Below are 144,179 nucleotides of genomic sequence, written 5' to 3' on the forward strand. Positions count from 1 at the left end.
CCCGGAAGTGACGGAAGCTAAAAACTGCAGGCTTCGGTCACGCGCTCGAGAGTTGGCTCTGCCCCATGGCGTTGTGGGGACCCCGCGCTGATGTCGTCGTCTGGCCCCGGACGCAGTGCCAACGGACTCAGCAGTGCGGGGCTCGAGGCCCTGCGACCCGATTGGTGGGAGCTGAGGGAGGACGGTGGCGGGTTTGGGCTGCTCACCGGGTGGGTCACGAAGACCGGAAGAGCGTTGTCTTTGTTGGACGCGGGCGAGCAGTCAGGATTTGTTCACTGAAGCTAGGGAGAAAACAGGACTTTCAGCCTTCACGCGGGACAGCTTTTTAGTGTTATCTCCCTGTTTAGGGAAAAACTTAAGAACAGGGAGTGCGCGCTTTCCCTGCGGTTTGGACCATTAAAAAATTCGATGCCTAGGTCTCTGCGAGCCTCAGCCTTGCTAACTACGGTTTTGCCACTATTCCGGTCTCCCCTTGTTAAGTGTAGATGAAAGATTTAAGCCCTCCGTTGCAGCAGCTACTGAACAAATTCGACCAAATTATCAGAAACTGCACTTGCTGAGATCCTGTGGAATGATCTCATGAATTCTGTTGGAAAACACTTAGAAAAGGGCATGTAGACAGCTTTGGACCAAAGAAAACGATTTAGCTCTGCCACCTCTAGCTTATACCCTCTCATCTCAACTGTAATGGTGGCCTCCTGATGTTGCTCCCCAACTATGCCTGTTCAGTTTTCTCAGCTGCAACCAAAGCTTACTTCAAAAAAATAAGAATTTGCAAGCCTCAGAAACGTGCACTGGCTCCCCATTGCCCTTATCAGTGCATTCACACCCTTTCCTCTTTGGGCCTCTTTTCCTCTTAGTATTAGCTCCTCCTTATTACCCATGGTAGGCAGAATAATAGCCCCTCAAAGATGTCCACAGCCTAACCACCAGAAGCTGTGATTGTGTTAGCTTGCATAGCAAATGGGAATTAAGGTTGTTAATTACCTGGTGTTGAAATAGATTATCCTGGAATCGCTTTAACCAGGGAGGCAGAGGTTGCAATGAGCTCCACTGCACTCTAGCCTGGGCAACAGGGCGAGACTCCATCTCAAAAAAAAAAAACATTATCCTGGATTGTTCCAGTGGGCCAATTGTAATCATAAGGGCCTCCAAAACTGCAAAAGAGAGTCAAGAATGACAAGTAACTATGAAGAATGATTAGTGAGATACAACATTGTTGGCTTTGAATATAGAGGAAGGGAGCCTCCAGCGTTGTGGGTGACCTCCGGAAGCTGGAACTGATAAGGAAACATTCCCCCGAAGCCTCTCTAATGCTCTGATGACACCTTGATTTTATCCTCATGCGATCAGTGTTGGACTTCTGACCAACAGAACTGTGAAATAATCTGTGTCTTAAGTTTGTGATAACTTGTTTTAACACCAATAACAATACTACCCTTCAAGACATTCTTTATTCCATCTGAGCATTCTCCTAAAATTATACCCTTTCATGTCTGCAGTGCTCTTGCTTGTGCTTCAACATGAAATATTCTATTATTTTGTAAACCAAAAATAAAATTCTAAACCCCACAACTGACTGATGGACCCCTTTTCCCCCACCTCTTGGCCAAGGGCATTCCAAAGTAAACCTGAAAATCTAGTTTTTCCATCATCTAGATGGAAGTGGGGATTGGGGGTTAGTCGGGGGGATGGGTCGGACATGCCTCATTACACCCCCCTCCCTTTGGAATTCAGGCTCAGCTGAACAGCATTCACATGAAAACAGATCTTAAGACTGCCAGAACAGACTTTTTCTAGCTTTTCTAGACTTTTATTTTTGACACCAAGCCAGCCTGACTCTAGTATAGCATCACGACAGATAGCAGGCCCTGAAAGAAATTGAATTATTTAACCCCAGAATATATTTCTTTGACATATTTTAAAATGGCCCTGCAAAGCTGTATCTTGTGGTGGGAAACCTACAGTCTGTAGAAAAAGCCCTGTTCCTTTCCAGGTGTTTTCCCTTACCCAGGAGAGAATTAACCAAGTCTGGCACCTTTTTAAGTCTGATAAGAGCTCTACCTGAGGCTTCATCTGCATGATAAAACCTTGATCTCTGCTGGGCTCGGTAGCTCACACCTGTAATCCCAGCACTTTGGGAGACCAAGGCGAGTGGATCACCTGAGGTCAGGAGTTTGAGACCAGCCTGACCAACATGGTGACTGAAACCCTGTCTCTGCTAAAAATAAAAAAAAAAAAAAAAAAAAAAAAGAAGCCGGGCATGGTGGCGGGTGCCTGTAATCCCAGCTTCTTGGGAAGCTGAGGCAGGAGAATCACTTGAACGTGGGAGGCAGAGGTTCCAGTGAGCCAAGATCACACCATTGCACTCCAGCCTGGGCAACAAGTGTGAAACTCTGTCTCAAAAGAAAAAAAACCACCTTGGTCTCCACAAACCCTTATCTTAACCCAGACATTCTGCAGACTCCAGGTCTTTAGATAATAACGTAAGTCTTTTTTGTTTATTTCCTAATGTAAAGTCTCCCTATGTTGCCCAGGCTGCTCTGGAACTCTTGGCCTCAGGCAGTCCTCTCACCTCAGCCTCCCAAAGCACTGGGATTACAGGCGTGAGCCACCACACCAGCCTGATAATCTTTCAATTGACTGTGACCCTGGAGTCTCTGCTTCCAGGTGTCCCGCCTTTCAAGACCAAGCCAATGTACATCTTATGTGTTTTGATGAATGTCTTAGGTCTTCCTAAAGTATATAAAACTACACTGTAGTCTTGTCAGGGGCATTTGAACCAGAGCAACTCCATCTTGAATAGGGGCTGGGTAAAATGAGGCTGAGATCTACTGGGCTGCATCCCCAGGAGGTTAGGCATTTTTAGTCACATTATAAGATAGGAGATCGGCACAAGATACAGGTCACAAAGACCTTGCAGTAAAGAAGCCAGCCAAATCCCACCAAAACCAAGATGGTGCCAAAAGTGACCTCTGGTCATCCTCACTGCTCATTATTTGCTAATTATAATGCATTAGCATGCTAAAAGACACACCCACCAGCACCATGACAGTTTACAAATGCCATGGCAACATCAGGAAGTTACCCTATATGGTCTAAAAAGGAGAAGAATCCTCAGTTCCAGAAATTGCCCACCCCTTTTCTGGAAAACTCGTGAATAATCCACCCCTTATTTAGCATATAATCAGGAAATAACTATAAGTGTAATCAGTGAGCAGCCTAAGCCACTGCTCTGCCTATGAGTAGCCATTCTTTATTCCTTTACTTTCTTAATAAACTTGCTTTCGCTTTATTCTATGGACTCATCAGAATTCTTTCTTGTGCAAGAACCAAGCACTCTCTCCTGGGGTCTGAATCAGTACCCCTTTCTGCTAACAGCCTGACCACCTTGGGCATATGTTCTCAGGATCTCCTGAGGCTGTGTCATGGGCCATTGGCCACTCACATTTGGCTCAAAATAAAAAAGCTCTTCAAACATTTTACAGAGTTTGACTTAATCAACATTTTCAAAGTCCTACTTTTCAGCTGGGTGCGGTGGCTCACACCTATAATCCCTAGCACTTTGGGAGGCCTAGGTGGGCAGATCAACTGAAGTAAGGAGCTTGAGACCAGCCTGGCCAGTAAGGAGCTTGAGACCAGCCTGGCCAACATGGTGAAGCCCTGTCTCTACTAAAAATACAAAACTTAGCTGGGCGCGGTGGCTCAAGCCTGTAATCCTAGCACTTTGGGAGGCCGAGACGGGCGGATCACGAGGTCAGGAGATCGAGACCATCCTGGCTAACACGGTGAAACCCCATCTCTACTAAAAAATACAAAAAACTAGCCAGGCGAGGTGGTGGGCGCCTGTAGTCCCAGCTACTCGGGAGGCTGAGGCAGGAGAATGGCGTGAACCCGGGAGGCGGAGCTTGCAGTGAGCTGAGATCCGGCCACAGCACTCCAGCCTGGGTGACAGAGCGAGACTCCGTCTCAAAAAAAAAAAATACAAAACTTAGCTGGGCATGGTGGCACATGCCTGAAATCCCAGATATTCGGGAGGCTGAGGCAGAGAATCGCTTGAACCCAGGAGGTGGAGGTTGCAGTAAGCCGAGATGGCACCACTGCACTCCTGCCTGGGTGACAGAGCAAGACTCTGTCTCAAAAAAAGAAAAAAAGTCCTACTTCTCTTTCAAGGCTCAGTCTTAAAGCCTTTACTTTAAAATCATTCACAGTCCCACTTCTCCTTTCATTCAGAAGTTACAGTAATAACCCTTTATCAACTACAAAGCATCCTGCTATTTTAGCACTTAATCTGTTCTTTTTTCTCCCCCCGTGGTAGAGACGGGTTTTGCTATGTTGCCCAGGCTGGTCTCGAACTCCTGAACTCAAGTGATCTGCCAGCCTCAACCTCCCAGAGTGCTAGGATTACTGGCATGAGCCACCATGCCCGTCCACTTAATTTGTTCTTGTATTAGTTATTTTCTTTGCCTCCCTCTTTTAGATTGCAAACTCCGAACATACACTCTTATTCACGCAGAATCATAATAGGTTCTCAATAAATATTCGATGAATGAAGGAAGTATTGATTCTCTAGCCCCATTTCCAGATATCTATAATCTTTAAAGTCTGCATCACACAATATGGCATTTGATAAACTGCCTGGTAACCTTAGTTGGTTGTTAGTATTATCTCCCAACTAGATAGTAAGGCCATTTAGAATAAAGCCGTGTCCTGTGGGTTGTCTGTAGCTCTTTATCTCTTAGCGGAGTATTAACCATATTACATGGATTTAAAAATACTGGTTATTTTTTATTATTATTAAAAATAAAAACAAGGTCTCACTATATTGCCCAGGCTCGTCTTGAAATCCTGAGCCTGAGTGATCCTCCTGCCTCAGTCTCCCAAAGTGTTGGGATTACAGGTGGAGCCACCATACCTGGCCAAAATACTGGTTATTTAAATTCAGTGGATGAAATTAAACTGTTACACCCTGCCGATTTTTCATTATCTTCTATTTTGCTTTACGGAACAATTCATGTTGGAAATTTGATGATCTTTTTCGGCATTTTAACTTTACTTAATGTGACAAAAACTAATCAGCTAAATAGACAAGGAGGACTTTGTACCAAACCCATCTTGCTTTTCTCTTTCTCCTTTTCCCTCTACCCCCACAGATTTCAGCTGAATGCATCTGTTAGAGGCATGCCAAGCAGAGCGACTCCGTCTTGAACAGAGGCTGGTTAAAAGGAAGCTGAGACCTGCTGGGTTGCGTTCCCAGGAGGACAGGCATTCTTAGTAACAGGATGAGACAGAAGGTTGGCCCAAGATGCAGGTCACAAAGACCCCGCTGATAAAACAGGATGCAGTAAAGAAGCTGACCAAAACCAAGCTGGTGACAAAAGTGACCTCTGGTCATCCTCACTGATCATTATACACTAATTTTAATGCATTAACACACAAAAAGATACTCCCACCAGCGTCATCACAGTTTACAAATGCCATAGCAACGTTCAGAAGTTACTCTATATGGTCCAAAAAGGGGAGGAACCCTCGGTTCCAGGAATTCCCCACTCGTTTCCTGGAAAACTCATTGAATATCCACCCCTTATTTAGCATATGATCAAGAAACAGCCATAAGTATACTGAGCCAATCGGCCCGTGCCACTGCTCTGCCTATGGAGTAGCCATTCTTTTTTATTTTTTGAGATGGAGACTCTCTCTGTCGCCCAGGCTGGAGTGCAGTGGCTCAATCTCCGCTCACCGCAAGCTCCGCCTCCCAGGTTCATGCCATTCTTCTGCCTCAGCCTCCTGAAAAGCTGGGACTACAGGCACCCGCAACCAAGCTCGGCTAATTTTTTGTATTTTTAGTAGAGATGGGGTTTCACCGTGTTAGCCAGATGGTTTCGATCTCCTGACCTCGTGATGTGCCCGCCTCAGCCTCCCAAGTGCTAGGATTACAGGCATGAGCCACTGCGCCCGGCTCGTAGCCATTCTTTTGTTTGTTTACTTCTCTAATAAACTTGCTTTCACTTTACTTTGTGGACTCATCCCAAATTCTTTCTTGCATGTGACCCAAAAACCCTCTCTTGGGGTTACTAACACATCAGGTGCTTGTCAAATACCCTGTGTGTTCCAGTCTCTGTGAAATGGCTGCTACATGCTTAACATAACACTGCATGTGGCACAGAGCTCAAAAGCAAAATACTGGAATTTGATGGCAAGGACGTAAATACAGTTTGCTGATTTATATGTCTTTTAAAATGCCTTTCATCTCTCCCATTCCCTTTTATGCACCAAAGTTATAATTCACTCCAAACACCTGAATACCTAGAACTGGACTAGGCATTGTAGAGGGTAAAAGTAAAAATCCTAGTTCCTGTCCACCAAGAATTTTTATTCTACCATTTAAACATAGCAGAATTAGTGAGCATGACAATAAAGTGCTAAATTATGTGGAACAGACCTAGAGGAATATAAAGGACATGATGTCATCTTAGTTTCCTATAGCTAGTGTAACAAATTACAAACGTGGTAGCTTAAAACAACACAGTTTTTTTGTTTGTTTGTTGTTGTTGTTGTTGTTGTTGTTGAGATGGAGTCTCTCACTCTGTCACCCAGGCTGGAGTGCAGTGGCGCCATCTGTGCTCACCGCAAATTCCACCTCCCGGGTTCATGCCATTATCCTGCCTCAGCCTCCGGAGTAGCTGGGACTACAGGTGCCTGCCACCACGCCTGGCTAATTTTTTGTAATTTTTTTTTTTTTTTTTTTTTTTTTTGAGACAGAGTCTGGCTCTGTCGCCCAGGCTGGAGTGCAGTGGCTGGATCTCAGCTCACTGCAAGCTCCGCCTCCCGGGTTTGCGCCATTCTCCTGCCTCAGCCTCCCGAGTAGCTGGGACTACAGGCGCCCGCCACCTCGCCCAGCTAGGTTTTTGTATTTTTTAGTAGAGACGGGGTTTCACCATGTTAGCCAGGATGGTCTCGATCTCCTGACCTCGTGATCCGCCCGTCTCGGCCTCCCAAAGTGCTGGGATTACAGGCTTGAGCCACCGCGCCCGGCCAATTTTTTGTAATTTTAGTAGAGACGGGGTTTCACCGTGTTAGCCAGGATGGGCTCAATCTCCTGACCTCGCGATCTGCCCACCTCAGCCTCCCAAAGTGCTGGGATTACGGGTGTGAGCCACAGTGCCCGGCCAACAGTTTTATTTCCTTACAGGTCTGGAGCTTAGAAGTCTGAAATCAGGCTCGGTGGGCTGAAATGAAGGTGTCAGCACAGCTCTGTACTTTCTGGAGGCTCCAGGGAAGAATCTGCTTCCCTAGAATTTTGCCTCTTCCAGTTTACAGAGAGGCTGCAACTTTTTTGTCTCATGGCCCGACATCACATGGCCTTTTTCCCCCTGCTTTCATTGTCACATAACCATCTCTCCCACCTGATCCTCCTGCCTATATAAGGACGCTTGTGATTACATTAAGCCCACCTGCATAATCCAGGCTACTCTTCCCATCTCAAGGTCCTTAATTTAATTACATCGGCAAAGTCCCTTCTGCCATGGAGGCTAGCATTCACAGACTCCGAGGACTTGAATATGGACATCTTTGGGGGGCCATTATTCATCCTGTCACAGATGTGCAGTTGTATAGTGCACAAGTGGAAAGTAACTAAGGAAAGCTTTAAATTTTAATAGAGGAAATGGGATTTAAGCCATACCTTAAAAGACAGGTAAAATGTAATCTGAAGAGAAAAATTAGTAAAGCCTTTCAGGCAGGAAAAAAACATCATAAGTAGCAAAAATCTACTTCAGAGTCAAGGGCCTCAAGGCACTAACTGTCCTCTGGAGAAGACAACAGTGACACAGGTTAAATGGTTAGTAGGAGGACCTAATGGAGAAAGGTATTGCATAGTCTGTTAGACCAAAAGAATTTAAGAAGACAAAAGAACATAAAATGTAGCTCTGAATAAGTTAGTTCAAAGAAACAATATCTCAAAAGTGTTAAACACTCTGTGTGTGTGTGTGTGTGTGTGTGTGTGTGTGTGTTGTATTCACAGCAAAAATAAGGCCATTGGATTTCAAGGACTATGAAATGCAAAAGAGGAAGAGCAAATATAATGCAATAAATACATCAAAACTTAATTCACCTTTTAGTTTTGCTGTTTTAAATTTTTCTATATCCTTTATTTTTTGCTGACCTAAAGGGAGAAGGTGGGTAAGAGATTCAAGTAAAGAAAGAAATATTAGTCCATGAATATTTTCTGTTCCTTTTACGGATCAGATGTCCTATATTTAGAATGTGTTTGACCTACTTATCTCACAGACATTTATTTCCACCCTTCCCTTTATCTCTCTCTTGATCTTTTTCCAAAAACAGAAGAAAGTATTGGAGGAAGACAAAGCAGGGGGTGGCACAAAAGATTTCAGTGAGTAAGAAGTAAGGACTGGCCAGGTGCAGTGGCTCATGCCTGTAATCCCAGACTTTTGGGAGGCGGAGGTGGGCAGATCACTTGAGGCAAGGAGTTCAAGACCAGCCTGGCCAACATAGGGAAACCCCATTTCTACAAAAAATACAAAAAATTACCAGCCGCGGTGGCTCATGTCTGTAATCCTAGCTACTCAGGAGGCTGAGGCACGAGAATCGCTTGAACCCAGGAGGTGGAGGTTGCAGTGAGCAGAGATTGCACCACTGCACTCCAGCCTAGGTGACAGAGCGAGACTCTGTCTCAAAAATACAAAAAAAAAGATGTAATCACCAGGGCTGCAGAGAAAAAGGGAGGGGAAAGGGGAAGATATACAAGAGAAAGATACTGCAGCCCATGACCTTATGCTTCTATTGGATAGATGTTGAAAATGTGAACACATTCATATAGGCTGAGGCTCTTGCAAAATAATTAAAAGGGAGGGAAGAAGTAAGTAGAAAATCAAAGAAATTGAAGTACTAAAGAAAAACAGTAAGGCCGGGCGCGGTGGCTCAAGCCTGTAATCCCAGCACTTTGGGAGGCCGAGGCGGGCGGATCACAAGGTCAGGAGATCGAGACCACAGTGAAACCCCGTCTCTACTAAAAATACAAAAAATTAGCCGGGCGCGGTGGCGGGCGCCTGTAGTCCTAGCTACTCAGGAGGCTGAGGCAGGAGAATGGCGTGAACCCAGGAGGCGGAGCTTGCAGTGAGCCGAGATCGCGCCACTGCACTCCAGCCTGGGCAACAGCGTGAGACTCCGTCTCAAAAAAAAAAAAAAAAAGAAAAAAGAAAAAGAAAAACAGTTTACCATTTTGCCTATGGTTAGCCACTTTTTTAAAAACCACTTTTCACTTGTATTTACATAAGAAATATTCTTTCACATTAGCAAAGTGCTGAAATACTTCCACCCACTGTAACTCTGCTATACTTTCCACATTCATTCCTCGCATTATATAACAAACATATTTTTACATGGGTTATTTCACCAACACCTCCTCCTAACTCTGCCACCAAAAAGTTTTGCAAAATATATGCAGAAGTCAAGAGCAATGGCTTTTGAAATTTTTAGAAAATGAACACAATTACTAGAAACATTTTATTTTAGGGATCATGGCTCACTGAAGCCTTGACCTCCTGGGTTTGAGCAACCCTCCCGCCTCAGCCTCTCAAACAGCTGGGAGCACAGTCAGGCGCACCATGACCCAATAATTTATTTTTATTTTTTGTAGAGATGGGGGGGTCTCCCTGTGTTGCCCAGGCTGGTCTCAAACTCCTGGCTCAAGCAATCTTCCCACCTCGGCCTCCCGAAGTGTTGGAATTATGGGCATGAGCCACCATGCCTGGCTGCAATATTTGACATAAACAAATACAAGCCAAGTTTTGTTCAAACTTCTATTTTCTTTTTTTGAGACAGGGTCTCACTCTATGCTCAGGCTGGAGTGCAATTTCACAATCATGGCTCACTGTAGCCTCAACCTTCCGGACTCAAGCGATCCTCCCACCTCAGCCCCCCAAGTAGCTGGGACTACCGGAGCACACCACCACACCTGGCTAATTTGTGTATTTTTTTGTAGAGACGGGGTCTCACTATGTTACCCAGGCTGGTCTTGAACCCCTGAGCTCAAGTGACCCACCTGCTCAGCCTCCCAAATGCTAGGATTACAAGCATGAGCCACTGCACCTGACCCAAACTTCTATTTTCATATAAACACTAAAGTAATTTTTTTTTTTTTTTTTTTGAGACAGAGTCTTGCTCTGTCACCCAGCCTGGAGTGCAGTGGCACAATCTTGGCTCACTGCAGCCTCTGCCTCCCGGGTTTAAGCAATTCTCCTGCCTCAGCCTCCCAAGTAGCTGGGATTACAGGCACGTACCACCACCCCGGCTAATTTTTTTTTTTTTTGAAACGTATTTTAGTAGAGACAGGATTTCACCATATTGGCCAGACTGGTCTCAAACTCCCAACCTCGGTTGATCCACCTGCCTTGGCCTTCCAAAGTGCTGGGATTACCGGTGTGAGCCACCATGCCCAGCCTCAAGTAATTTATTAAAATAAGAGATTGAAAGTCAACTTTCCTTATCTCTTTTATGTTATTCGAGGGTCACTAGAGATACCATATCAGGTACTGTACAGTCAGGCAGGCTAGGCGATGGTCCTGTAATAACCTTCACATCTCAGGGCTTAACACACACACATCTATTTTATGAAGGACTCTGTTTCACAAAGTCTTCACTCAGAGACCCAGGCTGACAGTCTCCACCATAAGCAGGAACACCCCCAGTCATTACCATGGGAAGAAGAAACATGGCAAATTGCACCCTAACTCTTGAAGACTTTCACCCTCAAGGTGACAGAGGTTACATTTCATTGCCCACAGCCAGCCACATGGCTACATCCAACATCAAAGGGGTGGGGAAGCATTTTCCTAGCAGGTGCTTGGGAAAGGAGAAAAATAGAATGTGAATAGTATCAGTGACTATCACAGGTGCCAGCAATTAGAGTCTTTCTTCTATTAGCGTCTTTCTTCTTGAGGCAATCTGAGAAAAGGCAGGTTTTTTTAGAATGGGATTTTTTTATAGCCTTTTTTTTTTTTTTTTTTTTTTTTTTTTTTTTTTTTTGAGATGGAGTTTCGCTCTTGTTTTCCAGGCCGGAGTGCAATGGTGCAATCTCAGCTTACCACAACCTCTGCCTCCCGGGTTCAAATGATTCTCCTGCCTCAGCTTCCCAGTAGCTGGGATTATAGGCATGCGCCTAATTTTGTATTTTCAGTAGAGACAAGGTTTCTCCATGTTGGTCAGGCTGGTCTAGAACTCCCGACCTCAGGTGATCCACCCTCCTCGGTCTCCCACAGTGCTGGGATTACAGACGTGAGCCACCATGCCCGGCCTAGACTTTATTTTTTGGAACAGTTTTGGGTTTACAATAAATTGAGAAAAAGTACAGAGGTCCCCTATGTCCCCTGCTCACACACACTCATACCCCTCACTACCAAAATATCCCACCAAAATGATTCACGTATTATAATCAATGAACCTACATTAATACATTGTTATCACCCAAAGTCCATAGTTTGCATTAGGATTCACTCTTGATATTCCCCATTCTATGGGTTTTGACAGATGTATAATGGCATATATTCACCACTGGAGTGTCATACAAGATAGTTCCACTGCCCCAAAAGTCATCTGTGCTCACCTATTCACCCCTCGCTCCCTGCAGCTCCTGGCCACCACTGATCTTTTGACTGCATAATTTTGCCCTCCCCAGATTGTCACATAATTGGAATCGTATAGTATGTAGTCTTTTCAGACTGCCTTCTTTCACTTACTAATATGCATTTAAGCTTCCTCCATATCTTTTCATGGCTTAAGAACTCATTTCTTTTAGCACTGAATAATGTTCCATTGTATGAATATACCACAGCTTGTACATTCAGCCACTGAAAGACATCTTGGTTGTTCCCAAGTTTTGGCAATTATGAATAAAACTGCTATTAATGCCATGTGCAGATTTTTGTGTATATGTAAGTTTTCAGATCAGTTGGGTAAATACCAAGCAGTGAGATTTCTGGATCATAGGGTAAGAGTATGTTTAGTTTTGTTAGAAACTACCAAACACTCTTCCAAAGTGGCTGTACCATTTTGCATACCAACGTGCGATGAATGAGGGTTGCTGTTGCTCTACATCCACACCAGCATTTGATGGTGTCAGTATTTTGAATTTCACCCATTGTAATGGTTGTGTAGTAGTATTTCATTGTTTTAATTTGCAATTTCCTAATGGCATATGATGTTGAGCATCTTTTCATATGTTTCTTTGCTATCTATATAATTTTCTTCAATGAGATGTGAGTCGAGATCTTTTACACATATTTGAAGCAGGTTGTTTTCTTATCACTGAGTTTTAAGAGTTCTCTGTATATTTTGCATAATAGTACTTTATCAGACATGTTTTTTTTTTTGTTTTTTTTTTTTTTGTAGACGAAGTCTGACTCTGCCACCCAGCTCAGAGAGCAGTGGTGCAGTCTTGGCTCACTGCAACCTCTGCCTCCTGGGTTCATGTGATTCTCATGCCTCAGCCTCCCAACTAGCTGGGATTACAGGCATGCACCACCACACCCGGCTAATTTTTGTATTTTTAGTAGAGACAGGGTTTCACCACGTTGGCCAGACTGGTCTCAAACTCGTGACTACAGGTGATCTACCTGCCTCAGCCTCCCAAAGTGCTGGGATTACAGGTGTGCACCTGGCCTATCAGACATGTTTCTGAAAATATTTTCTCCCAGTCTATGGCTGGTCTTCCCATTCTCTTGCTTTAATTTTTAAAACTAACATTAGAAAGTAACTTAGGACAGTATACCTGTATAGAAAGAGGGCAGAATTTCAAATCACTCACAAAAGCACATGACCAGTTTTGACATTTATAGTCAGGGACACCTTTCTAAGGTATACCTCAGTAGAAATGATGGCAGCAGCAACTCATCTAGAGTGGCCATTGCCAAGACGCCAGCTACAGCAGGGAGGCACTGAGTATTTCCTTAAAGGAAAATACACTGCATGGAGCAGGCAGGAGCCCTGCCCTTCCCAGATGCCACTGCAGCTGTCCTGCAGTGGCTGCAGACCCAGGTGTCTCTGTGCTCTTGGGAGCCTGGGAGGGCCCCCCTCCCACTGCCAGCACCTGTTCCTGCTGCCTGGCTTCTCCCACTGTCAGTACCTGCTCCAATTGTGGAGCAAGGTTGGGGCCAAGCCCCAGCACTGTTGCAGCCTGGCCAGGTGGGCTTATGCTCAGAGCAGTGCTGACACACCAGCCCCCTGCTGCATCAGTCCCCTCCAGACTTTGGGTGATGAGGATCGTGGGAGGAAAGCTGAGGGGCACTGCAGGCAGCTCAACACTGGCCTGCAGGCACCTCTTGGCACAAACATCCTGGGTGCTAATCAATGGCCGTGAGAGGCAGACAGGCTCCTGGGAGGAAGGGGGTGGGTCCCCACTGAAGCCCCACCTTCAAGCCAGGGAAGGTCCTACCAGTCCTGCCCACCAGACAAGGAACTTGCAGTGCTTTTTCCTGAGCCCACCCATTGCTGCCCATGGACCAATCAGCATACACTTCCCCCCCACTCTGAATGAAGACCATAAAAACCCCAGACTCAGCCAGAGCAGGGCAGACATCTGGATGACCAGCTGCATAGAGGAACTACTCTCTCTGCTGAGAGCTGAACACTTGTGGGGATGACCTGTCAGCAAAGAGGAGCCACCCACTCCAGGCCTCCTCTATGCTGAGAGCTGCACACTCGATGGGATGACCTGCCCACAGAGAGGAGCTGCTCGCTGAGCATGAGAATCACTTGAACCCAGGAGGGTCTCCTCTGAGCTGTTCTAACACTCAGTAAAGTTCTTCTTCATCTTGCTCACCGTCCATTTGTCTGCATACATCATTCTTCCTGGACACAGGACAAGAACTCGGGCAAAGGCACCACCAGCCACAGAGGTTTCCGGCCAGAAAAACAACACCTCAAAGATCCCAAAAAAAGAAAGAGCAAAGGGCTAAAGTCAAAAGATTTGTTTCAAGCCCAGCTAAGATAATCATTAGCTGTATTAGATTTTTGTCTAACTAACTAGCCAGTAAAGTCCAGACCTTCCTAAGCAAACAAAGGAAGTTTTGATCCACAGGATTCTCTCCCTCTCTCTCCCTTCAGTTCTCCACTCCGCTTTCTCCTATGTAGCATTTACTCTAACAGCTCTCTCAATGTGATAGGAAAATAGCTCCAGGGTTTCATGATCCTTACATCTCCCAAGTGAAGCCAGCTTGCTCCTAGCATTCAAAAAAAAAAAAACACTTGAAACCAGGCACAGTGGCTCACACTTGTAATCCCAGCACTTTGGGAGGCTGAAGCAGGTGGCTTGCTTGAGGTCAGGAGTTCGAGACCAGCCTGGCCAACATAGTAAAACTCCGTCTCTACTAAAAATACAAAAATTAGCCAGGTGTGGTGGCACATGCCTGTAATCCCAGCTACTTGGGAGGCTGAGGTAGGAGGATTGCTTGAACCCAGGAGACAGAGGCTGCAGTGAGCCAAGATTGCACCACTGCACTCCAGCCTGGGCAACAAAGCAAGACTCCATCTGGAAAAAAAAAAAATAAAAATAACTTGGATCACATGCCCACCCATACACCAATCTCTGCATCCAGGGGAATATAGTGGACCCTGATGGGTCAGTGTGGGTCACACATAACAGACAGAGGCAGAGCCCCTTGATTGGCAGACCTGCTAGGAGTCATAGAAAGGCACTGAGTAGTTCCTTAAAGGAAAAATCAGAGTCCTATTACCAAAAAGAGGAAGGAAATTGGCCCAACCAAAACAACAGATGTCAAAAATATCCGCTACGAGATTTTAGTCAAGTCACTTACTCTCTGAACCTCTGGTTTTTTTTGGTTTTTTTGGGGTTTTTTGTTTTTTTTTTTTGAGACGGAGTCTCGCGCTGTCACCCAGGCTGGAGTGCAGTGGCCGGATCTCAGCTCACTGCAAGCTCCGCCTCCCGGGTTTACGCCATTCTCCTGCCTCAGCCTCCCAAGTAGCTGGAACTACAGGTGACGGCCACTACTCCCGGCTAGTTTTTTTGTATTTTTTAGTAGAGACGGGTTTTCACCGTGTTAGCCAGGATGGTCTCGATCTCCTGACCTTGTGATCCGCCCATCTCGGCCTTCCAAAGTGCTGGGATTACAGGCTTGAGCCACCGCGCCCGGCCTGAACCTCTGTTTTTTATCAGTAAAAGAGGCATGCTTATGATAATACTAGACCCATTACTCCGTGTAGTTCTTGTAAGAATCAAGCACATATTACATGAACAAGATTTGTAAACTGTTGCAAGACACTATTGTAAATAATAGCACCCACTAACCGAGCATTTATTATGGCTAGAAGAAATAGTATTATTTCTATTATTAGTGTCTTGGATACATATATTCACTAACTTTAATGTGATATCTTAAATAGACTTTAGGTTTCCTAAGTAACCATTCAACCTTAATTTGGCTTCTTATGTAGACTTTTCTGTTGAAATAAGAGGGACTAAATGACTTAAATGAATATCAGAGGGCTTGGCAATTCTATGTTTTATTAAAATTCACTTCGTTTTTGCAAATCAACTTCATACAATAGGCAGTTTTTTAGTGGTTAATGTCAACTGGCTAAGCTGGCAACTAAAGTTCCAAACCTGCAAAGTTAGATGGTCAAGCTGTGAGGGACAGAGAACATCACCAATACCAGTGTTCTGCTTCCATTGGCAGGTGGGGTATCTTTTTAATTTTTTATTTAGTATTATCAAATCTGACAGTAAATGAATATCCATAATATTGAGTGTTAATCATTTGAAATAGTATCAGTGTTTTTGAACTATTAGTAAAACTAGTCACAGATGGTGATTCATTCAAGTAAATTTAACTATTATTCAAAAAACAGCTATTCTTCTTCCACTTTGGGGTTTACACAAAACTCATTTGTTAATCTGATATGTAGACATCGAAGTAGCCATACGTCATTATTACTTTATTCTCTTTCTATGTTATGGAAAAAGTGTGATTTTAATGACCATAGGCATCATATATTATTCCAGGACTCAGCTTTCCTTTTAGGATAGATTTATTTAAATTAGCTAGGAGATAGATCATGCTTCATTTAAAATTGCTAAAATAAGTACTTGCATTAGCTTTGCAAAATAGTCCTTTTTTTACTTAAAATGTTCTCTTCAAAGTGTTTCAGTTGCTAAATGTGAATTATTTCCAAAGATTCTCCAGATCAAAAGGTGAGATGATATTTTAAAAATTCAATTTCCTTATAATGTAATGAGGTCAATAATACAAAGAGTTCAGAGTCTCCAATTCCTTTTTCAGATTAAAAATGCCAGTGGAGGCCGGGCGCGGTGGCTCAAGCCTGTAATCCCAGCACTTTGGGAGGCCGAGACGGGCGGATCACGAGGTCAGGAGATCGAAACCATCCTGGCTAACATGGCGAAACCCTGTCTCTACTAAAAAAATACAAAAAACTAGCCGGGCGAGGTGGCGAGCGCCTGCAGTCCCAGCTACTCGGGAGGCTGAGCCAGGAGAATGGCATAAACCCGGGAGGCGGAGCTTGCAGTGAGCAGAGATCCGGCCACCACACTCCAGCCTGGGTGACAGAGCAAGACTCCGTCTCAAAAAAAAAAAAAAAAAAAAAAAGCCAGTGGATCAAGTAATTTCTAAATTATTGCCCTAGTCTTTGGACTTCCTGTAAATTTCTTGTCAATATTTTTTGAATTTATTTATGAAAGTGCTGTCTTTAAAATTAATTATTCACTTATCTTCATTTTAAAGTATTTTTTCTAAACTGCTTATTTGATGTAGTAGATGAAAGAGTATATTTAAAGGCATTAATTTTTATTAACAGCTAAATATTTCAAGATGTCATTTTTCCCTCTAAGTTTTCAGAAAAATCTCTATTATGTGCTCCCAGAGGGAAAAATAGACTTTAAATTAATTTACTTAATAAAGAGATAAATATAGTCTGTCTGTATCTCGTCATAAACTTAGCAGAACTAATCCCTGAATGCCAATGACTACTGCAGGATTTTATCAGTCCTGGTTACCCTCAGTCCCACCCTCACCTTCCCTGCTCTGCCCCCTACCACAGGGGCTGGCTTTCCTGGTCCCCGTGCCAGCTTGCTTCCAGCTGAGTTTGGCCAATGGGAGGCACCAGTAGAGGTTACAGGCTGGGAGATTGGAAGTGGATGGTAAAGAAGAAATCAAGGTATTTCTCCTTCCTTTTTGCCTTAGAAGACAACTGGAGCAATGACTGGCTCTCCCATCTGGCCCCAGCTCCCAACTGAAGAGTCCTGCTGTGAGTCCAACTTTGTCAGATATATCAGTCAGGGTCCAATCAGGAAAAATAATGCACATAGTAATTTAAACAGGAAAAATTTAATATAGAAAATTAGGCCAGGCACAGTGGCTCACGCCTGTAATACCAGCACTTTGAAAGGCCAAGGAGGGAGAATTGCTTGGACCCAGGAGTTCAAGACCAGCCTGGACAACATAGCAAGGTCCCAACTCAAAAAATAAGATTAAAAAGTTAAATTAAAATTTAAAATAAAGAAAATTTATTAGAGAGATATTGGAGTAACGCAGTAAGAAAGAGAATTCTAAAGAATACAAGAATAGCAGATATAAGGAGCAGTCACAACCCTGGGACTGAGATAAAGCATCCAAGTAAGATCTCTGCAACCTCACCAAGACAAAAATCCAGATCTTGTTGGAGAGGGAATAGCCTTGGCTCACTGGATAGTGAAGCTGAGGTGCCATGCCAGAAGCACTTGCTGAGGTACTAACAGAAGCTGTCTACAGAGAGATACCAAACCTTGCCACCCATTGCAAAGCTACCTTAGGCGATGCTGGGGAAATTCCCCATGGGGAGGTACTGTGTGCTGCCAGCTACGAAATACTGCAGAAGCTGCATGCACAAGCTGGGCACTACAGAAGCCATGTGTGTTGCAGGAGCCAAGTATGGCAGATGCTGTACATACTGCAGGAACACCGTGAGAGGAGCACATGGAAGTCAGAAAGAGAGAGAAAAAAAAACCTTCCTGTGCAATGTCTCTCCAGCACCGTCTACCAGCAAAGCTTAATATCATGCAGGAGGAAAACTATTTACAGGGCCTGTATTAGTTTGCTATTGATGCATAACATATCACCACAAACTTAGTGGCTTAAACAACACAAAGTTATTATTGCACAGCTCCTGCGGCTTAGGAGTCTGGCACATCTTGTCTGGGTACTCTGCTTAAGGTCTCACACAGCTGAAATCAAGGTGTCAGCTGGCTACATATTCATCTGGAGGATCAAGTAGGAAGTGATCCACTTCCAAGTTCATTTAGGTCATTGGCAGAATTTAGTTCCTTGCAGTTGTAGAACTAAAGACCTTGTTTTTCTTGCTGGCTGTCAACCAGGGACCACTCTCAACAACTAGAGGGTACTCTGGCCATGTCGCCCCCTCCATGGGCCCTCTTAACTTTGAATCTCCTCTCCCAAGAAGAGTCCTCTTTCCCTTTCAAGAAAGCACCTGAGTAGGTCAGACCCACTCAGGAAAACCACCCTTCGATTAACTCGAAGTCAACTGATTTGAGATCTCAATTACATCTTCATCTTTGTCATCTGATGTAACCTAATCACGGGAGTAAAATCCATCATGTTCACAGTCCCATCTATACTCAAGGAAAAGGGATTACACAGGACCTGGACAAGGTCCTATAAGAATCTTGGGGGCCATCTTAGAATTATGACTACAGGCAATGAAGAATGGATTTGGAGTGAAGAGACAATAAATTGATGACTGGCATACCAGGTAACCCCTACCCCTGGGTTCCAGGAATACCACTTCTTCTCCAGCCAAGGGTACAGTGGCTGTCTATCATTGCTAATCTCTGGATTGCCTCACCATCCCCTGTTGATTAACAATTATCTATCAATAGTAACAATTCTCTATCATAAACTCTATTTTCAAATACTCAGAATCATTTATGTCTTCCTAATTGGAACCTTACTAAGACAAAGTTTTGCTAGTATCTTTTCACATAGGTAATGTTAGCTAAAACCATAAAAGTGGCAATGTCTGTCAATGTAACTGGTGTCTGTTAATGTAACTGGGGTCTGTGTGATAGCTGTGCCTAGGTGATAGCTGTACACTCTGAGCCTGCTTGTACCCAGTCCAGATGTACCACTTCCCAATTACAATGGGTTGCTGTTAGGCCTACCTGACCTTATGACTTGGTGGTTCTTGTAGAACCCAGAAGCTAGCTCATAATGGGCCCTTCTGGTCACATGGATACATAGTACATAATCAGATGCTCTATTTCTGTCAAGGCCAGTAGCATACCAGAAGCTGATTTTTAAAAGGTCTATAAATTCTGTGTAGATGGTGGGCCGTGTTCCAAATCCTAGGGTCTATGTGGGCTTGCCATAAACTGCACAAGACATCTTTTCCCACCATTGATACCTCCAACATCATAGGGGCTTCTCCATCTTAAGGTCCAAATAACAGTGCTGCCTGCACCACAGGCTGGACCTGTTGCAAAGCCATGTCTTGCTCTGGAAAGCTTTCCACATTACACCATAAATGAGCTGGAGCTTGGTATATGCTGCCACCAGAACATAGAGTTCTACCAGGTATTGCGTTTCCTTCCTAGTGATGGCAGATACAAACTCAACAATGTATCCTTTACTTCAGAGGGGATGTCCTAGCATACCCTCCACTAGACCTTTAAAAACTCCGGCCGGGCGCAGTGGCTCAAGCTGGTAATCCCAGCACTTTGGGAGGCCGAGACGGGTGCATCACAAGGTCAGGAGATCAAGACCATCCTGGCTAACATGGTGAAACCCCGTCTCTACTTTAAAAATACAAAAAACTAGCCAGGTGTGGTGGTGGGCGCCTGTAGTCCCAGCTACTCGGGAGGCTGAGGCAGGAGAATGGCGTAAACCCAGGAGGCGGAGCTTGCAGTGAGTGGAGATTGAGCCACTGCACTCCAGCCTGGGCTACAGAGCGAGACTCCATCTCAAAAAAAACAAAAAAACAAAACAAAAAAAACTTCACTGATGTCTTAGAACACTGAATCTTCATAAGGTTTCTCTCCCACTCTCTGGAGCACAAATTTTTTTTCCAGGGCCACCCACATGTTGGCGACTTCTTGCTCATCCAGTTCAATGAAGTGATAGTTGTAATAAACCAATGTGATAATCTGCATCTCCAGGTGATCTGAATGTCTTTCTACTATATTATGTGAAAGGACAGAAAAGTTAACATAGCCCTAGGGTGGAAACATAAATTAATACTTATTGTGTCCATTTCCACATGAATGCAAACTGATTCTTTTTTTCTTCTTCTTTCTTTTTTTTTTTTAAATTGAGACAGGATCTCACTCTGTTGCCCAGTCTGGAGTGCAGTAGTGCAATCTTGGCTCACTGCAACCTCTGCCTCCCAGGCTCAAGCCATCCTCCCACTTCAGCTTCCCAAGTGGCTGGGACTAGAGGTGTGAGTCACTACGCTCAGCTAATTTTTGCAATTTGTAGAGATGGTGTTTCGCCATGTTGCCCAGGCTCATCTTAAGCTCCTAAGCTCAAGGGATCCTTCCACCTTGGCCTCCCAAAGTGCTGGGATTACAGGCGTGAGCCACTACACCTGGCCTGAACTGATTCTTATTCTCTTTTCTTATCAGGATGGAAATGACTGTATTCATCAGGCCAACAGTCTGTACCTGAGACCATACTAGTCTTCACTGGCAAGGATACATCTGGCACGGCAGACTTCACCCACTGGGTTCTGGACCTGAAAACTGGCTCAGATACAGAAACTGGCCAAGCAACCATGTCTTTTTATTTGGGCAGCTGCTCTCAGCCTCCTGATCATTCATTCTTAATTTCTTTTCATTTTATAGATTGAGCAATAGTCAAAACTTGTACTGGTTGTCCACCTTGCCCCTAGACCCATCATCTCACAACCATCTCCACAGCCCTCTTTGTCTCAGACCCCTCTGGGAAACGCTCTGTTTTTTTCTGCTTACTATGATAATCTCACCTACTTTGCATGTGATGGTTTAAGTGCTACTACCTAACCTCTGTTACATGATAGAATCCTATCCTACCCCTGTCTATTAGGGAGCCCAGTTTTACAATGGCTTATCTTACTTCTATGGCCTGGCCTACAGAAGATCACTGAGTTTCTCAATGATTCTGGTGCCTCCTTTTACCAGCACATTCCTTATCCCTTTAATAAATGGAGTATCATCTGGATTCTTCTGCAGAACATAGCAGATGGGTTTTCCAGACCTATATAACTACTCTAGAAAGCACATATCTCTGAACCCTTTACTCCTTTGCTATGTTCCAAAGTAGTCTGAATTTTCTATTATATTTCTTCTAAGCTTTCTCAAAAACTATCTTGGCAGCAAGTTAACACTCTTTCCCAAGATGTTAAATCCTGTGTTATGGAAGAGTGCTCCCTTATCCATAAATTCTTCTTTATCTCTACTGATCCAGCCTCCTTAGCATCCAGTTCCACATATTCACTCCCAGCTCCTGCCAATACATACTAGCTATACCCTGCATCTCTTTTAGCAGGTGATCCATGTTTCCCTTAGCAGCTAAGGGAGGTGCTAGGTACGGTGCTCCCTGATCCCAGCACTGGTCTGGTGGCCGGGTGGGGAGATGAGAGTTAATTATGGGGATGGATGGATGTGATCTTATGCATTATGGGGATGATGCAAGCCAAAGGCCTCTAAGTCATTTTTTAAAACTATTTACTGTTTATTTAAAACTTTATTCTTGAATTTGCAACATTCAAAAACGATATTCACAGCTGGAGTCAGAGCAAGGGCAGAGACGCCAAAACAGATGGTTTTTTCCTTAATTCATCACTCAGGAGCAGAGTTTAAACCAAGCTGGAACCACTCAGCCACGGACTTGCAGCATCCACTTGGTCCAGAGTTTGTACAAATAGGAGCCAAAAACCATGACCTCAGTGAGATCTGAAGATTTCAGAGCCTTCAGCTCAAGCATGGCCTTGCTCACCTGCTCAGTGTAAGGGATCTGTGACCCTTCTGGGCCATACGTGGCTTCTAGCAGCCGCCTCTGGGCCTGAAACACCTCTGGATCTTCCAGGTCTTTGGGAACTTCCACCCACAGTGAGATATTTTTACATTCTGGAAGAATGCCCATCTTGCGGCCCTCACAACCAACCACTCTCCCGCAGAAGCTAGGCCTAACCATCTACATCATTTTAAGTAAAGTGGGATCATCGGCCTTTCACAGGAAGGACTGAGCTGCTTCTTCAGACCCAGAGGGTTCAGGGGAATCTGAGGATTCAAGATTTTCAAGTTTATCAACCTGGATTTTTCCATCTCAAGTTTCAGGATCCCACTTCCTCCCAGCAAAGACACTGACATTGATGTAACACACTTGGCATGGCTGAGGATTCACTCTTCTATGTATTTTTTTTTTTAATTTTTTGAGACAAGATCTTGCTCTGCCACTATCATGGCTCACTGCAGCCTCAACCTCCCAGGTTCGGGTGAGCCTCTCATCTCAGGTGAGCCTCCCATCTCAGCCTCCCAAGTAGCTGGGACTACAGGTGCACACTGCCATGCCCGGCTTATTTTTTGTAGAGATGGGGTTTCGCCATGTTGCTCAGGCTGGTCTTGAACTCCTGAGCTCAAGGGATCCACTCGTCTCAACTTCCCAAAGTGCTTGGGTTACAGGTGTGAGCCACCCACAGTGCCCTGACAATTCACTCTTCTTTTTTTTTTTTTTTTTTTTTTTTAGAAACAGTCTTGCTCTGTTGCCCAGGCTGGAGTGCAGTGGTGCAATCTTGGCTCACTGCAACCTCCGCCTCCCAGGTTCAAGCGCTTCTCCTGCCTCAGCCTCCCAAGTAGCTGGGATTATAGGTGCCCACCAACACACCCAGATAATTTTTGTAATTTTAGTAGAGACGCCGGGCGCGGTGGCTCACGCCTGTAATCCCAGCACTTTGGGAGGCCGAAGCGGGCGAATCACAAGATCAGGCGATCGAGACCACGGTGAAACCCCATCTCTACTAAAAATACAAAAAATTAGCCGGGCGCAGTGGCGGGCGCCTGTAGTCCCAGCTACTCAGTAGGCTGAGGCAGGAGAATGGCGTGAACCCGGGAGGTGGAGCTTGCAGTGAGCCGAGATCGTGCCACTGCACTCCAGCCTGGGCGACAGAGCGAGACTCCGTCTCAAAAAAAAAAAAAAAAAAATTTTAGTAGAGACAGGGTTTCACTATGTTGGCCAGGATGGTCTGGATCTCCTGACCTCATGATCTGCCTGCCTCGGCCTCCCAAAGTGCTGGGATTACAGGCGTGAGCCACCACACCTGGCCAAAAATTCACTCTTCTATGGAGCAAGTTTGGCTCCTGTTTTAGTCCTGGGCCTTTTCTTCAACTTTTGCTGCCATCTGACTTCAAGATTTGAGAGTCTAGTTATTTCCTGCCTAGGAGACCCTCTGGCTTTTGTATGTCATTATTTGTATTAGTCCATTTTCACACTGCTATAAAGAACTACCTGAGACTGAGTAATTTATGAAGAAAAGAAATTTAATTGGCTCACAGTTCTGCAGGCTTAACAGGAAGCATGGCTAGCCTCAGGAAACTTACAACCATGGCAGAAGGTGAAGAGGAAGTAGGCATTTGTTACCATGGCCAGGCAGGAGGGAGACAGAACAAGCAGGGAACTGCCACACACTTTTAAACCATCAGGTCTCATGAGAACTCTATCATGAGACAGCACTGGGGGATGGTGCTAAACCATTAGAAATCACCCCATCAAAGCACCTCCCACCAGGCCCCACTTTGAACACATGGGGATTATAATTTGACATGAGACTTGGATGGGGACACAGAGCTGACACTCGAGTAGCTGGAATTACAGGTGCCCGTCATCACACCAGGCTAATTTTTGTAATTTTTAGTAGAGTCGGGGGTTTCACCATGTTGGCCAGACTGGTCTCAAACTCCTGATCTCAAGTGATCCACCCACCTCAGCCTCCCAAAGTGCTGGGATTACAGGCATGAGCCACTGAGCCTGGCCCAAATTCCTTAATATGACATTCAAGGGCCATCACAATCTGGTCCCTACCTAGCTGGGCTATTATTCCTCAACACTCACTGATATTCTGCCTGTTCTAATAGTTATTTTCTAGATACGATGTGCACTTCTATGTCTTTGTGCCTTTACACATACTGTTCCTTCTTCCTGGAGTGCCTTGTTTATCCTCTTTCATTATCAGAATTCAATTCACTGTCCAAATCCCAAGTCATATATTGCCTCATTCAGGAAGTCTTTCTTAGTACCACTACAACCCGAATTAATGTCTCGCAGCAGCCTTTGTTTACATCTCCAATAAAGTCGTTTCCATAGTCTACCCTGTATTACAGTTACTAAGTTTGTGGCTATGTTTTCCACTTGGTTGTGAACTTGTTACAGAAACGCCAGGGGTTCAGTCTAGGTCCTGTTGCTCACTGTATGAAATGTCAATCACGGAGACAATGAGTAGGGCCAGGGAAGGGGCTTTAATTGGGTGCTGCAGCAGAGGAGAATGGGAGGTAAGTCTCAGATACGTCTCCCCTACCAACTAAAATTGGGAGGTTTATGTAGCGGGGAAGTTGGGGAGAAAAGGAATGAGGGAGGGGTAGGGAAGCAATCATGATGGATGAGGGAGTCTGGCCACTCATTGTCTGGATGTGGTGATCTCATGAGTTTCAATTCTTTGCCTGAGGGTCAGTTTCCTGAGGAAGGAACTGAGGTAAGACAAATGTAAGTTTCAAGTCTTAAGACCCGGGAGAATCAATTGCTACATTTATTCAAAAATCATAAATATTAGTTCTCTGAGACAACTGGGACAATTTCGAACTCTTTCAGGATTTGCACTTTCAAGTCATTTCACTCATCTTTAGATGTTTATTGCGTAATCCAGTCTCTTGCCCATGGTAGGATTTATATTAGAGTATATATTCAGCTGCTGTAACAAAGATCAAGGTAACAATGGTTCAAACAAGGCAGAAGTCTATCTGTTCACACAGGGACATGGGGTCCTGGTAGCTTGTAGCTCTGTCACCCTTTGGGTACTGGCCTCATCTGTATGGTCCCAGAGGGCCCCAGCACATGCCCGTGTCAGGAAGCAGGATGGAGAAGGGTTGGAAAGAGAGGACACCTCTCTGTGCCATGAGCTGGAACTGCATGTATCACCCCCACTCAAATCCCAAAGACCAGAACTTAGTCACGTGCTAGTCTTAGTTGCAAGAAAGGCTAAGAGATGCAGTCTTTCACTGAACAGCCATGAACACAGGTAAAACACTGGAAAGACGGGGAGTATGGATGGCTGGAAAGCAACTAGCAGTCTTGCTACAGAATCAGTGGGTGTTTGCTTTTAAAAGTTTCATTAAAAACCATGAGCATTCATTTCACTGACAGAAGTATGCTGGAAGAATGGGAAAGGGAAAAGGTAAGACAGAAAAAAAGACACCGTTGGAACAAGATAGCAAGATAGCTGCTGAGCGGCAAAGAAAAGAGAGAGATGAGATGAGAGAGAAGCAAGAAAGAGAATCAGCATGCCCTGCCCCGTTGGCATTATCATGAGAGGCCCCTGGCTGGTTGGAGCCCAGTTCTCTCCCAATAGGATGGCCCTATATGCCTCAGCAAGGACTCCTTCAAAGTCACTTGAGACTACAATAGGATTCACATTTCTGGTGTGTCAGAAATAAGAAACAACTCAGGATTGTCACTACTAACAATTATTTCAAGAAACTAGGTATCTCAACTGTTTAGAGTTTTCTTTCTTTAAAAAAAAAAAAAAAGGTAGAAAACAAAAAACAAAAAACAGGGGTCTCGCCTTGTTGCCTAGGCTGGTCTTGAACTCCTGGCTTCAAGTGATCCTTCCACCTTAGCCTCCCAAAGTGCTAGGATTACAGGCATGAGCCACTGAACCCGAGTTATCTCTCTTTCAAGTACTATTTGCCCAAACCTTCTCTAGTTTTGGGAGTTATGGGTGCATCTTCCGTTTCCTTGCCCTTTTCCTTCCTTCCTTCCTCCCTTTTATTTAAGGGGAGGAAGATGGCAAGGAATGGCAAGATGAAACTGTCATGCCCGTCCATGTGAAGAGACCACCAAACAGGCTTTGTGTGAGCAACATGGCTGTTTATTTCACATGGGTGCAGGCGGCTGAGTCTGAAAAGAGAGTCAGTGAAGGGAGATAAGGGTGGGGCCGTTTTATAGGATTTGGGTAGATAAAGGAAAATTACAGTCAAAGGGGGGTTGTTCTCTGGCAGGTCGGAGTAGTGGGGGTCACAAGGTGCTTAGTGGGGGAGCTTTTTGAGCCAGGATGAGCCAGGAAAAGGAATTTCACAAGATAATATCATCGTTTAAGGCAAGGACCGGCCATTTTCACTTCTTTTGTGGTGGAATGTCATCAGTTAAGGTGAGGCAGGACATTTGCCCTTCTTTTGTAATTCTTCAGTTACTTCAGGCCATCTGGGCATATATGTGCAAGTCACAGGGGATATGATGGCTTGGCTTGGGCTCAGAGGCCTGACAGAAACCACAGGAAAAACTTAAGGAGAAATTGTTAGTCCTCCCTGCTTATACCATATTCTCTATATTAACCAAATTTTAAGTCTAGATTTGTTAGTGGGACTATGGGATTGCCTATGTCCCCTTCATAATGTAGTATCTCTCTCTCTATTCCTTCCTCCACCTTTCCTGTGCTATAAATAAATTAATATTCCTAGTCATTATATTGTTATAAAAGTTAATCATATTTCTTTCTTTCTTTTGTTTTTGAGACTGAGTCTTGCTCTGTCACCCAGGTTGGAGTGTAGTGGCACAGTTATGTCTCATTGCCCTGCTGACTTCCCAGGCTTATGTGATACTCCCACTTCAGCCTCCTGGAGTTGTTGGGATTACTGGTACATGCCACCATGCCTGGCTATTTTCTTTTTTTTTTTGGCAGGGGGGATAGAGTCTCATTCTGTCACCCAGGCTGGAGTGCAGTGGTACAATCTCAGCTCACTGCAACCACCACTTCCCGGCTTCAAGCGATTCTCCTGCCTCAGCCTCCTGAGTAGCTGGGATTACAGGCGCCCGCCACAACACCTAGCTAATTTTTGTATTTTTAGTAGAGACGAGGTTTCACCATGTTGGCCAGGCTGGTCTCGAACTCTTGACCTCAGGTGATCCACCTGCCTCGGCCTCCCAAAGTGCTGGGATTACAGGTGTGAGCCACCGTGCCCAGCCTATGTCTGGCTAATTTTCTTGTGTGTGTAGAGACTGGGTCTCGCTATGTTGTCCAGACTGGTCTCAAACTCCTGGGCTCACATGATCCTCCTGCCTCAGCCTCTTAAAGTGCTGGGATTACAGGCGTGAGCCACCGTACCCAGCCCTTTTGTGGCTGTCTTTTTCACTTGGCATACTATCTTCAAGTTTCATCCATGTTGGAACATGTGTTAGAATCTTCTTCCTTTTTCAGGCTGAATAATATTCCACTGTGCGTACACACATTGTGTTTATTCTTTCACCCACCTGTGGGCACTTGGGTTGCTTCCTTCCTTTGATTATTGTGAATAATGCTGCTGTGAATATGGATGTACAAGCATCTGTTCAAGTTTTTGCTTTCACTTTTTTGGGGGTCTATAATCAGAAGTAGAAAGGCTGGATCATACGGTAATTTTATGTTTAATTTTTTGAAGAAACACCACACCATCTTCCATAGCAGTTGCATGGTTTTTATTGTTGTTACTGTCGTTTTTGTTTTTTTTTGTTTGTTTTTTTTTGAGATGGAGTCTTGCCCTGTCGCCCAGGTTGGAGTGCGGTGGCATAGTCTTGGCTCACTGAAAACTTTGCCTCCTGAGTTCAAGTGATTCTTCTGCTTCAGCCTCCCAAGTAGCTGGGACTAGAGGCATGTGCCACTACACCCAGCTAATTTTTGTATTTTTAGTACAGACATGATTTTCCATGTTGGCCAAGCTCTGGTCACGAACTCCTAACTTCAAGTGTTCAGCCCATCTCCGCCTCCCAGAGTGCTGGGATTATAGGCATGAGCCACCATGCCCAGCCTAGTTGCATGTTTTTACATTCCCACCAATGCACAAAGGTTCCAATTTTTCCACATCTTGCCAACACCTATAGGTGTGTGTGTGTGTATAATAGCCATTCTAATGAGTGTAAAGTGGAAAGTAGTAACTCCTTGTATGCAGATTTTTTAAATAAATAGGATCTTGCAATGTTGTCCAGGCTGGAATATAGTGGCTATTCACAGGTGCACTTATCACCCACTCCTCAAACTCCTGGGCTCAAAGGATCCTCCTGCCTCAGCCTCCCTAATAGCCCAGACTCTACAGGCACATGCCACCAGGCCAGGCATCCTTGTGGTTTTGATTTGCATTTCCCTAATAATTAGTGATGTTAAGCATCTTTTCATGTGCTTATTTGCCATTTGTATATCTCCTTTGAAGAAATGCCATTCAAGTCCTTTGCCCCACTTTAAAAATTGGGTTGTTTGGTTTTTTGTTGTTGTTGAAATATATTTCTTCTTTATATATTCTAGATATCAATGACTTATCAGAGCTATGATTAGCTAGCATGTATTTTCTCCCATTCCCTGGGTCACCTTTATAATCTGTTGATAGTGTCCTTTGATGTACAAGTTTTTAATTTTGATGGGATCTAATTTATCTTTTTTCTTTGTTGCCTATCCTTTTTGAGTTATAGCTAATAAATCATTGCTAAAACAATGCCACAAAACTTTTCCCCTATGTTTTCATTTGAGTTTTATAGTTTTAGTTCTTACATGTAGGTCTGTAATCCATTTTTATTTGATTTTTGTATATGGTGTAAGGTAAGGGTCCAACTTCTTTTTTTTTTCACATGTGAATATCCAGTTTTCCCATCGTCATTTGTTGAAAAAGACTATCCTTTTCTTACTGAATGGTCTTGACACTCCTGTCAAAAATCATTTGACCCTATATCTGAGGGTTTACTTCTGAATCCACTGATCCATATGTCCTTCTTTAGGCCAGAACCACACTATTTTGATTATTATAGTTTTGTAGTAAGTTTTGAAACTGGAAAGTGTAAGAAGTCCAACTTTCTTCTTCTTTTTCAAGATTGTTTTGGCAATTTGGGGTCCCTGGAGATTCCTTATGAATCTTAGGATGTATTTTCCTATTTCTGCAAGAAAGATTGTTAGATTTTTTTTGTTTTTGTTTTTGTTTTTTTTTTTTGAGAGCTGGGGGCGTCTCATTATGTTGCCCAGGCTGGTCTTGAACTCCTGGCCTCAAGCAATCCTCCCTCCTCGGTCTCCCAAAGTGTTGAGATCACAGGGGTGAGCCACCATGCCCAGCCATTGTTAGGATTTTGATAGGGATCACATTGAATCTGTAGTTCACTGTGGGTAGTATTAACATCTTAAATAAGAAAACTTTTGGCTGGGCATGGTGGCTCACACCTGTAATCCCAGCACTTTGGGAGGCTGAGGCAGGTGGATCATTTGAGGTCAGGAGATCCAGACCAGCCTGGCCAACACGGTGAAACTCTGTCTCTACTAAAAAATACAAAAATTAGCTGGGCATAGTGGTGTGTGCCTGTAATCCCAGCTACGCGGGAGGCTGAGGCAGGAGAATCGCTTGAACCCAGGAGACGGAGGTTGACTTTGTCTCAAAAAAGAAAAAAAAAAAAAGAAAACTTTTTGATGATGAAAAAGTTCTGTATCTTATAATGATAGTTACATAATTGCATGTATTTTTCAAAGTTCAAGGCTGGGCATGCTAGCTCACACCTATAGTTCCAGATGGGAGGCCGAAGAAGGAGGATCACTTGCAACCAGGAATTCAAAAGCAGCCTGAACAATGAGCAATGCAGTGAGACCCTGCTATCTACCAAAAAAAAAAAAAAAAAGTTAGCCAGGCATGGTGGCACATGCCTGTAGTCCTAGATACTCAGGAGGCTGAGGTGAGAGGATCACTTGAGCCCAGGAGTTCAAGGCTGCAGTGAATTATGATCATGTCCCCGCACTCCAGCCTGAGTGACCACAGTGAGACTGTGTCTCAAAAAAAAAAAAAAAAAAAAAAAGCCCGGCGCAGTGGCTCACGCCTGTAATCCCAGCGCTTTGGGAGGCCAAGGCGGGCGGATCGCGAGGTCAGGAGATTGAGGCCATCCTGACTAACACGGTGAAACTCTGTCTCTACTAAAAATACAAAAAAATTAGCCGGGCGCGGTTGTGGGCGCCTGTAGTCCCAGCTACTCAGGAGGCTGAGGCAGGAGAATGGCGTGAACCCGGGAGGCGGAGCTTGCAGTGAGCCGAGATCGTGCCTCTGCACTCCAGCCTGGGCGACAGAGCAAGACTCCATCTCAAAAAAAAAAAGAAAGAAAGAAAAAGAAAAGAAAAAATTCATAGGACTGTATACTTGAAATGAGTACATTTTATTGCAGGTAAAGGATACCTAAAAAAAAAAAAATGATTTTAAACTTTAAAGGTCAAGGACAGTAGTTCACACCTGTAACTCGAGCACTTTGGGAGAGGCTAAGGCAGGAGGATCCACTTGAGCCCAGGAGTTCAAGACCAGCCTGGGCAACATAGCAAGTCCTTGTCTCTTATTTAAAAAAATAAAATTAAAATAGCTGGGCACGGTGGCATGCACCTGTAGTCCCAGCTACTCAGGAGGCTGAGGTAGGAAGATCACTTGAGCCCAGAAGGTCAAGGCTGCAGTGAGCTGTGATCATACCACTGCACTCTAACCTGGGTAACAGAGTGAGACTGTGTCTTCCCCCCACAAAAAAATAAAAAAGGAAAAAACTTTATAAAGATATCCTGAGCCTGAGCAACATAGCAAGACTTGTGCCTACCAAAAATTTAAAAATTGGCTGGGCATGGTGGCACACACCTGTAGTCCCAGCTGCTTGAGAGGCTGAGGCAGGAGAATTGCTTGAATCCATGAGTTCAAGTCTGCAGTGAGCTGTGACTGCGACACTGCACTCCAGCATGGGCGACAGCGCAAGATCTTGTCTCAAAAAATAAATAAATAAAAATAAAAAAGATTTTGTGAACTATGTGCTGGAGAAGCTTGTGTCACTGTGCACGGGGGAGAAAAAACACCAAGAAAAGCCTGCTATCTCTAGCCAAAGGACTCAAACAGGGCAGCCCAGCAAGACAGAAAGCTGAGCACTGAGTCACAAGACATTAGATTTATGTCTGTGGCAACAAAACATAATTTACAACATCCTCCCTTGACTTTCGGGTATTGTATTCTCTGACATTCCACCTTTTTAACCACTTCTTCTAAATCTGTCCTAAGCCTTAGTGTCTTCTAATTATCAGTAGGCTTCAGTCTCATTTAAATGAAGTGAGGCTGGTGAAAACCTGGTGCCCCAAATGTGACTCTTCAGCCAGCGACATACTGCATCCAAATCCAGGAGCAGGCTCTGAATCATGCCTTCATCTTCAGGACTCCTTGCATTTGTTCATGTAGTCCACTAAACCTGAAATGCTCTTCTCCATCCATCAAAATCCTTCTTAACCAGCTGATGGACTCTATTCAGCTTTCCGAAATCCCTCAGTCAGAACACACTGCTTCTTCCTCTGTGTCCTGGGCTTCTAGCACACAGGGACAGGATGAAACAAGCCCAGGACACAGAGGAAGTGAATCCATTTATTTTATATGCACCACCTGCCATTGCCCTAGACATACATTTGATGGATGAATACATGAATAATTTGATCTTCATAAAGACTTCCACAGGAGACAAATTAAATATGAGAGAAAAGTGTGGTCCCTAAATATATGCACAGGGCTGAGAAGATGGGGGAAGCCTAAAAGTAGATGTTAGGTGTAGATCTCAAGGTGTTTTCATGGGAGGAAACCTGGAGGTGCTGGTCAAGAGCTGTTGGGTGGGTACATTGGTGGGGATGGTAGAGGACTACGTAGAGATAACATAAAATATTCCGAATGGCTGATATTTCACGAGATTGAGGGGACAATGAGAAAGGGTGACCACGCCTGTGAGCAGTTCTTGCCTTTTGAATAGGTACCCCACCCCACACATACCTTTGCTATTTTTATTTCATATTGTTTCTTGAAGATTTCTTCATAAAACAAAACTACTCTTGAGCATTCAGCTTCTATCAGCTACATTTTAGTTACCAGTTGAGCCAGTATGTGAAAGCCAACTCCTGTAGGAAATAGAGTGCGATGGTCAGCTTTATGTGTCAGTTTGGCTAGACTACAGTCCCCTCTTATTCAATCAAACACTAATTTAGGTGTTTCAATGAAGGTAATTTGTTGATGTGAATTAAATCCATAATCAGTTGACTTTACGTAAGAGAGATTATTCTTTTTTTTTTTTTTTTTTTTTTTTTGAGACGGAGTCTCGCTCTGTCGCCCAGGCTGGAGTGCAATGGCCGGATCTCAGCTCACTGCAAGCTCCGCCTCCCGGGTTCACGCCATTCTCCTGCCTCAGCCTCCCGAGTAGCTGGGACTACAGGCGCCCGCCACCTCGCCCGGCTAGTTTTTTGTATTTTTTTAAGTAGAGACGAGGTTTCACCGGGTTAGCCAGGATGGTCTCGATCTCCTGACCTCGTGATCCACCCGCCTCGGCCTCCCAAAGTGCTGGGATTACAGGCGTGAGCCACCGCACCCGGCAAGAGAGATTATTCTAAATCATCTGAGTGGGCCTGATTTAATCTGTGGAAAGGTTGTAATTGCAGAACTAAGGCTTCTCTGCAGAAGAAGAAATTTCTCTGTAGTTAACTTCAGCTGGTGTCTAAGAGACCAGGCCTGCTTTTCTAGGGTGTCTTGCGAGCTGCCACCATCACACAAGCCAATTCTGTGCAAAAACTCTCTTAATGTATATTTCCTGCTGGTTTTGTCTGTCTGGTTGAACCCTGAGGGTTGGAGGTTCAGCATAACGGGGCTTGCACAGAGGAATAAAGGAGGAGAATCAGGCAGCAACGGGAGAACTGGCAGGGGGGTTGATTTGATAATTTTGCCTAAGGCAGGTATTATTTGGGGGGAAAAAAAGGGACAAAAAAGACAGGAGCCAGAGGAGACCAAGAATTCAAGAGTGAAGGTGGAAAAGGTGAGGAGACTGGCTATCCCACAAACTCACTCTTCTTCAGGTTATTCTTCAGAACAGCACAAGCTCACTTTGCCTTCTTTGTGCATTTCTTTTTCCCAAGCCAAACTGTATCCAGCTTTATTAAAGATAATTTCCATAAAGAATCATGGTATTTTGGGCAGCACATGGGCAGACAATCGTTAACAGTATACAACAACTTTCAAACTCCCTTCTTCAATGGACTACCAAAAATCAGAAAGCCACTGTAACATCCAGTGAAGTCTTCCTCTGATGCTCTGAACAGGGAAAGTTTAGAGTGAGGGTTGACATTTCACATTTAGCATATGCTGTTTAACAACTTGTCGTGAGCCGACCCTGGCTTTCAGGAAGTGAAATGAAAATGACACAATTTATCTGAAGATCCCCAACCTAGAAACAGGAACCACTGCTCTTTTGAGGGGAAAGTCCAGATTGTCTGACACACTGGTAACCAGTTATTGGAGGTCAGCTCCTAGAAGATGTCTGGGTTTAAGGGATTTAAGTCTATCCTGAAAGGTAGAAAGAAGAGGACATAAAAAATGAATTTGTTTTTTCATACCACAAGGGTTTTGTACCAAGGTGGCCATGTGTGTCAAAGTCAGGGAATCCCTCCTCCTGGGGCCCAAGAGGAAGTCTCTCAAAACTAGAAGGAAAAGGTGTTTTCCACACATCAGTCCAGCCTCGAGGACTTTCTATTAGTGACACATGGCCCTTTCCCTCAAAACAATAATTAAGTGTTCTGTGTAGTAACAACATAGCTTAAAAAAACAAAAACAAAAAAAAGCAAAACAAAATCTGCATTTTGATAAAACTTGATTAAAAAATAGTATTTCAGGCTGGGCGTGGTGGCTCACGCCTGTAATCCCAGCACTTTGGGAGGCTGAGACGGGCGGATCACGAGGTCAGGAGATCAAGACCATCCTGGCTAACACAGTGAAACCTCGTCTCTACTAAAAATGCAAAAAATTAGCCGGGCGTGGTGGCGGGCGCCTGTAGTCCCAGCTACTCGGGAGGCTGAGGCAGCAGAATGGCGTGAACCCGCAAGGCGGAGCTTGTAGTGAGCCGAGATTGCGCCACTGCACTCTAGCCTCGGTGACAGAGCAAGACTCCGTCTCAAAAAAAAAAAAAAAAAAAAATAGTATTTCAAACTGTACAGTCACCAGAAGTACACAGTTATCAAAAATGCACACACTTCGCTTGGCATCTACAGCACCTTCAGCTTTCCGTGCCTAGTCTGTTTTGGCATCTCTATTTTCTGCAGGGTTATTCCCCTCCTTGCCAGCATCAGCTTTTCCCTTTTTCTCTTTAGGTACCTTCTGTCTCTTTTTTGCAGAGGCCTTTTTTAGGCTTGGGCTCTGGCTTTGCAGGAGCAGGTTTAGCAGACAACCTTGTGGATCTTCTCTGCGGTTCTACCTCACCTTGGCTTTATCTCCTTTAGCATCCCCTTCAGCCTTACTCCCGGGCATGGTGGCAGCGACCGTGGTGGGACATGGGCGCTGGGCGCAGGATGCAGCGGAGTGCGGGCTTTGGTCGGTCTGGGGATCAGCGCCTCTTCTTCTTCACACTGCTCCTCTTTGTGCATTTCTGTTCTTTCTTGTAGCCAGAGAAGCAAATGCATACCTTTGCAACTAACACTTCCAGACTCGTCTGCAAAATCAAGTGCAGTAAATAAATAAATAATCACGGGTCCCTTTTAGATAGTGTTTCCCCCCAAAATACCATGAATAACTTCAGTAAATTTTTGATAAATGCTTGTAGGTATTGTAAACTAAATGTGTATTTTAATAACTCAGATGCAAAAATATAATCTAAAGCTGGAATAAATCAGATGTTTGGATAAATACACACGTCAGCTAATAAAAAAATGGCAATGTATGTGAGCTTTAAAAGAAGGAAGAAAATGGCCCTTGACTGTGGTACAGCCTTCAAGGGACTAGCGGAAGTTAAGTGCCTGGGCTTGACAAAAACCAGAAATAAGCAAAACGTTAGAGATCCAAAACTGGGCAAAGCTAAAACTGCAAATTTAAAATAATCTGCAATTGGATGAGAAATGTAAAAAATAGGCTAAAATTTTTCACATACAAATTAAATAAAAAGAAATAAGTTGAGATAAATTTGAAAATCTTTATGGTAAAAATTTCTTCTGAAAGGAACAAACTATGATATACACCATACATGGATAAATCTCAAAAACAGGCTGAGTGAAAGAAGCCCATACTAAAAAGTGTACACTGTGTGAATCCTTTCATATAATGGTCCTGAACAGGTTAAAACTCATCTACAGTGGAAACTAATCAAAACAGTGGCTAGCTCTGGGGGAATGGGGCTGAGGAAAGGGATTGACTGGCATGGGTAAGAAGGAACTTTCTAGGGCAATTATTAGTCATCAGGAAAATACAATTAAATGCAAATTAAGACTATGATGAATTGCCACAATTAAGACTACAGTGGGCCGGGCGCGGTGGCTCAAGCCTGTAATCCCAGCACTTTGGGAGGCCGAGACGGGCGGATCACAAGGTCAGGAGATCAAGACCATCCTGGCTAACACAGTGAAACCCCGTCTCTACTAAAAAATACAAAAATCTAGCTGGGCGAGGTAGCGGGCGCCTGTAGTCCCAGCTACTCGGGAGGCTGAGGCAGGAGAATGGCGTGAACCCGGGAGGCGGAGCTTGCAGTGAGCTGAGATCCGGCCACTGCACTCCAGCCTGGGCCACAGAGCGAGACTCCGCCAAAAAAAAAAAAAAAAAAAAAGACTACAGTGAATTACCACAATTAAAACTATGCATAAGGATAGGCATATACATCAGTCGAATTGAGAGTCCAGAAATAAATCCATACATTTATGGTCAGCTGATTTTCCACAAAGGGATCAAGGCAACTCAGTAAGGAAAGAACCGTCTTTACAACAGATCCTAGGACATCTGGATATCCACATGCAAAAGAATCAGTTTGGACCATTTCTTCACATCAGGTACAAAAGTTAACTCAAAGGGGATCATACACCTAAAAGTAAGAGCTAAAGCTATAAAACGCTTGGAAGAAAACACAGGTGTAAATCTTTGTGACTTTGGATTAGTCAACAATTTCTAAGATACAATACCAAAAACACCAGCAGCAGCAGCAACAACAACAACAACAACAAAAACAAAACACATAAATTAGAATTCACCAAAATTAAATGAAAAAAAAAAACCCACCTGACAATACCAAACGTTGGTGAGATGAGGAATGATCACTCATACTTTCCTAATGGAGGTGTAAAACAATATAAATACTTTGACAAATTAGCAATTTCCTGCCAAGTTAAACATATATCTATCCCATAACCCAGGAATTCCACTCTTAGCTCTTTACCTAAGAGAAACGGTGAGTACCTATGAATATTCTTACCAAATTCTTTTTTTTTCTTTTTTTTGAGACGGAGTCTTGCTCTGTCACCCAGGCTGGAGTGCAATGGCACAATCTTGGCTCACTGCAACCTCCCTCTCCCAGGTTCAACCTCCTGAGTATCTGGGACTACAGGCACCTGTCACTACACCTGGCTAATTTTTGTATTTTTTTATAGAGACAGAGTTTCACCAAGTGGCCAGGCTGGTCTCAAACTCCTGGCCTCAATTATCCACCGGCCTCAGACTCCCAAAGGAAAATTCTTTTTATGAAGAATGTTGTTGACTCAGTAGCCCCAGTGCAAGGAAGTTTCTCAGGCAAGATGACAGCAAAGAAGCTCTGGTGCTCCCTATTTGGGGTAAGAGTTCAAGCTTAGGATATCTCTTTGGAAGTCTTTATCTAAATACCTAGTTATCAAAAATAGTCAGTAAGCTCTATTTCTTTTTTAATAAAAGGAACTTATCTGATCTCAGAAACTAAGCAGAGTTGGGCCTGGTTAGTGCTTGGATGGGAGACCTCTTGGAATACTGAGTGCCGTAGGAAGGCCAGGCAGCATGGCTCATGCTTACAATCCCAGCACTTTGGGGGCCATAATGGGAGCATCACTTGAGCCCAGGAGTTTGAGACCAGGCAACAGAGTGAGATGTCATCTCTACAAAAAATAAACCAAAAATTAGCCAAGCACAGTGACACGCACCTCTAGTCCCAACTACTTGGGAAACTGAGGTGGGAGGATTGCTTGAGCCCAAGAAGTTGAGGCTACAGTGAGCCAAGATGGCACCACTGCACTCCAACCTGGTCAACAAAGCAAGACTCTGTAAAAAAAAAAATTCACTGCAAAGAAAGAAAAAAGAAAGATAAATTGACCCCCATAATTATGCGTAATCTGTCCAAAAGTTGAACTAAAATGGGGTTATCGTTCCTGTTCTGGTTACCAATTATTATGTAACAAGCTACCCCAAAACAATTTTGTAGGTCATGAATTTAAGCAGAGACCAGGTGGAGAATTCTGTTCCATGAGGCATTGGTGGAGGACACTTGGCATTCATCTGGCATGCAGAGTGGTGTGGCGGGTCCAAGCTGGTTTCCCTCGTGTTTCTGACATCTTGGCTAGAAGACCAGGCTAAACAGGGATTACTGATCACAGCATCTACACATTGCCTCTCTAGCACAGTGGCTCAGGGTAGCTGGACTTTTTATGATGACAAGAATCTATAAACAAATGTCCTAGTTAACAAGGCAGAGGCTGCATGGTTTTCTATAACTTAGGCTTGAAATTCACAGAGCAACACTTCTCCCATACTCTATCAGTCAAAGCAGTCATGAATCCACCCAGATTCAAAGGAAGGGAATATAGATCCCACACTCAATGGGAGAAATGTCAAAGAATTTGTGATCATCTTTTAAAACCATTACAATCCTACTGGAAGACCCTTTAATAAAACACTGCACAGGCCATGGCCCCTGGCTCTCCTAGGAGCCAAGTATAAAGGGAAGAAAAGGTATAAATAACCTGGTATTGCTAGGGACAAATCTGGGCTGGGGACAGAACAAGGAAATATTTTGCTACAAGTTCCTTGTCTTGCCTATGATTCTTGGTACACCACTATGGAAACATCAAGCAATCAAAATTGTACTGCCAAGCAAATCTTTTTTTGTGGGATGGAGTTGCGGGAACATTTTGCACGGCATGGAAAGGAGAAGTAAGGCAGGGCATGTTCATTCTCTAACCCTGTGGTCAGTGAGAATTAAGTATATTTTTGTTACTAGGACTAATAAAATAATAGTATGTTATATTTATTTGTATATTGCTTATAATTTTCAAAGGCTTTCATATAGGTTATCCCATTTGATCTTGGCAATAATACTGTGGGATTAATATTATTAACATCTTCATGATACAGATGAAGATACCAAGGCTCAAAGTCAATCATTTCATTGCCAAGGTCTCAAAAAGATTCTAATAAGTACCAGGGTAAATCAAGACCCAAAGTCCAGAATTCCAAAGCGTGGGACAGATACCTTGTTACAGTCACGAAATATTAATTCTAGATTTGGGGATTTAAATTCCATGTGTTCTGGTGACATATGCTCAAAACCAAGCAGAGAAAGGAAATCTAACAATATAAAAAGAAACATGAGTCAGACTTTTGGTCAGCTCTGTGGTGACGTTAAGGCACAAGAGTGGAGTTATTTGACTCATAAACTTCCCTTCTGCAACAATACCATGGAGCAGAGAACCAGTGGATTTCCTCACTACAAATCAGTGTAAGATCCTGACTCTCATACATAACACCATACAACCGCATTTGGGCTCTTTCATGGCATGAAAAGAAAAGGAAAACACGCAGAATCACTTTAGCTTTGAACCTGCAGAATTGTCCATATACATTCATATTCAACGCACATGCTCCCTGAAAAATATCAAACAATATATAGAAGTATGGAAAGTGTCAGGCCTCTGAGCTCAAGCCTGCATGTATACATCCAGACGGCCTGAAGCAAGTGAAGAATCACAAAAGAAGTGAAAATGGCCAATTCTTGCCTTAACTGATGACATTACCTTGTGAAATTCCTTCTCCTGGCTCAGAAGCTCCACCACTGAGCACCTTATGACCCCCGTCCATGCCCACCAGAGAACAAACCCCTTTGACTATAATTTTCCACTACCTCCCAAATCCTATAAAACGGCCCCACCCCAATCTCCCTTCGTTGACTCTCTTTTCGGACTCAGCCCGCCTGCACCCAGGTGATTAAAAAGCTTTATTGCTCACACAAAGCCTGTTTAGTGGTCTCTTCACACGGACGCGTGTGACAGAAAGTAATCAGCTGGGCACAGTGGCTCACGCGTGTAATCCCAGCACTTTGGGAGGTTGAGGCAGGAGGACCATGAGGTCAGGATTTCAAGACCTGCCTGGCAAATAAGGTGAAACCCTGTCTCTACTAAAAATACAAAAATTACCTGTGCGTGGTGGTGTGCACCTGTAGTCCCAGCTACTCAGGAGGCTGAGGCAGAAGAATCACTTGAACTCAGGAGGTGGAGGTTGCAGTGAGCCAAGATGGCGCCACTACACTCCAGCCTGGGCAACAGAGCGAGACTCCATCTCAAAAAAAAAAAGAAAAAGAAAAGAAAGAAAGTAAATAAAGTCTTTCTCTCCTCCCTACTCTTTCTTTATTCCTACACTTTGGTATATATCCTTCCAGTTTGGTATGCAAGTTTATCTACACACACGCACACACACACTTTGAAATAAATAGTATTATTCTAGTATCATTCTGCAATGTGTTCTTCTTAAAATTTGTATAGAGGTACCTCATTTTTTTTTTTTTTTTTTTTTTTTGGCTACATAGCACTACATATGACTAAGCAATCACTCATTGATAAAATATTTTTTACTTCATTTTTCTATTTAAAAAAATTTTTTTAGGCCCAGAACAGTGGCTCAGGACTGTAATCCCAGCACTTTGGGAGGTCGAAGCAGGCAGATCACAGGGTCAGGAGTTTGAGATCAGCCTGGCCAACATGGTGAAACCCCATCTTAACTACAAATACAAAAATTAGCCAGCCGTGGTGGCACACGCCTGTGAATCCAGCTACTTGGGAAGTTGAAGCAGGAGAATTGCTTGAGCCCAGGAGGCAGAGGTTGCAGTGAGCCGAGATTGCACCACTGCACTCCAGCCTGGGTGACAGAGCAAGACTCTGTCTCAAAATAAAATAAAATAAAATTTTTTTAATTTATAGAAGTAACATTTGCACATTTGAAAAATTTAGACTGTACTGAGTTGTTTTAAATGAAAAACAAATGTCTCTTGCACCCATCTCCACAACATCCACACTCCACACCCATTACCCAGATTTATTAATAGTTTGCTTTTAAGTTATATTGTTGATTACCATTGAATCGGTATATGTAATATACTTATATTTGTTTTTCTTGATTTATTAACTATAAATATCTATTGACTCATCACAATAAAAAATTAGGAATGGTTTAAATTAATGAGTTCAACACAGAATGAAATATGGCTTTTGGCTATGAACATTCTAAGCCTGCAGCTAATAATGAGTCATTTCTTGAGGTAACATAACTTGGTGGCTATAACCAATATTTTTCTTACAGAAGTATCATAGGCTGGGCACAGTGGCTCATGCCTGTAATCCCAGCTCTTTGGGAGGCAGAGGCAGGCGGATCCCTTGAGCCCAAGAATTTGAGACCAGCCTGGGGAACATGGCAAAATCCTGTCTCTACAAAAAGTACAAAAATTAGCTGGGCATGGTGGCACATGCCTATGGTCCCAGCTACTCAGGAGGCTCAGCTGAGCCCAGGGAGGTCAAGGTGACAGTTAGCCAAGATCACGCCACTGCACTCCAGCCTGGGTGACAGAGTAAGACTCTGTCTCAAAAAAGAAAAGAAAAGAAAACAAAAGAAAAAGAAAAGAAAAGAAAGATTGTAGCTCAAAGCTTAGTGATAATTTGGATTTAGATACAGATGAACTCCTCCAGGAGATGGAATATCTCAGTTCACATCATGGCTCTGCTATCAATTAACTCTGTGACCGTGAACGAATTACTTAACTTCTCTGTGACCTAGTGTCTTGTCTCTTTAAATAGAAATAATAGCTATCTCACAGATCTGAAGGAGGATGAGATTAAACCATGTCTTTGAGAACAATTTGTAAACACAGAGGAAGTTTTGCTTTAGCCATCTCTGTTATTCCAGGAGGCTAGTGCTGGGCAAACAGGGCAGAGAGGTTGGGCCACAGGTCAAGAATCCTCATACAGTCCTATTTCTCAGGTTTTGAAGCGGCTATGTTGTCTGGAGTATAAACTTGGGGTTCGTCGTCACATGCCAGGAAGATTGAGGACACACACACATGAGAAGTTACTACAGTCCCAGGGCGTGAACGTCACATGGGAGAGCTCAGATCCCAGAAGTCTCTGCCCTCACTCTACGCTCTTGAAATTAGGTTTCATTCTCTAAAAATGATCTTTCATTCACTCATTTGTAGACACACAAGGAAAGTTTGTCCTCGGGCCAGGTGCAGTGGCTCATGCCTGTAATCCCAACACTTTGGAAGGCTGATATGGGAGGATCATTTGAGGTCAGGAGTTCGAGACCAGCCTGGCCAACATGGTGAAACCCGACTCTACTAAAAATACAAAAAAAAAAATTAGCAGGGTGTGGTGGTGCAAGCCTGTAATCCCAACTACTCGGGAGGATGAGGCACATTCTCTTCTGTGATCCACGGCTTCTAATAGCGCTATAACACTCACCACATGGCCGAAGGTTCCATTCCTTGGAATCTGTGAGGCAAGAATCTCTGGTCAGAGAACAAAAGGCTTGCCACCATCTTGGGAGTGGCCCACGCCATCTTGAGAGCTCTAAGAACAAAGAACCACCCATAACATTTGGTAGCCTCATACAAGGATTCTCCAAAGCGGTGACTAATATCGGACCACTTTCACTTGCTATTCGGTCCTATTCTTCCTTAGAATTGGAGGAAAATACTGGGCACCTGTCAGCTGGTTAAAAATGATTAGCGTGGCCGCCAAACTTAAGACTCAGGTGTGAGGCTTCCTGGGAAAAGGCTTTCTAACAACCCCCAACCCTTCTGGGTTGGAAGAGTTGGTCTGCCTGGAACCAGCTTCCGCTTTCACAATTTTCCTGGGGGAAGCTGAGGGCCGACTAGAGGCAGAAAGTTGTCATCCCGAACTCCCAGCATTGGCTGATGGAGATTATGGCATAGCCAGAAGTCTCTACTCAACAGTCACCATGCGTGCACCCCTACCTCTCCTTCTGACCCATACCTCCTGGGTCCCGACCACAACTTTCTTGAAAGTGTAGCCCCAAAATTCTCCTTATCTCGGAATCTACTTCCTCTGATCCCTGCCTGCTAGATAGTAGTGCTTCAGACTTTCACTCCCTCTCCCAAGTATTAAAGCAAGTTTTATCGCCAAAGGGATCTAGGGAAGCTCTACGCTATGTCCTTAGGCATCTAGGCTATGAACCCAGGGAGTCTTGCCCGGTGCCCCCCGAATTTAGGTATATAGCTTCGACATGGGCAGTTATGTGGGACCCATTCCCCACCACCCTTGCCAGGGCCCCAAGTTTGTAAATGGCTAAGAGAATTGCTTTCCCATTGTATAAGATGCTCTCCTCCCCCCAGTTTCTACCCAGTTTATCCTCCCTGCAATACAATCTCCAAGCCTTGGCTCCTTGGCCAGGGCCTTAGAACTGATAACCCAATACTTTAACAACTGGAACTAGGTCTACGACAACATAATAGATTAGGATGAAAGCGAATTGAGTAAATTAAAGGGAGGCGCATATTCCTATAGTGGCAAATGGGAGCAACAAGGGAACGTCCTTCCTCTGTGTTTCCAAAATCCATCTACAAAGAGAGGAAAGAGAGAGGAAAAGAGGCAGAGAGAGAGAGGAAGAGACAGAAAGTCAAAGAAGGAGTCAAAGAAAGAGACAAAGTCAAAGAGAGAAAGAAAAAGAGAAGTAGTAAAGAAGTGTACCCTATTCCTTTAGAAGCAAGGTAAATTTAGAACCTATAATTAATAATTGAAGGTCTTCTCCATGACCCTATAACATTCCAATACCAACTTGTTGTTAAACAAGGGCATAGCCCGAAAGCACTGAGACCACTGACAACCCCTAGCCTTCCTATCAAAAATCCTCAACCCAGTCACCCGTGGTGGCCCAAATGCATTCAATCTATAGCGGCAACTGCTCTGCTAACAGAAGAAAGCAGAAAAATAACTTTTAGAGGAAATCTCATTGTGAGCACACCTCACCAGTTCAGAACTATTCTAAGTCAAATAAAGCAAAAAGGTAGGTTACTAACTCAAAAATCTTAAAGTGTGGGGCTATTCTGTTAGAAAAAGGTGATTTAACATTAACCACTGAAAATTCCCTTAACCTAGCAGGTTTCCTAATGAGGGATTTAAATCTTAATTACCATACAAAGGTCTGACCAGACCTAGGAGGAACTCCCATCAGGACAGGACAATAGATGGGTCCTCCCAGGTGACTGAGGGAAAAAAAACACGCACACACAATAGGTATTCAGTAATTAATAGGGAAACTCTTATAGAAGCAGAGTTAGGAAAGTTGCCTAATAATTGGTCTGCTCAAAGGTGCAAGCTATTTGCACTCAGCCAAATCTTAAAGTACTTACAGAATCAAAAAACTCTATCTCAATCCTGACTTAAAAGGTTACCTACACCCTCTCTGAAATGAATTTGCATAAGAACTGTTGTTTATGGGAGTACATCTTGATGGGGCAGCTTGGTTGTTATGGAATACTCAGGAACCCAGCCCAGCTCTGGAACTCACCCCTGAGTGCAAAGGCAATGTTGGGCATGCTGGTAAGGGACCACTAGAATCCAGGAGCCCGGACCCCTTTGTTTGTGGTCAAGAAAGGTGGGAAAACAGGTGCAGCACTGCTACATGGGTGAGCGTAACTAATCCGATAAGCAGAGGTCCGTGGGTGGTTATGCACCCTGGAAAGCAATAAGCATTAGGACCATAGAAGACGCTCTAGGACTAATGCTCGTCAGGAAATGACTAGGGGTGCTGGCATCCCTATGTTCTTTTTTCAGATGGGAAATGTTCCCTCCAAGGCAAAAAATGCCCCTAAGATGTATTTTGGAGAATTCAGCCCAGCCAGAGTGCATGTACCTTTTTCCCTCTCAGACTTAAAGCAAATTAAAATAGACCTAGGTAAATTCTCAGACAACCCGGATGGCTATATTGATGTTTTACAAGGGTTAGGACAATCCTTTGATCTGATATGGAGAGATACAATGTTACTGCTAGATCAGACATGAACCCCAAATGAGAGAAGTGCCGCCCTAACTGCAGCCTGAGAGTTTGGCGATCTCTGGTATCTCAGTCAGGTCAATGATAGGATGACAACAGAGGAAAGAGAATGATTCCCCACAGGCCAGCAGGCAGTTCCCAGTGTAGACCCTCACTGGGACGCAGAATCAGAACATGGAGATTGGTGCCACAGACAATGCTAACTTGAGTGCTAGAAGGACTAAGGAAAACTAGTAAGAAGCCTATAAATTATTCACTGATGTCCACTATAACACAAGAAAAGGAAGAAAATCCTACTGCCTTTCTGGAGAGACTAAAGGAGGCATTGAGGAAGCATACCTCTGTCACCTGACTCTATTGAAGGCCAACTAATCTTAAAGGATAAGTTTATCACTCAGTCAGCTGTAGACATTAGAAAGAACTTCAAAAGTCCACCTTAGGACTGGAGCAAAACTTAGAAACCCTATTGAACTTGGCAACCTCCATTTTTTTATAATAGAGATCAGGAGGAGCGGGCAGAACAGGACAAACGGGATAAAAAGAAGGTCACCACTTTAGTCATGACCCTCAGGCAAGCAGACTTTGGAGGCTTTGGAAAAGGCAAAGGCTGGGAAAATCGAATACCTAATAGGGCTTGCTTCCAGTGGAGTCTGCAAGGACACTTTAAAAAAACTGTCCGAATAGAAATAAGCCACCCCTTTTTCCACGTCCCTTATGTCAAGGGAATCACTGGAAGGCCCACTGCCCCAGGTGATGAAGGTCCTCTGAGTCAGAAGCCACTAACCAGATGATCCAGCAGCAGGACTGAGGGTGCCCAGGGCAAGCGCCAGCCCGTGCCATCACCCTCACAGAGCCCCGAGTATGCTTGACCATTGAGGGCCAGGAGGTTAACTGTCTCCTGGACACTGGCACAGCCTTCTCAGTCTTACTCTTCTGTCCTGGACAACTGTCCTCCAGATCTGTCACTATCCGAGGGGTCCTAGGACAGGCAGTCACTAGATACTTCTCCCAGCCACTAAGTTGTGACTGGGGAACTTTACTCTCTTCACATGCCTTTCTAATTATGCCTGAAAGCCCCACTCCTTTGTTAGGGAGAGACATCCCAGCAAAAGCAGGGGCCATTATACACTAGAATTAGAAGGAAAAAGGGTACATATATATACAGACTCTAAGTATGCTTACCTAGTCCTCCATGCCCACACAGCAATATGGAGAGAAAGGGAATTCCTAACTTCTGCGGGAACACGTATCAAACATCAGGAAGCCATTAGGAGATTATTATTGGCTGTACAGAAACCTAAAGAGGTAGCAGTCTTACACTTCCAGGCTCATCAGAAAGGAAAGGAAAGGGAAATAGAAGGGAACTGCCAAGCGGATATTGAAGCCAAAAAAGCCACAAGGTGGGATCCTCAATTAGAAATGCTTATTGAAGGACCCCTAGTATGGGGCAATCCCCTCCGGGAAACCAAGCCCCAGTACTCAGCAGAAGAAATAGAATGGGGAACCTCACGAGGACATAGTTTCCTCCCCTCAGGATGGCTAGCCACTGAAGAAAGAAAAATACTTTTGCCTGGAGCTAAGCAATGGAAATTACTTAAAACTCTTCACCAAACCTTTCACTTAGGCATTGATACCACCCATCAGATGGCCAAATCATTATTTACTGGACCAGGCCTTTTCAAATCTATCAAGTGGATAGTCAGGGCCTGTGAAGTGTGCCAAAGAAATAATCCCCTGCACTTCAAGCTATACGTTTCAATCCCTTTATCTTTAACCTCCTTGTTAAGTTTGTCTCTTCCAGAAGCGAAGCTATAAGTTCCTCAAATGGAGCCCTAGATGCAGTCCATGACTAAGCTCTACCACAGACCCCTGGACTGGCCTGCTAGCCCATGCTCCAATGTTTGATGTCACTGAAGGCACCTGTCCCAAGGAAATCTCAACTGCATGACCCCTACTATGCCCCAGTTCAGCAGGAAGCAGTTAGAGTGGTCGTTGGCCAACCTCCCCGACAGCACTTGGGTTTTCCTGTTGAGAGCGGGGACTGAGAGATAGGACTAGTTGGATTTCCTAGGCTGACTAAGATTCCTAAACCTAGCTGGGGAAGGTGACCAAACCCACCTTTAAACACTGGGCTTGTAACTCAGCTCATACCCGACCAATCAGGTAGTAAAGAGGGCTCACTAAAACACTAATTAAGCTAAAAGCAGGAGGTAAAGAAATAGTCAAATAATTTATCATCTTAGAGCACAGGGGGAGGGACAATGATTGGGATATAAATCCCAGGCATTCGAGCAGGGAGGGGCAACCCCCTTTGGGTCCCCTCCTCTTGTATGGGAGCTCTGTTTTCACTCTATTAAATCTTGCAACTGCACACTCTTCTGGTCCGTGTTTCTTCTGGCTCGAGGTGAGCTTTCACCCACTGTCCACCACTGCTGTTCGCTGCTGTCACAGACCCACCGTTGACTTCCACCCCTCTGGATCCAGAAGGGTGTCCGCTGCATTTCTGATCTAGCGAGGTGCCCTTTGCTGCTCCCGTTCCAGCTAGAGGCTCACCATTGTTCCTGCACGGCTAGGTGCCTAATTGAGCTGAACAGTAGTCGCTGGGTTTCATGGTTCTCTTCCGTGACCCACAGCTTCTAATAGAGCTATAACACTCGCCGCATGGCCCAAGGTTCCATTCCTTGGAATCGGTGAGGCCAAGAACCTCTGGTCAGAGAACAAAAGGCTTGCTGCCATCTTGGGAGCTCTAAGAACAAAGACCCACCCGTAACACCTTGTTGAGGGCAGCATTTCACAATTCTGAAGTGCACTCCCTTGTCAGACCACAGGCTTGTTCATGGTGGACTTAAGCAGACTAGGTTTTTTGTTTTGTTTTGTTTTTTGACAGAGTTTTTCACTGGAGTGCAGTAGCACTATCCCCTCTCACTGAAACCTCTGCCCCACGGGTTCAAGCGATTCTCCTGCCTCAGCCTCCCAAATATCTGGGACTACAGGCGCCCACCACCACGCCCAGCTTTTTTGTGTGTGTTTTTAATAGAGATGGGGTTTCCCCATGTTGACCAGGCTGGTCTCGAACTCTTGACCTCAGGTGATCCACCTGCCTCAGCCTCCCAAAGTACTGGGATTAGAGCAGATTAGGTTTTAATTGTGCTATGTGCTGGATAATGGATAGCACTATCTGAGATATGGTTGGTGTGAGGAAGGAACAACAGTGAGGCACTCCTCAAGATTTGCAGATGAGAATGAGAATCACTTGAACCTGGGGTAGGGAGGATGCAGTGAGCCAAGATCACACTACTGCACTCCAGCCTAGGCAACAGAGTGAGACTCTGTCTCAAAAAAAAAAAAAAAAAAAAATTTGCAGATGAGAGAATGAGTCACTCTCTGAAGGTTATTCTAGCAAGAATTCAACGCAAAGGAGGGAATCAGTTATCTGTTGGAGTAAACTAGGAGGCTGTAAACGAGCAATCAAAGAGATTGGGCCCCTCGAAGATGCTCTGTGAGTATTTTGGGGGAGGCAGGACTGTACTGAAGTTGTAATTTAGTAAACAGAGATCAAATCCGTTTTTTCTGAAGAAAGACATGAGAACAAAAACAGGTAGTTACCTCATTTTATACAGATAGTAGGTACCATCATTTGAATACGGCCCCTCCAAAATTCAGATGTTGCCAAAGTGATAGAATTTTTGTTTTGTTGAGACAGGGCCTCACTTTTTTGCTCAGACTGGAGTGTAGTGGCGTGAACTCGGCTCACTGCAACCTCTGTCCCCAGGCTCAAGTGATCCTCCTGCCTCAGCCTCCTGAGTAGCTGGGATTACAGGTGCACACCACTACTGCCTGGCTAATTTTTGTATTTTTAGTAGAGACAGGGTTTCACCATGTTGGCCAGGCTGCAAAGTGATAGTTTCAAGAGGTGGGGACTTTAAGTGGCAATCAGGCCGTAAGAGCTCCTCCCTCAGGTTTGGGATTAAGTGCCTTATAAAAGAAGCTTCGGGCAGTATTTGGTTAATTTATCCTTCCACCTCCCCTCCAGAGGATGAGGCCCTCACCAGACAACCAAACCTGCCAGTACCTTGATCATGGACTTCCCAGCCTCCCAAACTGTGAGAAATAAACTTCTGTTCTTTTTAAGTTGCCCAGTCTAAGGTATTCTGTTATAGCACACACAGACTAAACCAGTAGGGCATTAATCTTCTGTGCTTGGATCCTACAGCTATCTGTCCTTGCTAGGATTGCAGGTGGACCCAGAAGTCTTAATCAAATTAGTTTTCTATGTTGTATATCCAGTTAAGGTAACTTGAATAATCAGGCCACCTGACTGTTTTATTTATTTCTGTAAATTATTGTCATTTTCTTAATATTTTTAAAATTTATATTACGAAAAATTTCAGGCTGGGTGCAGTGGCTCACGCCTGTAATGCCAGCACTTTGGGACGCTGAGGAGGGTGAATTACCTGAGGTCAGGAGTTCAAGACCAGCCTGGCCAACATGGTGAAACCCTGTCTCTGCTAAAAATACAATACATTAGCTGGGCATAGTGGCTCATGCCTGTAGTCCCAGCTACTGGAGAGGCTGAGACTAGAGAATTGCTCGAACCTGGGAGGCAGATGTTGCAGTGAGCTGAGATCACTCCATTGCACTCCAGCCTGGGCAACAAGAGCGAAGTTCTGTCTCAAAAACAAAAAGAAAGAAAGAAAAAAATTCAAACACACAAAAGTGGAGAAAATAATACAATGAATATATATAATTAATACTGTGAAATACCCTATAACTAGATTTAATCATTATCAAGATTTTCGTACACTTGCTTCACTTTCTCCCACTTTTAAAAACTAAACTAAATTATTTTAAAGAAACTTAAACAAATTTACAGAAAAAACAACTCCATTAATAGGAACAGACACTTTTCAAAAGAAGACACACATGCGGCCAAGAAGCATATGAAAAACAGCTCAACATCACTGATCATTAGAGAAATGCAAATCAAAACCACAATGAGATACCATCTCACACCTGTCAGAATGGCTGTGGTTAAAGTAAAAACGTAACAGGTACTGTCAAGGTTTTGGAGAAAAAGGAATGCTTATACACTGTTGGTGGGAGCGTAAATTAGTTCAACCATATGGGAAACAGTGTGGTGATTTCTCAAAGATCTATTTTGGGTTTTTTTTTTTTTTTTTTTTTTTTTTTTGAGACGGAGTCTCGCTCTGTCGCCCAGGCTGGAGTGCAGTGGCCGGATCTCAGCTCACTGCAAGCTCCGCCTCCCGGGTTCACGCCGTTCTCCTGCCTCAGCCTCCCGAGTAGCTGGGACTATAGGCGCCCGCCACCTCGCCCGGCTAGTTTTTTGTATTTTTTAATAGAGACGGGGTTTCACCGTGTTAGCCAGGATGGTCTCGATCTCCTGACCTCGTGATCCACCCGTCTCGGCCTCCCAAAGTGCTGGGATTACAGGCGTGAGCCACCGCGCCCGGCCGATTTCTCAAAGATCTAAAAACAAAACTACCATTTGAACCAGCAATCCCATTACTGGATATACCCAAAGGAATATAAATCATTCTATTGTAAAGACACATCCACACATATGTTTGTTGCAAGACTATTCATAATAGCAAAGACATGGAATCAACCTAAATGTCCATGAATGGTAGACTGGATAAAGAAAATATGGTATATATACACCATGGAATACTATGCAGCCACCAGAAAGAGTGAGATCATGTCCTTTGTAGGGACATAGATGGAGCTTGAGCCCATTATCCTTAGCAAACTAATGCAGGGACAGAAAGCCAAATACCACATGTTCTTACTTATAAGTGGAAGCTGAATGATGAGAACACATGAACACAAAGAGGGGAACAACACACACTGGGGCCTACTGGAAGGTGGAAGGTGGGAGCAGGGAGAGGATTAGGAAAAATAACTAGTGGGTACTAGGCTTGTAATACCTAGGTGACAAAATAATCCATGTAACAAACCTCCACGACAAGAGTTCACCTGTATAACAAACCTGCACGTGTACTCCTCAACTTAAAATAAAAGTTAAAAAAAAAGAAAAATTTGAAACATACAAAAGTATTCTAGGTTTTTAAATAAGTAAAAGGAAAAAAGTGAAGGAAATAATATGATGAATATATATAAGGTATAATGAATAGTATGAAATACCCTATAACCATGTTTGATCATAATCAAGATTTTTTTACACTTGCTTCACTTTCTCCCACTTTTAAAAACTAAACTATATTAAAGAAAATCCTAGATCCCTCCCTACTGCCATGGTGTAAATGTTTCTGTCCCCCAGAATTCATATGTTGAAATCCTACCCCACCCAGGTGATATTAGGAGGTGGAGCCTTTTTGGAGACGATTAAGTTACGGAGACAGAGCCGTCATGAGATAAGTGCCAAGATCTCAAGAGGCCCCTAGCCCCTTATACCATGTGAGGACAGAGGGAGAACACAGCCATCTCTTAAGCAGGAAGTAGACCCTCACCAGACATGGAATCTGCTGGCACCTGCATCTTGGACTTTTCAGCCTCCAGAAATGTGAGCAACATATTCCTGCTGTTTCTAAGCCACCAAGTATATAGTATTTTGTTGTAGCAGCCCAGGCTGACCAAGATAACCATTTACTTTAGTATGGATCTCTAAAACATACAAACACTTTCTTGCATACTCACAATATTTCCCTTTGTATGTACAAGTTTTCGTAAGCTAGGTTAGTGGGAGATGAAGGCACTCTCAGGCTGTTAATAAAATCAAGTTTCAGAGTCTGACTTCACAATGAACTTACCAAGATAAAGGCCACTTTGTGAGGACTCTTCTAGTCACCAGGATTCCTCTGTCTGAGCATGTTTTAATGATTGAACAACAATCCAGGTCCCCCTTGCTTTTCACATGTACAAGTCTATACACACTTGTGTGCACATGCATTCATCATGCACACTGATATGATTTGGCTCTGTGTTCCCATCCAAACCTCATCCCATTATCCCCACATGTCAAGGACAGGACCAGGTGAAGGTAATTGGATCATGGGGGCCGTTTCCCATACGCTGCTCTCATGAGAGTGAATGAATTCTCATGACATCTGATGGTTGCATAAGCATCTGGCATTTCCCCTGCTTGCACTCACTCCATCCTGTTGCCCTGTGAAGAAGGCACCTGTTTTTTGCCTTCTGCCATGACTGTAAGTTTCCTGAGGCCTCCCAAGCAATGTGGAACTGTGAGTCAATTAAACTTCTTTCCTTCATAAATTACCCAGTCTTGGGCATTTCTTCATAGCAGTGTGAGAACAGACTACTACACACATACAAACACATGGAAAACCAAGGGAAAAAATGAAGTAGGCCGGGTGTGGTGGTTTACGCCTGTAATCCCAGCACTTTGGGAGCCCGAGGCCGGCAGATCATCTGAGGTCAGGAGTTCAAGACCAGCCTGGCCAACATGGTGAAACCCCATCTCTCCTAAAAATACAAAAAATTAGCTAAATGTGGTGGTACGTGCCTGTAATCCCAGCTACTCGGGAGGCTGAGGCAGGAGAATCGCTTGGACCCAGGAGGCGGAGGTTGCAGTGAGCCGAGATCACACCATTGCACTCCAGCTTGGGCAACAAGAACAAAACTCCGTCTCAAAAAAAAAAAAAAAAAAAGAAGTAAACCCCTTCTTAAGTCCAGTAAATCAGTTTAAAACTTTTAAAAAGCATAACTTGAGGCCGGGCGCAGTGGCTCCAGCCTGTAATCCCAGCACTTTGGGAGGCCGAGATGGGCGGATCACGAGGTCAGGAGATCGAGACCATCCTGGCGAACACGGTGAAACCCTGTCTCTACTAAAAAAAAAATACAAAAAACTAGCCAGGCGAGGTGGCGGGCGCCTGTAGTCCCAGCTACTCGGGAGGCTGAGGCAGGAGAATGGCGTGAACCCGGGAGGCGGAGCTTGCAGTGAGCTGAGATCTGGCCACTGCACTCCAGCCTGGGCGACAGAGCGAGACTCCGTCTCAAAAAAAAAAAAAAACAAAACAAACAAAAAAAAACCAACTGGATGTACATTTAGGAGGTTGGAAAAGTAAAAATATGACACACATACCCTCCCCACCACCATTATGAACCAACAAGCATAAGAAGAGAGGAGAAACGTCAGAGTGAAAAGACAATGGGCACTTGACTCATACAAACCTGATACAAATTTTGATTCCTAACTGTGTGACTTAGAACAAAATATTTATAAAATTTTATTTATTCCATGTATACAATGGGAACAATAGTGTCCACTATGCAGGATTGTTATAAGGATTATATTAAATAGTGAGCTGGGCGTGGTGGCCCACACCTGTAATCCCAACACTTTGGGAGGCCAATGTGGGTGGATCACTTGGAGTTCAAGACCAGCGTGGTCAACATGGCAAAACCCTGTCTCTACTAAAAACACAAAAAAATTAGCCGGGCGTGGTGGCGCATGCCTGTAATCCCAGCTACTCAGGAGGCTGAAGCCCAGGAATCCCTTGGACCCAGAAGGTGGAGGTTGTAGTGAGCCTAGATTGTGCCACTGCACTCCAGCCTGGGTGACAGAGTGAGACTCTGTCTCAAAAAATAATAATAAATAATTAATTAATTAGTGTATGTAAGGTTCCTAACACAGTGGGTGCAAAATATTAAAATTGTTATTACATGACAATATTTATTATCATTTAAAAATTTATAAAGGGAACCTAGGAAATTATGGTTCATTTGTGAAATAGGCAAGTTAAATAAATAAAATTAATTTCAGAGAAGACTGTCAAGATGATATCTTCAAAGAAAAAATTTGACAAATTTCTGTTAGGTTTTTACATTTTTATGTGGTTAAAAAAATGGAAAAGTAGAAAAAGAACAGCTTAGTATTATTCACCTAGAAACCTTAATAAAACCTTGGACAGGTTTCCAACGGACAGGCTAATAACAAGAGTTGCGTGAAAGTGAAATGTTTTGTGAGGCAATAAGGAACTAGCTCAGAAGCAAAAATAATGGGTGGGGCCTGTTGATTCAAGGTAGGGGAGGGAAGTAGAGGCCCAAGTGACAGTTCCTGGGAAGGCAGCAGATATATGAAGGGCATAGGTAGTCACATCTCTAATTCTGGATTTATCGATGGAAACTGTGCAGTTCTCAACAGAAAGATGGAGACCCGTGCACTTGGGAGAATCTGGGCAAGTGATATTTGGGTGTCAGGTACCCACGGAATGGACCTCAATAAAAGGAAGGGAGAAGGAGACTAATGTTAATCTAGTAGTGACTAGATCGGGCCATGTGCCAGACACATTATCTCATCTAAGTCACCATAACCCAAAGACACTAGTTATGTTATTACCTCCATTTTACATAGAAGGACACTGAGACTCAAAGAGATCTTATAATTCCTCTAAGTTCACTCTGCTAGTAAAGGGAGGGAACTGTCATAGGCATCAGTGCCCCAGGCAGCAGGCTGTGGCCTACTGGGGTGCTTGTTGACCACCTACTCTGTGCCAGGCACAGTGCCAGGTGCAGAAGATACAGTGGTGTGCAAAGATACAGTCCCCCACTCTCTTGGAGCTTAGAGTCTAATGAGAGTTAGTAGCAGCCATTAGTCAAATAATGCCACTAATGAAGATAACATCACACAGTGAAACATGTAACAAATGGACTCATCCAGACTTGGGGCATGATGGGTGCCATGGAGGAGAGTGGCTCTAGAGAGCTTACGTAATTAACTAGCTAAAGGAATGATGAAGAAAGGCATTCCAAGTGAGGAAACTGCACATGAAAAGGCCTGTGGTCAGAACCCCAGAAAACATAAGTTTAGCGCAGCCACAGCTCGGAGGAAGGCAAGTGCCTGAGCTGAGGGTGGGGGCATGGAAGAGGTTGGAGACACAATCAGATTTCCATTTTGAAAGGTCCAGTGTATTTTCACAGGAGCCACTAAGAGGCTTGAACAGCCACAAGCAAGCACTCTGGTGGGTTCCGGGGCCCCAGCTATACCCGACCCAAACAAAGGCAGTTGGGTGGTATAAATACTGCCACCTTAATACTACATTTGAGGACCAGGCACAGTGGCTCATGGCCGTAATATCAGTACTTTGAAAGGCTGAGGTGGGTGGATCACTTGAGGTTAGGAGTTCAAGACCAGCCTGGCCAACATGGTGAAACCCTGTCTCTACTAAAAATACAAAAATTAGCCGAGCATGAGGCTGGGCGCGGTGGCTCTCACCTGTAATCCCAGTACTTTGGGAGGCCGAGGCGGGTGGATCACAAGGTCAGGAGATCGAGACCATCCTGGCTAACACAGTGAAACCCCTTTTCTACTAAAAATACAAAATATTAGCCGGGCGTGGTGGCAGGCGCCTGTAGTCACAGCTACTCAGGAGGCTGAAGCAGGAGAATGGTGTGAACCTGGGAGGTGGAGCTTGCAGTGAGCCGAGATCGCGCCACTGCACTAAAGCCTGAGTGACAGAGCAAGACTCCATCTCAAAAAAAAAAAAAAAAAATTAGCCTAGTATGGTGGTGGGTGCCTGTAGTCCCAGCTACTTGGGAGGCTAAGGCAGAAGAATTGCTTGAACCCAGAAGCTGAGGTTGCAGTGAGTAAAGATTGTGCCACTGCACTCCAGCCTGGGCAATAGGGTGAGAGTCTGTCTCAAAAGAAAAACAAATAAAATTAAAATAAGAAATAAAATAGACCAGGTGCTTTTGCTCACACCTGTAATCACAGCACTTTGGGAGGCTGAGGTGGGTGGATCACGAGGTCAGGAGTTCAAGACCAGACTGGCCAACATGGTGAAACCCCGTCTCTACTAAAAATACAAAAATTAGCCGGGCATGGTGGCGGGCACCTGTAATCCCAGCTACTCAGGAGGCTGAGGTAGAGAATTGCTTGAACCCAGGAGCACCAGAGGCTGCAGTGAGCCGAGATGGCACCACTGCACTCCAGCCTGGGCAACAGAGCAAGACTCTTGTCTCAAAATAAGTAAATAAATACATAAATACATAAATAAATTTTTAAAAACATTGGGAAGTGAGGATTGATGAAACCAAGAGCCTAAGTCTCGGGCATCCGTGCTAGGAAAGGACACACTAACATGTGTAATGATCTGGAGGAGAGCATATGCGATAAAACCTCTAACAACACTTCTACACAGATAGGTCTAGATCAGGGATCAGTAAGTGCTGGGCCAAATCCCGCCAGTGCCTGTTTTTATACAGCATGCAAACTAAGAATGGTTTTTACATTTTTAAGTGGTTGAAAAAAATGGAAAGAAACTAATATTTTGTGACACATTAAAATTATATGAAAGTCACATCCCAGTTTCCATAAATAAAGTTTTATTGGAACACAGCCACGCTCATTTGTTTACTCTCTTGTTGGCTGCTGCTACAAGGCAGAGTGACTGACTGACACCTGAGGATTGCTGCAAAGCTAAAATTATTATTATTATTACTTTTTTTTTTTTTGAGATGGAGTCTTGCTCTGTCACCCAGCCTGGAGTGCAGTGGCACGACCTCAGCTCACTGCAAGCTCCGTCTTCCGGGTTCACGCCATTCTCCTGTCTCAGCCTCCCAAGTAGCTGTGACTACAGGCACCTGCCACCACGCCCGGCTAAGTTTTTGTATTTTTAGTAGAGACGAGTTTCACCATGTTAGCCAGGATAGTCTGGATCTCCTGACCTCGTGATCCGCCCGCCTCAGCCTCCCAAAGTGCTGGGATTACAGGTGTGAGCCAGCGCGCCTGGCCTAAAATTATTTTTTTAAAAGAACAAGAAACAGCATTATTCAAATACTGAATTATATTTTTTCCAAGTCTTCTTAATTTGTTTGGAAATGGATCATCTCCTGCCAAACAAAACTACAGAATACATCTTGTGTCTGTCACACATATGCCTACTCTCTGTTTTGCTAAGAAAGAGGTGTTTAATCCTCTTTTCTTTCCCACAGAGAAATGCAACAACTGCTACCATAAGAAGAGCTGCAGACCAATAGTGGTGGAATTGACATTATTTATTATCTGGACTTCTATAGAAAAAGTCTGCCAATCCCTGAGCTAGATAATCAGAAGAGCCCATAAATCTGACCATGTGATCTGACAATTGACAAACAAGCACTTGTGGGAGCAAGTGCAAAATAATGCACTTTGAGATAAAAATACCCAAACTATTTACAAAAGGAAGACAGGCCTATGAGCTTTGAGGTCACAACTCAGGACTAAACACAACTGGGAGGATTAAAGAGAGTTAGAGTAGTAGTACGTGAGTGTCCTCCCCTAAATTATAAGAATCAGTACATAGTAGAGGGGTTGGTTATCTGTGGGCCTCACCTGATGTGGGCCTGGGGAAAAATTTCCGGGAAGATTAGACTAGGATTTTGCACTTTCACTTAAAAATTACACATAGGGTCTGGGCATGGCGGCTCACGCCTGTAATCCCAGCACTTTGGGAGGCCAAGGCAGGCGGATCATGAGGTCAGGAGATCAAGACCATCCTGGCTAACACAGTGAAACCCCGTCTCTACTTAAAAAATACAAAAAATTAGCCGGGCATGGTGGCGGGCACCTGTAGTCCAGCTACTCTGGAGGCCTCGGCAGGAGAATCACTTGAACCTGGGAGACAGAGTTTGCAGTGAGCCGAGATTGCGCCACTGCACTCCAGCCTGGGCAACAGAGCGAGACTCCGTCTAAAAAAAAAAAAAATTACACATAGGAAGAGGCAGAGGTGACCCCAAATGACACCACTGCACTCCAGCCTGGGCAGTAGAGCAAGACTCTGTCTCCAACCAACCAACCAACCTTTTTCTCCTTTCTTTTTTTTTTTTTTTTTTTGAGACGGAGTCTCGCTCTGCCGCCCAGGCTGGAGTGCAGTGGCCAGATCTCAGCTCACTGCAAGCTCCGCCTCCCAGGTTCACGTCATTCTCCTGCCTCAGCCTCCCAAGTAGCTGGGACTACAGGCACCCGCCACCACGCCCGGCTAGTTTTTTGTATTTTTTAGTAGAGACGGGGTTTCACCGTGTTAGCCAGGATGGTCTCGATCTCCTGACCTCGTGATCCGCCCGTCTCGGCCTCCCAAAGTGCTGGGATTACAGGCTTGAGCCACCGCGCCCGGCCTCTTTTTCTCCTTTCAAAACCTTTGTTCTAGGCTGGGTGCGGTGGTTCATGCCTGTAATCCCAGCACTTTGGAAGGCTGAGGCGGGTGGATCACCTGAGGTCAGGAGTTCAAGACCAGCCTGGCCAACATGGTGGAACCCCGTCTCTACAAAAATACAAAAATTAGCCAGGCATGATAGCGGGTGCCTGTAATCCCAGCTTCTTGGGAGCCTAGAGCGAAGAATCGCTTGAACCCGGGAGGTGGAAGTTGCAGTGAGCCGAGATTGTGCCATTGCACTCTAGCCTAGGTGACAGAGGGAGACTCTGTCTCAACAAACAAACAAACAAACAAACAAAAACCTTTGTTCTAGCTCTAAGGTAACTTGGCTCCTCATATCACTGGTCCTGTGAAGGGGGCCATCCAGGGAAATGGCAAAGGTGTATTCCCCCAGGATTAGGAAGATTAGGAACAGTAATCCACCCAGTCTCTCAGGGCAGTTGTTTAACATGCATTTGTTCCCCCAGCCTGACCCACAGGTGTCATTTCAACACCTGCAAAGCTGCAGAACTGACCTGGGACCTTGGTGGCTCTAGCAGGGTTCTGGCCATGGGGGCCCTGCCTGGATGTGGCTGGCCTCCCTCTTGGACAACTCTGACCTCTTCCATTTTCATGTACAGGAGTCACATCCAGAGTTCCCTGAGAAGACAAACCCAGACCAGTGTGCTGCGGGAACCAAAAGGACCAAGGTGTGTTTCCCAAGTAAGATTCTCTCCCCACCCAGAAAAGACTCCGCCAATATCAGGGTCCCAGACCCTAATCTAATGCCCAGGTCAATTAGTTCCAGTAAACTGAAAGTCCCATGTCCTGGGAACCTCCCCCCTCAGTCCCAAGCAAACCAGGTTGGTCACCTGCCAGACAGGTTCCTCATTTACAACAGGCCTCTTATCCCGCTGTTCCCCAGTGCCCACCTGGGGCTGCTCCACAGTTTCTGCTGCCCCAAGCCCAGCACTCAGAATATTCAGAGCTGCTCCTTCTTGGGAAGGGGGGAGGACAGCATGGGCTGAGGGGGTCATTGGGGATAAGATTGGGATCAGAGAAGACCAGGAGACTAAGGAGAAGGGGTTCCCAAGGAGCCCTAGCTGTTAGACAGTTGAATCTAAGACTCCTGTCTTTAATATCTGCTTGTGCTTCTGTTCATACAATGAGGATTAAACAGTTACTGGAATCAGGAAAGTTTTTCAGCATTTACATTGTTTAGGGATAAGGCTGCTTTAAATCCTATTGTAAATGAACCAAATGTAAATTATCCAAATATAAATAACAAAGAGGAGGGTAAAACTTTGTTGGTCACTATAAAATAGCTGTAATAACTACAGTAATTTATATGTAATTACCATGGGGCATAGGGATTATGAGACACTGCATCATGCATATCATACACCAAGCTCTTTGTGATAAAGGCAACAAATTGTGCTCCATTGTGTGTGCTCTTGTGGTCAGCTTAAAATCACCAAAGGTAAAATTTGGCTTAGTCGTGGGTTTTTGCTTCAGGGAACACAGGCAGTTCAATAGCAGGTGAACTTGTTACATTTGATTCTGGGAGGATCGACATAAAGATACCTCAAAAAAAAAATTAATGTCATCTTTATTTATAATGGAATTCTGGGAAAACTTCAAAGCACTTTGCAGATTTTAATCTAATTAATTCTCACAATAACCCCTCAAAGGAGTTTATACAATGGCCTTCATTGTTTGAAGCCACAAGTTACTAGAGGCCACAAAAGAGTCACTTTGTCTGCAGTTGCTTCTTTGTTCTGGCTTGATTCCTAAATGTTATAATGTTCTTTGAAATAGATATAGTATAAATACGAACTATCAGTGTATTAATAATCACTGATCTTATAAGACACATTGACATCACCACTTAAAAAATTCCTCAGAAATGGCCTTACACTCCAGCTTAAAGAAATAGAAATGTTTATGTTAAAAGAGAATTTAAGGTTATGGATAAACTCTCTCTGATTAAAATATTTGCATATATTTGTCCATGAGTATTTACAGGGTTCCTGCTGCAAGTACGAGGTCAGGTGCTATGGATGCAAAAACAGCTTAGGATAGGGATGAAGTAACAATGTGTGGTGGAGTTCTAAGTAAGTTCTAAATAAGTCTGAATGTGTCATTAATAAACCAAGGACTGGGTTTAGCAATCCTAAGAAGAGACAAACGTAAGTGGAAAGTTCTTTTTTGAGACAGAGTCTTGTTCTATCACCCAGGCTGGAGTACAGTGGCGCAATCTCGGCTTACTGCAACCTACGCCTTCCAGGTTCAAGTGATTCTCATGCCTCAGCCTTCTGAGTAGCTGGAATTACAGGCGTACACCACCACGCCCGGCTAATTTTTGTATTTTTAGTAGAGATGGGGCTTCACCACGTTGGCCAGGCTGATCTTGAATTCCTGGCCTGAAGTGATCTGCCTGCCTCGGCCTCCCAAAGTGCTGGAATTACAGGGGTGAGCCACCACCCCCGACTGAGAATTCTTGATGATTGGCATTTGTCCATACCCTTGCTTTGTAGTTTAGTTCAGGTGGCATGGTCTTTAATGTCTCTTTCTGGTAAAGTGGTGAAGGAAGATGCTTTCATATACTGTAGCAGGACGAGCGGCAGACAAAACTCCTCAGACACCGAGTTAAAGAAGGAAGGGGTTTCTTCGGCCAGGGGCATCGGCAACACTTCTGTCTCAAGAGCTGAGCTCCCCGAGTGGGCAAGTCCGGTCCCTTTTAAGGGCTCACAACTCTAAGGGGGTGCATGTGAGAGGGTCGTGATTGATTGAGCAAGCAGGGGGTACGTGACTGGGGACTGCATGCAGGGATAATTAGATCGGAACAAAACAAGACAGGGATTTTCACAGTGCGTTTCTATACAATGTCTGTAATCTATAGATAACAGAACCAATTAAGTCAGGAGTCCATCTTTAACTGCCGGGCCCAGGGTGCAGCGCCCGGACTGTCTGCCTGTGGATTTCATTTCTGCCTTTTAGTTTTTACTCCTTCTTTCTTTGGAGGCAGAACTTGGGCATAAGATGATATGAGGGGTGGTCTCCTCCCTTAATACAAAATCCCATTTGATTCTTACAGTGTTGCTATGAAATAGGTAAGACAAACATTATTTTCCACTTTTTACAGACAAGAAAATAAGCTGAACAATTATTAATATTACACTGCTAGGGATCACAGTGAATGGATTACAAAATTAGAAACTGAATCAGGTTCTCTGAGTTCTCTTGTGGTGCTCCTGTCTATGATGAAACTCCCAATGCATTTCCAAGTTCAGCCTTCCACCCTCAACTTTAAGCTCTTCCAGTCAAGTCACCACCTCAGGCTCTGGGGCTGGTATCCTAACACTCAAAACCCCTTCTCATCTTGGATCTCCTACTCCCGCTAATTTCAGCCAGATATGCTTAGAGAAATCCATAGGAACATTTACTTTAAAACTAAGGGTCTCACTTTGGCCGGGCGCGGTGGATCATGCCTGTAGTCCCAGCGCTTTGGGAGGCCAAGGCAGGCAGATCACCTGAGGTCAGGAGTTCGAGACCAGCCTAGCCAACACAGTGAAACCCCATCTCTGATAAAAATACAGAAATTAGGCTGGGTGCGGTGGCTCACGCCTATAATCCCAGCACTTTGGGAGGCCGAGGCAGGCGGATCACGAGGTCAGGAGATCGAGACCATCCTGGCGAACGTGGTGAAACCCCGTCTCTACTAAAAATACAAAACAAATTAGCCGGGCGTGGTGGTGGGCGCCTGTAGTCCCAGCTTCTCGGGAGGCTAAGGCAGGAGAATGGCGTGAACCCGGGAGGCGACAGAGCTTGCAGTGAGCGGAGATCGCGCCACTGCACTCCAGTCTGGGAGACAGAGCGAGATTCCGTCTCAAAAAAAAAAAAAAAATACAGAAATTAGCCGGGCATGGTGGCACATGCCTGTAGTCCCAACTACTTGGGAGGCTGAGGCAGGAGAATTGCTTGAACCCGGGAGGTGGAGGTTGCAGTGAGCCAAGATTGTGCCATTGCACTCCAGCCCAGGCAACAAGAGTGAAACTCTGTTTCAAAACAAAACAGAAACAAAACTAAGGGAAAGCAAAAAACAAAGCTATGAATACAATGAACTTGACTTCATTTCGGTTTTGGCTGGCAGGTTGGTTTGCCTTACAGGGTAGATGGACTCTTGACCCTCTCCTTTATCTCCTCCCTGTCCAAAAGGGGGCCTTTGCCATCTTTGGGCGATTCTCTTATCTATTTTGGGTCCTTCTCCTTCTCTTTCTCCTCCCTGAGAGGAGGTATTAAATTGAAACTCCAGTCACTCTGTCAGAGGCATTTAAACCAGAGCAACTCCATCTTGAATAGGGGCTAAGTAAAATAAGGCTGAAACATACCGGGCTTCCTTCCCAGACACTTAAGGTATCCTAAGTCACAGAATGACATAGGAGGTCAGCACAAGATACAGATCTTAAAGACCTTGCTGATAAAACAGGTTGCAGTAAAGAAGCCGGCCAAAACCCACCAAAACCAACATGGCGATGAGAGTGACCTCCGGTTGTCCTCACTGCTACCCTCCCACCAGCATCATGCCAGTTTACAAATCCCATGGCAATGTCAGGAAGTTACCCTATATGGTCTAAAATGAAGAGGCATTGCCCAACACAGTGGCTCATGCCTATAATCCCAGTTCTTTGCGAGGCTGAGGCGGGTGGATCACATAAGGCCATGTATTTGAGACCAGCCTGTCCAACATGCTGAAACCCTGTCTCTACTAAAAATACAAAAATTAGGCGGCCTGAGCAACAGAATGAGACTCTGTCTAAAAAATAATAAATAATAAAAAGGGGCCGGGCGCGGTGGCTCAAGCCTGTAATCCCAGCACTTTGGGAGGCCGAGATGGGCGGATCACGAGGTCAGGAGATCGAGACCATCCTGGCTAACACGGTGAAACCTCGTCTCTACTAAGAAATACAAAAAATAGCCCGGCGAGGTGGCAGCGCCTGTAGTCCCAGCTACTCGGGAGGCTGAGGCCGGAGAATGGTGTGAACCCGGGAGGCGGAGCTTGCAGTGAGCTGAGATCCGGCCACTGCACTCCAGCTTGGGCGACAGAGCGAGACTCCGTCTCAAAAAAAAAAAAAAAAAAATAAATAAAAAAAAATAAAAAGGGGAGGCATGAATAATCCAGCCCTTGTTTAGCATATAATCAAGAAATAACCATAAAAATGGGCAACCAGCAGCCCTCAGGGCTGCTTTGCCTATGGAGTCACCTTGCTTTATCCCTTTACTTTCTTAATAAACTTGCTTTCACTTTACGAACTTGTCTCAAATTCTTTCTTGTACGAGATCCAAGAACCCTCTCTTGGGGTCTGAATCAGGACTCCTTTCTGGTAACAACTCATAGAAGGAATAAACAATTACACTCACTGTAGTTGTGTATCACATCACTAATCCTTGTTCCATGCATTCAACAGCTTTCATCCTCTCCTCAAGAAGATAAGGGGACACATTCTAAAACATCCTATGGGAACCTCCTACGGCCACATACTCCAATAGAGATGCATTCTCGGGATGGGGAATATGCAGAATTTGAACCTCAACCAAGGAGCACCTTCTCCCATATTTCAATTTTAAAAAACTTTTCCACTTTCTTTTTGCTGATTTTCAATGGGGATTTCACAGGATGATACTGAAGTCTCAAGGTTCTGAAAAATCATTGATATGCGAAACAGGCATCTCTCCTGACATGCTTCGGAGTCTAGATGCTTTTCTGTAGATCGTTCCACTTTGGGCAGAAAGAAACTGAGCAGATAGTGTGGTATGGTTAAGAGATTGAGCTCAGAAACAAAGCTGATCCAAATTGAGTTCTTGCTCTGTTTGCTAATTGCATGATCCTGACCAAGATACTTAACCTCCCTGAGACTCTATGTCTTCATCTACATAAAAAAAAAATAGCTTGGGGCACATGTCCTCAGGACCTCCTGAGGCTGTGTCAAAAGTAAAAAAAAAAAAAAAAAAAAAAAAGGAAAATAAAAATAAAAATAATAATAGCTGTCATTGATTGAACACGTACTGTGTGCTAGGAATTATGTATGCTAAGTTTTACATGCTTTACTGGCATTATCTTATTTAATCCTTACTACAACCCTTGTGAAGTGGGTACTATTATATCCGTTTTATATGTAAGAAAATTGAAGCAAAAAGAGATTAAATAGTATGCCAGAGACCATACAACTATAAGTGGTGAGGCCAGGACTCAAACACAATTTGTCTGACTCCAAGACCCATGCTTTCAATCACTACTTTCATCACAGTGATGTGGTAATGATTAAATTAGTTAATGTAAGTCAGGTGCCCTCATAGTACCTGGCACACAAGCCTTAAGTATCCTAGCTATGATATTATTTTCAGTAGGTTTTTTGTTTGTTTGTTTGTTTTAATGAGACAGAGTCTTGTTCTGTCACCCAGGCTGGAGTGCAATGGCACAATCTCAGCTCACTGCAACCTCCGCCTCCCAGGTTCAAGAGATTGTCCTACCTCAGCCTCCCAAGTAGCTGGGATTACGGGTACCCGCCACCACAGCCGGCTAATTTTCTTTTTTTTTTTTTTTGAGAGGGAGTCTCACTCTGTTGTCCAGGCCAGAGTATAGTGGCATGATCTCGGCTCACTGCGACCTCCGCCTCCCGGGTTCAAGCAATTTTCCTGCCTCAGCCTCTTGAGTAGCTGGGATTACAGGCACGCACTACCATGCCCTGATAATTTTTGTATTTTAGTAGAGATAGGGGTTTCACCATGTTGGTCAGGCTGGTCTCGAACTCCTGACCTCGTGATCTGCCTGCCTCAGCCTTCCAAAGTGTTGGGATTACAGGCATGAGCCACCACACCTAGCCCTAATTTGTATTTTTAGTAGAGACTGGGTTTTCACTATGTTGGCCAGGCTGGTCTCGAACTCCTGACCTCAGGTGATCTGCCCACCTCAGCCTCCCAAAGTGCTGGCATTACAGGCGTGAGCCACAACAACCAGCCATGTTTTTCAAGAGATATGTGAACCAGAAAACAAATTTTGACATAGGAAATTTTGTGTCCATCCCATTAAACTGTCCCAAGGTATGTGTTTTGCAATTCAGTTGACAGGCTTCTGCTGTTGCCTAAATCTGCATATTATGAGTTGCCTGGTTGAGAGACTAGCTAAATGGCTGGCAACCTTTTCCATCTGACATGCAAAGAAGTTATTCAGGTTGGGCTTGGTGGTTCGCACCTGTAATCCCAACACTTGGGAGGCTGAGACAGGAGGATTGCTTCAGCCCACGAGTTCAAGACCAGCCTAGGCAACATAGTGAGACCTGTCTCACTAAAATAAAAAATAAATAAATTCTTCAGACTAGAAAACCATACGAAGTCTCTTAAAAAAGAATGACCTACTGAGCAATAGCTAGCAAACAGAATTGCAGGCAGTACCGAGATTATAAGCGGGCACTGTTTCAAAAGTTCATTTGTCTATTGTTAAAAACTCTGAGTGTGTAGAAATAAGGTTGCAAATTGCAGTTACATTCCAAGCCTATTTGCAGAAGTCTATGTATTTAGCCCATTTTGAAGCTCAATGATAGAATCATGCCACTAGTCTGAAGACAGGCTGAGGAACAAGAGCCCATGTGATAAAGGAATAAGAAAAGTGTCTTTCCTGGTACAGAGGAAAATTGATACGTAACATATTAGTTATCTATTGCTGTGTAACGAAGTATCTCAAAACTTACCATCTTAAAACAAACATTTCTTATCTCAGGCAGTCTCTGTGGGTCATCTGCGAATGGCTTAGCTGGGTGGTTCTGGCTCCGGATCTCTCGAGGTTTTAGTTAGCACTGCCCAGTCTATAGTTATCTGAAGGCTTAGCTGGGACTAGAGGGTCCTCTTCCAAAATGGTTCACTCACACGGCAGTTGGCAAGAGGCCTCAGTTCCTCATCATACAGGCCTTTCCACAGGGCTGCGTGAGTTCCTCATGACACAGTAGCTGGCTCCTCCTAGTGCAAGTGATCCCAGTGTGAGGATAAGGAGGCAGCTGCAATACCTTTTATGACCTAGTCTTATAAGTCACACAGAGTCACTTCTGCCATATTCATTATAGGACACATGCAACTCATTTAGTGCAGTCCACGCTCAATAGGAAGGAAATTAAGCTCCACCTCTTGATGGATAGAGTATCACAGAATTTGTGGATATACTTTAAAATCACCATATAGAGTTTCTGTTGTCCTCCCATCACTTTCTCCAGGTACCCAGTGAGAAAAATAATAAAAACAAACTGGGATGCAGAACTGCAGGCCTATTCAACAAAGCTTGCTGTAAGTACCCCAAACAATCCATGCTCTTGCCTTAACTTTTCTTAAAAACATCTATCCACTTTCCTTTAATGGAATCTTCTTTGAAGGATTTATACTAAAGAGAAAATGATCCTACACTCCTAAAATACTTTCTTTATTAATTTGTATCTCTCATTAGAATTTCAGACAGTATAACAAAGTGAAATTCAAAACAACTACAAAAAAACCTACTCCCAAACCCGGTGGATTAAAATATTTGGAGTTAGGAAAGCAACTCCCAGTAAGATTTCTCCTTTCAGCTGATTATTACCAGAGTGCCCTGGTTAACCGGGAAATAGTTTTCCCTTCCTGGTCTAGGGAACATGGAATCTCTGATCTAGGTTTCCTACCTTGATTCCCATGGCTGCAGCTCTGTAGAAATATGGTGGGCATTTAAATCCGAGGAGTCATATTTAAAGGAGTTTATTTCTTGCATCTGAGGCATACAAGATTCTAAAGTGCCATTTCAATCTTCAGAGGAAAATGATGTTTCATGTGACTTTTTATTGTATTTCTTGTGACTTGAAATTTGGTAATACATGTGGACTGTTATAAAAATACAACATTCATAAACGCTAGATGGCTGGGTGCGGTGGCTCATGCCTGTAATCCCAGCACTGTGGGAGGCCGAGGTGGGTGGATCACGACGTCAGGAGATCGAGACCATCCTGGCTAACATGGTGAAACCCCGTCTCTACTAAAAATACAAAAAATTAGCCGGGCATAGCGGTGTGCGCCTATAGTCCCAGCTGCTGGGGAGGCTGAGGCAGGAGAATGGCATGAACCCGGGAGGCGGAGCTTGCAGTGAGCCAAGGTCACGACACTGCACTCCAGCCTGGGTGACAGAGCCAGAGTCGGTCTTAAAAAAAAAAAAAAAACGCTGGATAAATAGAAGTTTGCCCTACAATTCAACTCAAGTAGAAGCTAGGGGCTCGACCTTTAAGATGAGCTCTCCTGACAATGTTATTGTTTTTAACCTAATTTGACTCAATCCAATTTGAGAATATGATAGACTTATTCCAGAAAATATACACGTCCACAAAATTTTGCACATAAGTTTAAGGCCTCCCAAACTCCCTAAAACCCACTCAGAAAATCTAGATTAAGAATCTCTATGGCCGGGCGCGGTGGCTCAAGCCTGTAATCCCAGCACTTTGGGAGGCCGAGACGGGCGGATCACAAGGTCAGGAGATCGAGACCATCTTGGCTAACACGGCGAAACCCCGTCTCTACTAAAAACACAAAAAATTAGCCGGGCGAGGTGGCGGCGCCTGTGGTCCCAGCTACTCGGGAGGCTGAGGCAGGAGAATGGCGGGAACCCGGGAGGCGGAGCTTGCAGTGAGCTGAGATCTGGCCACTGCACTCCAGCCTGGGCGACAGAGCGAGACTCCGTCGCAAAAAAAAAAAAAGAATCTCTAAAACAGTCAGGCGTGGTAGCTCATGCCTGTAATCCCAGCACTTTGGGAGGCTGAAGTGGGTGGGTCACTTGAGGCCAGGAGTTTGAGATCGGCCTGGCCAACATAGTGAAACCTCGTCTCTACTAAAAATAGAACAATTATGCTGGGCGCAGTGGCTCACGCCTGTAATCCCAGCACGTTGGGAGGCCGAGGCGGGTGGTTCACCTGAGGTCAGGAGTTTGAGACCAGCCTGGCCAATATGATGAAATACTATCGCTACTAAAAATACAAAAAATTAGCTGGGGGTGGTGGCAGGCGCCTGTAATCTCAGGTACCCAGGAGGCTGAGGCAGGAGAATTGCTTGAACCCTGGAGTCAGAGGTTGCAGTGAGCAGAGATCGCACCACTGCACTCCAGCCTGGGCAACAAGAGCAAAACTCCGTCTCAAAAAATAATAATTAATAAATAAATAAATAATAAAAAAATTAGCCAGGCATGGTGGTGCTTGCCTGTAATCACAGTTACTTGGGTGGCTGAGGCATGAGAATTGTTTGAACCAGGTAGGCAGAGGTTGCAGTGAGCCAAGATCACACTACTGCACTCCAGCTTGGGTGACAGAGCAAGATCCTGTCTCAAAAAAAAAAAAAAAAAACCCCAACCAAACAAAAAAACTCTTAAGACTTTGCTAGGGGTGCATATTGCCATTCCATTGTGACATTATAATTTAGGTTTAACTCAGAAGCTACTACTCAGAATTTAAATATTGGCTGGGCGTGGTGGCTCACACCTGTAATCCCAGCACTTAGGGAGATTGAGGCAGGAGGATCACTTGAGCCCAGGAGTTCAAGGCCAGCCTGGGCAACATGGCAAAACACTATCTCTACAAGGAAAAAAATACAAAAATTAGCCGGGCATGACGACAAGCGCCTATGGTCCCAGCTAGTCAAAAGGCTGAGGCAGGAGGATAGATTGAGCCCAGGAGGTCAAGGCTGCAGTGAGCTGAGATCGTACGGCTCCACTCCAGCCTTGGCAACAGAACGACACCCTATCTCAAAAAAGCAAAAAACAAAAAAACCGCAATTATTTCTTCTTCCTCTTTTTTTGGTTTTGTTTTGTTTTGGTTATAAAGATGGGGTCTCACTCTATTACCCAGGCTGGAGTACAGTGGCACAATCATAGCTCACTGCAACTGCCAATTCCTTGGAGGCTTTAAAAAAAATTTTTGGAGAGATGGGGTCTCAATATGTTGCCCATGCTGGTCCTGAAGTTCTGACCTCAAGAGATCCTCTCCCCTTGGCTTCCCAAAGTGTTGAGATTACAGGTGTGAGTTACCGCATCTTGTTGTTTTTTGTTTTCGTTAAACAGATCCAAAAGCCAAAGGACATCTCTACAGGCATACCTTGTTTTACTGTGCTTCACTTTCTCGCACTTCTCAGATATTGCTAGTTTTGCAAATTGAAGGTTTATGGCAACCCTGTGTCAAGCGAGTCTGTCGCCATCATTTTCCAATAACCTGGGCTCACTTCATGTCTCTGTGTCACATTTTGGTAATTCTCTTAATATTTCAAACCTTGTCATTATTATTATACCTGATATGGTGATCTGTGATCAGTGATCTTTGATATTACTATTGTAATTATTTGTGGGCATCACGAACCTTGTCCATAAAAGATGACAAACTTAACTGATACATGTGGTATGTGTTCTGACTGCTCCATTGACCAGCCGTCCCCCTTCACTCTGCCTATCCTTGGCCCTCCCTATTCCCTGAGACATAATATTAACATTGGGCCAGTTAATAACCCTACAATGACCTCTAAGTGTTTAAGTGAAAGGAAGAGTTGTATATCTCTCACTTTAAATCAAAAGTTTGAAATTATTAACCATAGTGAGATAGGCATATGGAAAGCTGAGACAGGGATGGGCATGGTGGCTCACGCCTATAATCCTAACACTTTGGGAGGCTGAGGTGGGGGAATTGCCTGAGCCCGGGCAGTAGAGGCTTTAGTGAGCCATGATTGTGCCTCTGCACTCCAAAAAGGAAGGAAGGGAAGGAGGGAAGGAGGGAAGGAGGGAAGGAGGGAAGGAGGGAAGGAAGGAAGGAAGGAAGGAAGGAAGGAAGGAAGGAAGGAAGGAAGGAAGGAAGGAAGGAAGGAAGGAAGGAAGGAAAGGAGGGAGGGAGGGAGGGAGGGAGGGAAGGGAGGGGAAGGGGAAGGGAGGAAGGGAAGGGAAGGAAGGAAAGAAAAAAGAAAGAAAGTTGAAATAGGCTGAAAGCTATGCCTTTTCTTTTTTTTTCTCTCGAGACGGAGTCTTGCTCTGTTGTCCAGGCTGGAGTGTAATAGTATGAGGCTCACTGCAACCTCCACTTCCCGGGTTCAAGTGATTCTCCTGCCTCAGCCTCCTGAGCAGCTGGGAGCTACTCGGCATGTGCCACCACACCCAGCTAATTTTTGTATTTTTAGTAGAGACAGGGTTTCACCATGTTGACCAGGCTGGTCTTGAACTCCTGACCTCAGGTGATCCACCTGGCCACTCCCAAAGTGTTGGGATTACAGGTGTCAGTCACCACGCCCTGCGCTATGCCTTTTCTTACCCAAGTTGTAAATGCAAATGAAAAGTTCTTTTTGATTGTTTGGGTTTGTTTGTTTTAAACTTTTATCGCTTGACTCTGGGAAATGGAAAAGTTCTTGAAGGAAAGTAGAAATGTCCAGACCAGCCTGGGCAACATAGTAAGACCCTGTCTCTATTTAAAAATAAATAAATAAAATAATTTTTTTTAACAAAAAAAGAAAAGTTTGAAGCTAGCAGAGGTTGGTTCATGAGGTTTAAGGAAAAAAGTGATTTCCATAACATAAAAGTGCAAGCAGCAGCAGCAAATGCTGATGGAGAAACTGCAACAAGCTGTCCACAAGGTGTAGCTACAATCATTAAAGGTGACTACACTAAACAACAGATTTTCAATACAGGGGAAACAGCCTTCTATTGGAAGAAGATTCCACCTAGGGCTTTCATAGTTAGAGAGAAGTTGATGCCTGGCTTCAGACTTTCAAAAGGACAATCCTACTCTTTAATGGCATCTGGAATGCTGAATCCTTTCCAGAAGTTTTTCAATCTTACTCTCTTGTTAGAGGCTAATGCAGCCCATAGCTTTAAGTTAAGGCCAGTGCTCATTTACCATTCTGAAAATTCTAGGGCCCTTAAGAATTATTCTAAATCTACTCTACCTGTGCTCTATAGCTCATCTGGCCCAATGGCTCACGCTTGTAATCCCAGCACTTTGGAAGGCCAACACAGGCGGACCACCTGAGGTCGGGGGTTCGGGACTAGTCTAGCCAACATGGTGAAACCCCGTCTCTACTAAAAATGCTGGCCGGGCGCGGTGGCTCACGCCTGTAATCCCATCACTTTGGGAGTCCGAGGCGGGCGGATCACGAGGTCAGGCGATCGAGACCATCCTGGCTAACACGGTGAAACCCCGTCTCTACTAAAAATACAGAAAATTAGCCGGGCATGGTGGCGGCGCCTGTAGTCCCAGCTACTCAGGAGGCTGAGGCAGGAGAATGGTGTGAACCCGGGAGGCGGAGCTTGCAGTGAGCCGAGATTGTGCCACCGCACTCCAGCCTGGGCGACAGAGCCAGACTCCGTCTCAAAAAAAAAAAAAAAAAAAAAAAAGAAATTAGCCAGGTGTGGTGGCACATGCCTGTAGTCCCAGCTACTTGGGAGGCTGGGGCAGGAGAATCGTTTGAACCCGGGAGGCAGAGGTTGCGGTGAGCTGAGATTGCACCATTGCACTCCAGCCTGGGCAACGACCGTGAAACTCCATCTCAAAAAAAAAATAAATGAAGAAGAAATACCTTTCATAAGGCTATAGCTGCCATTGATTCCTCTGATGGACCTAGGTAAATTGAAAAACTTCTGGAAAGGATTCAGCATTCCAGATGCCATTAAGAACATTCGTGATTCAGGCCGGGCGTGGTGGCTCAAGCCTGTAATCCCAGCACTTTGGGAGGCTGAGACGGGTGGATCACGAGGTCAGGAGATCGAGACCATCCTGGCTAACACCGTGAAACCCCGTCTCTACTAAAAAATACAAAAAACTAGCCGGGCGAGGTGGCGGGCGCCTGTAGTCCCAGCTACTCGGGAGGCTGAGGCAGGAGAATGGCGTAAACCTGGGAGGCGGAGCTTGCAGTGAGCTGAGATCCGGCCACTGCACTCCAGCCCGGGCTACAGAGCGAGACTCCGTCTCAAAAAAAAAAAAAAAAAAAGAACATTCGTGATTCATGGGAGGTCAAAATATCAACATCAACAGGATTTTGCAAGAAGTGGATTCTAACCCTAATGGATGATTTTGAGGGATTCAAGACTTCAATGGAGGATGTAACTGTAGATGTGGTGGAAATAACAAGAGAACTAGAAGTGGAACCTGAAGATGTGACTGAATTGCTGCAATCTCATAAAATTTGAACAGATGAGGAGCTACTTCTTATAGATAAGCAAAGAGAGTTGTTTCTTGAGATAGAATCTACTCCTTGTGAAGATGCTGTGAACACTGTTGAAACGGCAACAAAGGATTTGAATATTCCATAAACTTAGTTGATAAAGCAGAGACAGGGTTTGAGAAAACTGGATTGACTCCAATTTTGAAAGGTCCACTGTGGGAGAAATATTATTAACCAGCATCACACGCCATCAGGAACTCTTTCATGAAAACAAGAGTCAACAGATGTAGCAAATGTCATTGTTGTCTTATTATAAGCAATTGCCACAGCCACCCCAACCTTCAGCAGCCACCATCCATATCGGTCAGCAGCCATCAACATGGAGCAAAGACCCTCCACTAGAAAAGAAAATGACTTGCTAAAGGCCTAGATGATTGCTAGCACTTTTTTTTTTTTTTTTTTTTTTTTTTTTAGACGGAGCTTTGCTCTTGTTGCCCAGACGAGTGCAATGGCGCGATCTCGGCTCACCACAACCTTCGCCACCCGGGTTCAAACGATTCTTTTGCTTCAGCCTCCCTAGTAGCTGGGATTACAGGCATGCACCGCCACTCCCGGCTAATTTTGTATTTTTAGTAGAGACGGGGTTTCTCCACGTTGGTCAGGCTGGTCTTGAACTCCTGACCTCAGGTGATGTGCCTGCCTCAGCCTCCCAAAGGGTCGGGATTACAGGCATGAGCCACCACGCCCAGCCGATTGTTAGCATTTTTTAGCAGTCATGTATTTTATTTACTCGTTTATTTTTAGAGACAGGGTCTCACTCTGTCGCCAGGCTGGGGTGCAGAGGCACAATCATAGCTCACTGTAATCTCCAACTTCTGGGCTCAAGCGACCCTCCTTCCTCAGAGCAATTAACCAAAGTACATATACTTTTTCCTCCCTGTCTCCCAATATTTTAAATTAAGGTACGCCCATTGTTTTAGACATAACACACTTAATAGACTACATTATATATATGATTGTATTTGCACTGGGACATGAAACATTTGTGACACCTCACTTTATTGCCATATTGCGGTGGTCTGGAACCAAATTCGCAATATCTCCGAGGTATGCCTGTACTAGATTTTCTGTGCTTGGCTTTAGTCCATATCGTAAATACCCTGAAGGAAAAAGGAACATGGCAGAGAGCACAAAGAGGACAATACATATTTGCTGAAAAACAGTAGGACACAGAACTGCTGACGACAGCCTTGCCCTCTCCAGTTGACTGCAGCACATGTTGCCAATTTGCCAGAGACAAGCAATTCGAGGAGAGAAAAGCTGCTTGCCTTTCCAGTTAGCAAGAAAAGTGCTGGGTTTGTCTTCTGCCGAGCACCCGCAACCCAGATCCCGACCCAAGAATCCTGAGACCCACTTTTGGTGAAGGGAACTCCTAGCAGCAACGCCCAGCCCCCGGCGTGACCCTCTGACCGCACTTGCCTCCCAGCCTGGGGAGGTGGAAAGGGCCGTCCGGAGTCCCCTTGGTTCGCCAGTGAGTGATCCCTGGGCGGAGGCGGCGCGGGGTCCCCCAAGCCAGCCTCGGGGCGAGGGGCGCGTCGGGTCGGGCCGCGCGCCCCCGCCCCTCGCGGGCGCCCCAGCCCTGCGCGCCAGGCCTGCGTGTCCTGGCGCCGACCCCTCCCTCGCGCGCCTCGCCCGGCGCACGCGCGTGGCCTCGCGCAGGGCGCGGAGAGGCGGCGGCTGTGGGCGTCCGGCCCCGAACCTGTCAGACCTGGGAGCCAGCCTCCAGCGGCCGGCGCGGCGGACGCGAGCACTATCCGCCTCTCCCGCTGCCCCGGGTGGAGCAGCGCGAGCCGGCCTCGCTGAGCCGGCTGGGGGCGGGGAGATGAGCTGCGGCCCCGCGGCAGCGCCCCAGGTATTAAATAGATGTGCCGCCCCCTCGCGGAGCCCTGGCGGAGACTCGGGGCCGGCCCTGCGACCCGCCGCCAGTGGCTTCGGAACTTGAGGACAGGGTTGGGCGCCTTTAATTTATAACGTGTTTCGTTTTCCACAGGATGGGGAGGGACGCGCGGCACTGCCCTCGAGAACTGGCGCTCCGGTGAAGTAGGCGCCGCCGGCCGTCCGCCTCCCCCAAGCCGTTCCGCACCGCGGCCGTTCAGCCTCTGCCATGGCCGGCTCTGGCGCGTGGAAGCGCCTCAAATCTCTGCTGAGGAAGGATGATGCGCCGCTGTTTTTAAATGACACCAGCGCCTTTGACTTCTCGGATGAGGCGGGGGACGAGGGGCTTTCTCGATTCAACAAACTTCGAGTTGTGGTGGCCGATGACGGTTCCGAAGCCCCGGAAAGGCCTCTTAACGGGGCGCACCCGACCCTCCAGGCCGACGATGATTCCTTACTGGACCAAGACTTACCTTTGACCAACAGTCAGCTGAGTTTGAAGGTGGACTCCTGTGACAACTGCAGCAAACAGAGAGAGATACTGAAGCAGAGAAAGGTGAAGACCAGGTTGACCATTGCTGCCGTTCTTTACTTGCTTTTCATGATTGGAGAACTTGTAGGTGAGTTGTGTTGCCAACTCACTTTCCGTTTACCTTTCCTCGAGAGTCTTTGTCAAGCTGTAGTTACCCAGGCTTTGAGGTTTAACCCATCTTTTCAGGAAGTTTGTGTTTATCAAGACACTGATCTCATGGGAAAAGGCCACACGGTTCCAAAGTGCAGCTCAATCTAAGTACAACATAAACTCCCCGAGATAACTTTGACTTTATCTTCTAGTTCTTCAAACATTGTCATCTACCGTAAAGTTAAGGACGTTATCTTCATTGTATGTCGTGTAACTTCCTCTTTTTACAAAGTTCTGGTAAAATACCAGGTTAATTTTTGCAACGTTTAAAATAGTAAATGATCGTAAATTACTTAGGATCATTGAATTTTACAGTATGAAGGGACCTTACTGAACACCTACTTCACCTCCTTTTTTTTTTTTTTTTTAAACATGTAAGGGTTTCCAGGGCTCAAACCGGTGAAATAAGTCGTGAGGGTCACTTAGGGAGTTAGTGGAAGAGCCATATCTACAGTCCCAGCATTTTTTCCCTCTACATTTGACCTAAGTGGTTTCTTTTATGCTGTTTCTTTTTGTATTTATAGCCAAGAGATTTGTAAAATTAATTACCAACTAGCATGAAAATTTTACATTATAAGGAGGGCCTGAAATGAACCAGAGAACTCCGCAAGATTTCTATGAACCTGTTTTCTTGTTCATTTTTTAATTATACGAACAATCCGTTCTCAATATAAGATACATTCTTAATTTAGAGGTTATTTTCAGTCACATCGGTGTAACTACTAACTTTTCAGTGACAGTTTACAAAGTGACATTAAAGCAGGGAGATGATTCTCACATGTTATCTCTTAATGATGAACCATGACAAAAACAGTTGGCAGTCCAGATTTAAGATGCTTGACTGTAGGGTTCTATATAGGAAAAATTACATGCATTTCCTACCTCCTTTCATAACACTCCTCCCCAGGGCTCACTTCAGCCATGCTGGTCTTCTTTTTCCTCCTCCAACTCCAAAGCTCTTTTTGCCTCTAAGGCGTTCAGAGTGGCTGGTCCTTTTATCTCAGTGGCTTTCAAGCATTTTTTGACCTCACTATAGTAAGAAATACACTTCATATTGTGACTCATTTAGGCATGCATGCTTTCATATGTATGAGAATACACACAGGTCACATGTGTATAATATACTTATAACTGAAACAAAAGTTTTCCTTCGTGTGATGTATACAAATAGTTTTTCAATTGTGGTCCCAGCTCACTAAATGGATTTCATGTGTCCACTGCAGTAGGTCAGGGCCTTAGTTTGAAAAACACTGCTTTACATAGACTGCCTTTCCCAAATCTTTTCTTGGCCAGTTTCTTCTCATTCTTGTCCTATTTAAAAAGACACCCCAGCTGAATGCGGTGGCTCACGCCTTTAATCCCAGCACTTTGGGAGGCCGAGGTAGGTGGATCACCTGAGGTCAGGAGTTTGAGACCACCCTGGCCAACATGGTAAAACTTTGTCTCTACTAAAAAAAAAAAATACAAAAATTAGCTGGACGTGGTGGCGGGCACCGGTAATCCCAGCTACTGGGGAGGCTAAAGCAGGAGAATCGCTTGAACCTGGGAGGCGGAAGTTGTGGTGAGTCGAGCATGGGCAACAGAATAAGACTCTGTCTCAAAAAAAAAAAAAAACCAAAAATGAAAAACAAACAAACAAACACCTTTGAGAGACCTTTTCTGACTGACTAAAGTAAATCCCTTTTGTCCCCTGTTCCCTCTTCAACTTTCAAAGTCCTCAGCATCTGAGATATCTTATTTATTTACTCATTTAATGTTACCTGTCTGTTTCCACTGAAATATAGGCTGAATTCCTAGCACCTAGAACAGTGACTGGCACAAAGTAGATACTCAATAAGCTTGTTGAATTAGTTAATTTTTATTCTGTTAGATAATTATAAATGCTTAAGCTGTAAATAAATTAAAAGACGAGTGAAACTGTGCCCCAGATGAAACACCATGGTCTCAGCAGACTAAGATTCGGTGACTTGCCCAAACTAACACAACTAGAATATCAAGTCATTCAGGTTTAATGATTTTTGAAGTTAACATTGAATATTTGAAGTTAAAATAACATTAATCACAGCATCCCTCCTTAAAGTGATTAATAATTCAGAGTTTATTTCACCTAAGTAAAAATCATTAAGATATAATTGTCTTGACTTCTCAATTCTGAAATCTGTTATTTGGTAAATGTTGTTTTATGAAAGCCATAATAAGTATTTCCTTTCAAATACTGACTTTATTCTCAAATGTGGAAATATTTTGTTAAACAATACAGAGATGATAGTAGTACTTAGGGTAAGCATTAACAATATTATTCAGAATGTTATATGGAATTCAGTTGTATACAATACAGCATTTATTAAAGTGTGTCCGAAGCGCTTATAAATAAAGCATCTTCGAGGCAGGCAGATCACTTGAGGTTAGGAGGAAAGCATCCTGGCCAACATGGTGAAACCCCATCTCTACTAAAAACACAAAAAAATTAGCCAGGCATCACAGCGTGCCCGTAGTACCAGCTACTGGGGAGGCTGAGACACAAGAATTGCTTGAACCTGGGAGGTGGAGGTTGCAGTGAGCCAAGATTGCACCACTGCACTCCAGCCTGGGCGACAGAATGGGACTCTGTCTCAAAAAAAGAAAGAAAAAGAAATAAAGCATCTTATGTAGGAAGTATGGAGAAATAAAAAATGAAGCAATTTGGTCAGGCACGGTGGCTCACACCTGAAATCCTAACACTTTTGGGAGGCTGAGGCGGGCAGATCACTTGAGGTCAGGAGTTCGAGAGCAGCCTGGCCAACATGGTGAAACCCCGTCTGTACTAAAAATACAAAAATTAGCTAGAAATCGCTTTGACCCGGGAGGCAGAGGTTACATTGCGCTGAGATCATGCCACTGCACTCCAGCCTGGGCAACAGAGTGAGACTACATTAAATGAAATAATTTTAAAAAATGAAGCAGTTTGGCCAGGTATAGGAAGTGTCTCATATAGGAAATATGGAGTAATAAAAAAAGAGGCAATTTGGCTGGGTGCGGTGGCTCATGCCTGTAATCCCAGCACTTTGGGAGGCCGAGGATCCCTTGAGCTCAGGAGTTCAAGACCGCCTGGGCAACATGATGAAACCCCCTCTCTACCAAAAAATACAAAAACTTAGCCTGACCTGGTGGTGTGTGTCTGTGTCCTAGCTCCTCCGGGGCTGAGGTGGCAGGATCGGTTGAGCCCAGGGGGCGGAGGCTGCAGTGAACTGAGATCTGGCTACTGTACTCCACCCCAGGTGACAGAGTGAGACTCTGTCTCAAAAAGAAGGGAAAAAAAAGAAATAATTTAATGATCTGAGATAGACTTGGTTGGCTTTACCACTTAACTTGCTTTGAGACCTTGGTCAAGGTCCATTCTTTTCGTCTCTTTGGAAGTATATTTTGAGTACTTACACTATGTGCCAGGCACTGTGCTACATGTTCTGAATATACAATGAAGAACAAAACTATTACGATCCCTACTATCTGGAGAATCTAATGGAAGAGACAAACATTAAACACTTAAGTAAATTTAAAATTTAGATGGTCCTAAGTGCTAGGAAGAAAAAGAACAAGGTACAATAAGATGTAGTAACCAGTAGGACATAGTTTGTGCATGGACCAGGTACATTTAAGCCAAAAAAACGAATAGTAGGAGTTACCCAAACAGAGTGAAGGAGTTTTCCAGGAGAAGAGAACGGCATGTACCAAGGTCCTAAAGCCTTCAATTCTTCAAAAGGAATTAGAAAGAAGGCCAGTTTGGTTTCAGTGTGTAACCATGAGGGAAAGAGGCAGGAGGAAGAGATCAGGCAGGTCCTGGTAGGCCATGTTAAATGAGTGTAGTTTTTATTTTAAGTGCAGTGGAAAACCAGATAAGGTTTTAAGCAGGAGAGTAACAAGATGAGATTTACCTTTTTTGAAAGATTACTCTGGCTGTTACGTGAAGAATGGATCAGGAGTTCGAGACCAGCCTGACCAACATGGTGAAACCCCATCTCTACTAAAAATACAAAATTAGCCAGGCACAGTGGCACATGCCTTTAATCCCAGCTACTCGGGAGGCTGAGGCAGGAGAATCACTTGAACCCGGGAGGTGGAGGTTGCAGGGAGCCGAGATCATGTCATTGCACTCCAGCCTGGGCAACAAGAGCAAAACTCCATCTCAAAAAAAAAAAAAAAAAGAATGGACTGGAGTGTATATTCTTGGAAGCAAGAGCATGAGTCTGTGGTTAGAAGAGAGGTCAAGGTAGAGAGAGATACGTATATAATGCCGTAGGAATAGGTAAAATTACCTGGAGAGCTCAAGTCTCTAGGAACTCCCAACTTTAGAAGTCAGGCAGAGGGAAAAAGGTGTTCCAAAATTTTTTTTTTTTTTTAAAAGAGAGTATTGGCCAGGCACGGTGGCTCAAGCCTGTAATCCCAGCTCTTTAGGAGGCCGAGGTCAGGAGATCACAAGATCAGGAGATCGAGACCATCCTGGCTAACACCGTGAAACCCCGTCTCTACTAAAAAATACAAAAAACTAGCCGGGCGAGGTGGTGGGCGCCTGTAGTCCCAGCTACTCAGGAAGCTGAGGCAGGAGAATGGCGTAAACCAGGGAGGTGGAGCTTGCAGTGAGCTGAGATCCCGCCACTGCACTCCAGCCTGGGCCACAAAGCGAGACTCCGTCTCAAAAAAAAAAAAAAAAAAAAGTATTTCAAAGTGGAAATAAATAGGTTGAAACTGTTGAGAGGCCTAATTAGATGAGAACTAAAATATCATTTGGATTTGGTAACAGAGTTACAATTGCACTTTTATTGAAAATGAAAATGCTTAATTGAGAGTGAATATAACCTTCCAGGTAAAGATGGCAAATTGAACTCATGCATCTAATTTTGCTTGTTCCTGATGCCTCTCTTATACAATCAGGGGATTTTTTTTTTAATGGAGTCTCGCTCTGTCACTCAGGCTGGAGTGTAGTGGCACCATCTCAGCTCACTGCAGCCTCCGCCTCCTGGGTTCAAGTGATTCTCCTGCCTCAGCCTCCTGAGTAGCTGGGACTACAGGTGCACACCACCACACCCAGCTAATTTTTAGTATTTTTAGTAGAGACAGGGTTTCACCATGTTGGCCAGGCTGGTCTTAAACTCCTGACCTCAAGTGATCCGCCCACCTTGGCCTCCCAAAGTGCTGGGATTACAAGCATGAGCCACCATACCTGGCCTCTTATACAATAAAGATTTTTTTTTTAAGATATAAATCCATGCATATGAGGAAAACTGGAGAGGAAAAGATAGCTACAAAAATTTTGGAAACTGGAAAGGAAACAGATAAAGAGGTAACTGACTTAGTAGACTCAAGAAAGCATACACCTAAGCCAGCAGTGGGGAAGGCTGAGAACCAACCCAGTTTATACTATAGCAGTGATTCTGAAGTTTTAGTGTGCATCAGAATCACGTAGAGAACTTGTTAAAACACAAGATGCCAGGAGATGCTAACACTGCTGATTCAGGGACCATATCTGAGAACTACTGCACTAGAAAATCCTAAGTAGGCTCCAGATTGGTTGTACCAGGTACCTCTGGAAGTGTGGGTGAAGAAGGCGGCTAAAATAAGGAAAGCTAGTTAAACCTATTTAAGAGCCAGTCAGATATAATAGTAAAATTATATAATTAGTATACTCAGAGATAAAAGAAGATCATGTATCCATGAAGCAAGAACAGACTGCTTTAAAATAGAAATTCAGGGTGGCCACAGTAGCTCATGCCTATAATACTAGCACTTTGGGAGGCTGAGGCAGGAGGAACACTTTAGCCCAGAAGTTCAAGACCAACCTGGGCAACATGGCAAGGCCCTGTCTCTACAAAAACAAGAAACAAAGAAAGAAAAATAGTAGGTCATGGTGGTGCCTACCTGTGGTCCCAGCTACTTAGGAGGCTAAGGTGGGAGGATCACTTGATGCCAAGAAGTTGAGACTGTGGCAAGCCCAGTGTTTGTGCAATTGCACTCCAGAATGGGTGACAGTGAGATCCTGTCTCAAAAAAATTAAACAAAGAAATTCAGGATAAAGAAAAGAGCTTTTGCACAGTAAAAACATATAGTTGAAATTTCTTTTAAACTCCACAGAAAAGTTAGAAGATAAATTAAGGGCTGGGTGCAGTGGCTCATGCCTGAAATCACAGCACTGTGGGAGGCTGAGGTGGGAAGATCACATGAGTCCAGGAATTCGAGATCAGCCTGGGCAGTATAGTGAGACTTCATCTTTACTAAAAATTGGGAAAAAAAAAAAAAAAAAGCCAAGCATGGTGTCATGCTCCTGTAGTCCCAGCAACTTAGGAGGCTAAGGCAGGAGGATTGCTTAAGCTCAAGAATTCAAGACCAGCCTGGGCAACATAGTGACACCTTGTCTCTAATAAAAATAAAAAATTAGTGAGGTGTGGTGGCACATGCCTGTAGTCCCAGCTACAAAGGAGGCTGAGGTGGGAGGATCACTTAAGCCCAGGAGGTCCAGGCCACAGTGAGCCATGATTGTGCCACTGAACTGCAGCCTGGACAACAGAGCAAGACCCTGTCTCAAAAAAAGATGAATTAAGGTACTATCTCATAGAATTGAGCAAAAAGTTGTATAATTGGAGAGAAAGGGCAAAAACAATTTAGAGGCCAGGTGTGGTGGCTCATGCCTGTAATCCTAGCACTTTGGGAGGCCAAGGCGGGCAATCACCTGAGGTTAGGGGTTCAAGACCAGCCTGGCCAACATGATGAAACACCATCTCTACTAAAAATACAAAAATTAGCCGGGCGTGGTGGCACATGCTTGCAATCCCAGCTACTCAGGAGGCTGAGGCAGGAGAATTGCTTGAACCCAGAAGGCGGAAGTTGCAGTGAGCTGAGATTGCACCACTGTACTCCAACCTGGGTGATAGAGTGAGACTCTGTCTCAAAAAAAAAAAAAAAAAAAAAAAATTAGAATATCAGTCTAAACTCCAAATAACAGGAAGGAGTTTGAGAAAGAGAGAAAGCAAAGTTGATGAAATCTTCAACACTATAGTTTATAGTTTAGGAAGTTTTCCCATAACTGGAGGATACCCATTTCTATAATTTTTTTTTTTTTTTTTTTTTTTTTTTTTTTTTTTTTTTGAGACAGAGTTTCACTCTTGTTGCCCAGGCTGGAGTACAATAGCACAATCTCAGCTCACCACAACCTCCACGCCCCCCACAACTTCCGCCTCCTAGGTTCAAGCAATTCTCCTGTCTCAGCCTCCCAAGTAGCTGGGATTACAGGCATGTGCCACCACACCTGACTAATTTTGTATTTTTAGTGGAGACAGGGTTTTTCCATATTGGTCAGGCTGGTCTCGAACTCCCGACCTCAGGTGATCCACCTGCCTCAGCCTCCCAAAATGCTGGGATTATAGGTGTGCGCCACTGTGCCTGGCCACAAATTTCTAGATTGAAAGAGCAAATTGGGGGAAAAAAGATCCATGCCAGGGTAGACATTGTGAAATTTCTGAACACAGGGAACCATCATTACCTACCTCAGGAAGCTGCAGTGTTAGTTGCCTCTGATTTTTGACAAGCATGGGAAGATGGGGGCTGTTCATACAAGGCCAGCTTCAAGTGTCCAGTCAAATAAAAGCATCCTTGCACGTCCTTTAGGGAACGACTAGGCAGGTCAAATAATGACAGTTCTCTGGGAATGGGGCATTGAAGGAGCTCCAAACTCATTTTGTATCCTCCAGTGGCTGCCAACATGAGGTTTTCACAGTGATTGTGGCCTGTTGGTTTTCAAGGCTACCATAGAGCTGGAGGACAACAAACGGGTACACCGCAAATTAAAACACCACAAAGGTAACTGTTCTTGTTGAGATTCAGCTATTTTTCTTAAGTGCTATGTGTATAAGCTTTTGGCTAACTTCCGAAGTTCTGAAAAAGCTCATTTTGACTATTTTTGTCAATGTTTTCATTCTTTTTGTGAAGATGATTTTCAGAGGTCCTTACCGTGTTTTTTTTTTTTTTTTTTTTTTGGCTGATGTCACCAACATGTAGCTTTTTAAGTTTAGGTTAATTAAATAATTAAGCCTAGGCAACATAGCAAGACCTCATCTCCTGAAAAAAAAAAAAAAAGATAAAAAGATTAGCTGAGCATGGTGGTGCATGCCTGTAGTCCCAGCTACTGAGGAGGCTGAGGTGGGAAGATTACATGAACACAGGAGGTTGAGGCTACAGTGAGCTATGATCACATCACTACATTCCTGCCTGGGTGGCAGAGCGAGACCCTGACTCTAGGTTCACTAACCATTTTTCTTTTTCTTTCTTACTTATTCTTTTGGTAGAGATGGGGTTTCACCATGTTGCCCAGGCTGGTCTCGAACTCGTGAGCTCAGGTGATCCGCCTGCCTTAACCTCCCAAAGTGTTGGGATTACAGGCGTGAACCACTGCACCTGGCCCCATTTTTCTTTCTTTTTTTAGTCAGTGTCTCACTCTTCTCACCCAAACTGTAGTAAACTGTTGCCATTATAGCTTACTGCAGCCTCAGACTCCTGGGCTCATGTAGTCCTCTCACCTCGGCCTCCCAAACAGGGGGGATTACAGGCATAAGCCACTGTGCCCCACCCTTACTAGCCATTTTTCAAACGCTGAAAAGCCACATGTGACTAGTGACTACACCATTGGACAACTCAGATACAGAACATTTCTATCATCTTGAAGTTCTGTTAGACAGAGTTGCTTTAAGGAATTATCCTCATTATAAAATGATAAGTATACTGAGGCTCAAAAAGATTAACTCATTCAGACTTTCTGAGACTCCAAAGCTTCATGTTGTTTACCTCCAACCTTCTCTTGGTGCTGTCCAGCTTTTTCATGTTGGGGAATACATAAAAATGCTATTTGTATAGAGCACACTGGGGTAAATGGATGTGACTAAAAGATCATCAGCCCCTAGTCTCCTGCTGCTCTTGTCTCTACACACCCAGCCCAGGAATGAGGAGGATCCACAGCTCAGCACACTTAACCTGATCATGCAGTTCTGCTGTACATTATAACAGTGATTCTCAAAGTGTGGTTCCAAGACTTGAAGCATCAGCGTTACCTGGGAGCATGTTAGCAATATGCATTCTCAGGTGCCATCCCCATCCCCATCCCAGACCTACTGAATCAGAAATTCTGGGAGTGGGGTTAAGCAGTTTGTAGTTTAACAAGCCCTCCAGGTGATTTTGATACACATAAAAGCTTATTCAATGAGTAGTGCTGGGAAAATTGGTTGTCCATTATGGGACAATACAGACACACAGTGAAACAATGTATAATATATATATTAAATGCCTGGAAAATCAATAACAAAAATTGTATCCTCAATACCACCTTTTGTACCCCTCTTCAGAGATACTGCTAAGTCGATCAGGTAATTTTTACATATTTTATATCAAACTAACATACATTTTGTAGGTTTCCTCACTTTAATTTTATGTTCAAATGCCCCTCAACAAGTGAACGTCCTTTTCTTCAGCTTTGTTGTAATATTTAGATATTATGGTTATTAATTCACTGTCTAATAGAATTAGTAAATTGAACAAAAGCTTCAGTACCAAGACACAAAATCTCTATATATATATTTGCTTTGTGGTTCTTAACTTTCTAAAGGTCATTGACTCCTTGCAGAATGTGTTACTAGAAATGGATATTCTGACTGAACACATTGGCTCATGCCTGTAATCCCAGCACTTGGGAGGCCAAGGCGAGCGGATCACTTGAGGTCAGGAGTTTGAGACCAGCCTGACCAACATGGTGAAACCCTGTCAAATACAAGAATTAGCTTGGCATGGTGGTGCATGCCTATAGTCCCAGCTACTCAGGAGGCTGAGGCACAAGAATCACTTGAACCCAGAAGGCAGAGGTTGCAGTGAGCAGAGATTGCACCACTGCACTCCAGCCTGGGCAACAGAGTGAGACTCCCTCTCAAAAAAAAAAAAAAAGAAAAAAAAAAAGAAGTTGATATTTCACCAGAAAAATGTACCTATATCTAATATTTTGAATACAATTTCAGAATACCTTGATTTAATTGTAATGGGACAAAGATTTAGTTAGAAGTTCATGTTTTGTAGGATATTGCATATTTCTAGTTTGATTGCTTGCTTTTTAAAAAAATTAACTTGTTCCTTTTTTCCTCCTACTTGTAACTCTAAGGTGGATACATTGCAAATAGCCTAGCAATCATGACAGATGCACTTCATATGTTAACTGACCTAAGCGCCATCATACTCACCCTGCTTGCTTTGTGGCTATCATCAAAATCACCAACCAAAAGATTCACCTTTGGATTTCATCGCTTAGGTAGGTAGTTGGCGTTTCTTTTGTTTTATAATGTTTTATAGTAAAACCACAATGAACTATAACCCTGATTAACTGAACTCGTTCCAGTGATATATTGTTTGAACAAAGCAAATGAAAATAGATAAACAAGATTTATTCAAAAACATCTTTTCCAGGGTACATTCAGCCCAGTCAGCTAAACAGTTTACACATATAAAATTATATGATAATCATTAATCTTCAAACGTTGTTCCCTGTGTCCTGAAGATATCATCAGAATAAAGTTTACTTTCAGTTAATTGAACAAAGCAAAACCACATGGGTTTAACCCATTAGTGAGCATTAGCTTCTCCCTTTTACTTCAGATATTTCAGCCAAAGCTACCATGGCTTAGATTTTAAGCAGAGCTATCACATGCTGTGTGGCTGAGCTTGACTGCAGCCATTGTATCAATATAAGTGTGCAAATGTACACATATTTTTATTTGCCTGTTTTGAACAATATTAAAGTTTAATTATAGAGTTAAAATCATACATTGTGATCTACACAGCTCTGCTGCTTACTATATTACTGTTTTTAAATTTTTTGCTTATTTTGAAAATATATATAAAATAATTACCTGAACTATTATATGAAGTAACATTTATCAGGAGTCAGAATGCAAAAGTTGACATTTAAGTAGCTTCAGCAAAACTTGCCTCAAAGAACTAGAGTTAATATCTGATAATTTCATTTTGTAGGAATACTGATGCTCCTGGCTAATATATCAATCAATTCCTCATCTTCTTTGTTATTTTTTAGCCTAAAAAAATCTTAGACTGTAGATTTTTTGTTTGTTTCTTTGCCTATGTTTTCTTTGTATTTGTTGTTTGATTTTGCTTTTAAGACAGAGTCTTGCTCTGTTGCCCAGGCTGGAGTGCAGTAAACTTTTTGTTTCTTTACCTGTGTTTTCTTTGTATTTGTTTTTTGTTTTTGCTTTTAAGACAGAGTCTTATTCTGTTGCCCAGGCTGGAGTGCATTGGTGTGATCTTCTTGCTCTGTTGCCTAGGCTGGAGTGCAGTGGTGTGATCTCAGCTCACTACAACCTCCACCTTCCAGGCTCAAGTGATCCTTCCACCTCAGCCTCCCGAGTAGCTGGGACTATCAGTGTGCACCAGCATGCCCGGCTAATTTTTGTGTTTTTTGTAGAGACAGGGTCTCCCTACAAGGGAGTCATCCCTTGCCCAGGCTGATGTCAAACTCCTGTGCTCAAGCCATCCTCCTACCTTGGCCTTCCAAAGTGCTGGGATTACAGGTGTGAGCCACCATGACCGGCCCACAGCATCTAGGACTTCTTACTTAGTGACTAGGTCTTCTGGTGCAAAATTTGACACTGTACCTAAATGGTGATATTCCAAGTAGCTATCCAGGTCATTGGGTTGAAAAATTATTTAGCATCCCCAGCCCTCAGTACTCTCAGCTACTGTACAAAAGAGCTAAAGCCCCAAGTGAAGTTTTTCTTTTGTTAAGCTACTGCATAATGCATGTGAATGTGTTCGTGGCGGGTGTGATGGCTCACGTCTGTAATCCCAGCACTTTGGGAGGCCGAGGCAGGTGGATCACCTGAGATCAGGAGTTCAAGACCAGCCTGGCCAACATGGTGAAACCCCGTATCTACTAAAAATACAAAAATTAGCTGGGCATGGTGGTGCACGCCTGTAATCCCAGCTACTCAGGAAGCTGAGGCAGGAGAACCGCTTGATCCTGGGAGGCAGAGGTTGCAATGAGCCTAGATCATGCCAGTCCACTCCATTCTGGGCAGCAGAGTAAGACTCTGTCTCAAAAAAAAAAAAAAGAATGTGTTCCTAAAAGAAACCCCACTACTTCTCAACATATTATATAGTCGTTTGTTTACTGGTTGCCTTGGGATTTTTAAACAGCTTCAAAATTATTTTTAAACATTAATTTTTTTGTGATTTAAACACCTGCAGTTAAGATCTAAAATGTAAACATATCATCATGGAATGGGAATCTTTTAACACTATTTGAGAGAGTACATTTATATAGTCCTGTGGTTCTTAAACTCTTTTAGGTTATAAACCCCTTGGAATTCTGATGAAAGCAGTGAAACACTCCCTCAGAAACATGCAATAACAGAATATAGAAGATGCTACACATATAAGAACCCATAATGATGAAAATTCTGTTAAATATTAAAGAAGTACTTAGTGTTTGTTCTACATAGTCACTTTGCTTCTTCATAAATAAGTACTGTGTAAAAATAAGAGACAATAGAACTGACTGGTCCTATTGTGTCTCTGGAATTTTCTATAGAAAGTCAAATCTTTCTCTTTCCTTAAAAGTACTAAGTTCCAAGAAGGTAGACCAGACAGCACCATTTGATTTCTGTCTCTCTGAGCGTCCATTAAAATAAAAACATAGAGGTACCAAAACACCAAAGAGAATTACATGATTGGGTTACCAATAAACAAATTTCCAGAAATTTTTGGAAGTTGTAAAGTAGATAGGAGTGGGTTGAAGGAGAAAACAAGCCAAGAAGCAATGTGTAGAACATACTCTGAACTAGGAACTGGACCAGCCCAACAGATCTTAAGGCTTAGGGACAGAGATGAGCAGAAATGAGAATTGGGGCTGAAAACAGGGAAGATTAATTGAATAAATGGGAAGCCATTCCCAGTGGTCACTATGCCCCTACCTCCCTTCCTACTCCTACTTCTACTCGGGCAGCTTACACTTTCCCCCAGGTAAAACACCAGATATTTCTTCTAGAAAAAAAACTAAACAAAATGTTTGGGGAAAACTGAGAATTAGTGTGGATGTTGATGTTCCAAAATAAGTCTTATTTTTACTAGAATTCAGAGTTCTGCCACCTCATATCCTGGTTCTCCATCTACTCACCCTAAAGGAATATAGTTCTCTGCCCTGCCCTACACCCCATATTAATAACCATTTTAGGCTGGACATGGTGGCTTATGCCTGCAATCCCAGCATTGTGGGAGGCTGATGCAGAAGGATCCCTTGAGCCCAGAAGTTCGAGACCAGCCTGGGCAACATAGGAAGACCCTGTCTCTACCAAAAAATATTATTTCAATTCATTTCTGGCTTATCCTTCCAGCGTTTCCTTTTTACAAAGGATAGTTTCCCTATCCTTCTGCCCTAAGTATGAATAGACAACGAAGAATCTTCCAGCATGTGGGAAGAACCAGCAGCATGAACTAAAATGATCAAAACTAAACTAACAGAAAAATTAACCCTAAAGGAAAGAGAGGTAACTTAAAGAACCAGAAGAGGCTGGGCGCGGTGGTTTACGCCTGTAATTCTAGCACTTTCGGAGGCCAAGGTGGGCTGATCGCTTGAAGCCAGGAGTTTGAGACCAGCCTAGCCAACATGGTGAAACCCTGTTTCTACTAAAAATACAAAACCTAGCTGGGCATGGTGGTGCCCACCTGTAATACCAGCTGCCTGAGAGGCTAAGACAGGAGAATCACTTGAACCTGGGAGGTGGAGCTTACAGTGAGCCAAGATCCAGCCACTGCACTCCAGCCTGGGCAACAGAGTGAGACAATGTCTCAAAAGAAAAGAACAGAACCAGGAGAAAAGTTTTTAAATTATCTTATTAATGTGCTCAGAATAATAAAACAGTAAAATGTTTTAGAAAAATAAATACAAGAATAGCTCTTTGAAATTAAAATTATTCCTGAAATTTATTTTTTATTTATACCAGTTCTTTTTTTTGAGAGTCTCACTCTATCACCCAGGCTGGAGTGCAGTGCCGCGATCTTGGCTCACTGCAACCTCTGCCTTCCGGGTTGAAGTGATTATTGTGCCTCAGGCTCCGGAGTAGCTGGGATTACAGGTGTGGACCACCATACCCGGCTAATTTTTGTGTTTTTAGTAGAGACAGGGCTTCATCATGTTGGCCAGGCTGGTCTTGAACTCCTGACCTTAGGTGATCCGCCTGTCTCGACCTCCCAAAGTGTTGAAATTACAGGCATGAGCCACTGCGCCCAGCCTATTTTTTTTCTTTTCTTTTCTTTTCTTTTTGAGATAGAGTCTTGCTTTGTCACCCAGGCTGGAGTGCAGTGGTGGGATCTTTTTTTTGAGAGAGTCCCACTCTGTCACCCAGGCTGGAGTACAATGGCATGGTCTCAGCTCACTGTAACCTCTGCCTCCGGGGTTCAAGCAGTTCTCCCACCTCAGGCTTTGGAGTAGCTGGAATTACAGGTGCATGTCACCACACCCGGCTAATTTTTGTATTTTTAGTAGAGATGGGGTTTCACTATGTTGGCCAGGCTGGTCTTGAACTCCTGACCTCGTGATTCATCCGCCTCGACCTCCCAAAATGCTGCGATTACAAGCGTGAGCCACTGCGCCTGGCCTAGTGGTGGGATCTTGACTGTGCAACCTCCGCCTCCTGGGTTCAAGCAACTTGTGCCTCAGCCTCTCAAGTAGCTGGGACCACAGGCATGCCCCACCACACCAGGCTAATATATATATGTATTTGTTTTAGTAGAGGTAGAGATTCACCATGTTGGCCAGGCTGGTCTCAAACTCCTGGCCTTAAGTGATCCACCCACCTCGGCCTGCCAAAGTGTTGGCATTACAGGCGTGAGCCACTGCACCCAGCCATTCCCGAAATTTAAATTTATTTTATTTTATTTTTTTGAGACAGGGTCTCACTCTGTCACCCAGGCTGTAGTGCAGTGGCACCATCATAGCTTACTGCAACCTCAAACTCCTGGGCTCAAGGGATCCTCCCACCTCAGCTTATCCTAAGTAGTTGGGACTATAGGCACACGCCACTGGGCCCTGCTATCTTATTTTATTTTATTTTATTTACTTATTTATTTTTATTTTTATTTTTTGGTAAAGACAGAGCTTCACTTTTTTGCCCAGGTTGGTTTCGAACTCCTGGGCTCAAGTGTTTCTCCTGCCTTGGCCTTCCAGAGTGCTGAGATAACAGGCATGAGCCACTGTGCCTGGCCAAAATTTTTATTTTTAACAGAAGGCCTAGGCTGGGTGCAGTGTCTCACACTTGTAATCCTAGCACTTTGGGAGGCTGAGGTGGGAGGACTGCATGAAGCCAGGACTTCAAGACCAGCCTGGGCAACCAAGTGAGAGCCCATCTCTACAAAAATTTTAAAAATTAGCTAGGTATGGTGGTATGTTTCTGTAGTCCCAGCTGAAGCAAGAGGATTGCTTGAGCCCAGTAGTTTGAGGCTGCAGTGAGCTGTGGTTGTACCACTGTACTCAGGCCTGAGGGACAGAGCAAGACTCCACCTCTAAAAAAAAAAAAAAGGCCTCACTCCTGTAATCCTAGCACTTTGGGAAGCCAAAGCAGAAGGATCGCTTGAGGCCAGAAGTTTGAGACCAGCCAGGGCAACATGGCGAAACCCCGTCTCTACCAAAAATACAAAAATTAGCTGAGTGTGGTAGCACACGCTGTAGCCCCAGGTACTCGGGAAGCTGAGGTGGGAGGATAATTTGAGCCCAGGAAGTGGAGGTTGCAGTGAGCCGAGATCACATCATTGCACTCCAGTCTCGGTGACAGCCAGATCCCATCACCAAAAAAAAAAACAAAACACTAGAAAATATAGTCAAGAAAGTCTTCCAGACTACAGAACAAGAAGATGTGATAGGAACAGGAGGAAAAAGTTAAAAACTATAAAAGAACAATCTAGGAAATCCAAAGCCTTATTTATTTATTTATTTGTTTGTTTATTTATTGAGACAGAGTCTTGCTCTGTCCCCCAGGCTGGAGTGAAAAAGTTAAAAACTATAAAAGAACAATCTAGGAAATCCAAAGCCTTATTTATTTATTTATTTGTTTATTTATTGAGACAGTCTCGCTCTGTCCCCCAGGCTGGAGTGAAAAAGTTAAAAACTATAAAAGAACAATCTAGGAAATCCAAAGCCTTATTTATTTATGTATTTATTTATTGAGACAGAGTCTCGCTCTGTCCCCCAGGCTGGAGTGCAGTGACGCCATCTCGGCTCACTGCAACCTCCGCCTCCTGAGTTCAGGCGATTCTCCTGCCTCAGCCTCCTGAGTAGCTGGGACTACAGGCACACGCCACCACACCCAGCCAATTTTTGTATTTTTAGTAGAGACAGGGCTTCACATTGTTGGTCAGAGTGGTCTGGATCTCCTGACTTTGTGATCCACCCGCCTCGGCCTCCCAGAGTGCTGGGAATATAGGCATGAGCCACTGCCCCCAGCCAAGTCTTACTATTAAGAACCTCAGAAAAATATAACTTAAAAAATAAAAAGAAGTAGCCACTTCATGCATATGGTATTTCTTTTTGAGGTGTTGAACATGTTCTGGAATTAGTAGTGATGATGGCTGCATAACCTTGTACATGTACTGAAAACCACTGAATTGTACATTTTAAAATGGTGAATTTTGTTACATGAATTTTATCTCAATTTTTTAAAGTCATCTAAAAAAATGAAAGGGAGGGAATTGTTAAAGATACAGATAGATGGGTATTTCCAGAGCTAAGGAGGCACTCAAGCTTCACACTGAAACTTTTGGGATCTTCTTTTCTCTGTTTTGTATTCTAAAATACTATGAGGGGATATCTAGACCTTATTTCACTTATTCTGCTCTATGAAGTAATGGTAGAGATTTGGGAGAAAAAACTTAGTTTGCTTGAGGAAGATTCAAAGATACATAGAATTTGATTAATAAAGCTGTAAACCAAAGCAGTTGGTGTCCCTGAGTTCCACAGTACCATTGCTTCAGAGTAATCTCTTGAAGTTCTATGGAGAGAGATATATTTACATTTGGACACACTTAAGTAGGGTAGCTTATGTGATCTTTAATTCCAGACTTGGAGATTCAAGTCCTGAAGAACTTTACAGAGGGAATCCCTACAAGAAACTTGGTTTGTTACCATTGTTGTTGATTTTGTTTTGATGACATGGCAGCGTGGGACAGGGATGGGTTTTCTCTCTGTTGACTTATTTTGTAAATATGCAAAACATGTTGCAAAAGTCAAATTTTATTTTATTAATTAATTTATTTATTTGAGAGTGGGTCTCACTCTGTTGCCCAGACTGGAGTGCAGTGGAGTGATCTCAGCCCCCTGCAGCCTTGATCTCCTAGGCTCAAGCAATCCTCCCACCTCAGCCCCTCGAGTAGCTGGGACTGGGACCACAGGCGTGCACCACCATGCCTGGCTAACTTTTGTATTTTTTGTAGAGACGAGGTTTTGCCATGTTTCCTAGGCTGGTTTCAAACTCCTGGGCTCAAGTGATCCACCCACCTTGGCCTCCCAAAGTGCTGGAATTACAGGGATAAGCCATCGTGCCTGGCCAAAAATTATTTTTTAAAAGAAAACACAGAGAAGTCTTGCTTTCATTCCCCCCCACTCCATCCCCCCATCCCATTCCATAGGAGTAGACCCTTTTAATTGGTTTCTGGCCTATCCTTCCAGCACTTCCTTTTGAAAACATAAGGAAATACATATATATGTTCATATCCTGCTTCTTACCACCCTTTTTTATGCAATACGTAGTATACTGTATACCCAACTCTAGACCTGGAGGCAGTGATTCTATATAGAGTTCCACCTCCAGGAGATCACTTTATAACAGTACATAGAAGCTTCTGGTTTGAAAATGTCAGAGCTTAAAGAAGGAGAACAACCACTTAACTCTTCAGAAAGAAGTAATATTCCCTTGCTCCTTTTGAATAAAAATTGAACACAGGATATTGTCTTGGCATTCTGCATGAGGAAGCAGAAAATTAGATTTCCTGGAAATTTCTTCTACACTGAAGAATGAAATTTTATACTCTATCTGACAATAGTAAATATCAAACCATAGCTTAGCTGTAATTGCCATTTTAGTTGTTATATGGATGTGTTTTCTACTTTATTTATTTATTTATTTATTTATTTTTGAGACAGAGTCTCGCTCTGTCGCCCAGGCTGGAGTGCAGTGGCCAGATCTCAGCTCACTGCAAGCTCCGCCTCCCGGGTTTACGCCATTCTCCTGCCTCAGCCTCCGGAGTAGCTGGGACTACAGGTGCCCGCCACCTCGCCTGGCTAGTTTTTTGTATTTTTTAGTAGAGACGGGGTTTCACCACGTTAGCCAGGATGGTCTCGATCTCCTGACCTCGTGATCCGCCCATCTCGGCCTCCTAAAGTGCTGGGATTACAGGCTTGAGCCACCGCACCCGGCCTCTGTAGGCTTTAGATTGGTTTATATTTATGTATGGACTATTGATAGTAGACTTTTTTTTTTCCTTTTTTTTTTTTTTTTTTTTTTTTGAGATGGAGTTTTGCTCTTGTCACCCAGGCTGGAATACAATGACGTGATCTCAGCTCACCGCAACCTCTACCTCCCAGGTTCAAGCGATTCTCCTGCCTCAGCCTCCCAAGTAGCTGGGATTACAGGCGTGTGCCACCATGCCCAGCTGAGTTTTGTATTTTTAATAGAGATGGGTTTTCACCATTGTTGGCCAGGCTAGTCTTGAACTCTTGACCTCAGGTGATCCGCCCGCCGCAGCCTCCCAAAGTGCTGGGATTACAGTCATGAGCCACCGCGCCTGGCTGATTACAGACTTTTGATTGGTATTGACAAGGACCCATGAGAAACAACAAAGAGAAGTCATCGAGAGAACAGACCCTGAGACTAATAGTTTGGCTCAAGCCCTGGCCCCCTAACTTCCTACCAGTTTGACCTTGGGCAAGTTACCTGACATCTTTGTGCCTCCATTTTCTATTTGTAAAAGGAAGCTAATAATAGTGCCTACCTCAAAATAGAGTTATTACAATTATTAAATGAGTTAATATTTGTAAAGTAATTAGAAAAATGCCTGGCACTTCAAAAGCAGCCTTCGTTTATTCTTTGGAAATAATTTTCAATGAATTCAAGGTTTATATGTAGCTTTTAGGCATATATACATAAATGTCACTGTAAACTGTAGGATATCCGATCTTTAAAATTTTTTGGTTAAATTTCATCATAATATGGTAACAAATCACATTTATTGCTTTTAGGTGTTAGTGATAAAACAGTTTGTCAGTTTTAGTCCCTTACGAAATACGATGAGCCCAGTGGGAGAAAGCCGGAGAGATTCTTGTCAGTCTCTACTTTCACCTTTTGTTTCTTTTGAGTTACTAAATGTTTTTGACACTGACTTTTGCCTACGAATAGTTTTGAAGTACCAATAAAAATGGGTTCTCACCCAAGTGAGAATAGTTTTGCTAAAAAGGTAGAAATAAAAGAAATTGAAGGGGCAATTCTACTTGATGGTAAAACAGTGATGTTGTTATGTGCTATTCACCTTTTAGTTTTCTCCTCTTCCCATTAGTTCTTTCTGTATAGTTTAAACTGAATCTGGAATTTTCTTAATAGAGAATTAGCTTTACATGATCAAGTACTGTCCGTTTAGTTACTCTGGAGACTATGACTTCCCCTCTCAGCTCCTCCAAATGGTCTGGAGTGAAGAAGGAATCATTTTTGTTTCTTCTGTAACCCAAAGATTAGCTATTTTTTCTTATTTTTAAATTTTTATTTATTTTTATTTTATTTTATTTTAACTTTTTGGAGATTGAGTTTTGTTCTTGTTGCCCAGGCTGGAGTGCAATGGCACAATCTCGGCTCACTGCAACCTCTGCCTCCTGGGTTCAAGCAATTCTCCTGCCTCAGCCTCCCAAGTAGCTGGGATTATAGGCATGCACCACCACGCCTGGCTAATTTTGTCTTTTTGGTAGAGATGGGATTTCTCCATGTTGGTCAGGCTGGTCTTGAACTCCTAACCTCAGGTAATCTGCCCACCTCGGCCTCCCACCTCCCAAAGTGCTGAGATTACAGGCGTGAGCCACCATGCACGGCCTGGGTTTTTTTTTGTTTTTTTGTTTTGAGTTCACGACCTGTTTGTTTGTTTGTTTGAGATGGAGTCTTGCTCTGTCACCCAGGCTGGAGTGCAGCGGCTCGATCTTGGCTCACTGCAACCTGTGCCTCCCAGATTGAAGCGATTCTCCTGCCTTAGCCTCTCGAGTAGCTGGGACTGCAGGCGCCCACCACCACGCCCAACTAGTTTTTGTATTTTTAGTAGAGACAGGGTTTCACCATATTGGCCATGCTGGTCTCAAACTCCTGACCTTGTGATCCACCCGCCTCGGCCTCCCAAAGTGCTGGGATTATAGGCGTGAGCCACCGTGCCCGGTGAGTCCATGACATTCTAAAAGGATTAGCTTTTATTGAATAAAATACAAAATGAGGAAATGAAACTTAATTTCGGGTCTTCTTTTGTCCTGTTGATCTAGGGTAAATAGTTTTACTGTGCCTTTGCTTCTCCTTGTGTAATAAAGAGTTTTTAATATTTATTTCTAATATTGTGGTTAATGTCAAATTACAGCTGATACATGTATCTAATTTGGATTATCTAGTAGTATTCAATAAAAGTATATTATACATGTGAAGGTGTATAGAAACTGATAGTAGACAAACAGGCAGATGTATTTCTGAAATTTTTGTGTAAATTATCTTTAGATGAATGGAGTCTTTTTTTTTTTTTTTTTTTTTTGAGACAGGGGCTTGTTCTGTTTTCCAGGCTGGAATGCAGTGGCACCATCATAGCTCACTGCACCCTTGAACTCCTGAGCTCTAGAAATCTTACCCTCATAGCCTCCAGAGTAGCTAGGACTGCATGCACATACCACCATACCCAGCTAATTTTTTAATTTTTTGTACAGACATGGTCTTGCTTTGTGGCCCAGGCCGGTCCTGAACTCCTAGCTTCAAGTTATCCTTCCACCTCAGTCTCCCAAAGTGCTGGGATTACAACCATAAGCCATTGCACCAGGCCTGATGAATGGAACCTTTTAAAGTCACTAATAGTCCAGGCATTGTGGCTCATATCTCTAATCCCAGCACTTTGGGAGGCCAAGACAGGAGGATCACTTGAGCCTAGGAGTTGGAGACCAGCCTGGGCAACATAGTGAGACCCCAAAAGAAAATTTAGCAGATGTGGTGGCACACGCCTGTGGTCCCAGCTACTTGAGAGGCTAAGATAGGAAGATTGCTTGGGCCCAGGAGGTTGAGGCTGCAGTGAGCCATGTTTAGGCCACTGCACTCTAGCCTGGGTGACAGAGCAAGACCCTGTCTCAAAAAAACAAAAAAATATAGGCTGGGCGTGGTGGCTCATGCCTGTAATCCTAGCACTTTGGGAGGCCGAGGCGAGCAAATCACCTGGGCTTGGAGTTGGAGACCAGCCTGACCAACATGGAGAAACCCCATCTCAACTAAAAATACATGTGGCACATGCTTATAATCCCAGCTACTCAGGAGACTGAGGCGGGAGAATCGCTTGAGCCTGGAAGGTGGAGGTTGCAGTGAGCCGAGATTGTGCTATTGTACTCTAGCCTGGGCAACAAGAGCGAAACTCCGTCTCAAAAAAAAAGAAAAGTAAAAAGTCACTAATGTAAAAATATGTAATGAAGAATTGTTTTTAGAATGAAGTCACCCCTGTTTGATTTGTTTATAAGTTTGGATTTTTTTAAAAAAAGGATTTGTGTCTGTGAATGACAGATATTAGTAGTATCATCCTCTAAGTTTATTTCATGTTCTCATAACAATTTATATGTGGTTAACAGCATTTATCACATCTTTTATAGCTTTTTTTTTTTTTTTTTTTTGAGACAGAGTCTCGCTCTGTTGCCCAGGCTGGAGTGCGGTGACATGATCTGGGCTCACTGCACGCTCCACCTCCCAGGTTCACACCATTCTTTTGCCTCAGCCTCCCGAGTAGCTGGGACTACAGGCGCTCACCATCACGCCTGGCTAATTTTTATTTTTTTTGTATTTTTAGTAGAGACAAGGTTTCACCATGTTAGCCAGGATGGTCTCAATCTTCTGACCTCGTGATCCGCCTGCCTCGGCCTCCCAAAATGCTGGGATTACAGGCATGAGCCACACTGCACCCGGCCTTTATAGCTATTTTTGTGAAACTCTGTCTCCTAGATGATGAGTAAATCAGGACAGGAACAGGTAATATTAAACTCTCTGTGTCTGGCACTAATTGTTGGATAGGCGTGGTGGCTCGCTCCTATAATCACAGCATTTTGGGAGGCCATAGTAGGAAGTTTTCTTGAGCCCTTGAGTTTGAGACCAGCCTGGGCAATAAAGCGAGACCCCTATCTTTACAAAAACTTTTTAAAAAATTAGCCAGCCATGGTGGCACGCACCTATAGTCTCAGCTACTCAGGAGGCTGAGACAGGAGGATCACTTGAGCCCAGGAGGTCAGGGCTTCAGTGAGCTATGAGCATGCCACTGCCCTCCAGCTTAGGGGACAGAGCAAGACTGTCTAAAACAAGACAAAAGCGTAAGTTTGCGTATTCGGGCTGAATAAATAAGGGCATGAAAGCTGTGAAACAGACAATTTAGAACAATGCATAATCCTCAAATCATTTGTTTTGGGAGTAAATGAAACCAGTTGCCAAACTTGGAGTAGTGGTGTTTTTGTAATTTGGGGACTAAATATTTGGAACTTGAAAATATTTTTCTGTAATTCTAAAACTGTGGTCATGTTCACAGAATAGACTAAAAATACTCAAGCCGGCTGGTCCTGTTTGTTTGCTTTAGTACTTACCACTTAGAACTTCGTGGTTAAATAAATCATCTTTGGTTCAAATCTGAGATCCATCTATATGACCTTTTGGAGAGTAAGTTACTCTCTTGAACTAGAAGTTTCTTCTTCTGTAAACTAGGGGTGATAATATTTGTATTGCAGAATTGTGAAAAGTAAATAATGTGGTAAGGAAAATAAAGTACCTAACATGGTTCTGGCACAGAGTAAATTCCCAATAAAAGTTAACTTCAGCCTTCTGTTTTTCCTTACCTCTTCTTCCTGCCTGTATATCATCTTACCCAGATTTTTCGTATCTCTCAAGATGCACCATGGTCCAGAATGGCCTACTGTTATTCTCCCCCAATCAGAATTCTTATCTCAGCTAAATAGTAGGGAAAAAGATGATTCTCTCTGATGATTAAATAACAGTTTTTAAAGACATGCTTTTTAAACTTGTAAGTCTTTGGTAATTTATTTGCAATGTAACAGTTCATTTTAGCAAAAATCCGTCAAGGTGAGAGAAGGGTAGTCTTAGATTTGTGGGATACAGTGGCTATTCCAGGAGTCAGTTCTGTTTTGTTGCTACTTTTCCTTCATGTGAGACTACAGATTGTATAAAATCATTCAGGTTTTTATTTTTCATCTATTTTATTTCATTGTTTTATAATGAATTACAATCACAGCTTTGTGTAGGAAGATGGAGAGCAGGGTAGGAGCCATATGTGAGTTATTTTTACATGCCTGGATTTATTTGATTGTGGGCATGTAATCTTATTCTGGAAGCTAATATAATTTTGAATGTAATGAAACCACACTGCAGGAGAAATCCCACAAGTTCTCAGGAGGAATAGCATTCTCTTCCAGACAAAGAGGAGATGCCATTCTAAAGAGAACAGGCTCCACCCCCTTGCTTACTTTCTGCCTCTATCCTTCTATCCTTCTGTCCTTCTGGTGAAAGTAATTGACTATATTTATATGGTTTTTCTTCCAGATGGTGGGCTGAAGAGGTTGTGCGAATTAGATAAAGATAACAATCATGTGAAAGGACTGTAGCACGCAGAGTTGTTTGTATTTGAAATAAAAAGCAAGATTTGCACTATGGTAATAAAAATCTTCAGCCTGGGCCGGGCACAGTGGCTCACGCTTGTAATCCCAGCACTCTGAGAGGCTGAGGCGGGCAGATCATGAGGTCAGGAGATTGAGACCATCCTGGCTAACACGGTGAAACCCAGTCTCTACTAAAAATACAAAAAAATTAGCCAGGCATGATGGCACGCACCTGTAGTCCCAGCTACTCAAGAGGCTGAGGCAGGAGGAACGCTTGAACCCAGGAAGCGGAGGTTGCAGTGAGCTGAAGGTTGCACTCCAGTCTGAGTGACACAGTGAGACTACATCTCAAAAAAAAAAAAACAAAAAAAAACAACCTAGGCTCATGGCTAAGTGACAGTATAGGATAGGTGTCTTTCCTAATGATGTGTAGTTTTACTGAGCAGAAACCCTGGCAGAGCTGGCTAGATGATGCATTGTCCTGGGTTAGGTACCTGGTTACAATGCTAATTCTGTGTAGTTGGGTTTTTTAATCCCCTCATGCTCTAGGGATAGAAAAGTATTCAGCTAAAAAGTCTTCCCACAAACACACAGCCAAAAAAAAAACCCATAATCTCCTAGTGATTGATTTTGACAAACTTCCTCCCACCACTGACAAAAGTTATGCCTATTAATTATTCACGTCTTAGTGAGAATTTAATCACATCAAATAAACATCTATAGGAAAAGAATAAATTCCTAGAATTTCCTAGGGATGGGAGTTTTTATTGAAACTGAAAGAAGGCATGAGTGAGGTAGTCCACGCTGGATAGCTAGACGTCACCTTGAGAGTAGAAGGCACCTTGGGTGTGGTGTAGGGGGAGCAATAAGGCAGGAGTAGGAGATTATTTATAATGGAAGGGGAGAAGATCGAAAGACAAACTTTGGAGTTTAGCTTGCCATTCTGGTGGTGACAGTGGGCCACTGGAAATCCTATATGATGTCTTTAGCCTGAGTTGAAATACAAATGCAGGTTGAGCATCCTTAATTCAAAATCTAAAATGCCCCTTTGAGCATCATATTGGTGCTCAAAAAGTTTCAAATTTTGGAGCATTTTGAGTTTTGAATTTTCTCATTAGGGGTGCACAAATGTGTACTAGTTTAGAAGTCCTAGGCAAATCCAATATAGCCCACTCTTTTTCCTTCTGTTTCCTTCCTATCCTCTATTGGAAGAAGGTAGAAAAGAAAAATAGCGCAGAAGGAAGTAGAAGAGAGAATATAGCTCCACTCTCCTTCCCTATTCATTTTTATAGACCTCTGAATGTTTGCTATATATAGTTTTTTTCAGCAATGGAAAGACAAGTGTTATATAGTTTAAGTGAAACTGACTGAGTTTTGTTAAGTGAACGGTACTCCTTACTGGCATCATAGCGTTAGCAAAGTTAACAGTTATGGTAGGTCAGTACATTTATATAACACCCCTGAAAATAAATATGCTTGGGTTGTGTGTGGTTTACCTAGTTGAAGCAAATTGTTATAGTGCCTCATAGTTACTTGTTGAATGAATGAATAATAGTATAGGTGGGGAAACAGGTAGTACGTATGTATACAAGCATAAAAATAATAACAAATTGTAATAAATGCTAGGAAGAGAAAGAATAAGGTACTTGATGGAAAATAACAGGATGACAGAGAAGGACTCCAGTGTTTTTCATGTGAACCTTGCAAACTCCTAGTTTTGGCAATGTATTGATGTTTTAAAATATACAGTAAACAATTTTCATATTTTATGGCACTATTAAAACTTGATAATCATCTATGTTTTCTCCTATTTAACTTTTTCTTTTAGCATTTACTAGCCATTCAAACTGTTTATTCTCTATATATGAAATTCAGGGTGTGTTTTAGTTTTTATTAGATCATTGACTATAAACATTTGTTTATATTTCAGCTGAATGAAAAGACCCGTGATCTTGTAGCAAATACACATAATCACTCATCTTACTGCCTCCTTTCATGCTCCAGTTCAGCCAAGTAGAGTGATTTAATTATATATATGTGTAGACTTAGTTGGCAAAATATATTTTAAAACTATATTAGGCCGGGTGTGGTGGCTCACGCTTGTAATCCCAGCACTTTGGGAGGCCGATATGGGTGGATCACCTGAGGTCAGGAATTCGAAACTACCCTGGCCAACATGGTGAAACCCCGTCTCTACTAAAAATACCAAAAAATATTAGCCAAGCGTGGTGACATGTGCCTGTAATTCCAGCTAATCGGGATGCTGAGGCAAGGGAATTGCTTGAACCTGGGAGGCAGAGGTTGCAGTGAACCGAGATTGCATCACTGCACTTCAGCCTGGGTGACAGAGAGAAGCAAAGCAAAACAAAACAAAACGAAACTATACTAATGGGTTTGGTAGTATTTTCATAAAAATCTTTTTTTTTTCTGAGACAGGGTCTTTCTCTGTTGCTCAGGCTGAAGTGCAGTGGCATGATCAAGGCTCACTACAGCCTTGACCTCCTGTGCTCAAGCTATCCTTCCACCTCAGCCTCCCGAGTAGTTAGAACTGTAGGCATGTGCTACCACACCTGACTTTATTTTTATTTTTATTTTTATTTTTTCAGAGACAGGATTTCACCATGTTTCCCAGGCTGGTCTCAAACTCTTGAGCTCAAGCAATCTGCCCTCCTCAGCCTCCCAAAGTGCAGGGATTATAGGCATGAGCTACCACACCCGGCCATTTTTCAAGACTTTTAAATGCTAAATTTCTATTTTGATTGAAATATGACCATTCAAGTTCACCTAAAGTGGCTGAGGTGAGAGGATTGCTTGAGGCAAGGAGTTTAAGACCAACCTGGCCAACATAGTGATACCCGGCCTCTATTTAAAAAAACGAATTTACCTGAAGTTAATGGGGTGGTAGCTTTCACAGAAATCCAGAATTTTAATTGTGAAAGTTCCTGCGTCTCTTTTAAGAAAATGAAGTAGTCATCCGATATGTACTCCTTTTGTCTTGGAAAACTTTATTGTAAGTTATGTGACCGAAGACCAACCCAGAGCAAGAAGGAGAAAATTGGATATATATAATTATATTATTATATATATATAAAATAATATAATTTGGTTGTTGATTGAAAGCTTCCCTCTCTCTTAAATAGGGGAGTGGGAGGGAGCAGAATCTTGCCTATTTTTATCTGCATTCCATCATGTTAAGAATATCATGAAGGAAAAATTTTTAAACCCTAAGTTAGTCCTATTTATGGTATTTCACCAAAGCTTAATGTATTCAAATGAAAGAGTTTTTTGTTTTATCAGAATAAATGATTATATTTCTGCTCTTAGAATTTTTAGATAGTATTGTCTGTGCTTTATACTTCCAATTATAAGTCTCAGCCCTAAAAATCTACTTAAAAGTTTACTTTCTTTTTTTCCCTTTTGCATTTATTACTACTGTATCCCAGAAGATATTTTGGCAGGTGATTAGAATAAAAGATAACAGACGAGTGTCTTTGCTTTTCACCAAGGGAACGATATTCCTTATTAATGAGGCATATTCTTTATTAATGACTAGAAAAGGAATATCATTGATAGCAGTATCTTAATATGCTATTTTGGGAGTTTCTAGAAATCAGCTGAATTCCTTTACTGTTAACTGTAGGCAGGTATTAGAATCTCTTATCCTGCTCATGTGGGTGAAAACTGTGGCATAGAGGACTGACTTTTCAGCCGCAGGCTGCCAGAATATAGTGGGCCTTGTAAGGGTGGGAGTCCTTCTGCCAGGGAGCTCTGTTCATGCTTTTTGTTTGACTTTCATTTCAGTTTATCTTGAATGTAGGTTTGCCTTATCTGAGAATTCACAAAAAGGTGATTTTTAAGTGGTTTAGTAAAATCACTGGAGTGTGGGGTTTGCCAGATTTAGCATACTCACAGCATGCCTAATATATCTGAAATATTGAATAGGACATATTTACACTAAAAAATTATTTGTTGTCTGAATTACAAATTTAACTGGGCATCCAATATTATATCTGACAGACCTACTAGGGTAACTATAATTTATCATCCAAACCAGAACAGTTTTGAGAGTGAAACGGGGCACTATTCATAATTATGCCAGAACAGCAAACATAAACTGGGACTATCCCAGAAAAATTGGAAAGTATAGACAACCTAATTTATATAAGGGGTTTTGAAGTAATTTTTAATTATGGGTTTTAAATTTTCATAACCAAGCACATCTCTATGTCATTAACTTGTGTGGCTGTGAATCTTTGTAAATGTAAAGTGTATTGCTTTGTAATTTTTTTTTTTTTTTTTTTGAGAGACAGGGGTCTCACTCTCACCCTGGCTAGAGTGTAGTGGCACTGTCATAGCTCACTGTAGCCTCAAACTCCAAGTGATCCTCCCGCCTCAACCTCCCAAGTAGCTGGGACAACAGGCATACACCACCACACTTGGCCAATTTTGGGTGGAGAGACAGGATCTCACTATGTTGCTCAGGCTGGTCTTGAACTCCTGACCTCAAGTTATCCTGCCCCCTCAGCTTCCCAAGTAGCAGGGATTACAGGTGTGAGCCACCACATGCTTTATAATTTTTGTATTAAAATTTTGATTAGGGCACCTTAAAAACTATGGTGAGCTAACTGCTGGCTTCAGCCTTGATACTTGGTTAAAGTTCTCCTGGTGGTAGGAGGCTACCACAAGCACACGAGATTCTACAGTTTCGAATTTTTAAAATTATTTCTTCTTTACAGTTTTATTTCGTTTTTGTTTTTTTTGTTTTTTGTTTTTTTTTTGAGACGGAGTCTCACTCTGTCACCCAGGCTGGAGTGCAGTGGTGCAATCTCAGCTCACTGCAACCTCCACCTCCCAGGTTTAAGCAATTCTTGTGCCTCAGCCTCCTGAGTAGCTGGGATTACAGGTGGCTGCCACCACACCCAGCTAATTTTTGTACTTTTAGTAGAGATGGGGTTTTGCCATGTTGGCCAGGCTGGTCTTGAACTCCTGACCTCAGGTGATCCGCCCACCTCGGCCTCCCAAAGTGCTGGGATTGCAGGCATGAGCCACTGCCACCAACCTCTTTACAGTATTTTTATATGTGTACTTTACCATCAGCAGTTATAACTTTGACAAGAAATCCCATGTATTTTCTTTTTTTTATTTGGCTTACGCCTTCTCTTTCAACTTATTACTTTTTGTTTTTTGGGGGATTAAGTAATAACCTATTATTCATATTTAGCTTCATTTTCTTAATTGTATAGCCTTTTATCATCTTCCCTTGCTTAACCCTTGACTAATTTCATTCTACAAAATCATCTATAAATATTTGAATACCTGCTATATGTGAACTACTCTCCTAAGTACTACAGTAAATATGACATGGAATAAGACTTGGACCATATCCTCAAAAAGCGTATAGTCTGTACTTAATATAGAGGTCTCTCCATAACTTTGTATATTTCATTTGATCTTTTCTCTTTCAGCTTATATCTCTCTTTTTTTTTTTTGAGACGGAGTCTCGCTCTGTCGCCCAGGCTGGAGTGCAGTGGCGCGATCTCGGCTCACTGCAAGCTCCGCCTCCCAGGTTTACGCCATTCTCCTGCCTCAGCCTCCCGAGTAGCTGGGACTACAGGCGCCCGCCACCTCACCCAGCTAGTTTTTTGTATTTTTTAGTAGAGACGGGGTTTCACCGTGTTAACCAGTATGGTCTCGATCTCCTGACCTCGTGATCCGCCCGTCTTGGCCTCCCAAAGTGCTGGGATTACAGGCTTGAGCCACCGCGCCCGGCCCAGCTTACATCTCTTTTAAAAGTATATTAATATATCTCTTTCAAAGTATGATTATCTGTATGTTAGTAATAGGTGTTCCATGGTTTTTGAATAGAAATGGTATGTTTTTGTTTTATTCTAATATCTGTTCTGTTGATGCACAGGTTTTTATAGGAGTGTTTCTTTGTTTTTGTTTTTGAGACAGAGTCTCGCTCTGTCGGGGAGGCTGGGGTGCAGTGGCATGATCTTGGCTCACTGCAGTCTCTGCCCTCCCGGGTTCAAGCGATTCTCCTGCCTCAGCCTCCTGAGTAGCTGGGGCTACAGGAGCCTGCCACCACACCTGGCTAATTTTTGTATTTTTAGTAGAGATGGCGTTTCACCATATTGGCTAGGCTGGTCTCGAACTCTTGACCTTGTGATCCACCCGCCTCGGCCTCCCAAAGTGCTGGGATTACAGGCGTGAGCCACCGTGCCTGGCAGTTTTTATAGGATTTTTAGCTACATTCGGTGTCTTCAGGAAAGAGCCTATAATTGCTAGATAATTGTTTTGTGTTATAATTTATAAGTTGGAATGAAAATGTGTCAAAGTCCAATATACTTAAACAACTTTTGAGCAATGATTTGTCCTACGTAACAGTTTTCCAGATTATTTTACCTATTAACACTTACAGGATTAGTGTCAGGTTTCTCTAAAGGAAAAATATTCCTTAAATTATTTTCTTGCTTTTATTGTTTGAGGGTTAATGCTTGTTTCACATAATAATGTTAATTTTCACCCAGGCTGGAGTGCAGTGGCATGATCTCGGCTCACTGCAATCTCCGCCTCCTGAGTTCAAGCGATTCTCCTGCCTCAGCCTCCCAAGTAGTTGGGACTACAGGCACCCACCACCAGGCCCAGCTGATTTTTGTATTTTTAGTAGAGACAGGCTTTTGCCATGTTGATCAGACTGGTCTTGAAATCCTGACCTCAGATGATCCGCCCGCCTTGGCCTCCCAAAGTGCTGGGATTACAGGCATGAGCCACCGCATCTGGCCTTATTGTTTTTAAACGTACTTCACGTTGCTCTTTTTGTTGTTTTGAAAATATATAAAATTATTTTGCTTTATATTTACATAGTAGAAAATTCAAGTGGTACAAAAGCATATATAGGGCAAGGTCATCCCTGTCTCCCAGCCACCAGTTCTCCTCACCCGAGATAACCAGTTTTTTATGAGTATTTTGTATAATCCTTCTGGAGATTGCATTTACAGGTGATTATTCATATATTCTCTTTTTTCTTTTTCTTTTTTTTTTTTTTACACAAATGGTAATATATCATACACAGTTGTGTACTTTGCTTTTTTTCACATAATACTATGTCTTGGGCATTATTCCTTACCAGAATAAGCTTTTTTCTTCTTTATACATGCATAGTATTCCATGTTACAGGGTCCCTACTAATCACTTTTTTGGTTGTTTCCAATAATTTGCTATTATATACAGCATTTAATTAATAGCCTTCATGAAGGCATGAATATTTGCATGCCTTAAAAAAATTTTTTTAGTTTAAAGGTAATATGTGTTTATGGTAAAAACTTAAAACACTTCAAATATTACCAAAAATAATACAGTGAAAAATAAATCCCCTAAAGTTCTAGTACCACTTCCCAAATGTAATACTTTCTTGTGATTATCAATTTGATATTTTTCTTTTTTTCCTTTTTAGAAAAATAAATGGTTGTGTGGTATCCCCACTATATATATATATAAATCATAACTTATGAAGTTCCTCTTTGGTGGACATTTAGGATGTCTCCAGATTTTTTTTTTTTTTTTTTTTTTTGGATACTACAGACAATGCTACAGTGAAAGCCTTGTAGGTATTTTTGCACACGTGGAGGTGTTTCTATCAGGTAGAGTCCTAAAAGTACAGTTGTTAGATCAAGGAATGTATACATTTTAAGTTTTGATTAGTTTTACCAATTGGCTCTCCAAAAAGGTAACACTATTTGATACTTCCACCAGTAGATCCTTGCTAACTCTGGCTATTATCAAACTTGATTTTTAAAAAAAAAGTTTGCCAGTTTTGTAGGAGGAAATAAATCTTATTCCTATTTGAATTTCATTTATTATGACTGATTTTGAGAATTTGGCCGTTTCTGTTTACTATGAATTTTCTTATTGATTTTTTTTTTTTTTTTTTTTGAGACAGGGTCTCACTCTGGAGACCAGGCTGGAGTCCAGTAGCACATGGTTCACTGCAGCCTGGACCTCCTGGGTTTAAACAATCCTCCCACCTCAGCCTCCCGAGTAGCTGGGACCATAGGCACTCACCACCATGTCCAGCTAATTAAAAAAATTTTTTTTAGAGATAGAGTCTTGATCCTCTTGTAGTTCATGAGCTTGGTAATTAAGTGTTCGCATACGTCTGTGACATGTGCCACCCTGGAACCTTGTTATAATGTTGGCACATTACCCATTTGACATGAAGGGAAGGGAAGAACAAAGAGAGATGGAGTCTCACTATGTTGCCTAGGCTGATGTCAAACTCATGGGCTCAAGGGATCCTTCCATCTCAGCCTCCCAAAGTGTTAGGGGATTACAGGCATGAGCCACCACACCTAGCCTGTTACTGACTTTTGAGTGTACTTTTTTATATCAAGAAATTAGTCATGATCACATATGTTACAAATATTTTTTCTCATTTTGTCATTTTTTACCTTGTGCATGGTCTGTAAATATGCATAATTTGACCCTGGAGAGAGATGAGTGGAGGGTAGGGAGAGGTAAGGGTAAATTAGTGGAGGATCCAGATCAGTCAAGCTGCTAAACATTTTTTTTTTTCTGTAAGTGCTAAACACATTTTAAGTAAGAAAAATGATTAGCCAGGTGTGGTGGCTTGTGCCTACAGTAGTACCAGCTACTTGGAGGCTGAGATGGGAAGATCACTTGAGCCTGGGAGATCAAGGCTGCAGTGAACCATGATCATGATCAGGTCACTGCACTCCAGTCTGGGTAACAGAGTGAGACCCTGTCTCAAAAAAATAAAAAAGAAAATTGACATGACAGAAACGATATAGTGCTTTTATCTCCTTAGAGGAAAGAATATAAAAAAGACTGTATAATATTTAGTTGGTATGAAGTGTAATAACCATGGTGAAAATGTATTTGTTATATGTATTTTTCCCTCTAGAGGTTTTGTCAGCTATGATTAGTGTGCTGTTGGTGTATATACTTATGGGATTCCTCTTATATGAAGCTGTGCAAAGAACTATCCATATGAACTATGAAATAAATGGAGATATAATGCTCATCACCGCAGCTGTTGGAGTTGCAGTTAATGTAATGTAAGCTGTATTTTTTCACATTAATATTTTCAAGTACTGAGAACTCAGAGACTATTGCATATGCATTCAGTAATATTCAGTGATATTTTGATATTTTAAAAATGATATAGCTCATTAATTTTTCTGATAAATGAAACACTATGGACATTATAAATTCCTCATTAGTTTGCCCAGGTATATTGGAGATTGAGTCAAAATTATGAATTTAGGTAGGACAAAGTTTTTTGTTTTTAACTTTTAGAATACTTTTGTGTTAACTAGATTTTTTTTCTTAAGCTATCAATTTTTTTCCCTTAAAACTTTTTAGGGGAGAAACTTTTTAAAGTTTTAAGTTAGGCCACATACAGTGGTTCACACCTATAATCCCAACACTTTGGGAGGCCAAGGCAGGCAGATCACTTGGGCTCAGGAGTTCAAGACAGCCTGGCTAACATAGTGAGACCTCATCTCTACTAAAAATAAAAATTAGCCTGGCACAGTGGCTCGTGCCTGTGGTCCCAGCTACTTGGGAGGCTGAAGTGGGAAGGTCACTTGAGCACAGGATATCAAGGCTGCATTGAGCTCTGATTGGGCCACTGCACTCCAGCCTGGGCAATAGAGCAAGACCCTGTCTCAAAAACAAACAAAAAATAATAAAGTTGAAGTTACAGATTTAATCATTTAGACTAGGGTCAGCAATTTTTTTCTGTAAAAGGCTAGATAGTAAATATTTTAAGCTTTGAGATGTATATATTCTCTTTCAAAGCTACTTAACACTGTTGTTATAAAACAAAAGCAGCCACACTTAGCATGTAAGCAAATGAACATGGCTGTGTTCCAATAAAACTTTATGTACAAAAAAAAAAAAATCGGTGAGCCAAATTTGATCTACCAGCCACAGTTTACCAATCCCTGCCCTAGTGGCTTCTATTTATACTTAGAATGAAATCAAATTTTTACTGCAGCCTTGTTAATAAGACTCTGTGTACCTCTACAACTCATCTCCTAGCACTTTTGCTCACTTTGTTCTGGCCACAGTGGCTGTCTTTTTTTTTTTTTCAAGTCCACGGAGCACATTTTCATGTTAGGGCCTTTGCTCTGCTATTCTTCTGCCTAGAACACTCTTCTACCACTTGCTCCCTGACCTCCTTCAGGTATCTGCTCAGAGATAATCTGAGAGGCCTTCCCTTACCACTCTGCCTATCATACTCCATTCCCTTACAATGCTTTATGTTTCTCCAAAGCATTTCACATTGCCTGGCTGTACATTATGTATTTATTTGTTGGCTTCTCTGCCTTCTCTATTAGAACATAAGCTCCATGGGGATAGGGATATGTCTGTGTTATCACTGTTTTGACCCCAGCACCTAGAACCGTACCTGATAAATAATAGTTGCTCCAAATTTATTAAATAAATGAGTTCCATGTTACCTCATTAGTGTCTGACTAGTAACAAATGTTTTTGTCAATATTAGGAAAAATAATAATGTTTTCTTTTATTTTTAACAGAATGGGGTTTCTGTTGAACCAGTCTGGTCACCATCACTCCCATTCCCACTCCCTGCCTTCAAATTCCCCTACCACAGGTTCTGGGTGTGAACGCAACCATGGGCAGGATAGCCTGGCAGTGAGAGCTGCATTTGTACATGCTTTGGGAGATCTGGTACAGAGTGTTGGTGTGCTAATAGCTGCATACATCATACGATTTAAGGTAATATGATTGGTAATTTTTCTATTTTAAAATGTATTTAATTTCAACATGAAAACTAAGGCTGATTGTCTTATCAGTATACTGGACATCAATGCCAGTTCTATTCATTTTACATTGATATAAGTTTACTTGACAGTCATTATAGTTCTTTTGTTAGCAGTAAACAAGATTATATCACATCACAGGGTAACTTATCTATATTTGGCTTTTGTAGTGCCTTCACTGGATAATTCAATTTTCTTATTTATTTATTTATTTCTTTTTGAGACAAAGTCTCAGTCTCTCACCCAGGCTGGAGTACAGTGGCACTATCTTGGCTCACTGCAGCCTCTGCCTCCCAGGCTCAAGTGATTCTTGTGCCCCGGCCTCCCAAGTAGCTGGGATTACAGGTACACACCACCATGCCCAGCTAATTTTTATAGTTTTAGTAGAGACAAGGTTTCGCCATGTTGGCCAGGCTGGTCTTGAATTCCTGGCCTCAAGTGATCCACCAACGTCAGCCTCCCATAGTGCTGAGATCACTAGCGTGAGCCACCATGCTTGCCCATATAACTCAATTTTAAAACTCGTGATTGAATTGCTAGTAGTAAAATGTGCACTGGACTAAAAATCCAGAGACCTGGGTGGGTTCTAGTCTTGGCTCTGCCATTAATGCTTTCACCTTGAGAGCAAATGCCTCAACTCTAAACTTGAGTTCCCTCTTCTTTATTGTAAGGGGCTTAGACTAGTAGCTGCTAAAACTTTTTCCAGAGCTGGGTGCAGTGGCTGTGCCTGTAATCCCAGCTGAGGCTGGAGGATCACTTGAGCCCAGGAGTTCAAGACCAGCCTGGGCAACATAGCAAGACTTTGTCTTTAAAAATACACACACACACACACACACACACACACACACACAGACGCAAAATTCTTTCCCGCTCTGATATTCTAGAAGATTTAGAGACGGCACAAGGAGCAATAGAACAAGTGATTACATTTCTGGAAATAGGTCCCATGAGGCAAGTAATGTAAATAGTCTAGGATAGAGTGAAGATGCTTTTCAATTACAATATCCAAGTTTTAAAGATATTCTATAATTCTGCTAAAGAAAATCAAGGAAGAAGGGACATATTCCTTGCTTTGCTTCGTAGTCTGTTTTATGTCTGTCTATATTTAATCATAAACTTTGATCTATTACCCTTTAGCCAGAATACAAGATTGCTGATCCCATCTGTACATACGTATTTTCATTACTTGTGGCTTTTACAACATTTCGAATCATATGGGATACAGTAGTTATAATACTAGAAGGTAAGATCTCACTAATATCCTCATTATGAGTTTATTACATCCCTAAAGCAGATTGGGAGTCAGGGGACATTCTGAATAGGAATTACATCTTTTACTTTCTACTAATACTTATTAGGCTATATAACAGTACCTTACATGTATATAACATTTAAGAATCAATGCACTCTCCCATCTTTTACCCATTTGACACTTATAATAGCTAAGCAGAGTAGGTAAGGCAGATAATGTGGTAAATTATCCCTATTTACAAATAAGAAAATTGAGATTCAGAGGGATAACATACTTTGGTTAAGGTCATGTTGCTAATAAACTATAGCACTAGGACAAAAATGCAATTCTAGATTATGTATTAATTCCTTAATTCCCACTTAACTTGTGACTTTGTTGTATTTACTGCTTCCTTCCCTTACTGATATTATGTGTAAGCATGAAAATAAAAGTTCTTAACAATAGGTTTATCATCATTATATGTTCTTTTCTTTCCTTCTTTTTTCCTTTTTGTCTTAGCTTAACTGTTAATGAAGTATTCTGGTTTGATTGGCATTCCTTTTTAGTGAGAATGAGTATGTCTTTAAAGTATGCATTACCCTCTTGTATATATCTTACATTTTCAATAAAAATATATGTGTACATGGTTTATCTTAAAGTATTAATGTTTTAAAGTATTTGTTTAAACTGAATTTAGCAAAGCCATTTGTTTTCTTTGAGAAATGTCTTATCAGTAATGTAAAATCCTTTTTTCTAAAATAAATTTTACTTTTAAATTATATATTCCTAATAGGTGTGCCAAGCCATTTGAATGTAGACTATGTCAAAGAAGCCTTGATGAAAATAGAAGATGTATATTCAGTCGAAGATTTAAATATCTGGTCTCTCACTTCAGGAAAATCTACTGCCATAGTTCACATACAGCTAAGTATGTTGCTGGTAGTAAATGGGCCTGGGGTTGGTGGACTTCTGCCTTTGAAACTAAACATCCCTGCTTATAATTATGTAGGAAGACTTTTCTGCTGAAAAGATTTGTTTTAAGACAAAAGCCTTGTCTTTAAAAAACAAAGGCTTTTGTTAAGAGCCTTAAACAAAAGGCTCTTTAAAGGGTAAGTTGCAGGTCAGTATTGATACCAGAACAATAATTTTCTGTCTCTTAGAGATATTACAAATTGATTTTAACCTTCAGATTAAAGGCATTAAGAATATTTCCCAGCCTACTCAGTGGCTCACGCCTGTAATCCTAGCACTTTGGGAGACTGAGGCAGGTGGATCACCTGAGGTCAGGAGTTCAAGACCAGCCTGGACAACATGGTGAAACCCCCGTCTCCACTAAAAATACAAAAATCAGCTAGACGTGGTGGTGCATGCCTGTAATCCCAGCTACTTGGGAGGTTGAGGCAGGAGAATTGCTTAAACTCATGCAGTGGAGGTTGCAGTGAGCCGAGATCACGCCACTGCACTCCAGTCTGGGTGACAGAGCAAGACTCCATCTCAAAAAAAAAAAAAAGGATATTTCCTGGCCTGGCACGTTGGGTCATCCCTATAATCCCAACACTTTGGGAGGCCAAGGTGGGTGGATCACCAGAGGTCAGGAGTTCAAGACCAGCCTGGCCAACGTGATGAAACCCCATCTCTACTAAAAATACAAAAATTAGCTGGGCGTGGTGACATGTGCCTGTAATCCCAGCTACTTGGGAGGCTGAGGCAGGAGAATTGATTGCACCCAGGACACAGAGGCTGCAGTGAGCCAAGATGGCGCCATTGTACTCCAGCCTGGGCAACAGGAGCGAAATTCCATCTCAAAAAAAAAAAAGAAAAGAAAGAAAGAATGTTTCCCATGCTCTTTTCTACATAGGAAAAGCTAGATTCTCTTTTTTTTTTTTTTTTTTTTCCCCGAGACAGTTTCACTGTTGTTGCCCAGGCTAGAGTGCAATGGCACAATCTCTGCTCACTGCAACCTCCGCCTCCCAAGTTCAAGTGGTTCTCCTGCCTCAGCCTCTCAAGTAGTTGAGATTACAGGGATACACCACCATGCCTGGCTAATTTTGTACTTTTAGTAGAGACAGGGTTTCTCCATGTTGGTCAGGCTGGTCTTGAACTCCCGGCCTCAGGTGATCGGCCCGCCTCAGCCTCCCAAAGTGCTAGGATTACAGAAATGAGCCACCGCACCCGTCGGAAAAGCTAGATTCTTAACGTTTTTATTTCTTCAAGTCATTTAACAGATTCATGCTATTGATGCTTTTTAAATCAAAATAATACATGCATGAGGTTTTACTTTTAATGTGCATAAGATCTTTTAATGACAGGATTGTAATTGATGTCTGGTATTCTTTCTCTACGTGAGAGTAGACTGGAGAAGTTAGAATAATGAGAAGCCATTAAGGATGTGTAAATTGACATACTTATCTAACAGAATAGCTTAGAGAGGGTAGAAATCAGACTAATTAAAATATATTCCCAGTATGTTTCAGTTGTTTTTTTCCCTGTATCTTATTCAAGATGTAACTGTACAATGGATAGTAATGATACTTTCTTGACATTGCAGTTCCTGGAAGTTCATCTAAATGGGAGGAAGTACAGTCCAAAGCAAACCATTTATTATTGAACACATTTGGCATGTATAGATGTACTATTCAGCTTCAGAGTTACAGGCAAGAAGTGGACAGAACTTGTGCAAATTGTCAGAGTTCTAGTCCCTAATTTTATACATTTTGGGGACTCCTGCCTTATTTATCCTGCAGTCACAGACTTGAGAGCAATAAATGCAAACCTAAATGAGAAAATGGAATCCCTGACAGCTGTGTCCATATCAAGCATCAGTCTCTCAAACAGTCACCCCAGCCTGACAGTGCTAGTCTCTGTTTAATGGTAAAAGGAGACTTTGCCATAATTTTCAGATGAAGATGTTTCCCAAACACTGTTTACAGAATGAGACGTGACTCTACAGATACCTCATAGAAGACAATCCAAGATCATACTTCATTAATTTGACAGAGTACATATCTTAAAGGAAGCATCAAGAATTCAATATTTGCATTTAAAAATACTTTTTAAGTCCATTTTATATTAAGCCAGTGCTGGAAAACTGAATTTTTTTATTATGTACAATAATCTCGACACCCAGCTTCTGGAATTGCTGCTTTCTTTTTACAGAAATCACTACCCAACATATTTCAGAAAGTACTAGTAGTTATCCCAAAAGTAGAATAAGCATGTATTCTAAGTGTTTCAGAAATGTTTTATTTCACAAATAAGTTTTAATGTTATTGTTACGGTTATACTTTATAAACAACCTTTTCCAGATGCTACAGGGTTTTGAACCTCAAAGTTAACATTTTTGATTATTTGTAATCTTAGAACCAAATCTTTACTTATTGTGGTCGCTGTTATTAAATGATTTAGGAAATACTTTCAATATTATTCTGAATGGCTGAAGTTAGTCTTAAACTTAAATTACTATATAATGATTTAAAACAAAATAAAGGAACGAGGATGGCTGTTGGAGTTTCAGGTTTATGTCTTCCCGACATCACTTTTATCATTCATGGAATTGTCTTAAAAAGGCAAGAGACTGCAAAATGTAAACAGTAATCTTCTGTCCCTTTAAGAACTGCCAACAATTTGTACAAAAAGTGTGGTACGTTGGTTCCTGCCTCCACACCAGGTCATCTGTGTGTGCCTTTCAGGGTAAACGCTAGAGGGTTCAGTTTATAATTCCCACCTTTCACATATAGTTTCACAACATTACTCCAGAGAGAATTTTATGTTTTATGATGTGGGTTATGTTTTATTATATATTTAATGTTTTATGATATGGGTTAGGATTCTCTATGGACTCCAGAAACCCTAAAATACAATTTTGAGGTCTTCCAATAATACTATAGCAGAAATGTCCAAGGGGTTGGGGGGAAGACATTACTTTGAGAAAACAGAAATGTAAAGGATTTTTGACCTTATGTATGTGTGTGTTTTTGTTTTTGAGACAGAGTCTCACTCTGTCACCCAGGCTGGAGTGCAGTGGTGTGACCTCTGCTCACTGCAACCTCTGCCTCCTGGGTTCAAGTGGTTCTTCTGCCTCAGCCTCCCAACTAGCTGGGACTACAGGTACACCACACCCAGCTCATTTTTTTGTATTTTTAGTAGAGATGGGGTTTCGCCATGTTGGCCTGTCTGGTCTCAAACTCCTGACCTCAGGTCCTCAGGTGATCCGCCTGCCTCGGCCTTCCAGAGTGCTGGGATTACAGCATGAGCCACCATGCCTGGCCTGTATGTGTGTGTTTTAAAGCACTAGATAGGGATGGACATTAAATCTGTGTTGCAGGGAAACTAAACATAGAGGTTTCCAAACTGAAGGCAACCTGATTGTAAATGCCTCTGTTAAAGAAGGAGCTTAACTGTTCATCTTTCATTTTGCAACCATTGGTTTGAAGATTATCTTTTATGTACATTTGGAGTCCCTTTTCAACAGTGACAGTTTCTTACACCAAAAATGGATATGGTTCTTGGGCTCCTCTAAGAATCAGAGTAGGGTAACAATGTACCAGGCAAATTGTGAGTTGAAATTCTAGATAAGGATGCAGATGACTTACAATATAAATGAAGAATAGGAAACATTTTATCTTCTTACCAAGTACCTTACTATAAGCAAACCTAAGATAAGAAAACCCAGATTTACCTATAAGATTGTTGGGAGTTAATGGTGTCAATAAAAGGATTGATGGTCCCTCTAATGAAACCCAGTAGATGTTTGTTGAACTGAACTGAAAATTTATGTGGCCAGACACAATGGCTCATGCCTGTAATCTCAGCATTTGGGGAGGCAAAGGTGGGAGTATCACTTGAGGCCAAGAGTTCACAACCAGCATGGTCTTTTGTGGAGACCCTGTCTCTATAAAAATATAAAAATTAGCCAGGCGTCATGCACACCTATAGTATCAACTACTTGTAAAGCTGTGGCAGAAGTGCTTGAGCCCGGAAGGTTGAGGCTGCAGTGAGCCATGTCCACATCATTGCATTCCAGCCTGAGTAACAAAATGAGACCCTATCTCAAAAAAAAAAGGAAAAGAAAATGTACATGATGGGATTCCTATTGTAAAGTCATTTAAAATAATGACTTGAATTTCTCAGAAATTTCAGGAGCATATAAACTATTTAAATCAAAATATTCTTACATATAGAAACCAAGTAAGAATAAATGAGAGATATTTCAGTGGACATCTGGACATATTTATGAACTTTTGAGTATCTAGCAAGTAGAAAGGAAAAAAATATTCATCATACTCTAATCTTTTTTTATATCTATTGAGCTTCTTATAAACTTTTCTTTATCTTATAAAGGCATATCTCGCTTTTTATATCGACCTGTTCCTTAAAAATGTATTTGATAAAACAGGCTAAAATTCATTTGAGTATTGAAAATAATTTTTTTTTAAATTTTTTAAGATGCTATCTCACTGTCATCCAGGCTGGAGTGCAGTGGCACAATTTGGCTCACTGCAGCCTCTGCCTCCTGAGCTCAAGCGATCCTCCCATCTCAGCCTCCCAAGTAGCTGGGACCACAGGCATGCAGCACCACACCCAGCTAATTTTTTGTATTTTTGGTAGACACAGTGTTTCACCTTGTTGCCCAGGCTGGTCTTGAACTCCTGAGCTCAAATGATCTGCCTGCCTTGGCCTGCCAAAGTGCTGGGATTGTAGGCATGAACCACTGTGCCCAGCCAAAAATAATCCTTTTGTAAAATACAGAAACACTGCAAACCTTTGTAAGTCTTTTTTTTTTTTTAAATGAGATGGGGTCTCCTTATGTTGCCCAGGCTGGTCTTGAACTCCTGGGCTCAAAGAAATCTTCCCATCTTGGGCTCCCAAAGTGCTGGGATTACAGGGTGTGAGCCACTGCACCCGGCCAAAAGTTTAAGATTTAAACTTTTGTAAATCTTAACTATTGTGTTCTGCTTAAAGTGAGGTACACATAAAGTTTCCTGTGCTTTGTTTTTGTAGCAAGAACTACCTAGTTTGTATCTGTACCTTACTGAGTCTATGAGATTTGAGAATTTGATTTCACTTTTTGTAACTTAACAAAACCCACAGAAAAGGACGTTAAAAGCAGATAGGACCAAGGACTGAATGACTTCTGACATAAAGCGTTTGGTCTACCCTTCACTTGTTGAGCTACAACCATTCATTACACTTCTCAGCTGAGCTCTCAACGAGCTCTATGCCCTGTGAAAAGCAGTGACTAAGTTGGATGAACACATAGCATTGTTAATTTTGCACTGGGAAAACAGATTACGACAGGGCCACAGACCACAATATAAAAACTTGGCAGTTCTTTGGTGTGACATATTTTAATTAATATTTGCAAATAATCAGAGTTACTTGTGTACATAAACCTGTGTTTTACAACTATGGCCAGATGCAGCCTTTTGATCTGTTTCAGGAAAAGATCTATTATTCCACTAACAAATATGCTGCCTTAGAAACGTAATGGGAGTGTAATTGAAGAAAGCATATCTCAGAAGGTTTTGATATGCAGAACTGGAAGCTATTGTAATTCCTACATACGTTTCCATTAGCTATGCCTTATGTAATGTGAGTGCAGATTTTTACAACTTAAGAGTTCCCATCAGTGTTTTTTGCAACATCACCGGTTTTCTTATTTTACTGTTTTCTTTTCAACTTTGGGTGCTTTATTTCCATTCTCTAAAACCAAGTTTCTTGCTCTTATGAGACTTAGTGTTCCTCTTGAACCCAGGTGTCCCACCTGACAGTGTCTGTCTTTGGTAGACTTTCCAGAATAGACATAATCAAGATCAGACACATGAGCTTCTCTCTCATTTTAATGTGAGGAAAATCATCTTTCAGAGACAAGGCACCACTTAGAAATGTATTTCCAGGTAGGAAAGAACCTTTTTAAAATGGCTGGTTGTTTCTGATCCAGATTTCTCTGCATGCTGGACATCGTAGAGTAAGTGTGGTAGACAAAGAGACTACACTGCGCGACCACCAGTGAATATCATTGCTGAGAAGACTCTGCGTCATGTTTCTCAAAACAGCCATTCTCACAGCTTTTGTAGAATTAATCATTTGGTTCTGAAACAAGCAGTTAGCTAAATCTGTTTTTCTTTTATGCATATATGTTATTGGTTCAACATAATATGGTGTTCTTACAGAATATGAGCCCCTTTGAAATAAGGTTTTAGGCAGTTTCGCTGTCGGCTCTGATTTGTATATAGCAAATTTAAAGTTACAGAGTGTTTCCTAGATATAAGATTAGTTCATTTGGTTCAGTTTGTCTTTGAACCAAGCCAAGCTCATGAGCCAGTTGGTTATTAGTCATAAATGAACACACATCACTATATGCTATGTTGAGGGGAGGCAAGTCTGATCTCCAAATAATTGATAAAGCTCAATATCTCTGTAGCCAAAATACAGTTTGCAAAACCTAACTCCAGATGTGTCGTGTGAATCTTGACAGCCAGGGCTTGAGATTTGTTTTACTGATTGCCAATCAGGTATATTATTTGTGATGTTCGTGGGAGCATGCAAATTAGAAGACAGTGTTGTGGGAGTTCCTCAGTATTGAATTACATGTGTGCACTCGGGCCCACCCGTCATTGAATTCTCGCTTATAAAGGGTTTAACCTGCTCTTCCAATCACTGAAGACCAATTTGATTTCTGATAAGACTGGAAAACATTTATGAAGACTTTCCCAGTTAAATCTATGACAGTGTCCATTTAAATAGTGTAATTTAGTATATTCTCAAATAACTGCAACACAAAATTGAAATATGCCAGTATGTCGTCTTTCTACCTGGAAGATACTGTATATTTGGAAAGTTTATGCTTCTCTCAATAAATACATGTTATTAAATAAGCCATATCACAGTTTAAGAAATTGTATATACTTTATCATATGCCCTTTCAGAAACCAGGTATTTTGCATATAATTGATTTTAGAAAGATTTTGAAGCTGGGGTTTGTCCATGTTAATTAAGATCAAAGTATATATATATATATATGTACTGTATTTGCAACTTACAAATTGTAATTTCCTATACATTTATTAAAGTGTTGTTTTGCCATGTGGTTTATTAAATAAAAATGTACAGTCCCTTAAATATCTGTTCTTTTTATTAAGTAATATTACTAGGCCTAAAAACATTGTTCTTAAAAACAAAAGAAAATCTATTATAACCTATCTAGTTTTATTATGTCATTTTAGGATGCCCTGTTATATGTTTAAGAAATAAAACTGAAAAAAATCTTCTAGATAGTATGGAAAGATTTATTAAAAGAACCTTTCTCTTTTGGTGTCAGTCACATGCAGTGACCTTACAGTCCCGTCAACAGTGGCTGAAAGGAAGAAGCCACTACAAAATAGACTGGTGAGGACCAGGAAGTCTGAGAGTAAGAGCCTGCTGACTCTCCAATCATGTGGACCAGTCCGCACTATACCTCCCAAGCCAAATCTGGCCTGCAAGCCTGTTTTATTTGCCCCAACAACTAAGAATGATTTTTACATCTATTAGAAATAAATCACTGCGTGCAGTGGCTCACACCTGTAATCCTAACATTTCAGGAGGCCAAGGCAGGTGGATTGCTTGAATCCAGGAGTTCAAGACCAGCCTTGGCAACATGGTGAAACCTCATGTCTACAAAAAATACAAAAATTAACTGGGCATGGTGGCATGTGCCTGTGATCCCAGCTATTCAGGAAGCTGAGAGATAGGAGGATCGCTTGAGCTCAGGAGGTCTAGGCTACACTGAGCTGTGATGGTGCCACTGCTCTCTAGCCTGAGTGACAGTGAGACCCTGTCCCCCACCAAAAAAAAAAAAAAAACAGATTAATATTTCATAGCATGTGAAAATTATATGGATTTTAAGTGAATTTCTGTGTCCATAAAGCGTTGCTGGAACACAGCACACTAATTTAGTTATGTATTGTCTATGACTGCTTCCATGCTACTGTGGAGAGTTGCATAGTGACATAAAATATTTACTATCTGACCCTTTATAGGAAACGTTTACCAACCCCTGGTGTAGACTGTTTTAAGACTATAACAAGCTGGGTGCGGTGGCTCATGCCTGTAATCCCAGCACTTTGGGAGGCTGGAGTGGGCACTTGAGGTCAGGAGTTTGAGACCAGCCTGGCCAACATGGTGAAACCCCATCTCTACTAAAAATACAAAAATTAGCTTGGCATGGTGGCAGGTGCCTGTAGTCCCAGCTACTTAGAAGGCTGAAGTGGAAGAATTACTTGAACCCAGAAGGTGGAGGTTGCAGCAAGCCAAGCAACAGAGTGAGACTCCATCTCACGAAAAAAAAAAAAAAAAAAAACTATAACAGCATATATGGATGCAGTGAAGTCTCCTAGAACCTGCTTGCAAGTTTTTGTGACTCGTAAATCTGAAGCCACCTGAGTCACCAAAGGTTCTTTCATACCTTTACCTTTTTTCTCTTTTTAATCTTCCTTTGGGTTTGGGGCAGAGTATAAGAAAAGAGTAGCAAGATATCAAATATTATTCATGTGCAATATGCTGTAACATCACTAGCAGAGCACTTTCTTACTAGAACACCGTGATCAGCAGGATCATTTAAGTATTCTTTTTTTTTTTTTTTTGAGACGGAGTCTTGCTCAGTCGCCCAGGCTGGAGTGCAGTGGCGCGATCCCGGCTCACTGCAAGCTCCGCCTCCCGGGTTCATGCCATTCTCCTGCCTCAGCCTCCCAAGTAGCTGGGACTACAGGCGCCCGCCGCCCTGCCTGGCTAATTTTTTGCGTTTTTAGTAGAGACGGGGTTTCACCGTGTTAACCAGGATGGTCTCGATCTCCTGACCTCGTGATCCACCCGCCTCGGCCTCCCAAAGTGCTGGGATTACAGGTGTGAGCCACCGCGCCCGGCCTAAGAATACTTTTCAACATAAAAGCTTATTCAGTTGATTTTTAGAGTTTTCACTTGTTATCACAAAAAGTTAAGAAAAGGTAATTTGTGCCAACTGAGAGCTCACAAATGATGTTCTTTAAGGTTTTTAAGTTTCCTAGCAAAGGACAACAATATTTAACACATATTGTAATAAAATATAGTTGTAAACATACTAGTAAAGACTGAGCCTGTAATCCCAGCACTTTGGGAGGCTGAGGCAGATGGATCACTTTGAGCTCAGGGGTTGAATTCAGCCTGGGCAACAATGGTGAAACCCCATCTCTACAAAAAATAAAAAAATTAGCCAGACATTGTGGCACATCTGTGGTCCCAGGTACTCGGGAGGCTGAAGCTGGAGAATTGCTTGAGTCTGGAAGGCAGATGTTGCAGGGAGCCAAGACTATGCCACTGCACTCCAGCCTGCTGGGCGACAGAGTGAGACCTTGTTTAAAAAAAAAAAAAAAAAAAAAAAAAAAAAATATATATATATATATATATATATATATATATGTATTATATATACTAGTAAAGGCTGAGATGTTAACGTATTATTTGATTGCCTACCTAGCCATATTTCTATTTTGATGTGTCATTTTTTTGGTCCATGTCAGATGTTAAATACTAATTTGTGGTCTTACAAGCTCTTGTTTATGCTAAACTTTAGTGTATTCGTAGGATAGTATTATTGGGTTATATTTCGACTTCAACTATGATCCCATAATAATTGCTATAAGCTATGATGAAATAGACTAGGCACAAATAGAAAGTATGAAACCTATGACAAAATATAATCTGTACATGAGTCATGTGTTTAAGACAGGAGGTTTAAAAATCCAGTCTTATCACCAAAGATAACATTTTCAAGCAGCATTCTGGTTTAACAGGCTCTCATGTAACTTTTACAGAGCACTACAAATTAAAGTTGGCCATGGGTCTTACCCTACAAACATGAAGGGGATACTGTGTGAGTTATCAAATTGCTTCCATGTCTCCTGGACTTAAAATTTTTTTTTCTTCTGGTTTGATTTTCAAATTCCTATTGTCTGTGTTTCACTTGCCAGTTTCTGCACATTGGTTTGTGGTTAGTTGGTGTTTGTTTGTTTAACACTTTTGTCACTTCAACAAAATGCTAATGCTATGGGAAAAATATGTATGGATTGTTTTTTCTCCAAAATACACCGAGCTATTTCTTGGTAAGAGAGTAGGATTTTTTATAGTAGGAAAATTTTGGAGACCTCATGAAAGCAAGGCTAGCCCTGAAGCAAGACAGACCATCTCTGCTCCCTTGACTCTCCTAGCATTTGAAGATCTGACCCCACTTCCTTTCCAGAGGAAACCTGCTAACAGCTTCAATGGTTACACCAGTAGTTACCTTTGAACAGTGATCACAGTGAATGTTTGACTTCGGTCGGGGCATGAAGGACTAAGGTGAAAGTAAGAAGTGTTTCCTGGACTTCCATTCATTAATCTATCATACTCACCTGTGAAGGCTATGGGGCAATTCCTAGTTCCAACACGTTCTTTCTCAGTTTACAGCTTGACTGGAATTTCAGTGTTAGCACAAGTCTATTCCATCATCTTTTTGCTTATTTATATAAGAATATTTTCCAAAGTCCAGGATATTTTTTAAACCTTAAAACAGAGTGTTATATAATTTAGTGTATTAGTCATTGACGTGTATTTGGTTTTAGAAGTGTTTCTCAGCTGGGCGTGGTGGCTCACCCCTGTAATCCCAGCACTTTAGGAGGCTCAGGAGGGAGGATCGCTTGAACTCAGAAGTTCAAGACCAGCCTGGGCAGCATGGTAAAACCCATCTCTACAAAAAATTAGCCAGGCACGATGGTGCGCACCTGTAGTCGCAGCTACTTGGGAGGATCCCTTGAGCCCAGCAAGTCGAGGTTGCAGTGAGCTGAAATTGTGCTGCTGCACTCCAGCCTTGGTGACAGAGTGAGATCCTGTCTCAAAAAAAGAAAAAGAAGTGTTTCTCATCTTTAAGATACCATGATATTGAAATGTTGACATCTCAAAAAGTTGGTTCAGGCTAGATGCGGTGGCTCACGCCTGTAATCTCAGCACTTTGAGAGGCTGAGGCAAGCAGATCACCTAAGGTCAGGAGTTTGAGACCAGCCTGGCCAACATGGCATGGCAAAACCCTGTCTCTATTAAAAATACAGAAAAATAAGCTGGGCATGGTGGCATGCACCTGTAATCCCAGCTACTCAGGAGGCTGAGGCAGGAGATTCACTTGAACTGGGAGCGGGGTCAGGGCACGGAGGTTGCAATAAGCCGAGATCGCACCACTACATTCCAGCCTGGGTGACAGTGAGACTCCGTCTCAAAAAAAAAAAAAAAAAAAAAAAAAAAAGGTTAGGTCAAGAGGTTGGAAATGGTTTTTTTCTTTTTCCTTCTTTTTTTAATTTTCTTTAGGCAAAGTCTCACTCTGTCGCCCAGGCTGCAGTGGTGTGATCTTGGCTCACTACAGCCTCATCCTCCTGGGTTCAACAGATTCTTGTGCCTCAGCCTCCTGAGCAGCTAGGATTATAGGCATGCACCATCACGCCCAAGTAATTGTTATATTTTTAGTAGAAATAGGGTTTCACTATGCTGGCCAAGCTGGTCTTGAACTTCTGGGCTCCAGCAATCCACTGGTCTTGGCCTCCCAAAGTGCTTAGGATTATAAGCATAAGCCACCGCACCCAGCGGGAATTTTTTTTCTGAAGTGGACTGAGATTATTCCAAATGTCATCCATTTTATAGTTATTCAACCAAGAATTACCTAGGAAGGTCATCTGCCTGCCACTGAACATGCTGTGAAATAGAACACACAATAGCTGTGGGGTTTTTTAAGTTAAACAAGAAACAAAACACTGTTATGTTTTTGGAGGGCTTCTTGGGCCATAGCCCCACTCCTGTAGGTGGAAGATGACACTTGTCTCCCGTTAGGAATGGCTTCAGAAATTGTGACCAGGAAGATAAAGTCCATCCTCTTGGTAATGACATGCAAAGTCCTGGTCTGGTCACTGCTTATCTCGACACCCTGCAGTTCCAGCCTTTCCCACCACCACTAGCCTAGTTCCCATGTGTCAGCCGTACCAAACTATAGGCAGCTTTTGGTTAACCAAGGAAATAAATAACTGCTAACACTTATTGAGCCCTGACTGCATTCCAGACACTGCTGCGCACTTTGTTTGTGTTGTTTGTTTTTTTGAGACAGAGTCTCCCACTGTCGCCCAGGCTGGAGTGCAGTGGTGCCATCTCGGCTCACTGCAAGCTCCGCCTCCCAGGTTCACACCATTCTCCTGCCTCAGCCTCCCGAGTAGCTGGGACTACAGGCACCCACCACCACGCACGGCTAATGTTTTGTATTTTTTAGTAGAGATGGGGTCTTACCGTGTTAGCCAGGATGGTCTTGATTTCCTGAGCTCGTGATTCACACGCCTTGGCCTCCCAAAGTGCTAGGAAATGCTGCATAGACAATATGAACCCACTGGAAACAAAACAAAAACATAAGCCTCTGGTAATTCACAGAAACACCCAGGAAGGCACTGAAGTTTCTACAAGTCACAGAATTGGAGGTTAAAACTGATCTTATCTTGTTTGAGGAATGGGTAAGATCCAGCTGATATCTGGGTTAGTTACTAGGTAGCTCCAAACCAAATACTTAGATGTTTTCCTTGTGAGATCACACAGAGTCAGGGACTCAGCAGGCTGCCTGGGTTTCCATCGTGGCTCTCCCTGGCAGTGAGATTTGGGGAAAGTTGCTGAACTTCTCTGTGCTTCAGTTTCTCCATCGGAAAACGGGGATAATAACTGTCTCTAATGTGACTTTTACGAGGATTAACTGAGCTATATCACAAATATACTGAGAACACACAAAACTCAAATGTTAGCTATTATTACTACAAGTTGATTTTTCTTTTGTTTGTTGTTATTTGTTGTTGTTGTTTTTGAGATGGAATCTCACTCTGTCATCTAGGCTGAAGTGCAGTGGTGCGATTTTGGCTCACTGCAGCCTCCGCCTCTGGGTTCAAGCAATTCTTCTGCTTCAGCCTCCCGAGTAGCAGGACTACAGGCACACACCACCATGCCCGGCTAATTTTTCTATTTTTAGTAGAGATGGGGTTTTGCCATGTTGGCCAAGCTGGTCTCAAACTCCTGGCCTCAAGTGATCCACCCACCTCGGCCTCCCAAAGTGCTGGGATTACAGGTGTGAGTCACTGTGCTTAGCCACAAGTTAATTTTCACAAATGCATTGCCTGCTGTTATTTTTACTGGACTAAGTGAGCATTGCTCATCTTGCAGCTCATCTTTGCTCCCTTCTTTACATAGAAGATCTTATTCCTCAACTTCTGTACCTCACTGAAACCAACGGCTCCTTAACGACTTCCCTCCAGAATCATCTCCAAGAAGGTTTCTTGCTCCTGCATGTGAAGGAGGCCTCCATGATTTGGTGCCTCCATCACTTGGTCACCATGGAGAGCCATGGTGTCGATTACCCACAGCCACTGGGGCAGGACCTAGGTCTTTGAATCTCCAGTGTGGGAGACAGTGAACACTCATAGGCTACATGAATGTCCCCACAGTTGGGGATTCATTAAATATCTATCTCTGCACAGAAAAATTTTAAGGAGCCCTAAGAACCCCCACTGTCAAGGCTCTAACCTGTCTCCTGTAATGTAACTGAAACCCTAACATAAAACTGCCCTTCTATAAAAATATTCCAGATTTGCCATCTCCCAATTACAAAGACTTGGGTTTTTATACTTAGAGTATGTGTAGTTATATACTGTATCTATGCAAGTCTTTATGGTTTGTGTTATCTCTTTAAGTTTACAACAGAAATTAGCTACATTTCTGAAACACTCCAGACAATAATATAATTACAACTAAAAGTGGTAATGGCCAGCAGTTATTGTCCCTTACAGAACATGATCATCTCCCTGTCAGCCCAGTGGTAGCACTGAGCTGGTTCACAACAATTCTAGCCTTGCTAATAACAGCTTGTTTTTTTAATAACAGACTATTTTTTAAATGAATTAATAAGGTGACTCTTTGCAGCTTGAAACTGTGGGAGAGCTCACTTACTACTTTTTTTATTTTATTTTTTTAAAGAGACAGGGTCTCACCATCACCTAGGCTGGAGTGAAACGGTGGGATCATGGTTCACTGCAGCCTTGACCTCCCAGGCTCAAGCAATCCTCCCACCTCAGCCCCCCAAGTAGCTGGGACCGTAGGCATGTGCCACCATGCACAGCTAATTTTTTTGATTTATTTATTTATTTATTTGGTAGAAATGAGGTCTCCCTATGTTGCCCAGGCTGGTCTTGAACTTCTGAGCTCAAGTGATCTTCCTGCATTAACTTTCCAAAGTGCTGGGATGACAGGTGTGAGCCAACATGAAAGTGGCTGACGATACTTTCAAAGTATTAATGGATTTAAAAATCAATAATCTTTATCTTCACTGTTAAAATATTTAACCAAGTATATACATATACCCTGGATTAAGAGACAGCCAGGCACAGTGGTTCACCCCTGTCATCCCAGCACTTTGGGAGTCCAAGGTAGGAGGATCACGTGAGCCCAGCAGTTCGAGACTAGCCTGAACAATATCGTGAGACCCTGTATCTAAATATAAAATAAAATGAAATAAGAGACAGAAGAACTGGTTCTGGTCCCAGCTTTGCTAAACGTGTCTCGCTGGACACGTTACTCTGTTTTGCTAGGGCTCAGTCTAGCTGTCTGTATAATGATAATAATAATAAATGTCGATTGAGTGTTCCACACTGTACTTGCCAAGCACTGTTCTAAAAGCTTTTTTGGTGTTAACTCAGCGAATCCTACCAAACAGTCCTATGAATTACTATTACCCCTGTTGTATGCATGAGGAAACTGAGGCAGAGAAAAGTTAGGTAACTTCCCAAGATTGGCTAATTAGTAGCAGAGCTGGGATTCCAATACAAATTGATCTGGCTCCAGCATTCCCAGTCTTAACCTTCATGGTGAGATTCTCCAGCTGGGACCAACACTGTCCATGATCTAGTGCAGAATTGCATGACATTCTCATAAGCCTCCTGAGGAGGCTGGGTGGCTGCCCCAGGCCACAGACAGAACCTGCCTGCAGGGGAAGCTGTGTGGATGGGGCGGATGTGAGTGAGGAGGGCCCAGTGGGAAGGAGCCTGCTCTATCAATAATGGCCCAACTGTATGTACACTTACTTTCACTCTGTCCCCATCTCTCCTAGAACTACCAGAGGATTTCTGAATTTTTCTGCAAATAAAGACCCTGAGGGGGCTATGCTCTTACCGTCTCTTCTCTTGTCCACTTTGTTAGTGAACCAGCATGGTAGGATGTTAAGGAGAGGGTTTGGATCCAGGCTGAAGTGGGTTTTGTTTCAGTTGTATGAACTTAATAGCTGTGTGATCTTGGGAAGGGTCGAAACCTCTCTAAGCCTTTTTTCTTCAGTTGTACAACAGAGTAACACCCTGAACTTCATTCACAAGGTTGCTTTAGGGATTAACTAAAAGTGCATACAACATCTAGCATAGCTAGGCGCGGTGGCTCACGTCTGTAATCCCAGCACTTTGGGAGGCCAACATGGGTGGATCGCCTGAGGTCAGGAGTTCGAGACCAGCCTGACTAACATAAGTGAAAACTCGTTTTTACTAAAAATACAAAAAAGTAGCTGGGAATGGTGGTGGATGCCTGTAATCCCAGCTACTCAGAAGGCCGAGGCAGGAGAATTGCTTGAACCTGCAATGCAGGGAGGCTGCAGTGAGCTGAAATCATGCCATTGTACTCCAGCCTGGACAACAAGAGGGAAACTCACTCTCAAAAAAAAAAAAAAAAAAAAAAAAAACCCGCATCTAGCGTAGTTCTTGATACATTATCTCTCCCCACCTCCCCATCCCCCAACCCCCGGCACTCCTTACTCTATGATTGAGAAATTGAGGGCCTCCCTACTGGACACATAGTTAATTTAGTCTAATTCAGGTAGATTCTCTCCTCAGGGATTAATCTAAGGATGGTGTAAACCAAAAATGAAATTCTAAGGCCAACCATCTGAATGTGTTATAGGACTTTTCCTTAGTTCAGATACAGGCAGGGTCTTTGTCACACGACCATGAGAAATTAGGCTCGCAGACAATTTGAAGGGTGAGAAAAATGGGATTTATTGGGCGAAAAGGAAAAAAAGGGAAACAGGGAATCTGCAAAGCCAGAGTCCTGCTAGTGTGCTTCCTGCCTCGCAGATTGAATCCCAGGTACCATATCCCGCAACGAGAGAGAGGCCAGGCTCCTTCCCTGCCAAGGGCGCTAACTTCCTAGGGCTCCACCCCAGTGTGCATTTCTCCCAGTGTGCGGGCTGTCAGAGGTTCTGCCAGGGAGCCCTTCCCACCCAGCTGTCTCAAAGGGACTTCCTTCTTGGCCAAGGGACTCATAAATTTTTTTTTTTTTTTTTTTTTTGGAGACAGGGTCTCTGTTGCCCAGGCTGGAGTGCAGTGGCACAGTCTTGGCTCGCTGCAACCTCCACCTTCCAGGTTGAAGCGACTCTTCTACCTCAGCCTCCCAAGTAGCTGGGATCACAGGTGTGCACCACCACACCCAGCTAATTTTTTTTGTTTTGTTTTGTTTTGTTTTGTTTTTGAGACGGAGTCTCGCTCTGTTGCCCGGGCTGCAGTGCAGTGGCCGGATCTCAGCTCACTGCAAGCTCCGCCTCCCGGGTTCACGCCATTCTCCTGCCTCAGCCTCCCGAGTAGCTGGGACTACAGGCGCCTGCCACCTCGCCCGGCTAGTTTTTTGTATTTTTTAGTAGAGACGGGGTTTCACCATGTTAGCCAGGATGGTCTCGATCTCCTGACCTCGTGATCTACCCGTCTCAGCCTCCCAAAGTGCTGGGATTACAGGCTTGAGCCACCGCGCCCGGCTTAATTTTTGTATTTTTAGTAGAGATGGGATTTCACCATGTTGGCCAGGCTGGTTTCAAACTCCTGGCCTCAAGTCATCCACCAGCCTTGGCCTCCCAAAGTGCTGGGATTACAGGCGTGAGCCACTGCGCCTGGCCAGGACCCATAAAATGTAACCTGAGAGACTGGTTCAGGCCATGACTGGAAGTGGGGGACATATACCCCTCATTATACCTGTCAGCATTAAACATTAACACATATCTTAAGTCTGATCAAAAGTATTTACAGCCTATTCTCTCTGCAGCCTGATAACTGAAGGCTTCATCTGCATGATAAAACTTTGGTCTCCACAACCTCTTACTGCAACCCAGACATTTTCTTTCTGTTGCTTCCAGGTCTTTAGATAAACTCAACCAATATTCAACCAGAAAAATTTTAAATCTACCTATAAACTAGAATCCCCACCCACCCCTTTGAGTTGGCCCACCTTTCTGGACTGAACCAATGTATTTCTTTTTTTTTTTTTTTTGAAATGGAGTCTCATTCTGTCTCTTGCCCAGGCTGGAGTGCAGTGGCATGATCTTGGCTCACTGTAACCTCTGCCGCCCAGATTCAAGTGATTCTCCAGCCTCAGCCTTCCAAGTAGCTGGGACTACAGGTGCCTACCACCATGCCCAGCTAATTTTTGTATTGTTAGTAGAGATGGGGTTTTGCCATGTTGGCCAGGCTGGTCTTGAACTCCTGCCTCAGATGATCCACCCGCCTCAGCCTCCCAAAGTGCTGGGATTACAGGCGTGAGCCACCGCGCCCGGCCTGAACCAATGTATTTCTTAAATGTTTTTGACTGAAGTCTCATGTCTCCCTAAAATGTATAAAACCAAGCCATCTCCCAACCACCTTGGGCACCTGTTCTCAGAATTTCCTGAGGGCTGTGTCATGGGCCATGGTCACTCATATTTGGCTCAGAATAATCTCTTCAAATATTTTACATAGTTTGACTCTTTTCGTCGACAATGGAAAGAAACTGTTATCAGGGGTTTTAGGCCAGGTCATTTCATACATATAGCCTCGCAATGGGGAAGAACTGACCCTGAGTTTGAATTTAGATTCAGCTGGTGTGACCTTGGATAAATTATTTGACCTCTTTGGGCTCAGATTTTTCACTGGTAAAGTGGGTGTAACTGAAATGCAGGTTGGTTGCTCGTTGCATGTACAGTCCAACAAGAGCAAGGCCTGAGAGTAAAAAAGTGAATTTACTGCAAAGCTGGTGTGAACCCTGAAAATCTGAGACAGGTCTCAGTTAATTTGGAAAGTTTATTTTGCCAGAGTTGAGGATGTGCACCCGTGACATGTACCCAAGGTGGTCAGAGCAAAGTTTTCCCTTTTATACCTGCTAGGGAGACATGCGACTGCAGTTGACATGTGCAAGATGAACGCTGGTTCGATCTGGAAAGGGGGAAGCGGGGAGGAGGGGGCTTACAGGTCCTATAGGTAGGTAAGAGACAAACGGCATTCTTTTGAGTTTCCGACGAGCCTCTCCAAAGGAGGCAATCAGATATGCATTTATTTCAGTGAGCAAAGGGCCCTAAGCAGTTCCCGGCTTGACTTTTTCCTTTAGCTTCATGATTTGAGGGTCCCAAGATTTAATTTCCTTTCACACTAGCTTGGGGAGGAGCACCAAGTGTCCTGCCTTCAAATGTGCTGCTTCCCCTCTGGAGCAGAAAGGAGACACTTTGATAAAGTAAGAGGGGAATGCATAAGGGCAGGGGGTGCCTCTGCTACTTTGGTGCCTTATTTACCATCCAGTTGAGTTGGCACCTTCCTGGGCAGAAGTTGTAAAATGGCCAAGTGGGAAAAGGATGTGCTTTTGCTGTGCCCTCCTGGTGGATGAATGTCCCAAGGCAACCCTCTGGAGGTGAAAGTTCCGTGGTGGGCATGACACAGTCGGCAAATCTGCCAGCTCTCAAGAGAGATCTGTCTTGGCGCACACAGAAGAACTTGTCTGCAGGGAGTGTCTGGTGAGGGGGAGGTGAAAGGTTGTATTTGCATTTCTGAAGGGCTAAGTAGAAAATAGAGAACAGGGGGAATGGGGAGAGAAGACAGCTCATTTCCGGGCACTCAGTGACATGGAGACTCATAATATTAGCTCACCTCGTCGGACTGTTGTGAGAATTAAATGAGATAATGCATGCAAAATGCCTGGCATATGTTAGTAGTCAATAAATGGTGGCTATGGTTGTCATTATTCCTATTGAGGGTTCCTGAGCTTCCCTAGCCTCATTAGAAGCTTCCCTGGCCTCACCATCTTTCCAAGCACCCTTCTAACAGGTTCAAAATCACGGACTTAAATATACCAGTAGGATACAGGGTCTGCTTCAGAAGCCATCACTCATAATCATCCCAGCTCAGAACGTGTCATCAGCTCAGGAGTGACATCCTATCACAGCCACTTCCCTCATCTTTCCACCAAAAGCCTATGGTTGGAGCTGCTTCTGCAGAATTAGGAGCAGAACCTGATGAGTCATGAGCAGAAGGACCTAAAAATTCTTCGGAAGCTTCTTGGTTCAATGCATCCACACCCACTCAATCATGGCCTAAAAATAGTTTTTCTCTAGGGAGAGACCTAACGAGAGATGTGTTGTGTCACAGTGACAGAATGAGAGCTCGGATTGCTAGGAGTTTCTCAGGAGCTGAATCTTCCCCCGCTGTTCCCCCACCACATCCCCAGGACAGGCACAGCTGTACTAGCACAGTACGTCCTCCTCCTCCCCTTCCTTCTCAATAAGCACCCCACACACACCTGAAACACCAGGTTCACAGACAGCTACACCCCATCCTCCAAACTCACCTCCCTCATCCCTGTACCTGCTTCTCATTTTACAGATTATCTCAGTAGGAGTGGGAGAGCCTGGATCCCTCACCAAACCCCACACCTCTCCTGGGGACATCTCAATGCCGAAACAGAAAACACTCCGCTTTATAAATTTGCTTTGGATTCATCCTCCCATTTCTCAGCTGACTTCAATGTTGAACACACTCATAGCCCAACCAAACTGAGTCCACTAGACTATAAGCACCTTGAGAACAGGGCCCATGTCCAGCTTGCCCCATCCCATCCTTAGTAACCACCACAATGTAGGGCACAAAGTAAGTCTCAATAAATCTTTGCTGAGTGAATAATGAGCAAATAAATTCAGATTTTAGAGAAGGAGTGGAAGTCTTTCCCTGTTACAGAATCACTGGATTAAGGAATATCCAGAGCTGTGCTGTCCAATATGGTAATCACTAGCCACATTTGGCCATTTAAATGTTAATTAAAATTAATCAAAATTAAATTCTACTAAATGATCTAGCCATTCTATTCTTCAGTATTTACCCAAGAAAAATTAAAGCATACGTCCAAAGACTTATATAACGATGTTCATAGCAGCTTTATTCACAATGGCTAAAAACTGGGGAAAAAATATTTATCCACAGATGAACGGATAAACAAATCATAGCATATCCGTACAATGGAATACTGCTGGGTGATAAGAAGGAATTAATTATTGATAAACACAACGACATGGATGAATCTCAAAATAATTATGCTGAGCAAAAGGGACAGACAAAAAAGAGTAAATACCATAGGATTCCACTTACATACAATTCTTAAAAATGCTCAGCCTCGTAAGACGGGGCAAAAGTAAAATTCTAAAAAATGCAACCTATCGTGACGCAAGGCAAGTCAGTAGTTGTCTGGGGATGAGTGGCAGCAGGGAAGGGCAGGAGGGAGGGATTACAAAGATGCCGGAGGAAACTCGTGTGGGTCCTGCATGTGTTCACTGTCCTGATTGTGGTGATGGTTTCACAGGGGTGCACTCATGTCCCAAAACTTACCAAACTGTACCCTTTAAATATGTGCAGAACCTGATATGTCAGTTATATCTCAATTTAAAACAAGAGTTAAAAACATTCAATACGTTTAGAAATTCCGTTCCTGAGTCACCCCAGCCACATTTCAAGCACCCAACAGTCACATGTGGTTAGTGGCTGCCATATTGCACAGCACAGGTTTAGCACATTAACATTATTGAGAAAGTTCTGTTGAACACCACTGCTCTAGAATCACAGAAAAACAGGGGCAGGGGCCTCAGAAGCTATCTGCACAACCCTCCGCAAAGCACAAATATCCCAAAATCCAAAAATCCTGGGCTGTCCCTGTGACTCCACACCTATCCAGGCCTCAGGCCACCCTATGCCCGGCCCCAGAGGGGCTCACTGGGCTGCTTGGGCTCTCAGTTCCACCCCTCTGTGCTCCATCGTCCTCCATCTCCAACCTTCCATCTTCTGATCTCTCCCAAGCTGGAGGAACAACAAACTAGGCCACCCTGACCTTTAGTCTACCTCTGGCACTGCCCTGCTTCCATCCCTCCTCTCACAGGCAAAATCCCTTTCGTCCATTCTATGAGTCCAATCTCATGTTGCTATAAAGAAATACCTGAGACTGGGTGATTTGTAAAGAAAATAGTTTGTTTGTTTTTTTTTTTGAAACGGAGTCTTACTGTTGTCGCCCAGGCTAGAGTGCAGTGGCGTGATCTTGGCTCACTGTAACTTCCGCCTCCCAGGTTCAAGTGATTCTCCTGCCTCAGCCTGTCAAGTAGCTGGGATTACAGGCACCTGCTACCACACTGGCTAACTTTTTTTTTTTGTATTTTTAGTAGAAATGGGGTTTTACCATGTTGGCCAGGCTGGTCTCAAACTCTTGACCTCAGGTGATCTGCCCACCTCAACCTTCCAAAGTGCTGGGATTATAGGTGTGAGCAACCACACCCGGCCAAGAAAAGAGGTTTAATTGGCTCATGGTTCTGCAGGTTGTACAGGAAACATGGCAGCATCTGCTTCTGGAGAGGCCTCAGGGAGCTTCCAATCCTGGTGGAAGGCTAAGCGGGAGCAGGCGCATCACGTGGCTGGAGCAGGAGGAAGAGAGGAGCCGGTAGTGGCTGAGTCCTAGTCCAAAAGCCTCAAAAGTAGGGAAGTTGACAGTGCAGCCTTCAGTCTGTGGCCAAAGGCCTAGGAGACCCAGGCAGGCCACCAGTGCAAGTCCCTGAGTCCAAAGGCCAAAGAACCTGGAGTCTGATGTCCAAGGGCAGGAGGAACCACAGGAGAAAGATGGAAGCCAGAAGACTCAGCAAGCCAGCCCATCCCTCCTTCGTCTGCCTTCTTGGCTCTAGCTGCACTGGCAGTCAATTGGTGGTGCCTACTCCCGCTAAGGGTGGGTCTGCCTCTCCCAGTCCACTGACTCAAATGTCAGTCTCCTTTGGCAACACCCTCAGAGACACACCCAGAAATCATGTTACCAACCATCTAGGCATCCCTCAATCCAATCGAGACATCTAATATTATCCATCACACCTATTGATCTATTTTATTTGTTTTTTTTGAGACAGAGCTTTGCTCTTGTTGCCCAGGTTGGAGTGCAATGGCGCCACCTTGACTCTGCAACCTCCACCTCCCGGGTTCAAGGGATTCTCCTGCCTCGGCCTCCCGAGTAGCTGGGATTATAGGCATGCACCACCACACCTGGCTAATTTTGTATTTTTAGCAGAGACAGGGTTTCTTCATGTTGGTCAGGCTGGTCTTGAACTCCTGACCTCAGGTGATCCGCCCACCTTGGCCTCCCAAAGTGCTGGGATTACAGGCATGAACCACGGTGCCCGACCCATCGATTAATATAGTTTGGATTTCATTGTCTCTGCTTGACCAAAATTTCTCCCCTGAGGTCACCAATGCTATTCCAAGTGACATAGCCACTGGACATGTTTCAGCCCTTTAAGTTACTAGATTTAAATATTTTTCTTTTTTTTTTTTTGAGATGGAGTCTCGCTGTGTCGCCCGGGCTGGAGGGCAGTGGACGGATCTCAGCTCACTGCAAGCTCCGCCTCCTGGGTTTACGCCATTCTCCTGCCTCAGCCTCCCGTAAATATTTTTCTTTATTTTCAACATGTAAACCTTCATATGATCCAAAAATCAAAGCAATCTAAAAAGACAGTGAATAGCTCATCCTCCTGCTCCTGTTGTCCTCACTGTCTGTCCCCTAATAAAGTAACCACTTGTATTAGCTTCTTGGATGTCTTCTTCCAGAGTTTACATCCCCAAGCCTCTCCTCCGCCCCCGCCACACACAAAGGAACGTGCCACACACACACACCTCCTGCTAGCGGCTTTGCCCTGTTCACTCCAGAACCTAGCTCAGCCTCTCCCAAGGGAGGACTTGCAGAGCTGCCTCCGGCTCCTGTGCAGCTGAGTTCTCACTGGCCCTGCCCGTTCTGACCCTGTGACCAGGGTGCCCTGGAGACACCTCCTTGCTTCCATGCCTGCACTCTCCTGGCTCTCCTCTCACCTCTCTGACCACTTCCTCTGGCTCCTTAAATGCTGGAGCCCTCCAGAGCCCAGTCCTTTCTTTTCATGCCCCATGTTCAGCCTGGGGAGGCTCACATCTTCCTGGCGAGGGCTCCTAGGGAAGCAGTAGCAGAAGGAGTGAGACTATTTTCATCAAGTACAAGCTATTTGAGTTGCCGGGCAGCCATCTGCCTCCACTGTTGCCACCATGGCCATTTTCACAGCTGCCAGAAAGAGAACCCGAGAAGGAAGAACTGTAGCACAAAGGTCACGCTTGGTACTTTTATGGGCATGCTTGTAAATTCCTAAATCCTTATATTTGGGGAAGCAAGACCTTTGCTTTCCTGCTAATCAGAACAGCAAAATCAACTAATAAGAAAAAGAATCACAGAAAAGGGCCGGGCACGGTGGCTTATGTCTGTAATCCCAGCACTTTGGGAGGCCGAGGTGGGTGGATCACTTGAGGTCAGGAGTTTGAGGCAGGTGGATCACTTGAGGTCAGGAGTTCGGTGATGGTGATGGTGGTGGTGGTGGTGATGGTAGTGATGGTGATGGTGACAGTGGTGGTTATGGTGGTGGTGGTGATGCTGATGGTGGTGGTGGTGGTGATGGTGATGGTAGTGATGATGGTGATGGTATGGTGGTGGTGGTGGTGGTGGTGGTGGTGGTGATGGTGGTAGTGATGGTCGTGGTGGTGATGGTGGTGTTGGTATGGTGGTGATGGTAGCTGTGGTGGTGGTGGTGGTGATGCTGTGGTGGTGATGGTGGTGGTGGTGGTGGTGATGATGGTGTGGTGGTGGTGGTAGTGATGATAGTGGTGGTGATGATGATGGTAGTGATGGTGGTTATGGTGGTGGTGGTATTGGTGTGGTAGTGGTTTTGGTGGCCGTGGTGGTGGTGATGATGGTGATGGTGTGGTGGTGGGGATGGTGATGATGATGGCAGTGGTGGTGGTGATGGTGGTGATGATGGTAGTGGTGGTGGTGATGGTGGCACTGGTGGTGGTGGTGGTGATGGTGATGATGATGGTAGTGGTGGTGGTGATGGTGTGGTGGTGGTGGTGATGGTGGTGGTGATGGTGATGATGATGGCAGTGGTGGTGGTGATGGTGATGATGATGGTAGTGGCGGTGGTGATGGTGATGATGATGGTAGTGGCGGTGGTGATGGTGGTGATGATGGTAGTGGTGGTGGTGATGATGATGGCAGTGGTGGTGGTGATGGTGATGATGATGGTAGTGGCGGTGGTGATGGTGGTGATGATGGTACTGGTGGTGGTGATGGTAGCACTGGTGGTGGTGGTGGTGATGGTGACGATGATGGTAGTGGTGGTGGTGATGGTGTGGTGGTGGTGGTGATGGTGGTGGTGGTGTGGTGGTGGTGGTATGGTGGTGATGATGGTGATGGTAGTGGTGGTGATGGTGTGGTGGTGGTAGTGATGGTAGTGGTGGTGATAGTGATGGTGGTGGTGGTGGTATTGGTGTGGTAGTGGTTTTGGTGGCTGTGGTGGTAGTGGTGGTGGTGGTGATGGTGTGGTGGTGGTGATGATGGTGGTGGTGATGGTGGTGATGGTGGTAGTGGTGGTGGTGGTGGTGATGATGGTGGTGGTGATGGTGGTGACGGTGGCAGTGGTGGTGGTGATGGTGGCACTGGTGGTGGTGGTGATAGTGATGATGATGGTAGTGGTGGTGGTGATGGTGATGGTGGTGGTGGCAGATGTCAACTGGGAGTACAGGGCAGGAGCAACAGCTGTGACTGGGCTTGATGTGGATCAGCATCTGGGCTAGCTTAGACAAGCTACCTCACTTCCCACATTTGCACAGTGGGTTTCTGAGTAATATATTAATACAATGTGACCAGCACACGACAAGTACTCACTAACTACACGTTTTCCCTCCATGGCTAGCCCTCCCCATCTCCCAAGTATTCCTCCCCCAGGAAGGGCTAGCCGTCCTGGTGGCCAGATGGGTCTGTGGAGGCTCAGTGTTTCCAGTTACCTTGCAGCCTCTGCTGTCATGCTTATGCCTCTAGCTGGCAGGTACCTGGGGAAGCTGAAACCTCAGGTACCACTTAATGTTAGCAACAATTGAGGGCGAAGAAATTGAGTTTTGTTCATTTTGGATACAGTTATTCTTTTTTTTTTTTTTTTTTTTGAGACGGAGTCTCGCTCTGTCGCCCAGGCTGGAGTGCAGTGGCACTATCTCGGCTCACTGCAAGCTCCGCCTCCCGGGTTTACGCCATTCTCCTGCCTCAGCCTCCCGAGTAGCTGGGACTACAGGCGCCCGCCACCTCACTCGGCTAATTTTTTTGTATTTTTAGTAGAGACGGGGTTTCATTGTGTTAGCCAGGATGGTCTCGATCTCCTGACCTCGTGATCCGCCCGTCTCGGCCTCCCAAAGTGCTGGGATTACAGGCTTGAGCCACTGCGCCCGGCCTGGATACAGTTATTCTTTATAAACCAATGAAACAAAGTAAATATGCCAGAAATTCCCAAATTATAGAAAAAATTCTATTCAATGAACAGAAGACAGCAAAACCAAAGAGGAATTATATTTAATAAATTCTGCTAAAAATATAGATGAATTGATGAGGAAAAAAGGAAGTTGATTCATATTCTTTCACTTCATGCTGGAACAAATTCTAGATTCTGATATTCTGTGGAACAGTGTAAAAGACTAAGTAGAGGAGGCATAAAAAAAGCGTTTTGGAGCAGCCAGGTACAGTGGCTCTCAACTCTACTCTGAGCACTTTAGGAGGCCACGGAGGGAGGATCACATGAGGCCAGGATTTGGAGACCAGCCTAGGCAACAGAGTGAGATCCCATCTCTACAACATTTTTAAAACTTAGCCTGCCATGCCTGTAGTCCTAGCTACCCGGGAGACTGAGGTGGGAGGATCACTTGAGTCCAGGAGGTCGAGGCTACAGTGAGCTATAACTGCACCACTGCACTACAGCCTGGGTGACAGAGTGAGTATCTGTCTCTAAAAATATATAAATAAATAAAAATTAAAAAGTTTTGCTCAAATACACTGGAAAAAATCTGTATATGATATCCCTGTCTTGGAAATAGACCACATGCATCTGTCTCTTTTGTTCACAGCTGTACAAGCCCCTAGACTGCCTCAGAGTAGGTGCTCAACAAATATTTTCTTCAATGAATCAATTACCATCGTTAAGGTTTTATAATTACTGTAAATAAAGGAAGGGATTTATTTTTGTGTAAATATTTTCCCAATTTATTTGACCATGGAACTCCTTCAGAAAAGTTTTCAGACCCAAAGAAATAAGAGAAAATCAGTCTGGAAAACACTCTTTAGAAGAAAACAAATTTATCACAACTTGGGAAGAAATATGTGTAATACTATGGGTAATAGAAAAAAAGTTAGAGTTAAAAATGGAAAAGCGTAACTACAAGAACATTCAAGTATATTTCAAAAGAAAATAATAAAAATTAAGATTAAAAAATAGGCCGGGTGTGGTAGCTCATGCCTGTAATCCCAGCACTTTAGGAGGCTGAGGTGGGTGGATCATTTGAGGTCAAAAGTTCGAGACTACCAGCATGGTCAACATGGTGAATCCCATTCTACTAAAAATACAAAAATTAGCAGGGCATGGTGGCAGGCGCCTGTAGTCCCAGCTACTCTTTAGACTGAGGCACGAGAATCACTCGAACCCAGGAGCTGGAGGTTGCCATGAGCTGAGATTGCACCACTGCACTCAAGGCCTGGGCAACAGAGCAAGACTCCAGCTCAAAAAAAGAAAAAAAAAAAAGTAACTATTAGAATGGGAGAAACTGTGACAACCTTGATAGATAAAAAAATTTACTAATATATAGAGATCAAATATAGATACATAAAGAGAACATATTTGGCTGGTGCAAAAGTAGTTGTGGTTTTGGCATTAGTAGTAATTATGTAATTAACAGTAATGGCAAAGACCGCAGTTACTTTTGCACTAACCTAGTTGTCTGAACAGGCAAAGGCCACCTTGACAGGCAGTGTGTATAAGAGGAAATCATTGTCAAGCATTTTAAAGGAAAATGTTTTGTTTCACTAATAACTAAAGAAATGTAAATTAATCCACTTTGGTACTACTGTTTTGCAAATGTTCAATCAACAAGCTCTTTAAAACCTACCATTTTAAAAGTCTACCATTGAATGACTTAGGAACACAGTTTGACGCTTTGTTGGGTGGCTATCGATTTGTGCACTCTTTCTGGAGAACAGTCTAGCAACATTCATAAAATAGGGCATTAAAATAGTTATATCCTTTGGCCAAATTATTCCTCTTATGAAAATTCTTCCCATGGATATATTAATTAAAAGTAATTGCGGCCCGGCGCGGTGGCTCACGCTTGTAATCCCAGCACTTTGGGAGGCCGAGACGGGCGGATCACGAGGTCAGGAGATCGAGACCGTCCTGGCTAACACGGTGAAACCCCGTCTCTACTAAAAATACATTTAAAAAAATGAGCCGGGCGTGGTGGCGGGCGCCTGTAGTCCCAGCTACACGGGAGGCTGAGGCAGGAGAGTGGTGTGAACCCGGGAAGCGGAGCTTGCAGTGAGTGGAGATCGCGCCACTGCACTCCAGCCTGGGTGACAAAGCAAGACTCCGTCTCAAAAAATAAATAAATAAATAAAAATAAAAAGTAATTGCAAAAACCCAATTACTTTTGTACTAACCTAGTAATTCAAGGGAGGAAAAAAAAACACATCGAAGCAAATGTTTGCGTAGGGCAAGAACACTCGGGGCAAGGAGAGGGAGGCACGCCCTATAGTGGGGAGAATCTGAATTACCTGGAGGTGTTTTGGTGGTTTTGTTTTGGTTTTGCTTCTTGCAGCCTACACCTGCTTTTCTTCTTTCCCAAATTTTCGATTTTGTCCCTCACTCTTGCCTAATTCTATTGGTTAGAAATCCCACTCTACCATTCCATCTGTAACTTTTTAAAACTTTATAATTGAACTGTTAAATGTATTTTTAAAATTTATTTTAAATATTTTCCCAATCTCTGCCTTCATTCTCCGGGCCTAAATGTACCATGATCCTGACATTTAGCACTATAAAATGTTTTTCCTGCTTTGGCCTTTATATATGACCATGATTATTTTATACCTGGCTTCGTTTACTCAACATTATGTTCATAAAATCCATCCATCCATATTGTCGCCATTTGTAGCTGCAGGTTCTGTTGGCTTGTTTGTCTGTTTTTCCGTTAGATATTCCATTGCATCAATATACTACCATTTATTTTTCCAGCCTATTCTTCGTGGGCATTTGAATTGTTTCCAGTTCTTGTTATTACCTGTCAATAATGCTGTTATAAGCAATCTTGTATGCTTCTTAGTGTCCATGTACTCACATTTTTGTTGGACATATAACAAGGAGTGAAGTTGCTATGACACAGAATACCCCTATGCTTTAACTTTTTTCTAGATAATGCCAAACAATTTTTCAAAGTTATACCAATTTGCACTTTCTCCAGCAGTGTATGAGAGTACCCGCTACCCCCCATTTTTGCCAACTTGGCAGGCTGCAGTGCAGTGCATGTCGTTGCGGTTTTATTTTGCCTATTTCCCTAGGGCAAATTTAAAACATCTAAAGTGGGTGGCACGCCCTCTAGTGGGTAAAATCTGAATTACCTGAATGATTCTTTACAGAATATACAGGCTTCCTGGGCTTTCCTCCGCCTTCTCCTCCACCAGCAGTCTCGAAGAATAAAAAGTTGAACATCTTTCACAAATTTATTGTGCATTTGATATCCTCTTTTAGAAATTGCCCCTTTAAGCCTCTTGCTTATTTTTCTACTGATTTTTTAACAGCCCAATCGCTAAGATTTTTTATATTAAATTGTAAGAGTTCTTTATAGATTCTGACAAAAGTGCCTTATCAGTTACATGTGTTTCTGCTCACACCTTTCCACCTATAACTTAAATCAGCTGATTTTCACCTGTATAAACACGAGGCTCAATCCAAGTTTAATTTTGTCGTATTCAAAATCGACCAGGAGATGGAGCCCTAGCCTTGCGTCTGAGCCTTCCACAGGCTGTGCCTGGGTTTAAACTAAGCCTCCCAAAATATTTTGTAAGGGATGCTAAAGAGATATTAAACTTACAACCACTGTAAACAGATGGTATATAGCTAGAGCTGGCCTCTTAGTGAGAACAACATATTAATATTTTAGGGGAAAGTGACTGCTCAAAATAAAGAAATAAGCCGGGCGCGGTGGCTCAAGCCTGTAATCCCAGCACTTTGGGAGGCCGAGACGGGCGGATCACGAGGTCAGGAGATCGAGACCATCCTGGCTAACACGGTGAAACCCCATCTCTACTAAAAAATACAAAAAACTAGCCGGGCGAGGTGGCGGGCGCCTGTAGTCCCAACTACTCGGGAGGCTGAGGCAGGCGAATGGCGTAAACCCGGGAGGCAGAGCTTGCAGTGAGCTGAGATCCGGCCACTGCACTCCAGCCTGGGCGACAGAGCGAGACTCCGCCTCAAAAAAATAATAATAATAAAATAAAAAATAAAGAAAGAAATAAAAAGCTCTTTATCACAAGGCAGGAAGCTGGGGTGAGGTTGCCCACAAACAGGTGAGGACCCCGTAGAATCCACGGAAACGCTCTCTGAGAAGTAACCTCCGGGCTGATAAAGAAAGTAGCCCTACCTCGCAGCCCTGGGGTGGCTGTTGCACTGTTTACAAGGGCACCCGCCAGCGCAGGGCCTCAGAAGAGGGTAGAACAGGGGTTTGGTGTTTTCCCACCTCCCTTCCCTTAGTCCTCTTTTTGGTTTTGTTTTCATTCGTTATATTTTGTGACTGCTTGAAACTTCCGTCCTCCTGCTTCCCAGCACCCCCGCCCCGCTTGCTGAATGAATGAATGAATGAATGGCAAGGTCTTAACCTTCTTGAGCTTAGAAACCAGTGCACATAAACCCCACGCTCAAAGGAAGACCCCGGGGGAGAGCCCTAGGTGTAGAGGAGGCTCCTCCAAGAGGGGGCTCGGGCTGGGCTGGGCTGTGCGCTTGAGAGAAAGGAAAGGCATCTGCGGCCGAGGGCCATGAAATGAACAAGGGGCCGAGGCACACTGTGGGCGTGGTAGGAAGGCGACCCCTTTTCTCCAGCTTTCACAAGCACCTGGCAGGAACCACTACGTGGACATCGTGAGTGGTTCATCAGCAAGAGCACAGTAACATCAAGCCACAGATGCCACTCATTTCCTGGGGTAGCCAGGGCAGGGTTTTTACCGCTATGAGTCACCACCCTGATGCCTCCAAGGCCTAGTGCAAAGAGGAGCACATGTGGAATGTGGTGAATGACGCCATCACTGCCGTTCATTCTCACTGTCCAGAAATGGCTCCGGGTTGAGTTGCATCCCCAAAGCTTTCCTCTGTTTCCCCTCTGTTCAGACCCAGTGCAGGCCCCTTGCAGCCGAGGGGAAGAAACATACCTAGAAAGAGGCCGTGGCCGCTTGTTCTCTTTTGTTTTCTTCACTGGGGATGATTGAGCAAGCCCACTGTCTGAGCAATGTGGAAATTCCAGCCCTCACGGCTTCACACTTTCAAGGGGAAGGACATTGCACCATGAAACTTCCTTGCTCTAGGCCTGCCAGGGTAGGTTTCCGGGGGACTGGGTTCTGCCCGGCACCAGGTCCCCAGGTCCAGGCCAGGAAAGAGCTGGTCTGCTGAGTGGGAGGGGCTGCCTGGGGCCACGCTCTGCTCCCACTGGGGTTGACCCAACACAGGCATTCTGAGGCCTGCTGCCCACAACCTGATGCCCAGACTGACAGTGTCCAGGCAGAGGGAGGGTGGAAGCTGGATGCTGGGAGAGGATACACAGCCCTGTGAACATGTCTCTTGGAGTGTGGGGTTTGGAGCCTCCTCCTTTCTTCCTGGTGCTAGTAGTTTGCTGGATCCAGTTTGTACTGCTTGCAAGAGCTAATTGTGGAATTTTCAGAAATTTTGCAAAGCAGTTGTTAAATTGTCATCATTTTAAAAATTAAATTATAACAACTTATGAGAAAATAAGGTTTTGCTTTGGTTTTTGTTTTTGAGACAGAATCTTGCTCTGTCACCCAGGCTGAAGTGCAGTGGCGCAATCTTGGTTCACTGCAACCTCCACCTCCCGGGTCCAAGTGATCCTCCAACCTCAGGCTCCCGAGTAGCTGAGATTACAGGTGCATGCCACACACCCATCTAAATTTTTTATTTTTAGTAGAGACAGGATTTCACCGTGTTGCCCAGGCTAGTCTTGAACTCTTGAGCTCAGGTGATCCTCCCGCCTCAGCCTCCCAAATTGCTGGGATTACAGGCGTGAACCACCGTGCCTGACTGAAAATAAATTATTTAAAAAGCAATAAATACTCAAAACATATCACTTCCTAATTCTTGTAGTCCGTTTTGCAATTATAGATATTCTTGAGGCTACTCCTGTCCATTGGGTCTGTGGAGTGGAAATATCGTATGGCAGGTGCTACTGCACACCTCTTCCCATTCTGCCTTCAGTAACATCATGGTGGTCGCCTGAAATTGTCCGTGCTGGGAGTATTTGTGTCATAGAAACCAGCGAATGCTGCACTGCTTTCCCCCAGAGCCTGTTGTTATCCATTTAGCAACACACCGCTGCACCTGGGCCACAGCTCCCAGAACCTGAATGTGCAGCAGCTGGGACAGCCATCCTTGGGCTTTCCACCTGCTCTGCCAGCTCTGGGCCTTTTCCTCAGCCAGACCAGAGGGAAGGGAAGCAGGAGCATGGAGGCAGTGGGAGGGAGAGGTAGTGTCATGCCCAGGAAACACCCTTGAGCCCACTCAGAGCGCAGCTGGGAAGAGCCTGGCTCACTTGCAGGGTGGCAGGACCACTCTGGGGGTGGGGCGGAGGCAGGGGAAACCGGGGTTATGAGGAGGGTGATAAGGTTCGTCTGCAGAAATGAAAGTTCAGTGACGGAGCTGAAGGAAAGTGCGGCAGGCAGGCCGTGTGACGGCGCGGCGGGAAACCACAGGATTCTGCATTCTTCTGACCACAAGAGGAAGGTGAGCCAGAACCCGGAAGAAACAAAACCCCAAGGCACTGGGTTGTTCATAAAGTGCTGGCCCCTCTCCCCGGCCCCTGGTCACCCTGCTGGGTAACGGCACAGGAGAAGAGGCAACAGGACCTCCGGGCCTGAGGTGGCCCTCCCGGTGTGTCCCCGAGCTCCCTGGCCACTCGATTCTCTGCCCCCTCCTTAACAGTTGTTTCTCCAGGTCACTCCCAGCCTCCTCTCCACATCTCCAGGATGTTCCATTGCCCAGGGCCGGGCAGGAGACAGATGCTTTTCTCTACCTCAACTGCCAAGAGGCCTTCTTTCCTCTTGTACTGGTCCTCCTCAGCACAGACCCTTCACGGGTGTCAGGCTGGGGGACGATCAGGTCTTTCCCTTCCCACGAGGCCATATCTCAGACTATCACATGGGGAGAAACCTTGGACAATACCTAGCTTTCCTGGGCAGAGGTCCCTGCGACCTTCCGCAGTGTACGTGTCCCTGGGTACTTGAGATTAAGAGAATGGTGATGACTTTTCACAAGCATGCTGCCTTCAGGCACTTGTTTAACAAAGCACACCCTGCACAGCCCAAAATCCTTTAAACCTTGAGTCACCACAGCACATGTCTCTTGCAAGGACAGGGTTGGGGGTAGGGTCACAGATTAACAGCATCTCAAATACAGAACAAAATGGAGTCTCTTATGTCTCCTTCTTTCTATGTAGACACAGTAACAGTTTGATCTCTCTTTCTTTTCCCCACACCCAGGAT

The 144,179-nt window shown here is 43.5% G+C and overlaps 2 protein-coding genes, 1 long non-coding RNA gene, 2 other non-coding genes and 1 pseudogene across 12 annotated transcripts in view; 3 read left to right on the plus strand and 3 right to left on the minus strand.

The window, feature by feature from the left end:
- LOC105490953 (biogenesis of lysosomal organelles complex 1 subunit 6) overlaps positions 1-130 on the minus strand; it is an 18,467-nt gene extending 18,337 nt beyond the window's left edge. For both annotated transcript variants that reach the window (XR_011606082.1, XM_071066917.1), the window contains exon 1: positions 1-130. This exon is cut by the window's left edge and continues 187 nt beyond it. The gene's annotated coding sequence lies outside the window, so the exon portion shown is untranslated.
- Positions 131-19,282: 19,152 nt separating this feature from the next.
- Positions 19,283-20,809, plus strand: LOC139364133 (uncharacterized). Its single transcript, XR_011625427.1, has 2 exons — positions 19,283-19,616; positions 20,663-20,809. It is a non-coding gene; the product is annotated as an uncharacterized lncRNA (long non-coding RNA).
- Positions 20,810-30,410: 9,601 nt separating this feature from the next.
- Positions 30,411-67,167, minus strand: LOC105490970 (putative Dresden prostate carcinoma protein 2; annotated as a pseudogene).
- On the minus strand, positions 56,174-56,301 carry LOC112428774 (small nucleolar RNA SNORA41). The gene has a single exon (XR_003020821.2). It is a non-coding gene; the product is annotated as a small nucleolar RNA SNORA41 (small nucleolar RNA).
- LOC105490959 (solute carrier family 30 member 4) lies at positions 65,623-118,316 on the plus strand. 7 transcript variants are annotated; one of them, XM_011756987.3, is made up of 8 exons: positions 65,623-65,760; positions 73,664-74,168; positions 84,396-84,542; positions 107,077-107,230; positions 108,719-108,920; positions 110,102-110,207; positions 110,989-111,123; positions 112,744-118,316. In XM_011756987.3, the coding sequence occupies exons 2-8, from the start codon at positions 73,778-73,780 to the stop codon at positions 112,896-112,898; spliced, it is 1,290 nt and encodes a 429-aa protein (XP_011755289.1). In that variant the 5' UTR covers positions 65,623-65,760; positions 73,664-73,777; the 3' UTR covers positions 112,899-118,316. The 7 variants fall into 7 exon arrangements, 5 of the variants coding, with proteins under 5 accessions (XP_011755289.1, XP_011755308.1, XP_024651466.1 ...); XM_071066916.1 differs by lacking the exon at positions 65,623-65,760 and adding an exon at positions 73,125-73,144; XM_011756997.3 differs by lacking the exon at positions 65,623-65,760 and adding an exon at positions 73,362-73,525.
- Positions 106,266-106,369, plus strand: LOC112428693 (small nucleolar RNA U13). Its single transcript, XR_003020751.2, has one exon. It is a non-coding gene; the product is annotated as a small nucleolar RNA U13 (small nucleolar RNA).
- Positions 118,317-144,179: the final 25,863 nt, after the last annotated feature.

Source organism: Macaca nemestrina, chromosome 7 (genome assembly GCF_043159975.1).
Source record: "Macaca nemestrina isolate mMacNem1 chromosome 7, mMacNem.hap1, whole genome shotgun sequence".
In the NCBI taxonomy this organism is placed as follows: Eukaryota; Metazoa; Chordata; class Mammalia; order Primates; family Cercopithecidae; genus Macaca; species Macaca nemestrina.

Coding starts and splice junctions, on each gene's coding strand:
- LOC105490959 (XM_011756987.3), top strand. CDS start 73,778: ATGGCCGGCTCTGGCGCGTGGAAGCGCCTCAAATCTCTGCTGAGGAAG. Junction 74,169..84,395: donor CATGATTGGAGAACTTGTAG/GTGAGTTGTGTT, acceptor TGTAACTCTAAG/GTGGATACATTGCAAATAGC. Junction 111,124..112,743: donor CATAGTTCACATACAGCTAA/GTATGTTGCTGG, acceptor TTGACATTGCAG/TTCCTGGAAGTTCATCTAAA.